Source organism: Vigna angularis, chromosome 6 (assembly GCF_016808095.1).
Source record: "Vigna angularis cultivar LongXiaoDou No.4 chromosome 6, ASM1680809v1, whole genome shotgun sequence".
Classification (NCBI taxonomy): Eukaryota; Viridiplantae; Streptophyta; class Magnoliopsida; order Fabales; family Fabaceae; genus Vigna; species Vigna angularis.
The window spans coordinates 34371149-34485474 of NC_068975.1; the positions used below are offsets into that span (position 1 = coordinate 34371149).

Below are 114326 nucleotides of genomic sequence, written 5' to 3' on the forward strand. Positions count from 1 at the left end.
ACAGTACGTTGGATCTTATGGTCATTTGTGTTTGAGTTGAGTGGTACTAGTACTGGACCAATGTATTGACTTTATTTATTTCAAGGATAAATTCTTTGAATGAGATCCAAACAAACAAAACAAAAATATTAATATAAAAAATTAAAAAATAATTTATTTTTAAAGTAATTATTTTTAGAGGATTTAAAATGTTTTATGGTTTGGTAAGAAATTTTGAAAGAAAATTCTAGAATTTCATTAGTAATTGAATTGTATAAAATTAAATAATTTCAAATTTAATAGAAAAAAAAAGAATTTGAATATTTATATATTTTAAAATTTATATTTTAATATTTATAATTTGAGTTAATTGAATTTAAGTCGGTCTGGCTCGACTTAGGTAAATATATTTTGGTCTGACGTGAAATCAATTTAATTTCGTATAACATGGTCCCAACCAATGTCACGATTTCATACAGGTCCAAGTAGATTTAGACAAAGCTGATTTGATTTGTCTTGGTCCAATTTGAGCTTCTAATCCAATTCGGTTGAACGTGATTTTGTGTGAATCCGACTTAACTTAAATCCAAGTTGACTTTAGTTTTAACCTGGTTTTGATCGAACAAGATTCTACTTGGACCTAACTCACCATGGTTGAACATGTCTTGTTTAGTCCTCATATTAAAATGAGATCGTCCTAAACTCTACTTAGACTGACTTAGCTTGATTTAGACTCAGATTGACTTCACTTGACTTGGCTCACTCGGGTCAACTTGATTGAACCTAGGCTTGCTCGACTCAACTTGGACCAAGTAACAATGGCTTGACCTAGCTTGACTTCGTCTTGATCGGGCTTGGCCCAACCCGGTCTTGATTGAACTAAGACTAACCTAGGACTAACCTAACTTGATTGAGCATGGGTAAGTCCTACCATAAATAAACATGTACTCATCTTGATTCAACTTAATGTAGGCTTGTCTCAATTAAGCTTAATTTGGGTCTGGATCAAATTGGTTCGACCTAGACTAGAATTGACTTGGCTGAACCGAAAGTGAAACTAACTTGTTTCGAATTGAATCCAAATCAACTAGACTTGATCTTAGTTTGAAATAATTTGATTCGAGTTAGACCTAAATTAACTTAGCTTAACTTGCGCTCAAATAAACTCAACTCAATTTGGATTCAGACCAACACAACTTGATTAAGATATGAGTTTACTTAGTTTAAGCTAGGTCGAAACCAAATTGAGTCAACTTAAACTTAAGTCGACTTGACTTGACTCTGGTATAAGGTGACAAGATCCAATGTTACGTGTGTTTAACCTTAAACAAAATATCTAAAAAGTTAAATTCAAATTTAATAAATCTAAATATCTTTTAAATTATGAATTTTCTTATAAAAATAATGTAAAGGTATCTCACAAAACTTAACACTCATTTTATAGTTGTGCAAAATTGTAAATGTATAAACATATAAAGTTATAGGAAAATGATATATTAATATAGATTTTTAAATAAATGTATCATTTTTTCATTAAATTTAAAATATATAATAACAAATAAATTATAAATCAATAAAAAAATGATATATATATATATATATATAAAGTTAAAATGTTGTAAAAAAAATCTGTGTCATAATATTTTTTTTTTCTTAAATTATATTATTATAGATGGTCTGTAGATAGACAGAGAAGTGTGACTCCAGGTCCCATTACCAATTTCATTGCTGTTACTGCGTCTCATCCTTTCTATCGGTTTTATATACTATACATTTTCTCTCTCTATCTCTCTCCCTTTCTCTCTCTATATATTTAATGATGATAACATGGGTGCTTTATCCTCAACACTAAGTTCTGTACCTCCCTCATCAAACAAAACATTCAGATGGAAAAACAATTACAAAACAAAATGTAGGGAGAAATGGCTTTACGTATGTAGCGAAAATTACACAATATAAAATCAATTTTAAATTTAATATTAAATACGATGATTAATATAATGTCTATTTTGCTTAGAGCTTAGCAAACAAATTAAAGTCTCTTATATATACCCGTGTTAAATGTATTTTTTTCAATGACAATTTTAAAACTATCCACTAAATTTGTTTTTTTAATTTCATACACATTTAAACTTTGTATGAAAAAACCTGTATCGTGTTATCTTAATATTCAAAAACTCCATATTTGAGTTTTCTCTTTTCTTTTTACGTTCTTTATTACTCAAATCGTTACTGGTAAATATTAGTTATTTGCGTATGTCCTGAAAGACGTACACCACATAAATGCAATGAATTAATCTTGTTCAAACTAACTAATAATCTAATTTAAAAATGTATTTGAATTTTTATTTCTATGTTGTTTTTTTGACAAAAAAAAAATATACTTTGACAATATTTTTTTGATAATATTTTAATACATGTATATATCATTATGTGATTAGTTCATGTTAATGTTTATAATTATTATTATTAATTTGAAGTAATTTTGAATCAAAATTATAATAATATAATTATACATAAATTATATTAAAATGTTATAAAAAAAATATTGTAAAAATATCATAATTTTGATACCTATAAAATTTCCAACGTGTCATCAAGTGTTCTGACAGCAAAAGCGCATCATGTTGCATAATTCTGCAAAGGGCATTCAATAATATATGGGGAAATAAATAAAACAACTCATGCCTCGTCAAATCTCAAAGATGCGTAGAAAACACTGCAGATAGTACTATTCTCGTAAATACATATATGAGAAATCACTATCATTATTTTCATAAAAACATATGAAATCTCACCAGAACTGAAGATTTTTTTTTTTCATAGAATGCTAATGATTTTTTCCCTAAAAAATATTGATATAAATGACATCAATTTTAATGAGTTTAACACTGAAAATAATTAACACTAAACTTGTGTCAAATAAGTTTTCCTCACCTCAAAAAATAAAATCCAATACTTATCTTTTTTAACTTAATATTTAGATTTTAGAAATCTCACGTCAACTAGAAATAAGATCAATTTATAATATATAAATAGATATAAACCTCATCTTAAAAATTAATTTTGTAAAATTGAGTTAAGTTTAAAGTTATTTTTTAACTTGATATAAGAACTGTGTTAGTTAAATTAGTTTCTGTTATATGTTAAAATTGTTATATGTTAAAATGTTTAACTCAGTGAAGAGTAAGTTAACTCTAGTAAGAGAAGTTAACTTTAACAATTAAACAGGATAATTAGTTAAACAGCTTATACATTTTGAAATTGTGTTATAATTTATAGAAATAATTGAACTTTGGGTTATTTGTTTCATTATAGTTTGATGTTTGTCATCTGATTAGAATGTTGAATCATGTAGATTTATTGAATAGTTTTTCTTGCAATGAAGAAGTTAATCTAGGTATGAAATGCTGCTCTTAAAATTGATTAAAGTGTTAGATTCAAATGTACTAAATAAGTTTATTTTAAGTTGAATTTGACATAGTTTAGTTTAGATTTAATCATATAAAGTTCTTTAGATGTTGTCACCTACTTATTTTACTTGGGAGATGGCATATCTCGTTCAATTATGCATAGTTTTAATATCTTTTATTAAAACAAAAAATATTTCAGTGTTTGAATCATATTATATATATAAATTAGTATGACTTTAATTATTTTAATATGAAATAGTTTGAGTTCTTTTATTAATTGGGTCATTTTTAAAAATGTTTTATTTAGTTATTATATAATTACTCTGTAAATCTTACATATATCTTGATCATTACTATATTGATTTAATATATGATGGGAAGGAAAAGTCTCACTAATCATGGTCAATTCGTTTTAAAAAATTATAAAAATGAATTGTTGAAAGATTAGGATATAAATGAATGTAGGGTATAGAATTTAGTTATAATAAGATAAATGACAGACAAGACTAGTTGAAAGCAATATAAACCAAAATTGGAGACTTTAATCAGAGCTTTAATTTAGGTGGTAGATCTCTGGCCGCCGATTAGGGTGCTTTATATTTAAGGGCTATTAATTTAGTAATGTGTAGCCATGCAAATGGAAAAATAAAAGTTAGGTTATGCGTGATGCACTGAATATGAGTTTGCTTTACCATTTCAAATTCTGAGGAAAAGGGAAATGACGCTGCTGAAAATCCCTCAGTCTCTATCAGAATGCTTTTAATTGCTGAGAGAATAGGAAGACCACATGAACTGGGGCCCACCATCTTCTGACCTGTCTCCAATTAATTGCTGAAATTTCCGGCATTGTAGGGACCCCACATGTTATCCTATAATATTATGCTATGCTATGCTATGCTGCACTCTTTTATTCTTCCTAAAGTGGTCAGCTTTTCCAATAACCATATCTCTTCATTCAATTTCTTCATTCAATTTTCCATCTTCTGATAATTCAAGCACCTCAAAACTCTACTGCATTCTTTCATCAATCATTGAAACGGAAAACACAACTGGGGTATGAGCCAAAAGCAAAAGGGTTTAAGGTCAATGTGTAAAAATAAATTTCAACTGATTCCTTCTATGGCCCCCTTAATTTTCGTTTTTAACTTGAAAAGAGAAAAGGGAAAGCTCCTAGTCACTGAAATCTCGCCATGCTTTGTCTTTTGAGAAAGATGATCTGCGTCAGAAGAATGTCTCTTCTGCCATCATCATCATACCATATCTCGCTCTATATATCTATATTTATATATATAGCTATTACCTGCTATGTTTATCCTGAAAAAGAAAATGTAGCTGCTTATGGCGTGGTAATTACAAATCCAAAGCATGCAACCAACCAACGTAGACAGTCTCACTTCTGAAAGCTGAATCAGTGACCCTACGAGTTTTGAAACTGATTGCCTATTACAGATATATCTTTCTTGTTTTGACACGTTATCTTTCCAAACATTTTTAACGTCTCTAGTTTTCTAAAGGCTAGGAATTGGCATAGCTTACTAGAATACTAGTTTAAAGTGAATGCATATATAGATTGATGTTAGTAATCACATATCAAACTTACTATTTATTTGTGCAGGGATTTAATGTTATGTGACTAGGATATCTGACGAAAAAATTACTTCATAGCGTTTGAGTTCTGAGAAAAGTTCGTAATTGAGTTTACGTCTATCAATTATGGAGTAGAATGAACAAGAACATACATTGATCTTAGTATTGGTTGATACTGGTGTGTAGGTTTCTTGTTTTTGAAGCAGATTAGGAAATTAGCCAAGGCCCTACTTATTGCAGCAGTGAATTTGCTCTAACTTCCTGTTTATTGGACTTGAGCAATTGAATCTGTTGTCCACTTCCCAATTGAAAGGTCCATATATTCTAAATGGACCCATATCAAATTTATAGATTGGGAGAGGCCCAACAAGAGCAGAATTTATTGTTAGGAAATCATGGCTTCAGAAAGAGCATGGACTCATGAAAAGATGTGCGGATTAAGTTTGAATATGTTTGATTGAATGTGGAAGAAGGAAGAAGCTAATGAGGCAGTGATGCAGTACCAATCCACTGTTCAAAACATTATTCTGTGGTTTGGCAGCAGCAACGTGTAAATGAGCAATGTTTTCATGGAGAGGCTCAATGTCTCAGATGCATTTCTATTGTTAATAAAACTGTGTTAGTTGGTGTTGAATGTGAATTTGATTGCAGATAATTGTCTCCTTAGACAAAAGGAATAGCAAATATCACTCCTTCAAATACATTTTTTTTAAGTTATTCTGTTTTCTATTAAACTTAATTAAGTTTTAAATATATGATCAATTTTTATATATTTAGTTGAGTTTCTATTAATTTTTTATGATCCATTGAATATTAATAAATTTATACTTCTTAATTAAGTTTTTACTATTTGATTTTACTTTTAATTGGATGATGAGTGGCATGTTATTTTATTTTGTCACATCTTATTTTATAATCTTATAATTTTATAAATTTATAATTTTATATTCTTATAATCTTATAATTTCATAATTTTATATTCTTATAATCTTATAATTTCATAATTTCATAATTTTATATTCTTATAATTTTATATTCTAATAATTTTACAATTTGGCTACTGTTGGTCACAAATTTTATCACTAATATCAAGTATTATAATATTTTTCATTTTTTTACAATTAATCATTTACAAAATTAGTAGATTAAAATTACTAATTTAAATTATTGCGTAAATAAAATTGTAATTACAGAATAGTAGACTTATATATTATGTATTCACATTTCCTCAAATTGTAGATGATTTTTTTTTTAATTAGAAGGAACGAAACAATATTGTAGTATATAAATGTATACTTGGGTTCTTCCTATTAATAAATTCTCGTATCATGCTACTACTTCTTAGTATTATCTGTGTAATCATCTACTTCCGTTTAGATGAAAATCATAGCTACAAAATTTGTAAGGATAAACTAATGAATATCCTCCCTGATTCCAACAATAAAAAGTTCAAAAATTCTAATAAATATCCAACATACCATCTTCATAGCATAGCATGCACACTCTCTAAAATAATTAACTTTATTTCATACATAATATTTATCATCCACGTTTAGATTAAAAATTTAACAACAATCACAAAATATCTATATAATATCGTCCTCATGGTCTATCACAAAAAAATGTGACTGAAAACTAAAATTTATAATGATACTAGAAAGCTATGTATATTTCCACTTAGCATAACAGGCAAATGTTGAATTGAAACTAAGATTTGAAAGGATAAAATATATGTATTTTTATAATATTTTATTTACTACTTTCTTACTTAAAAAATAATTAAATATGTAAAGTTATTAATACAAGTGTTGGATGTCTCACATCGATTAGAGATAACGTCAAATTATAATATATAAGTGAGGATACAAACCTCACCATACAAGTCGATTGAGTTAAGCTTAAAATTCACTTTCTAATATGATATCAGAGTCATGATTGAAGTCATGGTTATTATGAAATTCATCAACATCTTCAAAGTATTTTTCTTCTTATTACAATCTTTATGCAATTATGTTCAAATGTAAGTCAATTAAAAATAATTTATGTTTCACATTTAAATATTTTGACTTTTTTTTAATGTTTTTATTTATTGTGTATTTTCTTCACATCTTAATAAATAAGGTGAAAGACTCATTAACCCATTGTCATATGGGTAGAAAGTGGTGTCAATCCCTTATGTGGTTAGGCTCATATCTCATTGATATTGTGTCTCCCTAGTGAATCTTTTCTTCGATAGACCCAACAGTGGTATCAGAGCCGATAATTAGTCTTGGTGACTGGCTTAGACGGGTACAATGGTTTCTGTATCGAAAGCCTTCCTGACGAAAGATTCCAGATAAGCGTGTCCCGTTAAGAAGAACAACAGTATGAAGGGACACTCGTGATTGGGAATGCTTTTGTTGTTGGAGGAGTGTATCAATGTGGAAATAACTCACCCTTAAGGAGATATTGTTGGAAATTCAAGTGAATAAAGTTTCACATTGGATAGAAATGAGAAAAAACACTATATAAATGTGAAAAACTCATTAACTCATTGTCTTAAAGTTTTGAGTAGAGAGTGATGTTAGTTCCTTGTATGGTTGAACTCATATCTCATTTTAGTATTGTATTGTGTATTTCTTGTGACTCCCCTTCTCTCGTATAGATCCAATAAATGTTCAATAGCATAAACCTTTCATTTATTAAGTAATGCAAAAAAATTATCTTATTAATTTTTATTTTATTTCTTAAACAATTTGGTTAAATACCCATCCTTTCATTCAATTTGAAAAACAATTTGACTATGGAATTAAAAAAAAAACTTTTTTTGTTGTTAAATTTGTGAGAACAAAACGCATTAAAAATCACAAAATAATATACATTATCATACATCCAAATAAAAAGGCCCTCTTAATTTCTTAACTAGTGTTAATACCTTGAGATGCTTATTTACATTTATTTTCTTCTGTTTTTCATTTCTCTTTGGAAAATTTGTATTTATGTTTGTCTGCTGTTTTTAAAATTTTAAGATATTATTAATTATTTTCCTTTGTTATATTCTTCCTTTTTTATCTATCTTTTAATTAACTGACATGTATAATTTTAATGATATAAAAATAAAAATCATTTCTGTTTAAATAAGATAAATAAAAATGTATCATATGTTCTTATTTTGCATATAAAATTAAAAAACAATAAAGGAGGGAATTGAGTACAGTGATGCAAGGATTCGGCCAGAAAATACCTAATCCAACTAAATCAAGATCCAATATTTGTGGCCACGTAAGTTGTGTCATGTGCGAAATAAATACTATTAAAATTAATCTCTCTCCTAATCTTTTTTTTTTCTGCACAACAGTTTTGAATAAGAGCCCTGATATAATCAGTTATCAAGAAAAAAATTATTTATTTTCACTTAATTTCTCGTTAATTTCCTTCCTAAACATATTATCATTTTATATATAAAAAATGTCTTATTATTATTATTATTATTTTTTATCGGCATAAAAAATGGCTTATGACACTTTTTTTTTTAAATTTTGAATCAAAGCAATTGCCAATCTACATTTTTAGAGTTTTTTTTTATGAAAAAACTAACATGACTATACCTAAAAAATCATGAGTCAAAGTAGCCGTTTTAAAATTTTCATAAATGTTACTATCGCACTCTTTGTAACGTATTTTTATTAATTTAAATTTGTTAAAAATTATAAAATCATTAAATCAAGAATGAAGCCGACGTAATTCTGCCATTTTTAATTTATCTACTATTGATAAAGAATATAATAAAATATGTATTTGCATTACTTATTTACTATTGCCATTCATGTTTAAAATGAATTTTACTTACATATACGAAAGAATATTTCATCGTTTAAAATATTAGTATATTTGAACTAAAAATATCTTTATTAAATGTTTTGATCTTAGTTTTGAAAGAAAGCTGATTTTTGACGTTTGTATCACTTATGATGGGTAATAATAAGGATATAATAATAAAATATTAATGGGATTTTAAATTTCTGAAACATCAATTGCTTTAAAATAAAGTAATAACTAATTTAAAATTGTTTTTCACTTATAATTACTCAAAAAGAGTGTCTTAACAAATATGCTAGTACAAAGAATAAGTTAGACTATTTTAGATTTTTAAACCACACACACACATATAGATTGTACATGTATGATATGTTTAAAACTTAAGATATACACGTATAATATTTTTAAAATTAAAAGAGCAGATATGTAATGCAAAATATGATAATATAATACTTTTAAAACAAAACTAAAATTTGTGTATAATAATTTTTTTTAACATTAAAATATCAGGATAATTCAAGAAAATCTCGTTATGTCTGTAATTTACTATAGTGTTATAAAGATATGTATTATTTGACCATTTTCTCTTACCTATTTTTTTAACAAAATATATGAAAATTTGAAAAGCAAGAGCCAAAGTAGTGTAAAAGTTGTGTAATTTAGTATAATATTTTAAGAGATATTATCATTGAACATTTTCCTTTAGACTCTTTTCAACATGAAAAATTGAAAAGAAAGAGCCAAAAGTAAGGTGAAAAAGTCAAAGAAAGTTGTTCAATGATAGAAAATAAATAAAAAAAAATGGAAAAATAAGTGAGTTCTATGATTAAGAGATTTCACATTGAATTAGTGCATTGGAATAGATTAAGCTAATTAAAAGAATTGTTTTCATGGTTAGTGCATATGAAGAATTACATGCACACACTTAATTAAGAGAATGTTTTGATTTTTTTAACAAATACTTAAACCCTAAAATTAAAAATCGAATAATTTTCTATAAAATAAAGATTTTTTGTCTTAAATTTATTTAATTTTATTAAAACTGTCATTATTATCAATATATTTTTTAAAAATAAAATAAATTCTTTACCAGTTGATAAACTCTTCTCTTCTGTAATTAAAAAGATTAGAAGAAAGCCAATGTAACTGCTAACTTGCTTCTACACAGAAGCTTAATTATCCAGCGTTTGAAGAAGGTGAAGCTTCCAATGTTAGTTCCAGCTGCAAATCAACAGACACATAGAACAAATATCTGCAATAAAATAAGCAGTTAACTACTACCAACAGCTTCAGAGTAGATCACTACATTCCAAAAGATAGAAAGGGGTTAGAAGCTATTTAGCAAAGCGTTTCTTCATTAATCAAGAGCTTGACAGAGACATCGGAGATGTACGCCTCCGGAAACATTCCCAAAGGTGCGTTCTTGTTACCCCTCACTCTGTTTCTCATCGTGCTACTCCTTCCTCTGCTCAGAAACTTCATGCAACCATCTTCAAACACTTATGCCACCACCAACTTGGAAACAAACCAAACAAAAAACTGCAACATTTTTTCCGGAGATTGGGTCCCATATCCCCACCAACCTTACTACTCTAATAAAACCTGCCCTTTCATACTAGACCAGCTTAATTGCATCAAGAATGGAAGACCGGACAGAGATTTTCTCAAATTAAGGTGGAAACCTCATGAGTGTGAGCTTCCACCATTTGATGCACCACAGTTCCTGGAGCTAGTACGAGGAAAGTCTATCGCCTTTGTCGGAGACTCAATGGGAAGAAATCAACTCGAGTCTTTACTGTGCCTAATAAATACTGTAAGTAAGCAATTCTATACTTTGAATCACAATTAGATTATTTTTCCGCTTTATTGATTTTTTGGATTGTGATTATCGGTAACTTTTACTTGACCTGTTTGGACTAGCTTCATAGATGTGGTTATTTCTTCACTTACTCTGCCAGGTTGCACATCCTGAGGATATTACAGCGAAGCATACATCATATGATGACATATTTTTCAGATGGTGGTTTGTGGCTGATTACAACTTCACTGTCACAACACTCTGGTCGCCCTTTTTAGTAAAGTTCAATGACTCCGATCCCAGTGGTCGTGCTTACTACAGCGCCACCAAGCTTTATCTAGACGAGGCAGACGAAGCATGGAGCGGAAAAATCAAGAATTTTGACTATGTGGTTTTCTCAACAGGACAATGGTTCTTCCGACCATTAACATTCTACGAAAAAGGACAAGTTGTGGGGTGTCAAAAGTGCCAGAACTCCACAGAGCTGAACTTCTACGGTTACAAGAAGGCGTTCCAAACGGCCTTTAGAACGCTGAGAAACGTTGAAGGGTTCAAAGGGGTGGCGTTTTTGGTGAGTCACTCTCCGGAGCACTTTGAGAACGGCGCGTGGAATGAGGGAGGAAGTTGTAACAGGACAAAGCCTTTTAGCTCGGAAGAAAGAGGGGTGTACGAAAGTGGAGACATTGTGAAGGCCTTGCATGAGATACAAGTGGAGGAGTTTAATGCAGCAAGAGAAAATGGTTTGAGGTTTGGTTTGATTGATGTAACCGATGCAATGGTTATGAGGGCCGATGGACACCCCAGTAAGTTTAAGCCTGGGAATAAGAAGGTTAATGACTGTGTTCACTGGTGCTTACCAGGTGCTGTTGACACTTGGAATGAGTTTTTGCTGTATTTGATGAAGTTGGAAGGTGAAAAACGCAATAACATGTGATCTTGTCGATGTTTTGCATTTTTTGGGGGTGATTTTCAACTATCACCAAATAGTTCAGGAACAAGGATAGTTTAATTTTGTAAGTTATAACTGGTCAGAGTTGCATGGCCTGGCTGGTTAATACCATTTATCCGCTCGTACAGACAATTCTAAATGTTTTAATTCTAAATGTTTTGGATTAGAATTCTAAATATTTTAGATTAAGATTCTAAATTTTTTAGACTAAGATTCTAAATCGTAGTTCTAAATCCTGATTCTAAATTCTAAATTCTGTCGAAGCACCATTTTTGTTTGATCTCAAATCAGGCTGCGTACGATTTCTAACAATACTGTATTTGATATAATTTACCAGAAATGTATTTAAATATTGAAGATTGTAATTAATATTTGTCATTTTCTCATAGCAGTGGTCTAAAATGTTCTCTGTTTTGGATTAATGGTATTTGTATATTTTAATTAATTTTTTCTATCAATGGAGAGAGTCTAATGTTCAGGTTTTGTTTTTAGAAAATATATTTTTGTTCGGTCCAAGATAACTTTGAACATTTTCCAGATACTTGACCCTGTCCACCAAATCCCTGATGTCTTAATTTAATCCTTCAAACTTTTAGTTGGCTGAATATATTATGAAAGTTGAATAAATTGTGAGTGACAGATAACCTAATAACCTCAACTGCCCCAAAGAGCGTCATCGGGTGAAACAAGTATAGTTCGAACTACTTTTAGAATTGGGTAATTTGTTAAAGATTGCAATAGACAACTATGTCAATAAGTTTTAAGAATGGAGCTGGGTGAAGTAAAGAAGCGCATTTTGCGATGATTATTAGGAAAGATTGATGCAAGTTGTAATGAGAAATTAAAACGAGTCCATCAATCATTAAACAAGATCCTCGATATTCTTCGTCGAACACGTGCTAACTCTATTATAATAGTTAGATCACTGAGTCACTGTTAGAACAGAGCATAGAATAGAGTGTTGCAACGCAATTACCAAGGCAATGAATACCGACAGATGGTTTCTGAATTTTTTCCAACGGAAAACTGTTTAATTTTTTCTTTTACCAAAATAACATACTATTCACCATATGCTTTTTTATTCTTATTGTCGAAAAAATAGATTAAAATTCGGTGGTCTATCCTGAATTTTCTAAATAACTGAAATTGAAGAAAATTTTAGTTTTCTAAATTATTATTTTTCATAAATTCCATTTAAATATTAAAGTTAAATAAAAAAATAAAATATATTTTAATAATAATAAATTTATAAATATATATGTCTAGTTTTGTGTGGTGAAACCTATGGCAGAGCATATGATGGTGTTTGTGATAGTAGTTTATTTGGTTCTAAACTTGTTATTACTCATGTTGATCCTTCTAAAATAATCATGGACAATCTTATGTAGATATTGTTGCTTATTGCATATTAGTTGGTAAACTGATATTGTCTTTTCTGTCAAAACTTAATAAATTCATGGTTTAGCCAATTCGATGTTCATTATAAATTTACAATCTAGGTTCTTAGATACTTAAAAGTTTCACCTGTTCAGGGATTTTTCTTTTGTTTGCATCTGTTGACATTTGCCTTTCTATTTTTTTTATGCTGACAAAATTTTATGTTTTTTTTAGTTCTTTATTAATTTTTTTGAAATTCAAGAACTAATTTATTATCTATTGTTCATCTTCCGAAGCATAATATCAACCCCTAGTTAACTATGGTTAAATTATTTTTTGGGTGATCTTCTTGTTTTATTGACACTTACTACAGTTGATTGTGACAATTAATGTGTCATTCACTTAGTTCATTATTATGTGTTTAGTGAACGTACTAAATACGTCGAGATCAATTTCTATATGATTTGTGAGAAAATTTAATAAAGTCTCATTTAACTTCTTTTAGTTTCGTCTTTTTAATCAACTTGCAAATGTGTTTACTAAACATTTTCATTAAACAACTTTTAATAATTTTGTATCAAATTTGGTTATTGTGACATTCACTGCCTTTTGAAAAAAAAAGAAGGAAAATAGGTATTAGCACATTATTAGCAAATTGGTTTTCATTGTTAATTGAATTTAGTTATAATATTACATATTTATAATTGATTTGATTATTTTCAATTTTTCTCTTTTGTTCTATTAGGTTATATATGTACTTTGCTTGTAATACATTTAATAAAAAAAATTAATATGATAATTTATAATATGATAAGATGAATTTTATCACTCATTTCCAATTACTATGAGCATAAAATTATTTTCATAAAAAAAATCATTAAGTTTTTCAGAATAAGTATTTTTTAACCATTTAATTTTATCATAGTTTAACGTAATCTCCAATATTTTTCTTTCCTTTTTCTTTTCTTTTTCAATAAAATCTCCATGTCTTGGTTTGTATTATTTTTTACTCGTTTTGCTAATTTAGATTTGTGACTTCTTCTCATCGTCTTGATAAAAGATATTGTGTTTTTAATATTCAATTTAAAATTTGAATTTAAACTATTTTCAATACCTTAAATATAATTACCAACATACTGAAACATTAAATACATATTCATATTAACATTAAATCATTAATTTAGATTATGACTTAATTTTTGCATTTATTATTAAGTACTTTTTATTCATAAAACAACTTAAAATGTTACTTATTTAAATCACAAAGTTTCGTTACATAAAAATTGATATTTTAATGAATAATATACCTTAAAAATAGATAATTGTAACATGCCACTATAAATTAATTTAAATCAATATTGAAATTTCTAGTTTTACTTTCTGATATTTTTAACCAAATTTAAATATTAATTACACTTTAAAAAAATATTTAAATTTTTTAAAAATATATTTAAATACCAAAATTGTAAAATAGTAACTATTTTAATTATTATATTTTTAATTTTTAAAATTTCATACAATTTTACCCTTTTTTTAATAAATGAAAAATTAGGAAAGAGTTTACTTCTCACGAAACCAAATTCTAACTTTTTTTATGGTGGACTAAAACTTAAAATTTGATTTTTCAGTAACTAAATTTTATCTCAATATTATTTGGATAAAAATTATAAATAGATTATTATCTAAATAATTTTTAATGCTATTTTAGAATATTTTTCTCTAAATTATACACAAATTTATCGTTTCAATTTTTCTTTAAAGAAATTCTATTTTTTATTTATAATAAATTAATATAATATTTCTTCACCCATTTTATTTAATAAATATATTAAAAATATGAGACTGTTTTAATATAATTGTATACGTATTGTTTGTTTTTCTTAATTAATGCATAGAAGTTTTAAAATTTGATGGAGGCTTTATAAAGTTTGCGAGAAAATTAGTAGTTGATTTATGTTTCATATAAAAAATATAGCAACTATTTTAAATTTTGATTCATAAATATCAAATTAAAATAAATACTTCTTTAATATTGTAGAATATACATACACAGAAGGGTGGCAAAAGGTGTTCCTACATAATATTTTAAAAATTTAAAAATTTTATGTTTTAAATTTATACTGATATTCATAAATATTCGTTTATTTTTTAAAACTTAAAATACCTTTTAAACAGATATTCATCCGATAATGGGATAGATTTTTTTATTACAAATTGAGTGACAAAAAAAACATTCTATTCTCATTTCATATGTAGCTTCCTTTCTTGGTGCATCTCATCTTGTAATTTGTTAGGGAACGGAACAATCCTTTTTCCTGCTCTTCATAAAGAGTGCAAGTAATTAATCATAATTCTTTTTTTTTATTTGGAAGATAATCAAATTTAAAATCTCTATCTTAATTTCATCCTTAATATTAAAATAATTAAATAGCCACTTTAGGAATTTTAGTTATTTAACTTGTAAATGTTCGAATTTTTACAATGAGTAAGAGAATAAAATTTCCAACCCAAGTAAAACCGTATATCTTTTATCCAGACCAACTTACCATACAATTTTGCACCGAACTCAAGAAATTTTAATCTCAAATAGCAAAGTATCAAAATTTCAACAAATTCAAAGCAACTCATAGATTGGGACTGGGATGGTATTCCACAATTATACTTTACCAAAATACATAAACATCAAAATACTAAATAATTGCTAGAGGAAAAAAAACTATACATTTTATAAATGTCATGATATAATAGGAAGAAAAATAAATAAAAGAAAATGATAGACGTTGATGGAATATTTAAAAATAAGAAATGTATATGTATATGTATCATTGTTTTTCTAATCAAAGTATATCTAATATTTGTGAAAGTTTCATACCTGTCTTCAAATATGTTCTCATTCTTAAGGAACATAACAAAAAAAGTGAATTGAACACTAATTAGTTTGACTTAAAAAGAATAATATAGTTATAAAATAAAAATAAACTTAATTTGTACCAAAATTATATATTGTGCTTTCATCTAGCTGGTATGACATGTTTGTAAAAAAATATCAGAAATAAATTAGAATTAAAGATACAAGATTGGGGGATGACTTGTAAGGAGGTGTATGAAAGGGTGATTGAGTTATTGTTTTTTATTTAATTTTGTATACGATTCTTGTTTGGATAAAATAAAATAAAAAGTTTCGTTTTAATATTTATAATAACTTAATATATAGTTAGATATTATGGGTAAAATAGGTTACACGTGGTTTATATAACAAATATATAATCTAATTTAATTAATTAAGATCTAGATCAATAATAATAAGATAAACATTGCTTCTCTCAAGGAGTTTATATTTAGGAATTAAGTGTGAGTCCAAGTTTCATAATAAATAGAAATGAGAAAATAGAACACTATATAAGGTTGAAGATTTATTAATCCATTAAGGTTTTTGGTTGAGAGTGATGTCAATTCTTTATGTGGTTGAGTTCATATCTCATTGGTATTTGTATCTCTCTAGTGAACATCTTCCTTGATAGACCCTACCGTTATCTTAGTGACGAGTACAATGAAATGAGAAAGTAGAACATCATATAAGGTTGAAGATTCATTAACACATTGTCGTAAAGTTTTGGGTTGAGAGAGATATCAATCCCTCATGTGAACAAGGAAGTGGATTTGAAAACGAGAGATATAATCTAAACTAAGAAAATTTGTTGAAATGAATCTTGTAATTATCGAATAACTCTTTTTTTTTAATTTTTTTTTCATAGCTTATGATGAGAAGTTAAAGAAATGGAGTATGGGTAGGGCGAATATATTTCAGAGAAGAGAGAATAGATTATCATTAGGAGAGTATTGATTGAGAATCGATTATAAGGAGAGAATCGTGGTTTGTCTTTGATGATGTGCACATTGTGGTAGTTGGGTTGCTCCTGGTTGCTACTATGCTTGTATGGTTGGTGTGGTCATAGGGGTGCTGCCTCTGGTGTTGGGATATTGTAGGGTGGGGTTGTTGTTTGTGACCGTTATAATCTTATACATTGTTGCGGTGCTGTAGTGATTAATAATTAATAGTTAATAATTACTAACTAATAGTTAGTAATTAATTATTAACAGAAATAATTAATAATTAACAGTTAATAATTAATAATTAATAGTTAGTAATTAATAATTGACAGAAATAATTAATAATTAACAGTAATAATTAACAGTTAACAGTTAACAGTTAATAATCAATAATTAATAGTTAACAATTAATAATTAATAGTTAATAATTAATAATAATATTTACATTTAAATTTATATCATATTTATATCAATGATAAAATAATAATCATTTAATTTTATTTATTAAAATATATTTTTAATCTATCATATCAATAAAATTTTATCTCAAATTCATCAAAATTAATTTTTAATGCAAACAACAACACAAATTTTTTTTATTCGTTGAAATTCATGCACTTATTCTATCTTAAATCTTTTCTCCAATTCAAACTCACTTCAAGTTTGCCATCATTTTATTTATAATTGAGGCAATAGTTAGATAATGACAAAGGACAATGCTAAAATTAAATCTTATTATAAGATTGTTTCTTAAGAAATAATTTTGAAAGGATCGTGATAAAAAAATCAAAGCATGACTTAGATTCTTAATCAACCGAATAGACTTCCTACCAAAAGCTTTTTTAATTGACTTAACATCAAATTAAGCCTAATTAAATCACATTAGTACGTGAACTGTTGGGCTGATTCTGACCTCTAATTTATTTCCTTTTCCAGAGTCCCACACTCAACCATTGACAGTGTTTGGATAACAGAATGGCTTCTGCGTGAAAAACATCGTAAAAATTTGAAATAATAAAAAAAAAAGGTAACCATATATAAGCTATTTTGACTTTAAAGACAGAATTGAAAAAAAAAATTAATCCAAACTATAATTAAACTCCTCACGTTTTGCTAATGTTCCTCTAAATATGATAACTAAAGTAAACGAATTATATACATAATATTCAAATATAAAAATAAACTAAATAGTTTTCAAATATTGAAATAATTTGTAAATTTATTTCTTAACTTTAATAAAATATTTCAATATCAGATGGATGCCCGTTTACTATTTAATAATTAAATAATTGAATTACTTTAAAGATTGTTTAGAAACAAAAAAATTTAAAAATTAAAATTCTGTCGATTCTTTGTTGGCTGGGTATATTATTAGAGTTTAATATACGGTCACGACAGAGAACCTAATCTAATAAAATAAAGCACAGCAATAAAAAAAGTACAAGCAAAATCATCAAGATTCTCCCTATACAAGTGTCTAAGTATCTTATTATTATTTTCCCTCTTAACCAAGTAGTTCGGTACAGAGGGCTATGTAATCACCAAGACAGTTCCAACCAAGCTGTCACAACTTATGATACATTAATTCTAATTGCACCATTTCAATAGCTAGGAACATTGTTTAAGGAACAAGGACCGACAGTATGCTAACAACTATATATAAACAGTTTGATAAAAGTTTATTAGTTTTCCAGCTATAGTTTTTATTAGAAGAATGAAAATTGAGGTATCGGAGGTATTGAAAAGCAATTATGCAGCAAAAGGCATTCCGAAAGGAGCGTTGGCACTACCACTGACCCTGCTAGTGGTGGTGCTGTTCATTCCTCTGATCATGAACTTGCATGAATCGTATTCTAATCTTTATTATGATGGCAGTTTGGAAAGCACAGAAAATTTGACCTGCAACTTATTTTCGGGAAACTGGGTGGCTTATTCTGGAGGACCTTACTATGACAATGAAAGCTGCCCTTTCATAACGTACAAGCAAAACTGCTTCACGAATGGGAGACCCGACAGGGACTTCCTCAAATGGAGGTGGAAACCTGACGAATGTGAGCTTCCACTGTTTGATGCCAAAAAGTTTCTGAAGCTTGTTCGCGGAAAGTCCATGGCTTTTGTTGGAGACTCCATTGGGAGGAACCAGATGGAGTCATTGTTGTGCCTCTTAAATAGTGTATGTTTCTTACACTTTTCTTTTTAAATTGTCAACCTTTACTCCATGATCTTCCTTCGGGTTGAAACATTTCGTCGTCTAACTTGGTAATTCGATGCAAAAATTCAGTAGTTGTGGATTTTTTTCTTTTTATGAATTTTCAGTGCTTAATCAGAAAGAGGGAAAAAAAAGAATGAACATTTAATTTTGATGAGTTTGATTTCCTTCTTTTCTAAAACAGACAGTTAGCATGTATTTTCATTGTAATTATAAATTTATATTATTAGCTAATTAAAATATTATTAGATCATGTTAATGTTTAGTATTAACATTTATTAGATATAATTACACATTAATCAACGAGTTAATGTTAAATTTGACTTATTTATTGATTTCGTAAGATCATCGAATTTCATTGATTAAGTCCTTTAAAACGTGCATTTACAATTTAATGGCTGATGTTGCAAATCATTTTATAATCGGGATATAAATTTAAATTTTAGTATTTTATTTGAAAGCTTTCTTTTATCCGTCATAATAATTGAACAGAAAACATTACAATAAGTCACCTAAAAATGAAGTCATACGTTTTAATACTAAAACTTCAATTTTATTTACCTTTGTGAGTACAAAATATACACGTAGGGCTAGTTTGATGGCTTAACTATAATTTTTTCCAAATTCTTTATTCTCGATGTGGGACTAACGGCGAAGCTACTCTTTCAGGTTGCTCGTCCAGAGGACATTACAGACAGATACACATTGAACGATGGAAAATATTTCAAATGGTGGTTCTACGCACACTATAACTTCACTGTTGCAACACTATGGTCCCCCTTTCTGGTGAAATCCAGTGAAAAATACCTGAACGACACTTCTTTCTCCAACGCGGAGAACCTTTACTTGGACGAAGCAGACGAAGCTTGGACCACCCACATTGCACATTTCGACTACGTTATTTTCTCAGGAGGACAATGGTTCTTTCGACCATTAACGTTCTACGAAAAGGGCAGGGTTGTGGGGTGTCAAAAGTGCCATAACGTGACGACAGACCCGCTAAACTTGTACGGTTACAGGAACGCATTGCGAACGGCTTTTAGAACGGTGGTGAACCTAAAAGGGTTCAAGGGGATGGTGATTTTGGTGACTCATTCGCCGAACCATTTTGAGAACGGGGCGTGGAACAAAGGTGGGGGTTGTAACAGAACAATGCCCATCACAAAGGAAGAAAGTGCAATGGTGAAACCGTACGGTCTTGAGGAGATTTACGAGACTCAGGTGGAGGAGTTTAGGGTTGCGGAAAAAGAAGGGAGAGAGAAAGGGTTACGTTTTGGTTTGATGAACATAACTGGAGTGATGCTTATGAGAGCCGATGGACATCCTGATAAGTATGGACATAATTTGGATGCGAATGTCAGAATCAACGACTGCGTTCATTGGTGCATGCCTGGCCCTGTTGACACCTGGAATCAGTTCTTGCTCCGTCTTATCACAATCGCAACCTTCTAAATCTTCTCTCTTTCATTGCCTCGCTGGGTATACTTTTATTTTCGTCGTAAATAAATTCAAAGTAAAATCGCTCATAAATTTGAAAAAAAAAATATATCTACATACTTTTATCTTTTTATAATAGTATCTTTGAATCTATTTTTTAAAAACATATATAGTTTTTTTTTAATCTTGTATTTTGTTGATCAATTTAAGGTACCATTTTCAGATCTTGATGTTTAAAAATTAGAAATAATTTAATTGATCAAATAGTGCCGGAAAGACCTAAGATACTTATTTTTACAAATAGGTTCAGCTTGATACCCAATGATCATTATGATTTTATTTTATTTAGTGAGATTAAATGTGTAAAAAAAATAGAAATATTTTGGTCCACCTTGTTTTTTATGTCCTTTTTCATTTGTATTTTTTCTGGATTTAGAATAATTCATGGATTTTTTTTCATGTTTTTGGATTGGGACACAATGGTGGTCCTATAATATTGTGACTGGTCCATTCTCCAAATAATTTGCACAAACCCTCAAAACTTGTTCAAATTTATATTTCATATTGATGCATATGTTTGTAGTAAACGTGTTTAGATATAACAATTATGTGTGAATACAATAAGTAATGTTTTGTAAACATTCCACATTCACACACAATTTATCTAACTTTAACTATATATATGGATTTTTCTTAGACTTCGTACCTTTTCCGAGTTTATGGTCACTTCCACTAAATTTATTACGTTGCATTATCCATGAGTGTTTATGTATATCTTCCATTACTTTTCTTGCTACTTTAAAATACGGATTAAAATTTTCAATTAATGTGGTCATGCGTATATACGCATTTATGTGTGTGTGAAAGAGAGAAAAACACAAAATGCCTAAAAATAGCAATTACAACTAATGTTGAAGATGAGAAAAGGAAGTTAGGATGATGGAAATAGCATAGGGGGAAAAAGTTGTCTTTGTGTAATAGGAAAGAGAAAATGAGTGAGTGATGAAGAAATATGAGAAAAATAAACAAGTGTTGAGAGAGTTGTTAATTTATAAGGTTTAAAAGAAACAAATTTGCATGAATTGTAATTGATTAAAGGTTTAAAAGAAACAAATTACTTGGTTTCTTAATGTCTACACCTCTTTGATTTTAAATTAAAAAATAGCATCAATATGAACCAACTTGACTCAGTTAATTTGTTTCGATATTCCAATACCCAACCTAAAACAAATCACTAAATATACATAAAATAAACAAATACACAAAACATACACATAAATAAAAAATATGTTGACCAAGTAACTTCCACTTCTACATCATCTACTTTAAAGTACTATAAAAAACTAAATTAGCGTTCTTGACCTATTGATGCTTTTTTACTCAAGCTTGAGTTCCCAAAACCCAATATTATAATAAAAAATATACACTTAAAAAGAAATTTTAATTAGACAGACTCGATTAGTTCTTCACCAGGATTTTTATGATGAACTCTGATGTACAAAAGATTAGGGAATTTTTCATAAATCCAAAGAAAAATCATAAAAGAAGAAGAAAAAGTATTTAAAGAGAGATGATGATTTTTCTTAAATCAAATTTGAATTATTAACTTTTCGTATTTATAACATTTATGCTTTAATAATATAATATACATACTTAATTTCAGGTATACCACTTATGCTCTTTATTAATTTTCTAAATCCTTACAATTAAAATTGTTTAAATATGCCAACCTGTGTGATAAAAGAAAAATCACATGAGAAGATGAAATTCATTCACCTATTCTGAAGTATGATGCAAATAATCTAATTATTTTTATTATTATTAAAAATAATATATATAAATTAAGTATATTATTTTTACTTTTCAAATGTAACAATGTGAAAAAAATTTATAAAATAATTTTGAAAAATTCAAATAAATCTAAGTCTCACTTTTAATAATTCTAAAAAGTTGAACTTGTTACGAGATAAAGGATCCACAAGGTAATGTTAATTTTTTATACGAATTGGATTCAAATCTTAATGATATTGTATTTATTCAATAAATCTTTCTTTATAAATCTATTAGTTTTTTTAAAAATTAAATTTGTTTTATTATTTTTTAAAAAGGCTATTTCTACCATGATTAAATGATAAAGGATTTGGTTTTGAAATTTTGTTTTTGGCATCGAGGTTTTTAAAGTTTCTTTGATGTAAGAAGAAGAAAACGCAATCAAACTTTAAAGTTCTGTTTGCTTGAGCGTATTGAACTGTAGATGGAATTTAAGAAGATGGAAAAGCAAGATTTTTTTCTGTTCACTTGAAAGGAAATGAAGGTGATACTGTGAATGGAAAAACGGGATCGTCAACTCACATCTTTTGTATTAGCATATATTTGAAGGGAAGTGTTGTACATTTATTATATTACCCATATGGTTTTAATAATAATAATAATAATAATAATAATATAATTTTTTTTATTTTAAAAATTAATTTTTATTTTTTCTCTTTTTATAATAATTTTTACAATTATATATAATATTAACAATTACAATTTTATATTATTTTTACTATTAAGGATATTTTGGTAATCTTTAATTTTTATTAATTAAATTCTTTTATTTGTCACATCGGTCAAATTCTACACTAATTTTCTCAAATTTTACTTTCAACTTGACTCTCACTCTCCTCCAAATATATTCAAATAAACAACAATCAATTCACTCTCAAATTTCCTCAAATTCATCCGATCACTCTCTCTCAAATCAATCATTTAAAGTGAACACACCCTTAAAATTGTGAGCAGACTTTTTCTCACGGGACAAAAAAAATACAGAAAGACTTGAAAAGCATTCGGAAAGAAAAAGTACGTTTCATTATTTTGATTAGAATAAAGCAACTTGGTGCATCTTTGTCTGCATTGCAATTAGAAAACAGATTAATGAGTTGGAAATGAGATAACTTTTGAATTGATAATATAAAGACTCCTTTAGTAAAGAAATGGGCATAAGAAATCATTATAAAAAAAGTGTTGCGTACCAAAAGGGAACTTGACCCACACACACTAAATATTAGTATTTGATGGAAAAAGGGAGTAACAAACCCGTCGGAACCTGAAAAAGTTGTGTTTGGTGTGATATGTAACAGTGTTACTGTGTAATATATGTAGATACCAAATACCATCAGGAGCATGCATCTTCATTCAATCAATATCCACTGAAAATTGCATGATTCTTATGATGTTTTGTGCCTTTTCAAAAGCCGCAAAAAGTCTTATCTAGCTTACTTATTTTCCCAACTCACATGAGAGATAGATAAACACATTATCTTTATCCCATTGCACCACACCAAGCCATGTGAATTGTCCTTGTAAAATGTCATTTTCTTTCTCCTTACCAAACTTCTATTTATTTATTTATTTATAGTTTATTATATACAATTGCTTTTTTTCTTAACTTTAATTTTTCATACTCTTCGCATGCAATAAATCCATTCTCTTACTCGTTTGAGTGAAAGTGAATTTAATCCTTTAAGTAAGATTTTTTAGATTTAACTTTAGAAATAGAAAATTTGAGTTATCAACCAAATTTTTCAACAAAGACAAAATTACTAAATACTTCCATTTCAATATAGTTAAAAGGATGCACTATCTCTATTGTTTGAAAAATATGAAGAATTTTAATTGACCTAACAGATAAAAGTGGTTTCAACTTTTAAGAAAGGCAGGAAAATCGTATGAGATATGCAACGCAGGATTCTCACGTCAATTCCTACAGATTTCATATTAATCACTATCGTATCTTTAACCCGATTGCGATCAATTATCTCTATTTTTACTTGATTTAAACATTTGAAAAATAATTTATTTTTATACGAATTTAAAATCTCGATTTGATTACTACTTAATATTATATTAGAGAATATCAACCTTTTATGAATTGAAGTGGGATTGTTTTAGTTTAATCCATAAATTCAAATTTAGTATTAATATGCAGTCAGGGTCAATGTCAGTCTGAGTGATAATAGCTAATCCTAATCTATTGTACTGCAAAAAAAAGTTATTACAAAATATAAATTAAGGTATACTTTACAACATACCTTTCAAAATAATTAATAATATATATATGTCATTAACCTAAATTGAAACATATTGAAATAACTTGATCGTTTTTTCAAAATACATTGATCTAAATTATAAAGCTAAAGAAAGAAATATTAACACCTGGTCGAGTCAAATTAATAGAACAGTAGAATCATGCAGTTACTTAAACTCGTACTATTTTTGTCTATTTTTTCCCGATAATTATTTCCCTCCATTTTAGTTTTATATAGGTGATGTTGAAAATCAGTTTTTGGCTGAATACATTTTTGCCTAATTTTTTGAAAATTTTGTTTTCTCTGCTCTCCTTCAATTCATTATTCTTCAACCAAATAGTATGTCAAACAAAATGGATAATAAACACGATGTCGTATTGGTCTGTCTCATAACCCTAAGGGAAATATTGGCATTGACACTAAGCTTTAGAAGATTAAGTGAAAATCAGTTATTACTAAGATTAGAATAGGGTGATGGAGCAAGGAGAACCAACCAACCGAAATGTCACATCCAGATGGCATATCTAAGTATCTTAATTATGTAAACAAAGAAAAAATTTGTGTATTAGTTTTAAGAACATGGTGTTGATTAGCAATATCCTTTTTCAGCAAACATCCATTTGTTCAAAGCTTCACCTAGACATTTCCTTTTGGAACTTTTCTACATACATGTGGCACTGTACGCAAATAGTAGAATGGTACCATTGCATTAAACCATTGATGTCTGAAAGCAAACTTAATATTGGACATGCCTTTATAATCTTGTTCTTGAATTATTTTAGGAAAACTAATAGGAAAGAGAAAAGGCAACACTTTTCAGCTAGTAAGATCTTTGAGCTACCTTACTTTTTGAAATAGAATACTTGAAGAATTTCGCTACAACAAGTTTCTTATTTCTTTCACACATATATATATATATATATATATATATATATTATTATGCAAGTACATGCATCCCCTTTCCACTGCCTTTTGACACTTTGCAAGCGATCTATCTGGACTGGCCCCACCTTGTAGACATTTTAGCACTGCATGATCATAATGTAGACTAACTCCAGGGGATAAATAAAAAACACTTTTCGAGTTAAGTAATTATGTTCAAAGGAGAAACTAAGATGTATTTTCTTACCTAAAAATACTTTGACCTCCACACCTTCTTTTTCAGTTAAATATACAATTCTCAACAGATGTGGTAATTAAGTCTATTACGCAATAATAATTTTATTTACTTATAGCAGTTGAGTTTATTTATTTATTTATTTATTTATTTATTTATAGAAGCAACTGTTTCACCCTCTCTTATGTCACATTAACTTGGGAAGAAAATAAAGATAGTGCTAAGCTTTCTGCTGCATAGTACCCTTCTCTTTTCTTTAGTTGTTCTTCTGACAAAGAACTTTACACCCCACCTAAGTTTAGTTTTTGGCGCGTACCACGTGGATTTCATGCCCTGGTTTTATGATTGTACTAACTAACAAACACTTTTCGCTTTATATATCACCCTAAGCATATATAAAAGCACTTACATAATAATTCTTCCCTCAGCGACAACAAAAACCTTCTCAGTTAAGAAAGAAAAACTCTCTCTCTTTCTCTCTGTTAGAAATGGCTGAGGAATCTCAAGGGATTAAGCTCTTTGGCGCAATGATTAGACTCAACAGTGAGGAGGTCAAGAAGGGAGAAAAAGGAAGGGAATACAAGAGGGAGGAGAAGAGAACAGAGAAGATAATACCGTGTCCTAGATGCAAGAGCATGGAAACTAAATTCTGCTACTTCAATAACTACAACGTTAATCAGCCAAGGCATTTTTGTAAGAGCTGCCAGAGGTATTGGACTGCTGGTGGGGCCCTCCGCAACGTCGCTGTCGGTGCCGGCCGTCGGAAGGGCAAGCCGCCGTGTCATGGTGCCGCTGAGTTCCCCGATGGGGCTGTCTATGAAAGTTCGGAAGACGAGAACAAATTTGAGATTGGAAGTAGGTTGGTTTCAGAAGAGGTTCACAATGATTTTCGGCAAATTTTCCCGGCGGCCAAGCGGCGGAGGACTCCATCAGGTGGGTGCTTATCTGTCTCATGCTCTTCTTATCTTATCTGTACTTTTTCTCCGGCGGCCAAGCGGCGGAAGATTCTTATGCATTCCTGTACATGAATTTAGAAAATATGTAAATTAGTTTTTTCACTCTAAAATTCATCATATTTTCCATGTTAAAAATAATTAAACATACACAGTTAGAAATTAAATATATAAATTCAACAAGTATATATATATGTGTGTGTGTGTGTGTAAATATTTTTATTTATTTATTTATTTCATAAGGGTGAAATAAGCTGTTGGATATGTATAATAATTATTTTTTTCTTTTATCTCATATAGATAAAACTTGGAGAAGTAATCATATTCAGAGATCCAATGGGTATAAACAATGACATCGATTTTTTTTTAGCATAGTTTTTCTTTCATTTCTTTCTCTGCTTCTGGCATATGTACATCACTATCCAGTTCAAATAGTAAAATTAGTGAAACTTTATTGGTTTGCCCTATTCACATATTAGGAATGTGACTAATTATAAGATTATTATTATTTTTTTCATTTTGTCCATTAAAATGTGTTTTGAACGGTCCAAAATATTGTAAAGGAAGTGTTTGTTTGTGCAGGTGAGCATGAAGGTCAATAAAATCATCTACGAATTGAAAGCACAGAACATGGTGGACTTATATAGGAACAAGAAGAAGAATTCAAAAACTACGGATAAAAGCGTGTCGTGAAGATGTGAACACCTCAAAAATATTCCATGACATTAAATCAATGGATGATGCTAAGCTACGTGACACATTCACATTAGTTTTTTCCTCTATGCTAAACTCCATTGTCCATATCTACGAAGGTTTTATCTTTTAAGCCATCAATGTACTTCACATAATTGGCTAAGTGGGTTTCACACTATCTTTGACACCATTTCCATCCACGAAATTCATGTATATATATTCATATGATATTCTTGAAATATTGCTCACTGGACAAAGAGATAGGATTGAAAAGGTTTACATCAAGAAAAGTATTATATATATTATATATTTTTTAGTGCAATTTGTCGTTTCAGCTTTTTAATTTATTCATCCTTTTCTCTTGAGTGTGGTTGTTCTAGAGGCCGGCGATAAACCTTACCAAATCAATAAAATTTTGAAGAAAGAATTTCCAATTTCGCAGAGCAAAACGAAGATTCCAATCTTATGCTTTATAACTATGACGTTATAAGTGGAAATATTTTGTTGAAACAATTATCGTATTGAAAAGGGCATTTCATCTTTCTTTTTTCATGATTTTTTAAATATTAAATAATATTTTTTTATGATTAATGACAGCTTGTGCTAATCATGTATATTACAAAACTGTTATAATTATGTTGTGGTTGAGGCTGAATTTGTCCTTTTCTTTTCTTTGAATGAACATCAGCAACCAATAAAGTACATTTGTATAATCAAGCTATATGTTTAACCATCGACTTCTTAGAGATTAATTATAGGTTGCGTTTAGCTTAGTGTTTTCGTCTTGCTTTACTTATTCAAAAAGCATACACTTACTTTATAGTATTTGCTTAATTATTATGCTTTATCTGATTAGGTGCATGAGTTTATAATATTAGAGCCGTCATTTTATATATATTTTTCTTGTGATAATAATCTTTCTGGAATCACATTCCTTCATCCATGACGACAAAACATATTATTCATATAAGATAAACCGTTTGAAATGGGATATGATGTTAATTTATACGTTCCCTTGTTAATTAATATACTATTAGACATATTTTTATATCGCTTTATTTTCTTTTTGCCACTTGTCATATCATATATGTGCTGTTAGTCAGTAGATGAATAACAAAGCTTAAAATTATTATATCATTGTGAAAGTAAATGAAACGTCCTTTGAAAAAAAAATAGATTTGATTCTGCTCACGGCACATGATCAATAGGTAATTTTAATATTCCTTAAACTTCGGTTCGGATGCACTAATCTGTAATTTGTGACTATAGACAATTATTTTCTCACAAAGATCCGTACATAAAAAAATTGTTACAGTTATTGTCATTAACTGAATTTTAAAATTCCAAGGGAGAAATTTAGAATAATACATCAAATGTTAGTCAATGAAAGTAATGTTATCGCCAAATTTAGTTTCTCAAAATTATGAAACAAAATTATTTTAATTTTTTAAATTACTAAGAGTAGAAAAAATTACTTAATTTTAATGTGAGTCTTTTCTTTAACTCTAAACTAATAAATCAGATTAATTAAACTAAGTATATTCAGTTTTCTCTCCTCTCTCATTAATAAAAAAAAGTAGACCATAAAAGGTCATAAAGTAAATAAGATGGTGCATCTCTCACCCCCTTTCTCTCTCTCTCTATATATAAATTTTAAAAGCAGAAGTATAAAGGAAAAAATTATACATTTTAAAACATGAATAAATATATATTCTAATTTTTCCAAGTGAAATTTTTAGTTTTTTCTTTCCCTCTAGAGTCAGAAGTTGCCCCTAATTTCCCACTTCCTATATTTATAGATCTAGAAATCGCAAGTGGGTAACAATTTTTTTTTAAGAAAAAAAAGTCATGTATACTAATACAACAACTTATATGAAAGAAGTTAAGTTATGCTGAAGAATTCTATAAATATTTTGAAGAATTTAATATTGAATCATGTGTTAGAATAGAGTTTGAGTTTAAAAAGTAAATATCTACTATGTTAGACTTTTATAATGTATTATCATTTTTTTTTTGCTTTTATAATGGGTAAATATGTTAAAGAGAAGTATGGAAAATTACATATATTTAACTCATATATAATGGAAAATTTCATCACAAACATTCAATCAGCTCACTACATATACCTAGAGAAGGTAAATAACTCGACAATTATTCATAAGCTCTCGATCAATTTTTGTAGGACTCAAAAACACACAGTAGGTAACTCGGCCTTACATACATAAGTTCGACCATCACGAGAAACAACTCGTTTCATGTAAACAATTGTCTCCTCTCGATGTTACACATAACAATTGCATATCAAATTTAAATAAGTCATCAATCATCAAAATTAAAGAATATAAACATTACAAAATCATTCTTTCCATAATGTATATCCAACGTGATCAACATAGCTCGTAAACAAAGAAGTGTCGTATGGACCTCCAAAATTTCCAATCACTTTGTCTTCTTGGTGAATAACATGTTGGAAGTCTCACATCGTAAAGAGAAGACCAATTCATAGTTTATAAGTGGATGCAAACTTCACCCCACAAGCCGGTTTTGTGGGATTGAGTTAGGCTTAAAGTCCACTTATAACTTGGTATGAGAGTCATAGTTTGAGCTTTTTCTAATGATATTTCTTGTTTTTTGGACATTTTTATTTAACCCGTTATCGGACCACCCCATTAATTTCTACTCTCACGGGGGATGAGTTAGGCTTATAATAAAGAAATTCTAAACTACTTAACCAGATTTAAACTACTTAATCAAATTTCAAAATCTGATAGATTACTTAATTGGATATCTAAATCCAATTAAGTAGTATATCGAATTTGAATTAAGTAGTATATCGAATTCAAAATCTGATAGATTACTTTTTACATTAAATTTCAAAATTTTGTACTTTCTTTAATAGAATTTGATAATTAATGTCATGATCAAAAAGAGATTTCAATAGCAAAAGTTCCTAAATGAGAAATTAAAAAAAAAGTAAAAATTTACTTGACCAAGATTGTGTAGGGGGAGATGAAAAGGACTATGATGCATGAACAAAGGGGATTGAGGTTGTGGGGTGAAAAGTGAAGGAAACAAGAAACACAAGTTGTGGGGTGCAGAGTTGGTGTATGGAAAGTGTGTGAAAGAAAGAGGTGTATGGAGAATGTGCTAGATTGAAAGTGTAAGGGGTGAGTGCTTCAATAATAAATATAAGAAAAGATAAAAATTAGGATTTTAAAAGTCAAAAGACATAGAAGGTCTTTAGAAAAATTAGGGTGAAGAAAAACGTGAGATGGAGAAAAAAAATGTAAATACTAAATTAAAATTAACAAATAACAATTAATCAACATCTATTATCTTAAACATCTCATCAACATATATTATTTAAAACAAAAAGAAGAACTATGAACATATATTTATTGTTATTATTCATAAAGGATATGTAACATAAATAAATCTATTAATTTTAAAAATATTTCATCTCAATATTTATTTTAGTTTTAAAAATAGTTCTTGATTAAGGAAAATTAGTAAGCAAAAACATTTAACCTAAATTTTAATACTCATCCTATTGTTTATTATAATTTATCAAAAAATGAATAAAAATAGTAGATATAGAAATACATAGGTATATTACCTGATTGGTGAATTCGATTTCAAAATCAAGTAACATGCTATCCAAATATATTGTGAAAAAACATTCAATTTAGCACCTATGATACATATCACACCCCCAACAACTATGGTAAGATATCTTGCAAAAAATCGAGTGACGGTGTTTGCAAACAATAACACAACCAAGAAAACCAAATATAAAAATAATATAAACAACGTCAATGTTTGAATGTCGAATTTATAGTACTAATTGTTCGAGGGCTTTGTGTTACTCTCATTTTGGAAGATTTTTGGAAAAATTTATCTGGAAAATGATCAATAAAAGTCACACAGCTTGTAAATGTGGGTGTAAGTAATGACCAACTTAGTATTACATCTAAAATTTAAAAGTCCTAGAAAAAATATTACATGTTGATTTAAATAACCAAAGTTTTCAATTTAAGAGTTAATAGTAATAATTAAAAGGAACTGTGTCAAAACTAATATATAATTTGTTCTTCTAGGTTATTGTTACAAATATGAAGTTTAAATTTATGTAAATGCATAAAATTGAAACATGATTATGCTATACTTTTTCTATTATATTACATTATATCTAGAAAAATAAACATAGAAATTGATGAGTTATATATTTGATAAATATGTAGTTATAAGTGTGATATTTGAGAAGATTTATTATATATAGTTGTTGAATTGTTTATTTATCTTTTAGCAAGGGATTGAGTCAGTTGTAGTATTGAAAAATGATCATATCTAAAGGAATTTATACAAAATTTCAATCATTATTGTAAATATCGCATTTAACTACAATTACAAAAAAAAAACGCAACATATAAATTTCTGTGACATTCTTAAAATTTCTAACAAAATATAGGATACGATTTTAAATAGAATCATAATATTCTCTCATAAATAGAGTTAATTTAAAATTTTTACTTGCGCATGTGGTATTTTTGCCTCCTATCACTCTATCATAGTTTTTCCTCAAATCTTTTAATTTGTCATCATATTTCTTTAATCCAAAAACAACCCTACATTTATTTCTTTTCCTCACAAATCCACTTCCTCATATTCATCTTCAAATCAAGATACAACACTCAGTTATTTGAGTGTTGGACTCCTTAAACGAAATCTTCATTTCTTGAATAAAAAAATTAAAAAAGACAACTCATTAAAAATTATTACAGTTCAATTAAAAGTAAAATGAGACTAATTAAAATTAAATGATAAGATACAGATGAGTTGAGGTTTACTTATATTTAAATATTTTACTCTACTAAATATTTTTTAAGATTTATGAAGTATCAAATAATACAACTTTCATATATAAAACCAATATAAATGAAAAAAAAGGAAAGTTTGCACAAATTTTTAGAAACCCTATTAAATTATTATATGTGGCCGAAATAAAAAGAAGTTAGTTGATTGCATGCTGGAGAATAAAGTGCATGAATTGAAAGAGCTGATTTAATAAAATCAGTGGAATTAGAAAAGGAGACAGTAGTACAAGGCAAAGGATGGTCTGAAAGACTTGAAAGTAGAAAAACTCATCCCAAGGCCAAAGTCGTACATTACTAAGCAAACATCCTGATTATTTTATAAATATATAAAGGGAATGGCAAAAAAATAGCAGCAGGAACAAAACCTAACAGGGATACTTAGGTATGTATGATGTATCCTATTCATGAGGTTTTGTTTTGGTATGTTTGTATTAGAGGGGTTGTTCAGTTGGGGATGGGGGTGCCATCGTCGTTGATTTCAAGCTCTTTGATAAGTTCCGCGCAGCCAGGGAGACGGTCCTTCTTGAGAAATCCAAGAGGGTTTGCCTGGCGAACGTTGGAGACGATTCCATTGTTCTTAGTGATGCTGATTCTGGCAGCCTGTAACAGGTGAGCCTCTTTGTCAATCTCGTTGCAATCTGATCTTGGGCTCTTCAGAAGGGTCACCTCGCAAGTGTCTTCCTCGTGGTCTCCGTCCACCTCCGTTCTGTAAGTTCCCAATGCATTTGTAGTTGCTTCTTTGTCGAATGTCACGTTCTTTGCGTTGTCAACTTGTGAGCACATCACCCGCACAGTCGCACCTTCCATGAACTCAGACATCCTCGTCAGGAACTGAAGACGACATGTGTCACAGTAAACCGTGCCCTCTACAAAGAAGCGCTCTTTGGCACAAGCCGAGCTCAGGAAGGATAACAAGCAAAGGGCGGAGGCAAGGATGATGATTGAAGACTTTGTCATTGCGAATACTGTTTGTTGGTTTAGATGAGAATTATATGGAGATGTTGATGATAGAAGAAGAAGAGACTATTGCGTTTTATACCTGTGTGGTGAGTTTAACGTGAGATTGTCATTCACCCTATATTTATTCATGGTTGAAAAGTTGTTTTGATCCTGCTTTTGCTCCTTTTTTTTCTTGAATAAAACTTGCATCAAGTAAGGATTAAATTCTTGGTATTGGAAATTACATATTGATTAAAATGACTAAAATGGTAAATAAAAAAGCCTATATATTTTTTAAGATTTTAAGTTAAATTATATGTATGTACATATACTAGCTAATATTATGTGAATTACTGAAATTTCTAATTTGAATTTGTTACCATTTAAATTGAATTCCATTTTCATTTAAGTATTAAAATAAATAGTAAAACTACCAGTATTGTCAGTTTCTTTTCCTTCACACGTATGTTGGTCCCATAGTAAAAGGTAGAGTAAGTTGAGAAAAAATGATGATATTGTCTGTTCCTTACAAAGTTTTGGATACAGTCATCTTCACTGCAAGCAAGCTAGAAGAATATTTTGCAGATTGACACTTTTTATTTTAAAAAAGTTAAGTATCATCTTGTCTATGCGACCATGGACAATGGATTCAGTTGTAAATCTGTTAACAGTCAAGTAATATTTGATTTATTAATCCAATTTAAATTGTGAGATAAACTTTATCCGCAAAATGCATGAAAGTTTCTACTAGTTAAAACAAATGTTTATGAAAAATGTTATTATTTGAACTATATATAAAAAGCACCAGTGGTCTAGTGGTAGAATAGTACCCTGCCACGGTACAGACCCGGGTTCGATTCCCGGCTGGTGCATTTTTTCATTTTTATAATACAAGGAACAAAGAACCCGTGAATCATTACCATTCCATTAGGCAAACACACATTTGAATGAATTGTTTTTAGTAGCACAATTACCTTTTTTATTTTTCTAGATATTGTATTCCATATTTATATGTATAGTATAATTTTTATTTTAGGTTAGAATTCGGATTTTGAAAAACTGAATTTTTTTTTTCTAAATTTTCGTTTATTCTGTAGAATAAAAAAGTAAAAAGAAATTATATGTACAACTAAATTTTTTAATTAAAATTTGTGTAGTATTAAATTGTATTTTTAAAAAGACTTATATGTTTATTAAATTAAAAAAAAACAAAAAGATTTAAGTGTAAGTTAATGTAGCAATTGTTGATTCATAGTTTTATTTAAAATTTGCAAAATTAAATTTAATGTATAGGTTACTAAAACTTATAATTTAAAAACAAATGTGCAATTGATTTAGTGAAAATTTATTGTTGAAGAAAAAAAATATTCAATTAGAATTATATTTTAAATAAACATTTTTTTCTTCTATTTTTCTTTTTATAATTTTTTTAATTATATCTAAATATATTTTTCTTTTAAAATTACACCTAAATGTATTTTTATTTGTTTTTAAATTATTAAACAATAAGATATGGATAAAATATTATATTCATATTTTTTTAAATAATAAAAGTTGAAAATGTAAAATTTTATGGTTTAATAATTAAATTGTTAATAATTTAATTGTATTACTTTCTATAAATTATATGAAACATTGTTGTGTACAAAAAGATGAGTTATTTAGTTAAAGTGAAAAAACTATTTGAATATTAAAGTATTTCTATGAAATTTTGTTATTAAGTTATTTAGAGAAGCGTAATTAAATTAAAAAAGTAAAAGTGAATATATATTTTATTGACTGGATGAAAAATAAAATAAAGGTTGAATAAAGTTAATGGTGGGATTTGGAGTTACTAATATTAAGATTATGAAGACAAAATTTCTTGTAATACTGAACTTTGATCTATGACTATTTTTTATGGTGTCTTCCTTCCGTCTATTTGAGTCTTGATTCTAGATTATTTGGATTATCCTTTAAGTTTCTTCTTGTGGTAAATGTGGTTAAATTGTGAGCTTTGGTACGGTGACTAATATTTTTCATATTTTAGATTATCAAACATCTAACTTTTAGTGGGAACCATGTTGAAGTCATGATCAACATGGTTGCAAGCTCTTAAGACAGATGAACACGATAAATTAATTTTTTAAACTTTCAACAATCACACCAGCGTTCATCTAATGTGACAACAACTTTTTCCAAATGACGTATTGGGTTTACCATCTCCTCTATTTTAAATCTTATTGTATTTATTTCAAATTATTTTTTATTTTCATCTCTATTGTTTAATAATGAAAATAAAAATTTATTTAAAATATATAATGTAACAAAATTCAAAATATAAATAAATATTTTCTCATTACAAAAACATATAATTTCTTTTTCTCCTTTATTTTAATAAAATTCACAAAAAATAAAAAAAAATCTGTTTAGAATTCGGTTCTCAAAAAGCAAATTTCTATTGATACTTCGACCACGATAAATCATATTAAAGGTTGGAATTTGACTATTCAAAAATCGAATTGTAACCTAAAATACAGAATATGCTATGCAAGAAAATACGAAGAACAATATGTTATTTAAGGAAATAAAAAAAGATAAGTGTGTTTACTCAGAAAAAAAAAACCACTTTAAACACGTATAAACAAGTTTAAACTAACAGTACCGTACAAGAACCTTCGGGAATTGGACTTGATTGGGTTTTACGATTTAAAAGTCCAAAAAAAAAATACATGCTAATGTGAATAACGAAAGTTTTCAATTTAAGAGTTAATAATAATAATTAAAAAGAATTATGCTTCTAAATGTGTCAAAACTAATATAATTTGTTCTTCTAGTTTATTCTTAAAATATGAAGTTTAAATTTAGTATGTGTTTCTGCAAATATTTCCGGGACCGAGAGACTGACCTGCTGACGTGTCTTGATCGCTTGCTTTCAAACTCCTGCTATTGGCCAATCGATATTGGCACTGACCGATCGGTCTCCTTCTTGATGAGGAAGGATGTACTTGCAAAAGGCACTCCGACGCTCAAGTTAGGCGTGTAGTTGAAGAGTGTTTACTTTTAATGAGACAATCAGTACTTGATTGACATTGTTTGAATATTTGGAGAGTAGGGGAGAGTGTATAATGCTTAAGTTATGGCCCTGACTTTTTATTTATAATTTATCTCATGAATCTGAACTGATAAAAGCCAAAAATATAAACAAAATAAGATATAAAGAGATTACCTAAAAATCCTGTTTACCAATATCTTCAACCAAATATTTCTGGATTTGGTTTATCAAATATTTTTAACTAGATATCTTGAATTATTTTATTATTCACTGGATCATTGGCCCAACAACAACTTAAGTGTTGGCCCAATTACCATTTGAAGTGGCTTATTAGCATTGTAGGCCCAATTACGACCCAAACCATTTGACCATACTGACCTAATGGCGGTCAGACCGATCGACCATTTTCAATTACCGTTCGGTCAATATTTCATACGATACAGTATGTAATTGCATTAGGCTGGATGATGATTCGTTGACAGTTCCATCAGTTAGGAATATATAGTGAATCGATCGGTTGGGTAGCATGAATTGAGCTATCAATTTTAAACAAGAATTAAGATTAATGATGATTAACTTAACCTAAAACACGATCATTATCAATTGGACTGTAATTAAGCTAACACTAATCTGAAGTTTATCGTAAAATATATAAATCATGTTTGAAGTATTGAGGTGGTTATATTCAATATGCATTTATTGCTTGACTGGTTAATCTTTGTTGACTTTAGCATCAAAGTAAGATTTATAATAATTAACTTAAGTTAAAGCATGATAATATTCAGTTGGATTATAATTAAACTAACACTAATTCCAAGTCTATCATCAAATATACAAATACATGTTTGAGGTATTGTGGTAGTTATATTCAATGAGCACTTATTGCTTGAGTGCTTAATCTTTATTGATTTTAGTAACGAAGTAACTTCTAGACAAAGTTAATGACAAACATCAACCTACACAAAAAATTAGACAAACTAAAATTTGAAAAACGGTTGACCTCAACCCACCCGAAACATGAAATTGAAACATGATGATATTATATTTTTTCTATTATATTATGTTATATCTAAGAAAAATATATGTGGAAATTCATGAGTTATATTTGATAAATATGTAATTATAAGTATGATATTTAAGAAAATTTATTATATATAGTTGTTGACTTATTTATTTATCTTTAAGCAAGAAAATTGAGTCAATTGTAGTATCGAAGAAGGATTCAGAGGAACTTATTCAAAATTTCAACCATTATTGTAAATGACGCATTTAACTACACATTATAGCCTACGATCATAAAAAAATACAACATATAAAAATATATGTAAAAATATAATGATATTTTTGAAATTTTTAACAAAATATAAGATAACATTTTAAATAGAGTCATAATCTATACCCTCTTGAATAGAGTTAATTTAACATTTTTTACTTGTCCTGCACCTATCACATTTTTGTCTCCTATTACTCTGCAGTAGTTTTTTTTCAGATGTTTTAATTTCTCATCATATTTTCTTTAATCCAAACAATCCTACATTCATTTCTTTTCCTCAGAAATCCACTTCCTCATATTCGTCTTCGAATCAAAATACAACCATCCAGTAATTAGAGTGTTGGACGCCTTAAATGAAATCTTAGTTTCTTGAATAAAAAAATTAAAAAAAGGCAACTCATTAAAAATTATTACAGTTCAATTAAAAATAAAATGAGACTAATTAAAAGTAAATGATAAGGTACAGATGAGTTGAGGTTTACTTCTATTTTAAAATTTTACTCTACTAAATATTTTGTAAGATTTACAAAGTATCAGATAATATTCAACTTACATAAAACCAATATAAATGAAAAAAAAAGCATGTTTGCACAAAGTTTTAGAAACCCTATTAAATATGTAGCTGAAATAAAAAGAAGTTGGTTGATATAATAAAATGAGTTGAATTAGGAAATGAGAGGTATAAGGCAAAGGATGGTCTGAGAGACTTGCAAAGTAGAAAAACTCATCCCAAGGCCAAAGTCATACATTACTAAGCAAATATCCTGATTATTAAATAAATATATAAAGGGAATGAAAAAAACGAGCAGCAGGAACAAAACCTAACAGGGATACCTAGGTATGTGTGATGTATATCCTACGCATGAGGTTTTGTTTTGGTGTGTTTGGATTAGAGGGGTTGTTCAGTTGGGGATGGGAGAGCCATCTTCGTTGATTCCAAGCTCTTTGATAAGTTCCGAGCAGCCAGGGAGAGGGCGCTTTATGAGGAATCCAAGAGGGTTGGCCTGGCGAATGTTGGAGACGATTCCATTGTTCTTAGTGATGCTGATTCTGGCAGCCTGTAACAGGTGAGCCTCTCTGTCAATCTCGTCGCAATATGATCTTGGGCTCTTCACAAGGGTAACCTCGCAAATATCTTCCTCGTGTTCTCCATCGACCTCCATTTTGTAAGCTCCCAATGCATTTGTAGTTGTTTCTTTGTTGAATGTCACGTTGTTTGCGTTGTCAACTTGTGAACACATCACCCGCACAGTCGCACCTTCCATGAACTCAGACATTCTCGTCAGAAACTGAAGACGACATGTGTCACAGTAAACAGTGCCCTCTACAAAGAAGCGGTCACTGGCACAAACCGAGTTCAAGAAGGATAACAAGCATAGGACGGAGGCAAAGATGATGATTGAAGACTTTGCCATTGCGAATACTGTTTATTGTTTTAGATGACAATTATATGAAGATGAAGATGAGGATGTTGAAGAGACTATTGCGTTTTATACCTGTGGGGTGAGTTTAACGTGAGATTCTCATTCATCCTATATTTATTTATGGTTGAAACTTGTTTTGATCCGGCTTTTGCTCCTTCTTTTTCTTGAATAAAACTTGCATCTGTAACTCTTACACCTAAATATCTGGTATTAGAAATTACATATTGATTAAAATGACTAAAATAATAAATAAATAAATAAAAACCTATATATTTTTTAAGATTTTAAGTTAAATATGTATACATATACTAATATTATGTGAATTACTGAAATTTCTAATTTGAATTTGTTATCATTTAAATTGAATTCCATTTTCATTCAAGGATCAAAATAAGTAGTAAAATTACCAAGTGCACAAATATTTTTTATAAAAATTATTTTAAAGTTTATTAATATTTTTATTTCAACAATTACAAATTATTTTATAATTTAATAAAGTTTTTGAAAAAAAATTTAAAAACATGCATTTTCACGAGTTAGTATAGAATGATTTATTTTTGTAATTGTTTGTACGTATTTTACTGTCAATTTTATTTTTATTAATATAAATTAATTTTATTCTTTTATCTTTCTGATTTTATAATTTTTTTAAAATTTAATAATTATCTTAAAAAATAGTTAGTATAAAATAATTATATTTTTATAAATTTAATAAAAATTATTTTTTATTTTTTATTTTTTATTATCATATGATAACCACAGACACGTACATATTTTCTTATTAGTATTAATAAAAAGAGTTATTAAATAATTATTTTAAAAAAATTAAAATATAATTTTAACTGAAAAAAATAGTATTGAATTAGTATTCAACTTTTCATATAATGATCTTAATACTTTTTACTTTTATATTTTAGTTAAATATTTCACTTGAATATTTATTAACAAGTTATTATTCATTGTTTGAAAAAATGTTGATTGTCAAAGATATCCTTTTCTAATATTTACACCAACCCTATATATCATAATGTATAAATTGTGCAATAAAATTTTTGAAAGTAAATTGTGTACAACAATAATATTTTATATGGTATTTATGTATTAGTAATTAATATTTGTCCGTGTGAATGAAATTTATTCTGAAAAAAATTATGAAAAACTATAAAATAAGATAATGTCTAATAGAATCAAATTTTGAGTCCGAAGATTGATTAAAGTATTAATACACTACAAAACATGCTTAAAGATAATACGTTAAATAAATGTAAGAAAAATAACACTATGAAAAAATAAAAATATTTTTTTATGGATTAGACAAAAATTAACCTTACTCTTAAGTATTCTTATCCAAAATGAGAAATTAATGTTATGCAATTCTTTATAAAAAATTGTTTGTTTGAAAATGTTAATGGTTGTAATTTTTGAAAATTTTTGATTTTTTTTTTGTATTTTTGACATGATTGAGAAAAATGAAAGCAAGTATTAGGCCAAAACAAATGATCACATAAGTACTCATATCTTTAAAATGTAAAAAAAAAATCTTTTTTTCTTATTTTCTAAATGTATTTTTTCCAAATTTTGATTTCTAATAATTTTATATTTATTTTTAGTCTTTATTTAAATTATTTGAAAATGAGTGTACGCGATAGAACATACACAAAAGTAAAAATGTAAATATTTTTTATTTTTTATTTTTTAAAATTATTCATTTAATTTTTTTATATTATTTTACAAAAAAAAAATTAAAATGAGTATGACGTGATTGTAGGATCAAACTAAGACCAAAATAAATGAGAAAAAATATTTTGCTTATGATTTTTGGAACAATATATTTATGAATGGTAGAACTAATGTTTCTAAAAGAAATTATCAAAGTTAAGTGTAAAAGAAAAAGGGATACAATATTAAAACATAATATAATGAAAATTTGAAATGCACAAATGTAAAAAAGAAAAAAAATGTAAGTTTTCCTAACTTTTAAATTCTCATATCTTTATCAAGCTATTTAGTTATTTGTATTACCATACATTTCTCTCTCTTTTTGTTTCTTTTTTACAAAAGGAATAAAAAAGGAGGTGTGATTGTGTGCGTAGTGATGGGAAAAGAAAAAAGATAAGTGTACAGAATCTCCTTGTGTATATATGTATATCTCTTTTTCCTATGATATATGTATTTATATACACACATTATAATGCAATGTTAATTTTAGTCTGAATGAAATTTGTCACACTGCAAAACATGCCTAAAGATAGTACTTTAAATAAATGTAAGAAAAATAACACTATGAAAAAATAAAAATATTTTTTTATGGATCAGACAAAAATTAACCTTACACTTAACTATTCTTATTCAAAATGAGAAATCAATGTTATGCAATTCTTTATAAAGGATTGTTTGTTTGAAAATGTTAATGGTTGTAATTTTTGAAAATTTTGGCTTTTTTTTTTTGTATTTTTGACATGATTGAGAAAAATAAAGTAGCAAGTATTAGGCCAAAGCAGATGGTCACATAAGTACTTATATCTTTAAAATGTAAAAAAAAAAAAACATTATTTCTTATTTTTTGAATGACTTTTTTTCAAAATTTTGATTTCTAATAGTTTTATATTTATTTTTAGTCTTTATTTAAATTATTTGATAATGAGTGTAAACGATCGAACAAACACAAAAATAAAAAAGTAAATATTTTTTATTTTTTCAAATTATTCATTTAATTTTTTTATATTTTTTTACAAAAAAAAAATTTAAAATGAGTGTGAGGTGATGCTAGGATCAAACTAATACCAAAATAAATGAGAAAAAAATATTTTGTTTATGATTTTTAGAACAATATATTTGTGAATGGTAGAACTAATGCCTCTAAAAGAAATTATCAAAGTTAAGTGTAAAAAAAAACGGTTACAATATTAAAACATAATATAATGAAAATTTAAATGCATAAATGTAAAGAAAAAAAATGTAAGTTTTCCTAACTTTTAAATTCTCATATCTTTATCAAGTTTTTTCATTCTTTGCATTACCATACCTTTCTCTCTCTTTTTTCTTGTCTCTTGTATAAGTTATTTTTGTTTCTTTTTTTCAAAAGAGGTAAAAAAGGAGGTGTGATCGTGTGAGTGGTGATGAGAAAAGAAAAAGATAAGTGTATAAAATCTCCTTGTGTCTATATGTATATCTCTTTTTTATATGATACATTGTGTATTTATACACACATTATAATGCAATGTTAATCCTAGTGTTAATGAAATTTGTCATACAACATGCATTGAACTCCTTTAGTCTTAGGTAGAAGACTGTAAATGAATATGCTCATCACCATGACAAAACATGCAAAGAAAATGAACAATCTAAACTTCATGTGACAAATTCTGGTGAAAATTTGGACAATGACAAAGGTAAATATCATGTTTACTGAGACATTGATACTTGTGCAGCCGAATGCACTTCAAGTGGGAAAATCTCACTTGGAACCAACCATCCTAGAGAATTGTAATATGAAATTAATGCCATGTACAAACATTCACACACAACCACCATAGTATACTACTTTGACAACATTCCTGGTTTCCATCAAGTTTAATAATCTTTTTCAAACCAAATTAAAACAAAAAATTAATCACCTTATACTAGTAAAAAAACCTTCAAAGAGTGTTATAAAAAGATGTTACCTGACAAATAAACATCTATATTCCTCTTTTCAAGAAAAAAGTTTGTTCCCAAACTTGTCAACCGTGAATATGGAGACAAGAGTTGCAATTGTGTTGCAACCCCTAATATTCATGACATACGTGAGTGAAACAATAAATCCAAAGACGATGTTTTTATAAAAACTGTAAGACCCATGAAAAATATTTACCTTAATAGTAATAATTTCATTACTAGTAATAATAAATTTCTTTGTGAATGGAAAATATAATAAGTTTATAAAATGTGGAAAAATTAATAAGAAATTTTGGTAGCTTCATTTGTAGGACTCATGAAAATTTTTTATAATAGTAAATTTTAGCATTTTATTAGTAATAATAATTTTAATGGATAGAAAAATGAAAATTTTGGATATAAAATTATAGTAATTTAGAAGGAGAGGTTCAAATTTTGATAACTTATTTAGGAAATTTTTTAAGAAAATTGAATAGTAAAAAGTGAATAGTAAATAGTAAAAAGTGAATAGTGAATAGTAAAAACAAAAGTGAAAAAAAAAGAGATAAGAATTTCTTAGCATGGAAGGAATTAAGATCAGATTTGAAGACATTATTAAGGAATCCATTATGAATCCATTAAGTAAAGTAGTGATTAAGAAATTAATATAATAAAATAATATTAAAATAATATTAAAAAAATTAATGAATAGTAAATTTTTTTACCTATAAATAGCCATGGGAGGGAAGGGCATTTTGCACCAAGAGAAGAGGAATCAAGTGAGAGCTTGAGAAATAGAGAAGAAAGAGTTAGGAAGAAATTTTTAGTTGTAGAAAGAGTAGAGGTTCTGAAGAGTTTTCGGGGAACAACTTCTAGTAGGAAAATAATTCTAGAGAAGAGGTAAGGGGAGCTAACCTTTCTATGCTTTTATAATATGATTTAGTATTGTTTTTATTACTATTCATGTCTTGAAATTCTGTGTGAATAGTGTTAATGCTTACTATATATCTATCTATGTGGAATTTCAGTGTTAATTGTAACACCCTAATAATTTAAAGGGTATTACTAACAGTAGAGACTAAATTAATTTGATATCTTCTATAAACAATCAAACTTTATTTCAATTCTTCTAAAGTACAATACCAAACTTACAAACTTCAAACAATATAGTCTTCACCACTTAACATAAATTCGAAATTTCAACTTATAAGTTTTACACAACATAATTTTTCCAATACAAATTTATTCTTTTTACAAAACATCCCTGAAAGTTTTTCCCCGCATCTCTCTCATCTCTAAGCTTTTTCAACCGCATCTGCAACATCATCTATTCACATATAACATGAGTTATATGATCATAGCACAAACAAATAAGGGTAAGCCAACCATATCATATAAATCATTAAACTTGTAATAAAAATATTTCAATCATGTATTTCTGCAATTTATAAAATATCATTATCCCGATGTCATTAATTCATCATTATCAAAATCATCTTCCTCATTTTCATAAACCTTACAAGTGTACTATGCTTACTCACGAAGCCTTATGGTCAGACCGCTCCCTGCTTCCTTAAGTCTCACCTGTATACTATGTCTTACTTTCTGAAGCCTTATGGTCAGACCTCTCTCTGCCTGCTTCTATAAAACTTATGAACCATATATTCATGTCAAAGCCTTATGGTCAGACCACTTTCTGCCTACTCTCATAAATCTCAGGTGTTACTTTGCTCATATCAAGCTCTCATGGTATAAACCGAACATACTACTCCTCATAGTAAACATCATTTCATAAGCAATGATTTCTTATATCCACTCCAACATTTCATCAAATCAACATTTCATACCCTCTTATCCACTCCAACATTTCATCAAATCAACAATTCATAACCTCTTATCCACATAACTCAATCATGTTCATTCTCTAATCATAATTTGACGATAACCTATTTTAGTGTCAATAAATTAAATATATTGCTAGATATCATACTTCATATTATAAACTCATTTTGACCATAACGAGTATAACTCAACATATTTTCACCAATCAAAGATCATAGATCAGCCAAAACACTTCAACATATCTTAGCAACTATATATTAAAGTCTGAGCTCAATGTAACGATAAATGAATTATATATGAAGTTTTTACCATGGTAACTTTATGCATCTACATTCAACTTGTTTTATTTTATTTTCATCCTAGTAGAGATCTTTCTTTACCCCAATTGGTCACCGGAGAGGACCCAGATGTCTGAACGCATCAAACTCACCTTCGACGCCAACACATATGACTAGTCACAACTGACTGGACCAGGCCAAGGCTGCTCTATGATCAGGGATGTGCCAACTCAGGTTTTTAAGGTTCCTCTATCCTACCAACAAAGAGAGGCCCTCAATAATTAACAATTTATTTATTTAAATTATCTACCTTGTTCTCTTATGCTCTAAATCTAAAATGCCTAATTTTAATATTTTTACTTCCTCTCACAACAACCTCAAATAGTATCTTTACATTTATTTAATACCCATATACAAGCTATTATAGAACCCTTACTCCAAACCTTCCAACAAGATCAATTTCAGCCAAGAAACTCATTCATAATAGAATTCATACAAGATAATTATAAACAATTAACAATAATAAAATATTACTATAAATGGTCATAGAAGAATACAATATTTGACAATCATAAAAATAATCTTAATATAAAAATTCATGGGGAAACAAGAAGTTGAATCTGGCAGAGCCGGTTAGACAACTTCTAATCCATCCAAAAATACAATATAATTAAATAACAAGAACAATACATGTCTGGGGAAATAAGAAGTTGAATCTGGCAGAGCCGGTTAGACAACTTCTAATCCTTCTAAAAATGCAATAAAATAAATAAGTAAAGCAATAAATAGTTTGGGGAAACAAGAAGTTGAATCTGGCAGAGCCGGTTAGACAACTTCTAATCCTTCCAAAAATGCAATAAAATAAATAAGTAAAGCAATAAAAAGTTTGGGGAAACAAGAAATTGAATCTGGCAGAGCCGGTTAGACAATTTCTAATCCTTCCAAAATACAATAAAAATAAATAAGGAAAACAATAAAATGTTTGGGGAAACAAGAAATTGAATCTGGCAGAGCCGGTTAGACAATTTCTAATCCTTCCAAAATACAAAAATAAACAACTAATAACATACAAATGGCATAACATAATCAACATCACATTTTACAACTATCACACTTGGATATCAACACAAAAGCATACTCTCATTTAAAATTTAAGATCATACAGAAACAAAATACTCCATATTCAAGATTTAAGATCAGACAAAAGCAAAATATAGCATATTCAAGACTCAAGATAATACAAAAGGAAATACTCAAAGTTAGCTCCCCTTACTTCTATTACAGACTTAATCCCTTCGCTCTCTGAAAACTTCTAGAATATCCCCTTTGCAAATTTGAAATTCTTCCAACTCTCTTCTCTCAAAAATTTTCTAAGTTCTTTGGTGTAAATTTTCAGCCTCCCCCCCCTTGGCTATTTATAGCAAAAAAATTTACTATTCATTTTAACTATTCATTTTTTTATTCATTTTACTATTACAAAAATAATTTTTTATTTGCAATTTGATAAATTCTGATCTCAAAGCTACGTGGAACACTTATCCTTTCCAAAAATATATATATATTTTTTTTTACTATTCACTTTTTACTATTCACAATTTACTATTCACTTTTTTTTTATCTAGTATCTAACTTACAAATATTTTCAAGGATCTTACATTAATATTATATGTTGTTGTTTTGAATCTGTAAATAAGAAATTTGTTAAAAACTAGTTGAGGAACACTTTGACTAAGGAAAGACTTGGTACTTAAGTTGTCCATTGTGACGCACCTCTCTTTCCTGGAAGTCTACTCGACAAGTTTTTAACTTAAATCCTATTGAACAGATTATGTACTGTTAATTTATTTTGTGATATATTTAGTTTGTATGATTTCTAAAATGATTGGATTTTATTGCATTTGAATTATGGATCTGAACATGGTTGTGAACTATAATGATGTATGTGAGTATGAATTGGACATCTCAGGGAGAGATGACTGGAAGTGATTGTGTGGGGTGTTGTTGTCGTTCTGTATAACTGTAGTGAACTTTGGACGCGGTCTGTCTATCCCTACACTCAAAGCATTGTTCATGCTCACATAGAGAAGAACAGTGTGAGTGGTGAGAGTAGAGGGAGGTCCTCGTTTATAGTCTTTAATGACAGAGATAGGCAGGTTGGGGATTTACCTTGCTAGTGTTGGAGAGTGCCAGCAGAACTATGCAAGTGCAAATACGACTGTTAGTTCGACAGTTATACAAATCCGGATGAGTCATGTGAGGGTGTGAGTTGTGGTTTAATGAGTATGCTTTAAGTGTTCTTTCATATGTACTATGTATGATGACATGAATTAACTGTACTATATGTATAACATGCTTTTTATATCTAACTCACCCTTGCATTGTTTGTTGTGTGCTGTTTGGGTATGTGCGATGATCGTATAATTCGTTATACGGGAGCAGATGAAGGAATGTCGCCTCAAACAGTGCCAAGGAAAGGGAGGAGTAGAAGAACTATAATTAGAACCTTTTTACATGTATAGACTTATATCAACTAGGAAATTTTAAAGGGTGAGATTACGGGATGTTACCGTAAATGTAATGTTACATTAATGTGAGAAGTTGGGATGTTACAAAAACAAGAGCATAAAACACTATTACATTCATGTCAATAAGTTGTTGAAAGAAGGGATGGATATGAAAAATGTGAGTTGATGTTTGTCTATATTGTCTTTTAATAAAAAAAATCTAAAAGTGTTTAATTGTTTTAGAGGATTCACCCGCTGCTACAAGATCCTCAAACTTCTGCTCCACATTCATAGTTCACTAGTGCAAAAAAGACCTTTAACGTCACCCTTTAGACGTGTGACCTTTGAATATCCAACGTAAAAAATGACCGGTGACATTTTTCGTAAATAAAACAACTATTTAGATGCCAAAACTAAACTTTAGACGTTTGTTAATTGGGGGAACCGACGTCTAAACCCTAAACCCAGAAATTTAAAAAGCCACTTTTTGACTCCATTTAGACGTCTGATCTTGCCACTACGACTTCTGAAGCACTTTAGACGTCTGTTAATTGGGGGAACCGACGTCTAAACCCTAAATCCAGAAATTTAAAACACCATGAACGCGAGACAGCCGTTACGCGCACTCATTGTTCATCATCTTCGTCGCGTTTTCTCTCTATGGGTTACGCTTTTCAGGTTCGTTTTCTCACTTTTGCACCGTTTTAAATTAATTTTACTCCGATTACATCACTCTTTGATGTATTATCTTTCATTTGAACCGATTAAAATGCGTTTTCGTTGGGTTTTGGTGCAGTTATTCTTGTGTCTTCAGGCGGCGTTCTATGGCGGCGATTTCTTGCATTTTGTACTCCTCCAATTCCCTCCACTACGATTTAAAACCATCCAATAAAAAAAATGTACAATACATTCTCTTCAACTAAAATACATTCTCTTCAACTAAAAGAGAACTTTGACGAAAATTGTAAACTGAAGAAAGAGAAAGATGAGAAATTCGAAAAAGAGAAAGAACAAAAGAAGAGAAAAAGTAAGAGTGTGGGGGTGGGGTATGGTGTGCTGCTGAGTGAATAAGAAAGTAAAAAATTAGAATTTTAAGAAAAAATATAAAAAAAGTAAAGGGTAAAATAAATAAGGATATTTTTGAAATAAAAAAGAAATTAGAAAGATGTAGAAAGCTGTGTCTGGTGATCGAGAGAGTAGCACTCTACGCTGATTTAGGTTGCTGAATTGGGCCAAAGTTAATGAAACGTAGCGTTTCATTCTGAGTTGCAATTGACTTCCTTTTGAAATCTTTTGTCTCGCACATCATTTTGCAAAAGAAAAGAACCCTCGAGCCAGACTTTTAACGAAGAGAGCGAGAGAGATGAAGAGAGGAGCATGAACCCTGATCGGAGACTGCATGTATGAAGGAGCCTGAATCGGCATAGAGAGAACAATATAATCGGAGGGTCCAAAGGTGTGGAGCGCGAAAAGAGAGACCGTTTGAAGTAAAGCAACATATGCATGAATAAGCGCTATTTGGGTAAAACTAAATATACGTAAATATATATAAAATAATAAATTATTTCATTCCCAAAACACAGCACCAGTGGTCTAGTGGTAGAATAGTACCCTGCCACGGTACAGACCCGGGTTCGATTCCCGGCTGGTGCATTGGGTTTTTTCGTAATTTTTTTTTTATAATGCAACGATTGTTCTTTTGACTGATAAAGACAAAAAGGTTTGAAAAAATGAATTGTCATCATCCGACAAGTTTTACTGTTTCACTTGCATTCAGCACAAACCATCGAAGAGGTTCTTCCACGTTTGAAGAAATTGTAATTATTTCCTGTGCACATAGTAAGTTGTCTGCAGCCAAATTAATGAAAAGAAATTTGGTGAATTGGTTGAAGAACCCGTGATCACTTCACCATTGCATTGGGCAAAAATAACAGTAGTGTACAAGAACCTTCGTGAATTGGGCACATGATATTAGAGCAACGAAAGTCTTATAAAAGAATTAAAACAAGTTCAATCAAGTAAGTATTAAAATTTTAAAGTCTTATAAAATAATAGTACATGTTAATGTGGAAAACGAAAGTTTTCAATTTAAGAGCTAATAATCATAATAATTATAATGTAAAAAGCATTATGCCTCCTAGCCGTGCCAAAATTAATATATTTTGTACTTGTGGGTCTTTTACACTTTTTGTCTTTGTGAGTGTGAAGAGGCATCATTGGATAAAATTGCAACAATGACCATAAATTTATATAATCGACCTATAAAATTCTCTATCATCCCTTCTTTGGTGGCACTGCACTTGTGAAGCTTGTGCTAAACCTCCCACTTTCTATATTAATCACATTTCATTAGTGGGGCGCCCATTTTGACTCTCAAATTCCACACGTGTGAGGACAAATCCAAAATGCTATCCTCAACTTGAGTCCCACGTGTGATGACTGATGACAAAATCCCTGTTCGGAGTTTGCCATGATATCACTCATGTGGTCTCATAGCCACATATTTATAATCCGTGAAGCTCTATCCATGGATCTAACTTCTGGTGTTGGTGAGTTGCATTAACCAATAAGGATCGGCCGAATAAATTAGCTCAGAAAAGGAATTTAACACATCAGCACTCTGTTTTTGAGCTAGAAAAGAGAACAAAGATTCACATGTGTCAACAGTTTAAAAATATTGGGTTAAAGAATAATGTAGCCACATATTTATACTCGTGATCCTTTTTAGGGTATTGTACTTTTCATCCTTAATTGAACTTTATACTATTTCTATGATGATATTTCTTATTCTATACTGCAAAAATACACCCCTACAGTTTATCACTGATATTTCTAAAAGTATACCAAAACCTATGCAGCCATCTTTGAAGTAAGTTCTTATTAACAGTTCCAATTAACCTCTTGTTGAATATCATTAAGACGTCTATCCATTCCAATATTTTAATCAAAAGAAAAAAAATATTACCAAATATCTTATAATGTAGCAATTACAAATAATATTAAACTATTTTTGAAAGAATCTTAATAGTAAAAGCTTGGATAAAACTGTCAACTATTTTTCATTATTGGGTGATTTCGAATGCACTTTTTTACTTATACTAGAGAGTTTTACTTCTTGAGATTACGCCAAGTTCAGTCTCAACTAATAATCAAAGAGTTTCCTTTAAGTAATGAAAATTAAGTTATAATAAAAAAAACTGTATAAATATACAAGATTGAAAATTAAATTCTCATTAACCTATTTAAATATATAATTATTTTATCAAATATATCGGCTTTATTAAAAATTAAAGTGGGTATAATTTATTTAATAGAATCGCATCCATTTGACCCACTAATACTTATGCTACTAATTTCTCTTATTTTAAAATCTCTACTATACATATCATAAAAAAAACTAATAATACAATATTGTTTTTTATCTTTGTCGTTTTGTGAATTACTGCATCCAATTATTAACAAAAATAGTACTAAACATAGTGTTAGTTTTAATCTCTACTGGGTCACGGGTAGAAAGAGATGATTCTGAAGAGAAGAAAATCCTCAACCTTTACAATCTGACTCTTCATAGTCCGGTTTAAATAAAAAGAAATAATAATTTGAAACAAACAAAATTTTTATATTTATTTGATATTATTTTTTAAATAAAAAAATACAAAAAGTTATTCTTTTATAATCATTTTATTTTTATATTATGTGTTAAATAAATATAAAAGAGTGTCAGTCTATTATTATACTCTTAAATCAAATAATATTAAAAATAGATTAAAGTGTGACACGTTTGTGTTCCTCTCGTACTAGTGTTGTGTTCCATCATTTGGACAATGGTCATTATTGATGAAATATCTCGTCAATTCTTCAATTCAAACACTAGCTTCATTGAGAAATACTATGCAATTATGCATCACCATCTTCGTCACCATACATATACGTCTTCACATGCTCTACAAGCAGACACGTTACATTTTAGATTTTTGTTTAACTTCACAAGAACTTACGTACAATTCCGATCAAAAGATTCCTCTGGGCGCAAAAAATTCTTACTTGAAATTCAACTTTTAAATATCCTCGGGAAACACTGATTTTACGAGTTGAGAACACGAATTTGAATATAAAACTCAAATTTTTATAAGAAAATTACATAACTGAGGGGTTAATGTGATGTTTGAATTTTTAATTTAATATAATCAACTGTGTTAATTTATGATTATATTATTATTTTTATGTGATGTTTGAATTTTAATTGGTGAGTTGATAAGAATTTGACTAAAAACGCTAAAAAACAACTTATGTAATGAATAAAATTGCTATTGGCGCATTTTACCTTGCGTACAAAACACATTTGCGCACAAGCACACAGTAATAACATTAGATTCCGAGCATTTGCATACATTTGGAAATGTAAGCAAATTGTGTCCAAAGAGACATCAATTTACGGTCCGTGGCAGTAAGAAACAAATGATTTTGGTATTACGCTAGTTCTGGGAGTGGCACACATCATATTAGCACTGTCACAAAGCCAAACTCAAAACGAAAATGTGTAACTGGTAATGATGAATGGGGTGCTTCCTTCACACGTGGGAAACTTCAGTGTCTGCAATTCACATATATTGTAGTGGACTCCAACATGGAAATGCCACAGCCATCAAAAGTCTCAAATATATCTCTATCTCCCCACCCAAATAAGCAATACCATGATACCAATGTTTATCACTGTTATAATTTGTGGGTCTAAATTGGTGATGACTTAATTGCAGGCTAATGGTACAACTATATAACATAAACTATATTTATAACTCAAATACCTCATAATGCCGACATCAAACTAAAAGAATAGTATTTTCTCTCTTTTTTTTTTTAACTTGTCAATGAAGATGCTCTTTAATGAATGATTACCCATATCTATCTGGCTATTTCTTGGAGAATTCCACCAGCATAGGTACATATTCTCTCAGCTCAAATCTCTATGATACATCCATGAACTGCATGGTTTTAAATGAATTTTAATAATAAAAAATTAGGGGTTTTATTCAAGTTAATTGTTTTTTGAGGATCATATAATGGAGAAGGGAATCCACAAAATTAATGCATGAACGCTCTTCTTCCTCCACCCTTCATGGAAGGGAAACTTGGGATGATTAATCTCCATGCATGTGAGAATATCACAGGCACCGATCCAGATCAGATTGTGCAGCCAATGAAGGATCACGAAGAGATATATATTAAGTGACATTAATGTTGTCGCGTGTGCACTGCACCCAAATTTTATGGTTCCATGATGGAACAGATATAGGTCTCCCTGATTCTCACATGCAATGGACGTGGGCTTACATCAAAAACCAAAGTCTAAATTTAGTTAGTCGTTGTCTCTTTTAATGAATAAAATGCCAAGTCATATTATGCAGCCTAGCTACTTGGGACCAGTGAACAAAGAGTTCCCATATTTTTCCACCCAACAAGGTCCCCAAAATTGAATTTGACCAAGATAGATCGATGCCATCTCCACTACTTTCTACACTAATTAATTAGGCCGAGATTCTGAAACGCTGCTGAAGAAAGACCCAACTTAGGTGTTAGTGATATTGTACCAAATACTTTCTTTATCCACAAAATATATACACAATGGACTTTTAACTGTACACATTTAACTACAATTAAATTATCAACCACTGCTACTTATGTCAGTATTATTTTAGCACAAATATAGTCACAACTGCGTAAATCATAAAATTAGCATCTTGTCTCTAGTGAAGTTCAGGTACGGAAATCTTTTTCATGAAAGAAATGATGCATAAATTCTATTACTTAATAAATGCATAATTTGAGATCTTATATCATAATATCATAATCCACCATTACATTAAATGGGACAGCACTATTTTCTGCATGTGCTCTGTGCTTCCCCTTTATTTTTAAGTTCGCGGAGCTCTTCTAATACTCTTGTTTACTTTTCTCTCTCTGTCTCAAAGTCAGAAACAGAAACTAAGTTGTACAAGAACCAAACCCCAAACGCGCACTTTTTTCAAACTTCACCATCTTGCTTTGTTTTCTCCTTCCTCTTAAACATGTCAACTCCTTCATCATCTTCTTCTATTTGGGTGTTGTCAAACATAAAGCTTCAGTTCTTTGCCCGCATCAGACGGTTTCTCCAATCCAAAGCAACCAGAAAGCGTTTTGATCCCTCCGATCGGTTTGACGTGGCTAAGGGCAGTGGTGAACACAAGAAGGCTGAAAATATTGAAACAGTACAGGTTATGCAGAAGACTGAAGAGGAGGAGGAGGAAGTTTCTGCGATCATGTTCCAGAGAACTGTCAAGATGCTTCACTTTGGAAGCTGGGCAGAGAAGGAAGTGGCGGCAAAAGAGATTGAAAAGTTAGCCAAGGAAGATGTTAAGGTCAGAAAGTTGATTACAGAACTTGGGGTGGTGCCGGTGTTGGTATCTATGGCGGCGTCGCCAGTGGCTAGCCGCAGGCGAGCCGGGTTGACGGCGTTGGTCCACCTGGCTGATGGAACTTACACGTAAGTTTTGCTACCATATATGTTCTTTCTTTTTATGAATGATTATCACATGAACCAATATGTTTAAAAATGTTTGAGAGTCGTACTTTCTTGTTTGATTTCAAAAGGATTAGAAGTAAACAATTCCACAATATAAAACCTGTGTAATTCAACTTGGTGTGGAACTCTGTGTTTGATTCAACTTTCAAACTATGTTATTGAGTTGGTAAGTTCTTTAGATTTTATTGGTTGAATTGAATTTACATGAGATTAATTCGAAGAGTCTAAATTGTTTGGTGTAGCTGACATAGATATTCATATACTCGGAATACATGTCAATCCAAGTATGATAAAATGAATGACTAAAATGTTAAACAGTTAAAAAATTGTGAGAAGGAATGATAAAGAAATTAGGACACAGGGTTTGTAGCATTGGTTAAGGTCCACTAACTAGAAATCAAGGTGCACGATTTAGAAATAAAATTATTTATCATTTTGTTGTCTCCTCCTTTGCCATATTGTTTGATATGGACAAAAATGCAATCATATCATATAATGAAATTGGTGAGAGTGGAGTTATTGTGAACCGCTCATTTGGACTTTTGGGTGATGAAGACAAGATTGATGTACACAAAGTGGCAATTGGCCTTGGCAGGTTTGGTTCATGACTCCATAGTAACCAAGAACAAATTGTTTTGTACAAAAAGATAAATATATAATTTCAACAAAGGCAGAGACATCATGTGGGTGGGTGTAGCCATTTAGAGTTACATTTATCCTCCAACAGGCTGTAGAAGATGAAAGTTATCAAACTAACTATACTTACTATGAGAAAGAAATTAGTCAACCTGAAGTGTCAACTGAGTTGCTGGGATGTTAGATAAGCTAGAGGGGACAAATGAAGCGACATTTTTGTCCTAAAATTCATAAATTACAGATTATCATAATATATAGGGTGGTTGATCAGATTCCTTTATGATCTTTAAGGTGATTTTATGTTTTCTGTTTGACCATCATTTTCCAGAACAAATATTAACTTAAGATTCTAATTGACTTCGGTACGATATAAATAATGTTTTTAATTTAGTTGGTTTGGCCCTCTTATTCTTTAATACTCAAATTGCAGCAATCCAGTTACAGTTTATGCTGACTTTGAGAAATTATCAAATTTAGAGTAGTAGTATTTGTTTCTGACCTAACTTTGACTGAGTTGAAAAATATTTTTCTTCCTTCAGGAACAAGGCTTTGATAGTTGAGGCAGGAATATTGTCCAAGCTGCCAAATACAATTGACCTTGTAGATGAATCAACAACATGTAAATTGGCAGAGTTGCTTTTGTCACTGTCATCACTAGTAAACACTCAGTTCCCTCTTGCTTCATTAGACTTTATCCCATTACTTAGGCACATTTTTGAGACAGACACATGTTTTGACACGAAACAATCGTGTTTGAGTGCTTTGTATAACCTATCAACTGTATTAGAAAATGCATCCGCTATGGTTTCAAGTGGGTTGGTCCCTATCCTCTTGGAAGCGTCATCGTTAAAAGAAATTTCAGAGAAAGCACTTGCCACTCTAGGGAACTTGTCAGTGACTTTGATGGGGAAGAAAGCAATAGAGAACAGCACAATGGTCCCAGAAACCTTCATTGATATTTTGTCATGGGAAGATAAGCCTAAATGCCAAGAGTTATCGGTATATATTTTAATGATTCTAGCACATCAAAGTTCGTTGCAAAGAAAGAAGATGGCACAGGCAGGGATTGTTCCTGTGCTTCTTGAAGTGGTTTTATTGGGCAGCCCTTTGGCTCAAAAGAGAGCAATGAAACTATTGCAATGGTTTAAGGATGAAAGGCAGACTAAGATGGGGCCACATTCTGGTCCACAAACACCAAGATTTGCAATGGGATCACCTTTAAATCAAAGAGAAGCAAAAGAAGGGAAGAAAATGATGAAGAGTTTGGTGAAACAGAGTCTGCACAGGAATATGCAAATAATAACTCACAGGGCAAATGCTGCAGGGGAGTCGTCTAAATTGAAGTCTTTGATCATCAGCACAAGTTCCAAGAGTTTGCCTTACTAAGGATCATTCTTTTTACACTTTCTTTCCCATAAAAATTCGAAATTGACACAGCTTTAGCAGTTTAGGCTTTCCTGAAATGTGCTATAGTTTGGCACCTGCCATTGATGACATCAGCTTATGGGACGAAAACTTGAAAAACTACAGAACGTGAAAATGTTACCTTGACATTTCGTGTTACAACATTTGTATATGTTGACAGGTATAAACGAAAAGTTTCCAGTGACAAGAAATAGTTAAGTTTTAGAAAGTCAATCTAATATTAAATTTCGCTTCAACGCCGAAACCATTCCCACCAGGTCCGGGTCCCTGTTTACTCTTCGCTTTAAAAAAAAAAAATTAATTGTGTTTTAACTTTTTATAAAAGTGTCTCAATTAAGTTTTTCCTTTTAAAAAATTATTAATTGCATCTCAGGTTGCGTGTTAATAACTGGTTTTTAAATTAGAAATTTTTGTTGACATGCATCACGTTTTTACTATGAGACAAAATACTCTTAGTGGCACATGATAGAGTAATGTCATGTATTAGTGATGAATATATTTTTTAAAAATCAAGAATTTAAAACTAATATATTATTAGTTTATGTTTTTATAGAAGAAAAAATTAATCAATATGTTATATAATAAAAACGAAATGATATGTGTCTTAATTTAAAAAAAAAAGTAATCTATTCACTAATCTATCTATATAATAAAAGTAAACAACAAATAAAAACAATGATATGCGTCTTAAAAAAACAATTTAATATATTATTGAATGAAATTATATAAAAAAACAAATATATAATTAAATATATAATAAAATAAAAAATATTTTAGAGAATTATACAAACTTTTCAAATATTAAACCAATTAAACTATTGAAAAATAATAAAAATTTAGGTTTAATATCTATTTTGTTCTCTAGGTTTTGGAGGTTTGTTTAAAGTGGCCGGATATTCACAATTGTTCTATATTTTGTAAAAAGAGTTTGGTAGGTTTGTTCAAAGTGGTCATACCTTCTTTTTCAGATAGGTTTATTCAAAGTGGTCATACCTTCTTTTTCAGATGTTGACAATTGTCCCATATTTTGTAAAAACGGTTCAAGTTGATTCTTTTTGCTTACAGCGTTAAAAACGCTAATGGTATAATTGTCCCCTGACCAAAGCTGAATGAGTTGTTCAGTTATTGATTGCATGACAGGCTAAGGTCAATTGGCTTGACAATGTATGTGGAAAGAGTCCGGGTTCTAGCAAAGCCCCACCATAGGGCCACCATGTTGCCATTAACACCATCACAGGTTCATCTTCTCGCGCAATCAAACCTCCATAACCATCACGCCATAAACCTCCAGAACATCGCACCATCTTTGTTTCGAATTGCAGAACCACCATCTACCTTCATATGCACCTTCAGCAGCTATGGCGACCTGGACAAAATAAAAAATGCATCAAAACCTAAATCGTGTCTCGTCCTGCCTCTACTGCAACCATGCTTGTTAAATCACAACGGTGCCTGCAGAAAAATCTCAAACCAGAATCGTGATTCACCACTTTGAACCCTAATCGTGAGTTCTTTCTCCCTCAATTCAAAGTCTACATCTGAAATCAGAAAAGCTCATAAACCAAATCGCCTAATTCAAACCTCCACGACCAACATTCAAAAGCCCTAACCTAAATCGCGTTGTAACGGCGAGTTCATCTCCTCCGTCACCTTCGCGCACCGCAAGCAATTCTCCTTCATATTCTCCACGAACTCGAAGAACCCATATCGTGTTCTCGCGAACCACTATGGCCAATAAACATCTCCTTTATCATCTTCTTCATCGCAGAAGAAACACAGATGAGGGTCGAAAACCCTAGTTCGAGAAAGAGAGAGCGTTTCTCGCATCACAAGCATCATTATGCAATTGTGCGAAACCCTAATTTGGGTGAGAAGGAGACTGCCACGTGACAGTCCCTCATTGGTTGAACTTGACACACAATCAATAACGGGAGAATTTATTCACTTTTGGCTAGGAAACAATTAAACCGTTTTTAACATCCTAAGCAAAAAAAGACAAATTAAACTGTTTTTACAAAATATGGAATAACTATGAACATATGAAAAAAATAGGACCACAAACCTACCAAATCTAAAGAGCAAAATAGGTATTAATAAAAAAAATTATATTAACTAGTAAATAAAATAATTAGACTATTAAACATTTCTTATCTAAAAAAACACAAATAATCAATAAAAATATTAAAAATAACTATTAAACTTTTGTTATCTGAAAAAACACAAATAATCAATAAAAATATAAAAAATAACTAAAAATATTGAAATAAAAAATATAAAAAATATTTACTTTTATATATTTCATTTGAATATAATGACACAAAAATTATAATAACAGAAAAAATAATAAAGTATATATGAGTTTACTAATTTGTTAACTTATGTAATTTGTTAACTTATTTAACCAATTAAAATTGTATCAAATTTTAGTTGAAAAAAAATTCTTATTTATAAAAAAAAACATACTTTAAACAAAAAATATTTTAATAATTTTTATTTTTAATTTAAAATAAAAAAATTAAGAATTATTTAAATATTTTTTACCTAAAATCCTTAAAATTTAAAATATTTTTTTCAACTAAAATTTAATATACTTTAAAAATTACGTATTAACAAACCATATATATATATATATATATATATATATATATATATATATTCTCGCACGGAAAAATCAAATATTATTTATACTGTTTTGAATACAAAAATTTCCTTTCAAACTCATTCCATACAGAAATTTCACATAAAAAACAGATATGGTTCTGTCGTCCCGTTTGGTATTTTTTTTTCTCGGCCATAGGTGCGACACAGTAGAGTAGTCGTAGGATGTTGGACAGAGTCCCAAAAGAAAAGTAATTTAGCTTACACAAGTTTTGCGAGCATGAGGGACACATGGTTGGGTCCCACCTTCTGTAATACTCTTCCCCTCTCCGTCCCAGTTTCTGCAAGAATCCTCTCGTCGTCATTTTCTTCTTCGTCTTCAATGGCTGCCTCTTCATCACACCATCGCTTCCACCATCACCGCCGCTGTTACTCAAATCCTAACCCTCCTCACCCTCAGCCTGCCTTGCTAGTCTTCTCCGGAGGCACCGCTTTCAACGGCGTTATCGAAGAGCTCAAGAATTTCACTAACCGCGTTGCTCACATTCTTCCTGTTTCCGACGATGGTGGAAGTACTGCGGAGATTGTTCGTGTTCTCGGTACGGCGTTTTGTTAATTAATAATTATAGATTATAATTACCAGTGTTTCTATTTTTGGCGATATTTTGCATTGTCGCGGAATCAAATTCTGGGGGCGAGGAATTAAGGATTTGGTTGATTGGGTGGATGCGTGTGCTTGCGTTGCAGGGGGTCCTGCTGTTGGAGACATACGTTCCAGGTGTCTGAGGTTGTCCGATCAAAGTACCGTTGAGGCTCTCGCCGTTCGGAATTTGCTTGGGCATCGTCTACCACTGGATCCATCTCAAGCTAAATCAGAATGGTTGGTACCACATTCTTAGTTTTTGTTTCTTGCCCAATGCCTGATACTTCTGGTTGAATTATGGATAATTTGGCTTGGTCTCCGCTTTCCATGTTACTTGCTTTAATGGTTAACATGTTGGGCCCAGGCTTAATGGATGTGTGCTAATTGCTAGGTTATATCATTTAGGGGTGGTGATTTAATGGATACCTGACTTGGGAGGTTGGGAGTCATGGCCTCTCCACTGTTTTTGAAAGGTTGACATTCTCTTGTAGTCTTTGACCCTTGTTTTCTTTTATATTCAGGAAAATGTGGAATGCCCTCCATCCCAATTTTTGGGGGTATAGGTTTAGGGAAGGGGAAAGGAAAGAAAAAGAGAGAGACCGTGAAAAATATATGATAAATGTTGGGAATTGAGTTGAAGATAGACGAATGAGGTCAAAAGGAGATGGGATCATGGTCAGAAGAAAGTGAGTGTAATAGCTATAAGTACCCACATATTCCATTGTTTGGAACTCGATGATCTTATTTTTTTTAAAGGTCCTTCCTTGTGGTATTATATTATCTTTGCATAATTTTTCTTTTTAAGTTTAATTTAAACCCTGATGACTTGTATAGGTACTCTATTGTGGAAGGTGATCACTTTTTATGGAAAGATGTGTCAAAACCCTACAGGGAGACTATTCGAGCTTTTCTGGTTTATTTCCAGAGTCAGGTGATTTCGACAAACAAGCTGGGGCTATTTTTTGAATATTTCTCGGTTGCCCCCTAAAGGATCTTTTCTTTTTTGCACATATTTTTATATGACTTTTTAAATCCTTTTATTTGTATTTTAATAATTTGTTTTTGAGATTATGCGCCTTGAGGTGTGGCATTAACTGCGATTGTGCCAATTATTTGTTTTTGGGGGTAAATTACATCCATTTCCTTTCAGGTTTTCCAAAATACACTCGATGCCCTTGACGTTTTTTACCTTACAATAATCTTCCTCCTTTTATATAACACTAGAAATGAACCAGGCAGGAGTCTATATAGATAGTTTGGGTACACAGCATTTTGTTGTCATATAAACTGAAGGAGGTCTAAGTAGGGATAAAATAGCCATGGAAATGTTTTTGTGTATTTATATTGTTAAATAACATTTTATTTTCAAATTTTTAGTTAAATTATACTAATATGATGATCATAATAACCATTATTCATTATGATATTTGATTAGTTGCTTTAGATCAAGCTTTTTCAATCTTTTATCATTTTTGGTTTTGGCATTAAATTTGGACATTCCTTTTGGTCTTTTTATAGATTCTCCACCGGGCAGAAGAATCATTTTGTTTCAGCAACGGCAGGTCTTTTGTTTCTTATTCAGTAACATTGTTGTTGTCATTTTCTTGTTTGCCATAGTGTTTTCTCACCCTAAAAATACCTTGTTTCTATTGATTATATTTGTCATACTATAATGACAAAAGTTGTGTTGCGCATTAACTGTTACTTTGTTTCTTTCTTCTTTCTTTACTGGGAGGATAAACTTAAAGTTTTAGATTATGGACTGTGGCACTTGAGTTGGGAATATCCAATTGCAAATTTGGGACTAGAGTCCAACGTTGGGAGTATGAGATTCTGGTGTGGGGTTTATAAGGCCTAGGGCTCTCCAATTACAGCAGCTATCTTTTGTGGTGTGGTTTTCGCCTCCCAAGGTCCAGCCAAACATTAGTAAATGGTTCAGAAAAATTATAGGTTTATTGTAATGCAATCTGTTGCAGAAATGTCAAATAACGGATGCATAGCCAGCGTGCTTCATGATTGGTTTCGTAATCAAATATGTCATGTCAGTTAGATGTATAATGCTCAATGGCTATTCCCTATTATTTGATCTTCAGTAAAAGTAATTAAAATTTAGATGGGTAGAATGTTCAATACATAATTCTTATAGGATTCCATTCCACGATCTTATCTGGTGTAAAACGGGGTTTTCCTGGCCTGAATTAAGTTAAAAGGGACATTATAACTGGTAGGGTTACTTCTTTCGTTCTCCACCTTATTGTTCTCTTTTTGTTGTTGTTGTGCATGTGACACTGACTTAATTTTAGTTTGAAAGATTGCATCCTTCCAATCTTTTGAAGAGGGTAGTTCTCTTCTAAAAGTATTACATGTAAACTTAATTAGCATCTTCCAGCATTGAAGAAAATAACTTCTTTTTCATAAAACATAGAAATAGTAATAAATGAGAGATGGAATGGGTTTAACTGCTCTCACGATTCTTTCTACCTAGATTGATAAATAGCTTCTTCTTGCCGATCTTATATATATATATATATATATATATATATATATATATATATATATATATATATATATATATATATATATATATATATATATTTGTAATTTTATATGCAAGTTCTGTTGTACTTTGGTGTTATCGGTATTTGCCAAGCTGGTTTATAGAAAGGTTTGACAATCACTATACACTTGTAGAACAACTACCTTACCTTACCAGTATTGTAGACAATAACTACACACCATTTATAAAGGATTTGGCAATCATTGCCAAGACCAATAGAATGGATTGTTCCAACCTGTTGGAGATCATTTAATAGCTTATATAAAGCATCCAGATTGAATGATACTTGGTCATTCATTCTCTCTAGTTGAAATAAAGACTTCATTCACATGTCCAAATTACACATAACAATATACCGCTTTTGCTGGTTGAGATTTTGGGTGTAACATTAAAACATTGTAACTGATTTTTATAAACTATGCAGCATTGGAAATTTCTTTTTTGCAGGAGCACGCATATTTTTTCAGTCCTTGGATGCTGCGATATTTTTGTTTTCGCGGGTTTCAGATATTCCCCCTGAAAGCCTGGTTCTACCTGTGATTTCAACCAATGACAGACTTACATTAGGTTGTGAACTGTGGGTATGCTGTCAATTTATTTAACTGTATAATTATGATTTCACAGAGGTTTATCTTAATAATTCCGAGAGAAAATTTATTTGTTCCTGTGAAACGAACTTCATATAGGAATTCACAAAAATGATTGACCTGCTATTTCACTATTATTGCACTATCTTATTTTGTTCTCTAATATCCCTATAGGATGGAACTATTATACGGGGACAAAATGAAATTTCTCATCCAACCAGAGGAACAATTGAGCTTATTAAGAAGGTATGCTCTTGTATTTGTTGTTACATTATGTCCACTCCAATGACAATTTGTTTATATTTCTTCCATGGATGTGAAATGAACTTGATAACTTGTATATGTTTTGATGAGGGGCGAATTTTTCCTTCCAAATTATTGGTGGATTTGACTTTAAGTTGAAATATAGAATGATTAGTTTATTCCTTTGCTTTTTCTTGTTTTTTTTTTATAAATTTTCGTGAGGGAATTTTACCTTCCAATGTAAAGTTGGATTATAATTTTAAAGTGAAATATAGATATTATTTTCCCTTTTACGTTTTTGTAATTAGTAATTGCATAGTGGTGATTGGAATGCCCATCTAGTGGATGTCTATGCAATTGATTGAGATTTTACAAAGTGCTGCTGGTTCTTAGTCTCTATAGAGTGAGAGAGGAAGAGACCCATTTCTTTAATGACTGAGCAAAGTAAATATAGGCTTTACAATTTGTACAGGATAAGATTAAAAGCTATATGATCACTTACAAAAGTTACGTGACTTTTTAAAATCTCACATTACATGACTTCTGTTTTAAATTAACCATTCACAATATGATCTAATTGTGCAAATTTACTTTTCTTATTCTCACATGAAAATGCCCTCACGGTGAATAGATTTCTTATAAATATTTTATTTCTCGTGTTAACATTTTATATTTTCATGGGTAGGGAAGTTTTTCAACTCCAGCACTTCCTTCAAGAATAAAACGGGTGTTCTACATGTCCAGTGAGGGAAAAAATTTGCTGCATGAGGTAAGTACTGTCTCGTTTGACCCACTTATTTCACATGTTGAAGGATCTTTGCTGTGTGTATCACATCTTATTATGCGTTACCATCAACAATAGTGAGAATCGATGCATTATATGGAAGATGCAAACAGAGGGGGAATTTATTTAATTATATTTATTGTAAATGAAAATAAAGAAACCAGGGAAAGTTATCCCATAATTAGCATGGATTTGTATTCTGTCTTTCATTGAAGTGTGTAACATAATATTAGATTAAAAAATATTTTTTCATTTGTTAATCTAAAAGAATGAAGAAGTCAAATGAGATGGAGGTAAAGAGTAAAGACATGCTCTGTTGACAGAAAAGAAATGGTATAAAAAAAATAACATATATGGATAAACTGATAACTTTCATTCTGATTAAATGCCAATTAGAGAACCTTACGTGGAGGAGAGCCATTTTGCATGGAATGATACTTACATACATAGATAGTCTAACTCTCCTTATTTGGTCCGAACTAGAGTTATTATCCTTTTATAACAAGGTTTCAACTTTTAGTCTACTTGAGGTTCAAACTTGAACTGGGGAAGGGGGAACACTTTTAACATGGAGCTAAATAAGCAACATGTATTTTGAAGGTGGGTACAGTTTTTATTTGTCTGCTTCCATTATGAAAATATCAATACTCGGTACCTTTTAAATTTGCTTATCTCACTGTAGAAATCTAAATATGGATTTGGATTTTAGGTCCAAATTTATAAAAAAAAATTATAATTGGAACTGCTTTTTCTCTGTGAATAGGTCTTTCCCTCCGTTAATGCGGCTGTGTTAGAGTGGTTAAATAATGTGGACTGCATTGTATATGGCATGGGCTCCCTTTTTACTTCAATCTGCCCCTCACTGGTAAAGATTCTTATTATTGATGATTACATATATTTGACAACTCTGATATTCATTTTAGCAGTTGAGGTTTATATGCTAGGCCCTCTACTTTGTCCATATTGTGTCTAAATTTTGGAAAACATGATTGCTCAACTCTTTAAGTATTTATCGATTACTTGATTAATATGTAATAAATTAGTTGGAACAAACTTCTAGCTTCATTACTTATAACGATGGGTCTTTCATTAGATGTTTACGGAAATTTTTTGCTAGGTGTTACTGGGAATTGGGGAGATTATTTCTTCAAGGCCATGCCTCAAGGTATTTTTTTTACTGTTAGTTTTTGCTTTAGTTATCTGCTGAAAGTGTAATATACCTCCTACCTTGTTATAATAGAGAAATAAAGACTTGACAAAATTACCTTTCTTTGTGAAAGAAATAAAGTTATAAAGTGGTCTAACTTAGCTTGACTGCTGCACGAGACAAAATGGACCATAAGCTGCTGATATTTTACTATTGGCACAAATCTCTGCTTCCATGATTCCTTGCTTTCTGGTTCCATTGTAGTGGCATTAGGGTGCTTTCATCAACGAGTTGCATGCTTTATTTTTAAATATGTAGGCATGTTTCTAGATACACAAAGCTTGCTGTTATTAAGTGGAAATTAATTCTTTCTTGCATAGTTTTGCTGATAGCTCTTACATGAGATTCAGACTGTTGAATCAATTCTTTTAGGGTGTCTTCTTGGATTGGATTGCGAAATGGTAACATTCAAAACTATACCTTTTCAGCTTATTAATTTGATTCAGAAAAATGGTAGGTACTTATGTTAAATGGTACAAGGGACCGGGAAACTAATGGATTTTCAGCTTCTTGTTTTGTAACTGCCATTACGGATGCTCTAAATCGAACATATGGAGAACCTGGCAATCGCTTACAGAATCTTGTGAGTGAAAATTCCTCTGTTCTCTATAATTCTTTTATTGTTTTCAAATTAAAACATTTGATTCACGCAATTCTCTTAGAGAGATGTTATTATACTTTGCTTAATACTGTTTAAGTGGTACACTGTTAAAATAAATGCTTGATCGATCTCTTGGATAAATTTTACTGTCCCTTGAATGCTAAGTTAAACATTCTATAATAATATATTTTTTGTTTCGTTTTTGGTAACTCTACGAATTACTTATTTCCTTAGTGCCAAGGCTAATTAAGAATCACATTTTTTTTTTAAAGACAGTTATATCCATTTCCTCATCTGCAGTAGTTGTATGAAGTGAAGTGAAGTGCAGTGTACCTTCTCTCTTGTTTTTAATTTTCTTAGTATTCTTCGTAATCTTTTCTTTAGTACTGGATTTTCCAAGAAACCTCACATAAAAATATGTAGAATGTAGGGATGCTTAACCGTGACTCTGTTACTATAATTTCCTTAATTAACTTCTAACGTCTGTCCCCTGCCTTCTCCATTCTTTTCACATATTTGACGTAATCCCCAGAAAAATACTACCTCATCTTTTAGTGTTTTCTAAATATTTCATTTGATACATCATGAAATACTCGGTATGTAAAATGTTCATCAACTTTAGATACAATTATCATATAAAATGAAAACCAAAAAGCACTGTACACAATGAATGATATAATATAGGTAATATATGCGCTGTTAATGTTTGATGCAGCCAAATCACTATATAAATACCCTTTTGGTGCCGAGAAATGGTGAAATTCCAGTTGATACAGACAGTTTAGCTGCCCAAGGAATATTTGACGTGGTATGTCTTTTAAATCTGTTCATTTTGTGTTATGAAGTGGATATAATCTCTTCTGTGCAGGATGAAGATATATTCCAAGATTGTTTGTTTGAAATTTGCTGTGGACAAGTTCATGCATGGATTAGGCACTTGGTCTAAGAATTAGCGTTAATTTACTATTAATTTAAAACTTATGTAAACAGTAAACGTAGTGATTGAACAGGTATCAACTTTAAACAGTTGCTCTAAAGTCAGACTTTGATATTGTTACAAATTAGTGATTTAACACTTCATGGAAATGTATTGTTCTTATGGTACAGGATCCGTGGTAATTTTATGATGCAAATTACTTTGTGACCATCCTATTATTTCTCAAATTTGCAGATACTTGTTGACTCCATACGAGATCCTAAAGTGGGTATAATTTATGACCCGAGTTCACTGATTAGATCTCTAGCGGACTTAACAGACAGGTACATGAAGTCGCAAGTTAATGACTTAATTGATACCAGACGGTAATCATTAAAGAAGAGTCACTGAAATTATCATTATTTGATTGTGAATCTTCCTTTAGACATAACAGTGAGAAGGGAAAATGTATTATATGTAACTTTTTCCAGGATTACAAGTAGTTGCAGTTTCAGGAACTTGTTGTGAATGTAATTTGATAACAATTTAATATGCTTTGAACTTTATTATTTATTAGTTCTTTTTCTTTTGTTATAAGTTTTTAGAATTTTAATTTTTGAATATTTTTTTTTCTAAATATATTTTATTATTATAGAATACGAATTCTCTAGGCCAGTACGCCATTAATGTGGAGGGCTATTTGACATTGTGCACGAGTGATGTCACTACAGCCAAATGGAATATCGGATCTAATATGCATTTTCTATTGTTGAGTAAAAGATGAAATATCGGTCCACGAAATATACTCAATTACATCATGTAACATCGAGAGTTTAATTATTTGAAAAAGTTAAAGATAAATTATCAATGATTAAGCAGTATAAGAACATGTACGAGAAAAACCAATTTTCTTGTTTGCCACTGCTTCAAGTCTGATTTCTATCTCGCTTATGCTAATAACATCTAAGATCTCTCCCACAATATACTCAATAAAGTGAACTTCATTTTGTTTCAGTGTACATAAATTTTAGAAAAAGTTGATTATAATCCCAATTTTAATTTTGTAAGAATTGATAATACTTTTTTATTATAATAATTTGTATATAAATTTAATGAAAGAAGAAAAATATTCAATTTTATATTATTAATATATTATTATGATGAATTAAATTATTTAACAATTTTATTATGATGAATTAAAAAGCTTATAAATTAAAAAATGGTATAAAAATAATTAATGCAATGATAATTAATATTAAAGATTAATCTAAAATTTAAAAATTAATGTTAATTTAATTTCGTTTGACTAAAATATTTAAATGTTTTCAAGTTTAAATTTCATTTGAAAGGAAGTTTTTAAAATTAAAATACTAGGATAAAAGCTTCAACTTCATCACTAATTTGTTGAGATTTTATTGGGAACCATTTTATTACAATGAGAAACTCTTAGCTCATGCATTATTAGCAATCTTTAAAAACTCCTTTCAAATATTTTCAACATTAAAAAAATAATTATTTTAATAATTACAAAAATCATTAAATTATTATAAATTTATGTCACTTTTTTACAAAATCCAAAGAAATATTTAATTTATTAAAATCCTATACTTATTTTATTTTTCATAAACCCAAAGTTAAAATTATAGTTTGTATTATAAATTATTATTTTTTACTTTTAAAATTTTTTCCTCCATGCTTAAAACGTTGCAAAAAAAGTAATAGAAAAAGCTAGTAAAAATTCAGTTCCTTACCTGTTTTCATATTCTGGAAATCACTGTAAATTCGATTCAAAGCCAAATTCTAAATGTGCCCAGTAAACAGGCCTAATTTTTAAAATAAAGTGTTTAGTGGTCTATTTGGAACACTTTTTAATTTGGTTTATTTTGAAAAAAGAAAAATCATTTTTGAAGCAAATTAGAGTGTAAATTGGGAAGAACTATAGGGGACAAGAGAGATAAATAGCATAAAAAAAGTAAGCATAAAGGGTAGAAAGAAGGAGTGTTAAAAAAATGAAAAGCTTGAAATGCAGAGGAAGTTGGGAGGAATGAATGCATTAAAAGACTAACAGAAGAAAGTGGCGATAATGGAGACTACTTTCCACTATTTGGGTGGGACTTGGTGCAAAGAACTTTCCGTCCCTTGGCACGGCGTCGTCTTAAAATAGCTCTTCCACCTGGTGTGCTCATTCGTTTGCGGAAACCATGAGTGCGTGCCAATGATTTTCTTGATCTGTTTCTCTTTGTCTGACAAAGAGCAGCCTTGCCTGCCCTCACAACCAACCCACCACCTTTTCCTCTTCTCGCCCCAACATTAGATGTCAACTCCAATCCAAGTGATAACCCTTAACATTCACAATTTACTTCACATCAACAACAACTCCTATGCTCATATGCAAATTAAACAAATCTCTCAAACAGTTCAAACCCTGTCAACTATTACTAACAATGCTAACAACTCTAGTTTTCCGCCCTCTCTTTATCTTTATTTTTTGCTAAGTTATTTACTGTGAAGTTTCAATGCCAAAATATGTTGAATTGTAACCATAGATTGAGTTATTGCTCTAGTTCTTAAATGCTATCAACCATGTTAATGAAAGGATGCCATTGACATATTCTTAACGGATGCAAGCTGGGAAAAAGAAGAAAAAAATAAACTACCAAAAGATACTAAGAATTTCAAATTGTACTGTCTTTCTAATTTTTGTGAGTCAATTTCTAAAGGACATTTGTCTCTCTTATTCTAACAGAAAATATTCACAAGTTGAACCATACTGGGCTCATTGGAGTCTCTTCTCCACCCCAACCTACCAAAATCCTTTGAGCAAGGAGGATTAATAAACTCAACCTCCATATCAGTAAACCAACCAATTAAACCATAAAAGTTCTGGAATCATTTGTTCTTATGTTATTATTGGTGGTCAAGTCTGATTTAGAGTTTCCCAGCGTAAAAACAAGTAAATTTAGCAATATATAAGTGAAAAACATTCACAAATGCGTCTTTAGAATTTTCAATTATGGATGGTATCATGGTGTCCGGTTTGTTACCACACTCAAGGTACTACTATAACCAGATCACAATCCTTAGAGTGAGAAGAAGAAAGAATTTCATTACAACAACTAAAAACATTGCCACACTCATTCAGCATCTTAAAAACTGCCATTCAGGGATACTGGTATGTATAGTCAAGTTCACAGGATTTGTTCAGACTGGATAACATATTCAGACTTCAAAGCTACTAATTGCATTTAATCCGAAAACCCAAAGGTTAAAAATGCAAGCATTTTAAACTGGTATTATTGTTCTAAACAGTGATAAAAGGCTTGTTATGGTACTCGTGTACTACATACATATATTTGTTTGGCTTCACTTACAACCCATTTCATCGGCAAGTGGTGGCATCAACTCCTACAAGCTTAAATTGACACAAAGAAATCCCTTTGAAAACCCAGAAGAGTAACTTCCGTTCCAAATTGTGTCCATATTCAAGTTAAATTAAACCCAACCACAAAAGCATTTTCTTTCCAAAAACCCTTTAGCAACATAAATCCCTACATCCCTATTAAAACAAAGAGAAATCACTTCCAATTCAAAACTTCCACTTTTCCAACTAGAACAGCTATTAAAAAAATGTTTAAGCATGGCATACCATACATTGACAAGGAAGAATTCAGTACTTCCTAAATAAGACTAACAAAAACAATGATAACCAAGGGACAAGGAAATTCACCTAGAGTAACCGATTTCAAAAAGACCCAGTGTAATTAGCGAAGAATGAGATGGAAGAGAGATGGGAAATAAAGGTGAGGAGTGAGTACCTGTAAAGGAGGAAGAGAGATGGGAAGGAGAGGAGAGGAAGGAAGAATGGAGGAGAGGAGAGCGAACGTTGAAGAAACTGCTGCGGCCAACGTTGAGAGAGATTAAAGATGGTTTTGGGGCAGTGAGAATGAGAGAAGCTGAGGGAGTGGGCGTGGCTATGCAAAGCGATAAGGAAGCCATTATACACCTTTTTGGTTTCTTCCCTCTCTGAATACAAGTTTAACGGAACAATTGGGAGAATATGAATATTTTATTAAATAAAGGTAAATTATATATGAAAAATCAATTGGGGATGTAGCTCAAATGGTAGAGCGCTCGCTTTGCATGCGAGAGGTACAGGGTTCGATCCCCTGCATCTCCACTGTTCAAATTTGTTTTTTCCAATTTTTGTTTAATTATTATTACTATTGTTTCTACATTTGGTTATTTTACTGTAGAAAATCTAAATATGAATTTGGTTGGTAAGTCCAAGTTTATAAACAACTTATAATTGGAACTACTTTTTTCTCTTTGAATAGGTCTTTCCCTCTGCTAATGCAGCCGTATTAGAGTGCTTAAAACATTTGAGCAGTAGAGGATTAGATATTATTGTTGATATACTGACTAAAATGTAGAAAACATGAGTGCAATTCAGTATTTATTGATTGCCTGTTTAATATCTAATTAATTGAATCAAAGAAGATTGTTTATTTGAAATTTACTGTGGACAATTTCATGCATGGATCTGGCATTTGGTCTAGGAATTATTGTTGATGCAAAACATTAAGCCGTTGCTCAAAAGTCTAACTTTTTATACTGTCACAGATTAGTGATTTAACACTTAAACATGGAAATGTGTATTCTTATTTTGGTGCAAATTACTTTGTGACCATCCTACATTCTCAGATTCGCAGATAGTTGATTATGTATTTGAATTTAATGTTTGGTTTTGTATTATTGAACCTGAAAAATGTTATGTTTTTTTTTAATATTTTAATTTTTTTAATATCGTTACTGTGGTAGATTTATTAGATTAATAAAATGAAAGAAACAAAATAACGTAATTTTATAGAAAAAACTGTTTCTTTCTAGAAAAAGGTTGGCCTGATGATAAACTTGTTAAATAAGTTGATTTATTTTAACAGGACAAAATTAATTCTGAACCATTTAAAATGTGGACTTTAAGGGCAGGACTTTAATCTTGCTTTGAATAAGAGATTTCACTGTTTTTAAAACATTCAAATAGAACGATTTTGAATTCTTCCAGTTCAAATTATAAATTTTTCAAATGTTTTGTTTTAAAAAAGTAATTAAATTAAATTTTATCATTCTTATAAAGTATTTCAATTGTTAATGTGTACAAAATATATAAATATAAATACTTACTTAAAATATCAATATTAATTTTTTAAAATTTATTTGAGTTCATGTTTTTTTTTTAATTAAAGTTCATCTAAATTCTTTTAACTCATGATAGTAAAACTATTTTCTTGAATGATATGGATTAAAATTATTTTTACATGATATTAGTTACAATTATTTTAACTCGTAATTGGGGTTATTTGCACAATGTCGTTAGTTGAGGTTATTTTAGTTGATTTTCAATTACAGGTCCATTGAAAACTTTCTTTAGCTAACATTAATAACAAACAACACTAAGAAATTTTTTATAAACTATGCAAAAAAGAATAATAAGAATAGGGTTTTTATGGATAAAAATAGTCATTACAAACATAAATATAAAAAAAATATCAATAATGCGAAACAATAACTTTTTATTGGTTAAAATAATTGTAACTAATACCAAACCAAAAATGATAGTAAAGCAAATAAAAATAATCTTAACAACAACAAAAAAATTCTATTTACATTAATCAAAAAAACCTACAGTAGATATTATCAATAAAATGTAGATGTGCCAACCTTAATTAACATTGTTCGATAAATAACTTAAAACCTACATTATGTTGGAAAATTAACTTTAAATTGACATTAATTGAAAAAATATGCCTGATATGAGTTAATAGACACAATTAATGTTGATTAACAAAATTGTAACTTTGGTTGATAAATAACTTTGATTCAACGTCGTCAATAAAATACCTCTAATAATATCAGTATAATAAAACACACACGGTCAATAGTAAAAAAATAAACCTTTACCAACATTTATGAAAGAAAAACAATGTTGAAAATATAATATTTAAATCTTCGTCAAACCAACAATATTCTAATTTTAACTAAGTGGAATTTCAGTCAAAATCAAATAAAGAAAAAACACACATTTACAAACATAAAGAATGTATAATTTCTTACATTAAAAGATTAAAAATTATCTAATTTTTAATAACCAATTGTTCTTAAAAATTTTATTTCTTCTAAAAAATTTACCTAAACAATGATTTTTTTAAAAGTATTGTAAATTTTCTATAAAAATAAATTACTATTTCATAATTTTCAATCATAGTAAATAATATTTCCTATCTACACATAAATGAGATTATGTTGTTTACGAAGTATATTTTCTCCCATTAAATAAGAATAGTGATACATTAAATAAGAGTAGTTTCACACCCAAATTTTTTTTATACTCATTTAACATTATCTTTTCTTACCTTTCACTTTTTTTTCTTTTATAATATAAAAGTTCACTTTTTCATAACTGTTTTACCTTAAAATAAATAAATATATAAAGATCATTCTAAGTGGACAATAACTAAATTTTAAGGGTGTACTTATTATTTTTTAAAACTGATAATTTCTCTTCTTGTTAACTTCCTTCTCTAAAGAACAAATATATTTTTCACTCACTCTACTTCATTTATCTTCTTTTTTTCCAACATATTTTCTTCAATTTTCTTTCCTTTTCCAACATTGATTATGAGAATTGAAAAGACAACATTGAATATATATTTAAGAAAAATAATTACTTTGAAACATTTTTTACACTTATTTATTTGACATATTATTATTTACTTTCTTATTATAAAAAACATATAAAATGAATATAAATGTGTCAATCCACTATTGTCTTATTTTTAAATAAGAATATTTTAGAAAATAACTTATATATTTAAATGGGAATAATTGAGAGAGTAACTTATATTTTTTTACAATAAGAATATTTGAGAGGGGAACTTATATTTTTTTAATATATAAGAATATTTGAGGGAGTAAATTATATTTATCAATGCATGTAACAAAAACAAAACAAATTCATTCCAACATAATCCATGAACGACTCATACATTGCTTGATAGAAGAAACCAATAACTTCGAACGTATACAAAATAAGAAGACATAAACCTTGTTTGTAAAAATGGTAAAAACAACAGATACATTAGATTCGAGCCAGACATAGAAAGATGTACGAGATGTTCGAACTCACCATAATACTATTACACAAACGGATTGGGTAAATTTAATTTGAAACCAAAGTTGGGTAAGAAGCTTTCATGGTCTCGCCACAAACACCTCCGGCTTCACCGCTTTCCCTCAGCAACTTCATGTATCCGTTCTCTCCCCATCTTTCACCCCATGAATTCTTGATCAACCAGTACTTTTTTCCGTCTTCGGTGGCGCCATAACCAACTATAGCAACTGCGTGGTTCGGCTGAGTGCCGCATGGTCCTTCAAATACATCGCTCTCGTAGGACTGAAAGTTTTGATTAACAGCAACGATTACTGACACGGGTTGGTTCGCCACGGCTTGTAGTAGTTGCTCTTCATTATTTTCAGGTACATCTTCATATCCACTTATTTGAGCTGCGAGCTGTGTCGTCTGGCATGTTCCATCAGTTCCTTGGTATGGATAATCGCTTTCAGAAGCAATACCCCCGTTTTCTTTGATATAGTTGAATGCATTATCCATGAAACCTCCTTCACACCCATTGTTATCGTTATCACAGTCCACTAATTGTTGCTCTGAGAACGAGATCAACTTTTTGTTAGTTATTTGGAAAATGCCTTCTACAGCTGCCACGGTTGAAAAGGCCCAACAGCTTCCTGCAATTTAACCATGGGAGTAATGTCACAGGTGAAAGAGATCAAATTATTCAGCAGTTTTTTTCCTGTAATGCTAATATAAAACAGAAGATGAAGTTGTGATTACATACCACATCGACCTTGGTCCTTAACATCGGTGACGGCTCCTCTCTCTCTCCAGTCCAAGCTTGTTGGAATATCCTCCACATTCAAGGGTGTAGCTGATGTTGAACGTGGTAGGCTTGAGTTCAGCTTGAGTCCTGTGTGTGAAGCGATAAACTCTTCTTCGGTTAAGTCAGAAAATGGATTCAGCCCCAACTTGTAATTCTTGTTCCCAGCATTGTTGAACTTCTCAATGTATTCCAAGTTCTTTACAAATATTTTGAACCGTTTTCCTTTATCTGCATCATCAGCGTATGTGCGTCCGTGTTGGGACTTCCATTGCTGGAATGCTTCAGCAACAGAAGATTCATACAATGTTCGGGACATGGCTTGATAAGCACATGTCCACAACATCACAGCGCAAACAGCAATGAAATGCTTCATTTGAACTGAAGTAACCATTTTCTTTTAGAGACAAAAGAAGAGATATATGTTGTATGAAAAGTGGGTATGAAAAGATAGCAGTGATTTGGCATATTTATAGCACATAAAATCCTATTGCCTTGCGATAATCTCGGTACGTATTCACGTCACACTAATCATCCCTTTCGCCCTTACGTTGGTGTCTTCTTGTTTAAGATTGACCTGAAACTGCAATTCAATGTGTCCAATAAATACAGCTCAATCAATCTACATATGCTTCTTTTATTTTATTTTTTAAGGACAAAATATCTGCAATTTTTATATGACACCCTATAATTGTTCTCCTGTTAAATTGGTCTGTTTTAAAGTGAACTTTATTTTACAATCCTGTATAATTAAAAATTTAAGCCTTAAAAAAGTAAAGCTCTAGATTTTAATTAAATAAAAACATAGTTCGAATACTATAGCAAAATATGGATTTAACAAAGAAATATAACATCACTTGTTAAGAAAATAATATAATAGAAAATGATTTGACAGTTTTGTAAATACTGGAAATATATAATATCGTTTGTGTAGGTAATCGATGTAGTATAAGTTTGTATTCAAAGCATATATCTTTTCCTTCTTCTTTTTCGTTCCAGTTCGTTTTTCTCTCGCACCTGGTTCCAGTAGTTCATCACTTACTAATACCTTTTTCACTTCGAAACATCTCTCGCCTCTCTTCATTCAAAATGTCGAGCAACAATTGTTTTTGGACCTCCATTTTTACTTTTTATATTATATCGATTTTGACAATCAATTTAATATGTCTTGCAGTTATTACGTCACCTGATACAGTACCCATTATAAAACCAATATAATATCTCTTTATTTTACGAATGGAATTATCTAAATTTTACTTTTTATATAAACTATGAATATAAAGACATTTATAATTTAATATTCTACAGTTACCCTCCTTATATACACTATCTAAGTCTTATCATTACTTAAATGAAACTTATTTATGTATATTAATAAAATGATTAATTACACAATTATTTCTTGAATTTCTTTGTTTGTATACAATAATATCAAGTATTTTTCATCAAAAATAATAAATGTAATATCATATTTAGTACATTTTTAAAGGTTTAAATTTACCATATTTCAATACTAATGATATTGATGTTTTAAATTTAAAGTTTAAATTTCAATGAAACTATAAATTGCTAAAACGTTTTTGTCAGTGACTCTTTTCTCACACTTTCTCCTTCTCAATAAGAAGAATTTTATGAGCTTTTATATTAAATAAACAAATAAAATATTGATATATAACAAATATAAGGAAATTACTTTTTCTCCATATACTAATTAGTCTTAAATCTCTGTCTACACATTTTTGTTTGTACGTGTTAGTATATATATATTTTATATTAAAAAAAAATTAAAAGTTGAGATGAAAAAATAATAAATATTTTTAAGAATACAAACGTTGTAAAAAATGAAAGAGTGAATTTGAAAATATAAAAGTTAGACTATTAAAAACATATATATAAAGAAATCCAAAAAATAAATATTAGATGATGAAGAAAATTGTATAGAATAAAATTTTTAAAAATGCAAAAATAGAAGATAAAGAAAGTTTTATTGAAGATTCTATAAAAGCAGAAAGATTAAATGATGTAGAAAAATGTAAAATAATAAATTATCTAAAATTATAAAGGACAAAATAATGAAAAATATTTAAAGAGTAGATTATATAAAATAGAAAGTTAAATTATTAAAAGAATAAATGATAGTCAATCTAATTTTCAATATTTTTTTTGTCTTTCTGAAGTTGGATATTTTGACCATAATTAGGACTTCTACAATTAACTAACTAATTTCTCATGTCAAAATATTATTATTATAATGGAGTCGGTAGGATTTGGCTATTTGGAGAGGTATACGTGAAAGATGGTTAACTCATCGAACACGAGAAGGTGAAGATTGTCTCACATTCCAAATATTAGAAACAAGGTTTAATAGGTTCGGAGGTCCCTATATTTGTGGGTTCGTTTCAATTGGGTCTTCCAATTTTGAAAGTGATCAATTTCGTCCCTAATTTAACAAAATTGAGTTAATAATACTCTTTCCGTTAAATGCAATGGACGTGATTAACTTTTTAAACATGTGGTATGTTGAAGCATCCTTCAAATAAAACTGTGCCACCTGCAAATAAAAGGATGCCTCAACATGCCACATGTTTAAAAAGTTAACGCGTCCATTATATTTAACGGAAAGGGTATTATTGACTCAATTTTGTTAAATTAGGAACCAAATTGATCACTTTCAAAATTGGAGGACCCAATTGAAACAAACCCACAAATATAGGGACCTCCGAACCTATTAAACCTACAAACAACTATACTCAAAGATGTGATGTGTGCCCCACCAGTTTCACTCGTTTGTCACATTATGCTTACAATATCATAAATTTATTTTTGCATGCTTTTAAACCCTCAATTTCATATAATTATTTTTATTCTTTTAAAATAAATATATAAAAATTATTCCTCCAGAAAATATTACACCTCTTTTTAAATAATTAAATAAAATACGTACTGATTTTATTCAATGATACTTTTTTTTTCAAAATCTTGTTTTATATATTAAGAATGAGCAGTTCAATAAACATAATCTTTCTTCCTGGATTGGCGCATAATATGGAGTTCTTTCTGCAGCTAGAATATGATAATTCATATGACCTGACTTTCATTTAATTCCAAAACAAATTATATGAGACCAGAAATATTCAGTTTACTGAGCATAATAAGTTAAAGCTAAGAAATATTCAAATTGTAGAAAATTCTGAATACTGAGACTTGAAGGATTTGCAGAAGCGTTAGTGGCTTGATTGCCGGATTTTGAGCTTCATTGAGCTGTTATACAAAATGTGTCATCCAATGCAAAAACTTACTGCCAATACTAACTAACTGGATTAAATTTAACCTTCTACGAATTTTCATTTATTTTTTTAACAAAACTTGTGAAAACTGCTTTTAAAATTATTGCATTGTAAATATTCTAAAGTACGTTACAATGACCATTCTGTCTAAGGGAATTACTAACTTAAACGAACATTTGCACTAGATTAAGTGAACAATAAATCTAGATGGAGATAGTTTTTATTGCCTGTTTAAATTTTTCCTTATTCAAGCATACAATATTCATAGTTTAAATGAGATTACTGATTTTTTTTCACTTATTTAGGTTAACAATATTTTTAATTTAAATGAGATTGATCAATTCCTTACTTTGATGAAATTAAACCCTAAAAAAAACATATTAGAATTTTCATTTTATTTGAGCTTTAAAATAAAAGATTAAGAAACATTAATGGTCTAACATTTAGACAATTAAAACCAAAAATAATATTACAAATGATTATGTTAAAGACTTTTCCTTTTAGATGAGTAGCCATAATATTTTTAATGATGGTTGTATTCTTAGGTATTTATATATGTCAAGTTAGATCTATTTTGGGTTGAATTGAGTCGGGTATCCATTGAACTAGTTAAGTTAAGTTTTGGATGATTCAAGTGGAATTAAATGTATTTTGGGTTGAGTCGAGTTGAACTCACATATAGTCATAATTGTTAAAAAGTGAATTTTAAGTCTAACTCAACCTCACAAAATAAACTTGTAAAGTAAGATTTTCACCAACTTATATATTATCAATTGACCTTATCTCTAGTCGATGTGGGACTTCCAACACACACCCCTCACGTCGAGGTATAGACATCATCTCAAGCGTGTGGACTTTAAGCCTAACTCAACCCCACAAAATCGACTTGTAAGGTGAGGTTTGCACCCACTTATATATTACCAATTGGTCTTGTCTCTAGTCGATATGAGACTTCCAACAATAATAGTATTGAGTCGAATCGTGTTGAGTTCATATCGAATTGAGTAAAATTTGTCACACATTAAGCCAAGTCAAATTATATGAAACCATATCAAGTCACACATCGTCGAGTCAAATCAAATCGGTTTGAGTTAAGATGATTTGAAGTCCAATTTAGATTAAATCATGTCAATTTAATATTAGATAAAATGGTAGAACTAATGTTTGACAATGACAAACAAGTTAAATTTAATCAAATAAATTAAGTGGATCCATAACCTTCCAATTAAGTTACAAATAATAAAAATTAATTATGGACCAATTTATAATCAATGCAAAATATTTAGGGATCAATTGAAATACTTTAAAAAATCAGTAAAATTCTAAAAGATATTTAAAAATCAAGTTGTGTTATTATTGATAAAATTTACTTTGATCATGATGTTAATCCTGTATAAAGTCTTGTGCTTAATATTTTTTTTTCACCCATTTATTTGAGGTCAATAAGAAAACTATTTTAGAAATGAGTTAAAATTGACAAATTAATTTTACTACTATATTTTTTATTAGTAATAAGAAATTGTTTAGTTTCAGTTATGCAATGTGCTTTCACGCGTCTCAAGAAGAAACAACTCGTGAAACTGTTTCTTAAGAAGAAAAAAAGTTTACGTACGCAGGAGAAACCTTCAAACGTGGATTATAGTATGAAGAAATAAAAACATATTTAAAAAATTTGGTAAAATGAAGAAGAAAGGAAATAGAGAATCTTTTGGAAAAAACAACATTATAATCTATAGATAAATATTTTGATTTGTGTCTGATCTTCCTAGCCAACTTACTCTATCACACTAAACTTCCATACTTTATCTATTTGGAATAAATTTCAATAACTTTAAATAAATTGTCAATAATTAAAAGTAATTTTACATCATAATTTAAAGTGTTAACAATGTTTTTTTCCTTAAAGTATAATATAGTTGTAGTTTTGTTTTTATTTCAAAGTTAGATTATCTAAGGTGTTGATACTAAAGTGTATATCATCTTTGTCTCTTAACGGCGTTAAATTTTTTTATAAGGTTAATCGTTTGTCACGTAAAACAAAATTAACGTAGTTAAACAAAGAAAATTATATACGTACATTTCTTTAATCTATATATCTAACATGACCCAACTTTGAAATATGAATAAAATTTAAGATCGAATTATAATTTAGGAATCTAACATGACCAATCTTTGAAATATGAATAAAGATCAAGATCGAATTATAATTTAGGAATCAAAGTATAAGTATAGTTCATCCTAATTTAAATTATTATGTATACATTTAGAGTATGGTTTTGCACTTAAAATAATTATTTAGTATTAATTTTAATTATTTTATTTTTTATTAGCTAATACAATAAATATATATAAGAAAAAAATAACTTGAATCATATCAATGCAAAAATCATAATTCACTATAGCTTGAAATAAAATGACTCGAATAACTACCCAAATCAATCCATAAAAAAATAAGTGTTGAGCGATAGATTCCCCATACAAATTTTCATGTATATGGATCCTTCAAATTTTCATTTACTTATGTAAGTTTTTCGTAGTGATTTGATATTTAAGACACAAACTCAGTTCTTTTTACCTTAAATACAATTGGACGATTCTTTTTACTAGCAATTCGATTCAAAACTACATATACAGAATTTTCTTTTAGAAAAATTACATCCAAAAACAAAACATGTCAAGTGGACACAACTTTGTTACGAAGAAATCGAAATTACCGATATGAATTTTCTTTTAGAAAAAATACATTCAGGAACAAGACATGTCAAATGGATACAACTTCGTGGTAAAAAAATCATTATCACTAAGAAACATGACATGTGTAATGGATACAATTTCATTGTGAAAAATTCATTATCACACTATACGACTTTTGAAATGTGAAAATAAAATCGTGTACCCGATTTCTGTTTTAATATTAAAGTCCTGAAACAACAAACTACTTCAATTTTAATTAATTACATTTAATCAAATTTGTACAGGCTGATACGATTTCAGAAAACCTTAAAATTGTGAGGCATGATATGACTTCTACCAAAATACAGGAACATTGAAGTCGTAACGACCTATTTTCATATTCTAGAAATCACTGTCCACAATTAGAAATTCGATTCAAAACCAAATTCTAAATGTGCCCAGTAAACAGGTCTAATTTTAAAAATAAAGTGTTCAGTGGTCTATTTGGAACACTTTTTTAATTTGGTTTATTTAAAAAAGGAAAAATCATCTTTGAAGCAAATTAGAGTGTAAATTGGCAAGAACGATAGGGGACAAAACAGATAAATAGCATAAAAAAATTAAACATAAAGGGTAGAAAGAACGAGTGTTAAAAAGTTGAAAAGCTTGAAATGCAGAGGAAGTTGGGAGGAATCAATGCATTAAAAGAATAACAGAAGAAAGTGGCGATAATGGAGACTACTTTCCACTATTTGGGTGGGACTTGGTGCAAAGAACTTTCCGTCCCTTGGCACGTCGTCGTCTTAAAATAGCTCTTCCACCTGGTGTGCTCATTCGTTTGCGGAAACCATGAGTGCGTGCCAATGATTTTCTTGATCTGTTTCTCTTTGTCTGACAAAGAGCAGCCTTGCCTGCCCTCACAACCAACCCACCACTTTTTCCTCTTCTCGCCCCAACATTAGATGTCAACTCCAATCCAAGTGACAACCCTTGACACATTCACAATTTACTTCACATCAACAACAACTCCTATGCTCATGCAAATTAAACAAATCTGCCAAACACTTCAAACCCTGTCAGCTATTACTAACAATGCTAACAACTCTAGTTTTCCCACCTCTCTTTATCTTTATTCTTTGCTAAGTTATTTACTATGAAGTTTAAATGCCAAAATATGTTGAATTTTAATGATAGATTGAGCTATTGCTCGAGTTCTCAAATGCTATCAACCATGTTAATGAAAGGATCCCATTGAGATATTCTTAACTGATGCACCTAAGATCTAGATGTAATCTTTGAACCATATTGGGCTCATTGGATTAATAAATTCAACCATTGCTACCAAAATTCTTTGAGCCAGAAGGATTAATAAACTCAACCTCCACAACTAAACCATAAAAGTTCTGGAATCATTTGTTCTTATGTTATTATTGGTGGTCAAGTCTGATTTAGAGTTTCCCAGCGTAAAAACGAGTAAATTTAGCAATATATAAGTGAAAAACATTCACAAATGCGTCTTAAGGATTTTGGATTATGGATGGTATCATGGTTTCCTGTTTGTTACCAAACTCAAGGTACTACTATAACAAGATCACAAATCCTTAGAGTGAGAAGAAGAAAGAATTTCATTACAACAACTAAAAACAATGCCGCAATCATTCAGCATCTTAAAAATTGTCATTCAGGGATACTGGTATGCATAGTCAAGTTCATAGGATTTGTTCAGACTGGATAACATATTCAGACTTCAAAGCTACTGATTGCATTTAATCCGAAAACACAAAGGTTAAAAAAGCAAGCATTTTAAACAGGTATTATTGTTCTAAACAGTGATAAAAGGCTTGTTATGGTACTCGTGTACTACATAAATATATTTGCTTGGCTTCACTTACAACCCATTTCATCCGCAAGTGGTGGCATCAACTCCTACAAGCTTGCTTAAATTGACACAAAGAAATCCCTTTCAAAACCCAGAAGAGTAACTTCGGTTCCAAATTGTGTCCATGTACAAGTTAAATTAAACTCAACCACAATAGCATGTTTTTTTCAAAAATCCATTAGCAACATAAATCCCTACATCCCTATTAAAATAAAGAGAAATCACTTCCAATTCAAAACTGCCACTTTCCCAACTAGAACAGCTATTAAAAAAATGTTTAAGCCTGGCATACCATACTTTGACAAGGAAGAATTCAGCACTTCCTAAATAAAACTAACAAAAACAATGATAACCAAGGGACAAGGAAATTCACCAAGAGTAACCGATTGTGTAATTAGCGAAGAATGAGATGGGAAATAAAGGCGAGGAGTGAGTACCTGTAAAGGAGGAAGGGGAAGAGAGGTGGGAAGGAGAGGAGAGGAAGGAAGAATGGAGGAGAGGAGAGCGAACGTTGAAGAAACTGCTGCGGCCAACGTTGAGAGACAGTGAAGATGGTTTTGGGGCAGTGAGAATGAGAGAAGCTGAGGGATTGGGCCCTTTCGTGGCTATGCAAAGTGATAAGGAAGCCATTATACACCTTTTTGGTTTATTCACCTCTCTGAATACAAATTTAAGGGGAGCAATGGGGAAAATATCAAAGTATTAGTATATAAAAATAAATTATATATGGAATCTCAACTGGGGATGTAGCTCAAATGGTAGAGCGCTCGCTTTGCATGCGAGAGGTACAGGGTTCGATCCCCTGCATCTCCACTTTTATTTTCATAAAACATTTGTACCATTAATTGATATCAATTACTATTCTTGTTATTATTATTTTTTTCAACAAAATTTTGTTATCATTTTTTTATTTTGACATTTATTACCATCATGAACAATTTTACTACCACCTTTTTTTTATTATTATTATTATTATCACTATTAATATATAATTTTATAATAAATTACACTAAACATTAATGAGAATTAATATTTACCTTATTTTTTATTTCACCAACTTGTATATTGGTCTATCACCAAACTTTTAAAAAGGATATGGTTTTTAGGTATAAAATTTTAAAACAAATGGGAATATGAATATAGTTCAATTACTTGTAGTTGGATAAATTTAAATTCAAACTTGAAATGGTTCATACTCTCCCCTTTTTCCAAAGTATGTTTTGTCTATTTATATTCTTTTTGAAATGATTCGTACTCTCTTCTCTCCAAACTATCATCACTTAATTTTTATGGTATCTAATACTATTCTTTTTATTGATACAACTATTAACTATTATTTTTAGTTTCAATAATTTTATTAAATCTATTATTTTAAAAATCATTATTATTACTATTGTTATTATTATTATTATTATTATTACATTTATAATCATCTTGTTATTATTATTTTTAACACTATTACTATCATAATTATTTATTTTATAAGTTTTGTCATATTTTTTATGGTCACATTCATTACCATCATCAATAATTTTACTACAACTATTATTTTTATTATCATCATCACCACAGCAATATATTAATATATAATTTTTATAATAAATTACAATAACATTAATGAGAACTTATATTTATCTTATTTTTATTTCATCAACTTTATTTTGGTCTATCACCAGATCTTTATAATAAAGGAGATGTTGTTTAGGTACAAATTTTTAAAACAAATGAAAATATAAGTGGACGAGAGTAGTTTAAAGGATATATTGTTTAGATACAAAATTTTAAAACAAATGGAAATATGAATCTACCATAGTAATTCAATTACTCTCCTCTCTCCAAACTACGATTTGTTAACTCATTTTTTGAAATTGTTTTGTCTGTTCAGGTTCTCTTTTAAGATAGTTTTTATCATGAGATGACATCATAAATGTTGTACTACTCATTTTAAACACATTTTAATAATAGCTGAGATTATTTTCAATAAATGTTAGTCTAAAGATTGTTTTCAACCAATCATTATAAATGTAGTTAAAGTTATTTATCAACTAGCATTATTAGGTCTTTCTGACCAATATTAATTAGCTAAATATATTTTTTTATTGAAAGTAACCTTTTTGACCAATAAATTAAAATCATACTTCACTTCGACAGTTATTTTCTACTTGAAATGATAAGAATTATTTATTTATTTATGTATATTATAATTATTTTTTAATTAATAATTATAATTTATAACTATTATGTCGATGATTTATTTTTCCGATTTAAATTTATAGTATTTTTTGTGTCATTATTTTTATTTTATGATATTTTTTTGTATTTGATAACTATTTATACCATAATAATGAAATCACGTTATTAAAATAATTTAAATTTGACATCAGTTTATTTTATTAATGATTTGTATTAATGTAATTTTAAAATAAGTACTAATAATCATAAAAGTTAATTCAAAATATTTTATAGCAAACTTTTATAAATAAAATTATAAAACCATTTCAACTTATATTAATAGCCATCGTATACAGTCATATCTAAAGAAAATTTTATAGAACTAAATCATAACTTAAATTATATTGAATATTTTTATAAATAAGATTTAAAAAAGATTTGTGTTTGTTTCAATTCTATGAGTGGTGAGGGTTGGGGTGATCAAAATTCATAATGATACGATTTTTAAAAATTGACTTCGAATTTAAATCATTGATTTTTACACTTTTTCATTTGAAGAAAAATTTCAACCAATTTGATACGAAATGATCTAAAATGGATTTTAATTAAAATCGTTTTTAAATAAAAAAATCAATTCATAAACAATACTCAAAAAAAGTAAATATCTTTATTACTTTTTATTAATAAATTTCTATATTAAAAGAAAAATAACTGAACAATAATTAATATGGTTTGGATCGAAATCTTTGACAATAAAATGGTAAGCATCACAGCAAAACCTACGAAAAAAAAACTCTGTTTTTTAACAGTTTTGGGGGATGGAAGTAGAATTGCCTTTTTCTAGTTTCACGAAAAATCGATTTGAAAAATATCGTAATAGAAAAATTCAAATTGTTTCTAAATATGGTAATAGAAAAACCAAAACGGATCATAAGTATTCTTGAAATTATTAAAAAAAGTATAGTATTCCTCGAAAAAAAAAAGAGAAAGAATTTTTAAATTTAAAATATTTATTACCATGTTGGAACGTGAAGATGGTCAGGCGTCGGTTAAAGGACAATTTGGAAGTTCTATTTTTACTCTTGAGAAGGGGCAGAAAAAGAACAATAAATCCTGCACGAAAAGGAGTAGCATTTGTTCTGGTGACTTAGAAGGGAACAATTAGAACCTTCTCTTCCATACATCAGAAACCATGGATCACACAGATCAGATTTATCATATGGTGATACTTTTAAGAAGCAGTGTTCCAATCTTTGCAAACACAACGAAAACTAAGAAAGTCAATAAGCCCTAGACCATTCGCAATTTGCGAAAGCATGTCACCAGGTAGATCTGACCACTTCCCAGTCATGTCTCTCCTTCAATCTGCCTTTCAAATCATCATATTGCACCCTGCATCCTACAAATATACATACACATAAATATATACATCTACCTTTCAATATATATACAATACCAACCTTACTCTCCTCACTTTCAGTGAAGTTTGTTTTCATTTTCCGTTACAGAACAAAAAATCTCAACAACTTCAACATCTCGGTACGATATTTTCAATTTATGAACGCGTTGGATTATTTGATTAAAATTGAGTTTAGGTTGCATTCTTAAAAATTCATGACAAACTCATATACATTTATGAACATTGCCAAACGTAAATACAATCTTTAAATAATTATCACACAAATAAAAAATCTTAATTATTATTTCCTTTTTCTATAAGATTATAACTAATTTTCTACTATTAGGTCCACTAGCCACTATTCTAATGACTGTCACCATGGCCAGTGTCATCAGGCCGTGGTGGTCGGTGGTCATGGGGAGCCTAAACTTTTCGATGTACAAGACAAATTGAAAAACTATGATATTTTAACAATTTAAAAAATATTTTTTCTTGCACACATTTTTATTTATTTTCTATTTTTATTGGCACATATTGTCATGCTACGAAAGGAATATCAAGTGCAAGTATTGTAATAGCCATTTCTAATAATAAAATATAAAATTTAAATGACATAAAAAACTAAAATAACAATAATGATATATATTTATTAGGCGGTTGTATAAAAAACATGGGAATTGTAAGACTAAGCTAATCCGTTATTCAACCCCCTGAAAGTTGAGTTTTTTTTACTGTGAAGTACTGTTTCCTTTTTTTTTCTTTTACTCTCCCACTTTTATTTCTAATTTAAATTATTTTTAATTTCTATTTCTTTTGTTGGAGTTTACATTTATAAAGATCGTGATTTTTTTTATAATATATAATAATGTTAAATTTAAAATTATTATTTTTAAAAAATTAAAATTTCTTTGAGAATTGAAATTGAGAGGGCTCAAAGGCAACACTGAGATAGATAGATCGAAAAGAAGGAATGAAGGACAAAAATAATAAAGTAACGATCATACAGAATATTGACACGTGGTCAGTTTAGAATAATGAAAATGACGGGATGATCTAAAATTTCAATATGTATAGAAAAAGGGGCTCATAGACAAAATTGAAAGAGAAGTTATATAAAGGTAAAAAAAGATGCTAAGAAAGAGCAACACTCTATTTGATTTCTTTTATCAGTTTATTTCATTTTTTGGTAATTTTGTTTTTTGTATTTACATTTCTTGTATTTTTCAATTTTTCAAACATCTTTTATTTTAATCCACTTTCGTCTATACTATATATTTTCATTGCATGAATTCTTAATTAATATTTACATAAAAAGATAATTCAGAAAATTATATTTTTTTGTGAAATTGGTATAAACTATTTACATATCGATTTTGTATTAATTGTGGAATCCTGAATGAAAACCTTCTAATTTAGTTTCAAAAATAGTTGTTCGCTAATACACATATCCAAACCAATTCGAGAGACAGATACATCTTAATGTTTTTTCTTGAAAATAAAGTTTTGATCGTTTAAATATTACTATTAGTTTTTATTTTCAAATTACCTGTTAATTTTACACATAGAAAGCTGTTTTTATTTTTAATGAAAAAGTATAACATCAGTTTGAAACCACTTCCGTCCATTTAATTTTCAAAATCTACCAATTGGCGTTGACAATAAAAAAAACATTTAAAATTACTTTTAAAACTAAATATAAAAAAATATTTAGGTTAATCTTTTAATTTATGTTTTTCTTTTTTAATATAAGTTTATGTTTCGATCGGTCGACTCCAAGCCTATAGTACCAGTTTATATTTGTAAAATAATAATTATTTTTTATTGAGATTTCAAATACAGTTTTATTTGAAAAATTATGTAAGTTGTGTTAATTATATATTTTAGAAAGTGAAAAAAAAATCTAAGTATTACATCAGAGTTATCTATTATTTATATCATAATGTATAAATATAATTGCTTTTTGTTTTTTCATTATGGATAGATATTTTTTATTCTTTTTATTTTATTTTTGTTATAATTTATTTGTTAATAAAAATGAATAAAATTATTAATATGTATAAACTAATTTATTTAACGTTATAACGTTTTGGTCCTCGAAACTTTGGTTTTAGTCCTCATTAAAGGAACGTTTTGAAAAGAATGAGGACCAAATTGTACCTTACTTTGAAAGAGGAACGAAAACCACAAACTGCCAATAGTTTAGGGACTAAAAACATATTTAACCCTTATAAAAAAACTAAAACAATATTTAATTATAATGAATTAAAAAATGAAACTATCAACCTAAATCTGATTTAATTTAATTCAATTTCTTTTACATTTAAATCGAACTAAATCAAACCAAATATTGTTTAAATATATTTTGTAATAAAATTAAACCGGAGATCCTTTGTTTTTTTCTTTGATGTAAATTAAATATTTTTTTTGGGTTTAAATATCTTCTAAAAACTTCGAATCAATAAATCTTTCCTTTCAGGCAAGCTCTCTAACGTGCAGTTTATCCTTTCTTTATTAATTAGAAACATACCTTTCGATTTTGATGCGCATTTAAAAAAATAATAATATTTTTAGTTTTATAGTTGATTCATTTTAAATTATTTAATATTTTAAAATAAAAGTATCAATTAATTAGTGGTATTAGATAGATATTCAGTAGAAAATATACCCAAAAAAAATCTGCAAATCTTATTTAGTATTAAATTATTGAATGCTAATTAAGGAACCAGAATTAGAGAGTAGGGATTAATTATAAAAAAAACCAAATCCTTAACAATTTAGATGGTTTGGATTAAAAAAAATACCGAGCAATGAAATATATATTTAGAAAGAAATAAGAAACCCGTGAAAGAATGAGCCAAAGGGAAAAAACTGAAACCCTAACAAGTTACCATGTCTGATCTGGAGGAACATAGCAATATTTAGGTTTGATCCATACTCCTTTAAGATGACGGCTTTCAGATTCCTTAGGCGCCTTTATGCTTTCATTCCCAATTAACAAGTCATAATTACCAGTATCGCGTGAAACTGTAGTTCCCACCGTAGAAATTGAATCATTTTCCTCTAAGAATGTCCCTTTACCATTATTACGGTGTTGAAAAAAGTTCTCACTTATCCTGTAGCTCAAAACTACCACATCTGCAGGACTAGCTGTTGCTGGACGCAGATAATAACTCTTCCATTCACTGCTTTTAGAATCGAAGCTAACCAAACCTTGTTTCCCGTCCAAAAAGTGAAACTCATCCCCTTCGTAGAACAAAGCTGTCCTCATTGTTTTAAAATTGTAACCCTCATACGAGTGCCTGGTCCACACCTTCTCTCCCCTGCAAACCATGAAAAGCTGTAACTCAAATTGACTCAAACGGTTCAGCACAACAACAGTGCAATTTTGAGCAGTGGGAGCAGATGAAAATGCTGCAACGTGGTCGGTTACTTCGGCGATTGGACAATTCGGAAGCTCTATTTTTGCCTTTGAAAATGGGCAAAAAAAGAACAAAGAACCCTCACGAAACAGTAATAACCATCCTTCATACGATGCAAGGCATGCTGCCCCTTCCAGTTCTAGGGTATGGCTGATGTAGCGTTTATGCTTGCTGCTCAGCAACGAACACTGAGAACCTTCTCCTTCGTAAACGAGGAACCAAGGTTCACACGTAGACGAGTTATCTTCGTGTGAGACTTTTGAAGAAGCAATGTGCCAATCTTTGCATACACATCGGAAACTGAGAAAGTCCATGAGCCCTAGTTCACCCGCAATTTTCGATAGCAGGTCATGCGGCATATATGACCACCGTTCTTCTTCCACTGCCATTCTGCTATCAATTGGAGTTGGATCAACGTCTGAGTTTGATGATTCTATTGGACTTGGATCAACGCGTGTTGAAGCATGTGAAACTTTGAAACAAAGGATATTCCAAAATGCTTGAAACAAATCAATGTAATAGGTAAGTGCCCTTAAAGCAACTCTCAAAACTCGTCTCATCGTGGTTTCTTTTATAACCTAAAAAATTTGTTGAAACAAAAGCTGCGGAGAAACTTGCTAAACTTTTGTTCACATGTGATTTTATATATATATAAACAGTCAAACAACAAAATATAAAGAGAACAGTAACAGAAATGATATTATAATATACGAATATCAATAATATCCTTTTCCTTTTAAAATAATATCTTTTATTTTTAAATGAAAGTGCCGCATGCTACACTTTAAATGCGAATGACTTTTTATTCATTTTTTATTAAAAATTTTATTATATTTAATTATTATTATAATAACAACAGTTAAAGTATAATTATAAATATATTATAATTGTGTTATCTTGTAAGAGTATTAAATAACTATAAAATAGGCAGAATGATAGACTATTTTGGTTGAAGAAAGGTAGTGGGAATTTGGGAAACAATTAGAGGTAACTCGAAATGGTGAGGAGGAAAAAAGAGATAGGAAATTAAAAACTGAGAGCGATGTTGGGAAAATGAGTTGTGATAAATGAGGATAATAAATATAAACATAAGAGGATTTGGGAATGTAATTAAATGGAGATGTATTAAGGAATTAAGAATTAAGGAGTCAGTATGATATGTATTCAAGCAACCAACTTTCATGAACTGAATAAAGATAGATGTTATGAACTTTGGGATGATAATAATATAGAATGGATACATAACGAAGTTAAGAAAGAATAGGGGATACTTACTATGTGGCATACAAATATATTGTAATATGAGAGGAAAGGGTTGAGCATATGAAGAATTAGTAAAAGAGAGATTATAGACTTCAATGACTACTGTACTGAAAATTTTGAAATGTTTGAACTCCCTTACGTAGGAAGAAAGTAAACATGGTATATACCCAATGGAAAGGAAAAAAAGTAAAGTAGAGAATCTTTGTCTCTTATGAATGGATGGACCAATGATCTAGTTGTAAACAGTATATACTTCATAGGCATTGTAATAAAGAATACATTAGTAGATTTGAGCGTATAGAACTACTTAGTCAACTTAGGTTGCTAAATCTAAAAAATAATCAATAATGCAACAAAAATCTAGGATTAAGTGGATAGCACAGGGAGATACTAACTCCAAATTCTTCCAATCATATATATTAAATGGAGATCACTCAAGAACAATATCAAAGGGTTGGAAATATTATGAGAGTGGTGTGAGGAACCTGAAATTGTAAAAGAAGCTGACAAAGAAATTGTTGGCAACATAGGATATTGGAATTAGGCTAGATAATATCCATTTCCAACAAATAACGGAGGAAGATAACAATATGTTAATTAATAGATTTGATGAAATGAAATTAAAAAAGCAGTATGGGAATGTGGTAGCAACAAGAGCCTTGGCTCATATGGATTCAACTTCAGCTTTATCAAGAAATTTTGGGATGTTATAAATAAGAAAATCATATTAAATTATCATCATATTATAAAATTACAAGATATTAAATTATATATTTATTACGTTATAATTTATAAATAAATTTAAAATTTTATTTATATTTATTTTTGTTAGTTAAATATAATAATATTATTAAAATAGACTGTAAAATGAAAGTAAAAAAAAAAAGTGGATTTCAAAAAATAATAATGTCAAACTGATCCTTTCTTGACTCTTATAAAGGTTTACTTTAATATCTTATTATTATTTAACTTTTTACTATCATTTTTCCAATTTTGTTTTTAAAATTAGACAATAAACACGTAAAAAAAATAATGAGTGTATTCTTATTTTATTCCTAAGATTAGATGATAAACCCATTAAAGATGGTTACTCCCTCCACAGGTTGTTTCATGCACTTTCTCATTTCTATTTTGTCCTTAAAAGCTTATTCTCATAATGGAGCTCTCATCCCTACATAAATAAACATTTATAATGTTCATAAATTAAAATCTACAAAAAATATTTAATAAATTAAAAAAAAAATTTAAGAGTTGAAACGCAAAAGCTTGAACGAATGTGAGAAATTCGTTTAGCCTTCAACGGATTTCTCACATCCGTTCAAGCCTTCATGTTTCTCTTCTTCTTACTCTTACACAACACACCACATACATCCATTTACAGAACACATATACAAAAAGAACAAAAAGAATGAAGCCTTAACCACAAAAATGTGTAAGGAAAGAATAAACGAAGAGAAAGAGAGAGAGGGTGGGGGCTCTGTGTGTGCGAAGAAGAGAGATAGTGAAGGGGTGGAGTTTGTGTGTAATTAAAAAAAAGAAAAGTGAGGGGGTAGAGACTGCAGAATTAGAGTTTTAAAAAAAATAAAAGAAAATAAATGGTAAAAATTAAAAAGTTTTAAGGTAAGATATTTTTGAAATAAGAAAAAATATGAAGAGGTGTATGGAGCCGTCCGAGTTGTGGTGGAGGGAGTAACTCTTCCCATTAAATTGTAATAACAAATGACAGCTCATTCTCTAAACAATAACAAAAAAAGATCATTAAGTACTTAAAAAAACATAGAAATCACATACACAAAAAAAACATTAATTATTCTTGCAAATACAGGAATACAAATTATATTAAACCTTTTTAAAGTTTAGCTTATTAATAAAATGAGTTAAAGTTAAGTTCAATACTGAGTTGTGTTAAAACAAAATGTAACTATGTAAGTTTTATTCATCTGATTTGTAAATTCACATTTATTTTTCTTTTACATAAAAATAAAAAAATATTAATCATTTTTTTTAAATATTAAAATTCAGTTTTATATTTTTGAAGTTCTTAACTATTTTTTTTATAAATTACCACGTATTAAACTATTTAATAAAATATATAATTTTATATGTATATATAAATAATATTATTTTTAAAAGTTAATTAAAATTTTGTAGTGAGACTAAATCCACTTTAATCCTAATTCTAATTCATTTGAGAAGGGGTTTTAGGAGTTGGTTTTTTCTTGTTCCCACTTGAGAGACTTTTTAAGAAGAAACTTTTTTAAAAATAGATTAGGATTCATCATGGATAATGAATCAAGTTTACAACTCAAACCACATATATAAATAAATAATTAATGAGGTGATGGAAGAGATAAAGAAAAAAAAAAGTGAGATAATGATAAAGATAGATTATAAGAAAACATGTGATTCGTTAAGTTGGGATTTTCTATATCATAGGATAGAGAGACTATGTTTATATAGATCGTTAATAAGTTAGATTAAGAAGTATAATGCATATATGTAGTGTCTATAGCATAAAATGATTTAATGGGAATATATTTGGATGAAAAAATAATTATAATAGTGTGTATTACATGAAATAATTTAATTAATTAGACTGTTGAGATTAAGTTGCTTGATATACGATGATTGTGTGAAAGGAAGTTACTTAAATATTAAGTTTGAATGTTGTAAACCTTAACTTTTAGTTTAGTAGTTAAAAGAGTTCATCTAATTAATATAGTTGAAATTTTACAATCTTATTATTTCTTCCTTGGTACTTTAGTTATTTTTATCTTATTTTGCACGAGGCAGAATTTTCTTAATTTTCACTTTTTAAGAAATAAGGTATTAATAATGACAGAAAATAAGTTTTATTTTATTTTATTTTTATTATAATTATAATTATATGCACGTTTCAAGATATTAGGATTTACATATAAGTATTTTAAAGGTAATCACTCTTCCTTATTTAAAACCAATACAGGTATGAAAATAGTATATATTCATGGTTCTTAATTAATGTTTTTTAATTACTATTTGGTGGAAAATTTAGGAAAAACTAACTATAAGCATATCATACAAAAACTGTAAACTCAAGAGAAATTCAAATGAAATAAACGAAAAGTAGATTGAAAAACGTAACAATATTAAAAAAAACGACATTTAACATTTTTTTTTTGTAGAAGAAGCTCGTATTTTGAAACAATAATGCAAATACAAGAAAAACATAATTTTCATTCTAAATAATTTGAATATAATATTATGAAAATCAACTCAATTATTGATTCCATTGAAATTTTGGATTAAAGGACTAATATATTAGGTTGTTGATTGACCAGTCTGTATTAAAAAGTATCATACATATTTAATACAATTTGAAAATGTAAAAATAATTTTAAAATTTATGTGATAACAGAGTGCTGATTAATATATAAATTTTATATATGTGCATTCAGATCTAAATTTTAAAATATTTATAATAAAAAAATGAAATTTCAATAATAAACAAAAAAATGAAGATTGATGGATGTTGTGGCAGAATTTTAATAACTGGGTTTGAATTATAGTGAGTTATTAATGTGAGTGTGACAGGATTGAGTGGAGGTGTTTATTTGAGTGACGTAATTTTGTAGGCAGATATCAGCATAAGTTGTTAAAAGAAATATTATGGTAGTGACGAAAGAGACTTAGACTGGGTGACAAAATTTGTTATCGGGAGTTAAGATGTGCACGTTTTAACAGCCACAATTGACTATTGCATGGATAAACAAGATGATGAGGTTAACAGAGAGAGTGGAGTATGGGTCCTGAGGGCCCAATTTGGTGCATGCTTTTGGATCAGTCTAATCTGTGGCCGACATGGGTTGCGTGCTGCTGTGGGTTTCTTCAGACCTCTAAACTTTAAAAGAATCTTTTGGGCTTTGGGCTGTCAGAGAGGAATGGAGGGTGGCTAATCACACCGGAGTTGGTGGAGCTTCCACCTCCACTTGTAGGGAGGTTGCACTATGTCCGACGTAACATTTCATACTACATTTTTTAGTCAAACTTCAAATCACACAATTGCAAATACAAAAATTACATAAATTTAGATATAATATATTCATTATATGATTCTATGCACAAACTTTACTATGATATTCATTATTTTACATCTTCTTATGTATCATTGATTAGAAAAAGTTTTTTAACAGTTTTTTTAATAATATTTATACACTGTGTGGTAGCTAATCCATTTTAAATATACATACTAATAAAAATAATGATATATAGTTTATTATTAAAAAGTTATTAAAAAAAATTATTAATATATAGTCCTGTTTAACTATTAACACTTCATTAAATATTAGAGATGTTTATCGGTTTTCACCACGTTAAACATTTATCTATATGATTAATTAAATCCTTTAAAATAATAATTGTGTGAAACATCAACAATCTAGTAGTATAATATTGATTATTTATTCTTGTCATCTCAGCATCCTCTATCATACAATTAAGCATGGAATGATCATTCTTGAATCAATTATGAATAACTAAAATTTCGAACAAAGAAAATTAAAGAAAAGAAAGAAGGACATAATAATAGTTGCGTATAATATCTTTTGTATTGCATGGACGTCTTTTTCTTTTATAAATGTTTGAATAGACATCTCTGTATGACCTGCCCTTTTATTTTATTGGAGTAATTTTCTTATTAGAATTATAATGTAATGGATAAATTTAATTAAAAAAAATTATTCATTTGTTGAGCAACTTTAACTTAAACATTATCCTTAAACATTTTAAGATGAATTTGTGTACTCTTACAAGACCATTATTATACTAATGAAATCGTGACCAAATAACTGAGAATTTCATATTGACAATTTGATGACCATGAAGTTTGTATAATGGAAGTTATCAAACGAGTTGAATCATACCTAAATAAATAATTACTATATTTTCATTCGAACAATTTGATGAATCAAATATTATATGAAAACTTATTTTAAATACTAAAATTCAGTATCCCCTTTCTGAAAAATAATTTAGCTTCTATACATTTTAATTAGTTAGTGTGAATATCTAATAAATTTAATACTATTAATCTATTTATTTATGAGTTTACTGTTTTTTTTTTCATTTATGGTAAAAAATTTATTTTATTTTTACATTTTTTTTACGTCAACTTTTTTATTGTGATAAATCATAATATTTTTTTATTGCATTGATTATTTTAATCTACAACTAATTACAATACTTTTATTTCACAATATTCACATCATATTAAAAAATATATATAATCAATTTTTATATTATACTAATACTAACGACCATTCTTTCAACATGAAACATATTGTTTTATTTTACTTATTTTAAATTTGATTTAAAATTTTTAAAGAATTAAATTGATAAAAATAGCATAAGTATGAAAATAATATATAATAATATAAAATTTAAAACTATAATTAAAGATATTGACATGGGTAGAAAACAAATAAAAATAGTGTGGAATTGAATAAGTTATTGTAAATTAAAGTAATTTCACATGATTGTCAAATTCATCAAACATGAAATATTACAATTTTTATTATTTATGTTGAATATAAGACATTAAAACATCAAACAAGATAATTACTGAGAGATGATTTAGATGAATATAAGACATTAAAAGAGTACTAGACAAAGAAATTTTTGGAATTGAGATCTCAATATCAAAATCAAATATTTTTTTTCTCTCATCAAGTATTAGATTATTGAAATAAATTAAGATGATGACGTGTAAACTAACAAAATCTCTCATTGAAGGAGAGTTGAGGTTATGCATCAAGGAAGATCAAAATCTAATTAAGAGGGAGAGTTATCAAAGATTTATAGGAAAGTTGATGTATCTCTTTCGCACCAAACCAAATTTAACTTATGTTCATAGTGTGAATAGTTAGTTCATGCACAATTCATACGAAAAATACATACAAATTCTAATGTATATAAAAATTACTCATGAAAAAATAGTTTTGTTGAAGAAGAATTCCAACTACAATGATCAAATGGATTATACTGAAACAAAATAAGCAAGCGTTCTTGATTATATAAAATCAACCTTTGGACACTTCACATTTGTAGAGGTAATTTTGTCATAGAGAGCAAAAAAAACATAAAATTGAAAGTTAAAATTAAAGAATAGTTTTCAAACTCGACGAAGGTTTATGCATTAAACTACAAACTAAAAATGTATATATAAACATGACATTCAATTACATTGTGATAATAAAAGTGTACGTGATATTACAATTTTTTATCAATATGATCGCATGAAACATTTGGAAGTTGATGGTGTTTTCATAAAAAAAAACTTGATAAAAACATCCTAAAGTTTTCAAAATATTCTATTTAAAGGTAATTAATAGACAAACCAAATTTTCAGAATATTATTAGACAAATTAGAAATATGTAACGTTCCTTTCTAGAGAGAGTTTTGAGATAAAAACATTTTAGCCAAATGATAAGTTTGTACAGTTTAATTTACTATTAATTTATAAAAGTAAAATGTTATAAAAGAGTTTCTTATATATATATATATAATATGAATTAAAATTATAAAATAAATTCTATTTTTCAGTTAATTCGACCTTTTAGAAACAAACACAAAAATTTAAAGGAAGAAAATATAAACGGTTCTTAATTCAACTTTTAAATAACATAAAACTTTTAATATGCAGAAAAAAGGAGAGTACCAATACTATCACAAAACAGATAACAAATATAAAGCATCAGCACATTAACCTACATATCATTATTTTCAATACCAAGTAAGATAAAGTTTTATTTTCATTACTATAATGATACATATTTACTTTAAATGATTATAAAAGCGCGATAGTAAATAAAATTTGTCATAGGTATTAAAAGCATTCCATATTTGTAAAAAAAAAAAAAAACACTTTAGAATTTGGTAGACTGATTATCATATTATATAATATCCAAATTCATTCGAAATTTAATGATTTATTATTATATAATATCGTAATTAACGAGTGTATATTTTGATTGAATAAATGAATTAAATCATTAAATCCGATATTTTACATATTACAAAAAAAATTAGGTTTTATGATTTTTTAATATTATTTATAAAATATAATGTTAGAACAACTTATAAATTATTTAGATTTAAAACAATTCAAAATACTCCGTGAAACTTAAAAAATAATTTAGTTCCGTTCCAAATTAGGTTCACCAAAATTATTTTATCATTTAGTTTCGACAATTTATATTTATTGTTGAATATTCTTTCATAATTTAATTCAATTCAGTTGGTGTTTGTTTCCCATCCCTCTCAACTTAAATGAAGCTTATAGGTAAATATCCTTAATTATTACTATTATTATTTAAGATAGATTTGTTTAGCAGCCCAAGATTTTCACAGTACTAAAATTGTTTCTAATATTCGTCAACACAAATTGTCCTTAGTAATATTGATAAAGACCCATTATTTTAATGACAGGAGTCGCCGTGTGGTTTTAGATCACGAATTTATTATTTTATTTAATATTAATTATTTATTTTAAATTTTTAAAAAGTTGAATACTTTTTTTAATTTATGAAAAGATGTATTTTAAAAGTGAGAGTTAGTTTAAAAATAATAAGATTCAATTATTTTAATATTAAAATATTTTAATATAAATAGTTTTGTTATGAATTAGTTATATTATTTTAAAATATATTATTTAATTTTATTTATAATAAATTTTTTTTTCTATTTGTGTGATTGAAGAAGTGAGATTATAAGATTGATTTTTGTGATAAGTTTTTTAAAATAGATTGATCAATTTATTTATTCGGATAAATTGAGTTTTAATATTCTTTTTTTTGGGTCTTTTGGTTTATCTGTTATATATGAGTTTTTTTTCCACTTACATGCATTATTTTAGTCATTTATATAAGTATTTGTTGATTAGTAATCATAACGGTATGTCGTTCTTATGATGATTATATGTGTAGGTAAAATATCTTTCAAGTTATTGGTTAAGGTCATGTAAGGTCTTAGGTCAAGTAAGGGAAACTTCTTTTTGGTGTGCATGAGTTTGATAAATTGATGAATGCATGTTGATGGTTGATTTTTATGTTGAGAATGAACTTTAATTGTTTTTAATAAATTTGATTTGTGTATGAATGATTTAATTTGTATGGTTTGAATGATTGGTTCATGATTTTTGTTTGTTTGTGCTTGATTTTGTGAGACTAAGAGAATTTAAAAATAGAGCAAGAGCGTAAATTGATACGAGTTTTCATGTTTAAAATTGTTTTGAACCAATGCACTGAGAAAATAGTATTAATTTGAGCAATTGATATGGTGAAAGTTCACTTAAAATCACAAAAATGCATTTGTTGTCAACTGAGACGATGTTGAGTGGTATTAGAGTGGCGTTGAGCACTAGCTTGAGCTGTAGGTCTAGGAACATTTTTAGCTCCAGTGCGCTGAGTGACAGACTGTACCATTGAGCACCACCTTTTACGAATGGTTTAATGTTGATCAACGTCAAGATGCTGTTGAGCGCCATATTTGTATAACAAGTCTAAAACATTTTAGCTTCACGGCGTTGAGTGCTAGATAATATCTTTGCGCACAACTTTTTATTAGAAGAACGCCAACATATTGTTGAGTGCTACTCTTTGTGAAGAGTTTGACATTAAGCTCAACATCTAAATAACAATTTGTATGTTGGGTCTATGATGAACCTAATGTATTTTTATAATATTGTTTATTATTAATTAAGGTGATGATATGATTATGGACATATACGATGATAATGTTGAAGAAATTTGAAAGATAAATTTTTTATAGTGATAATTTTAGTATATACATTTACACATATATAATTCAATAATAAAAATATCTTAATATTTTGCTAATCTTTCAATTCATATAAAGAATGTATATGAACGACATAAATAAATTATATACAAAGGTAATTATATTTATTTACAGTATATTTTAAAAATATGTTTACTAGGAAAAATAATATAAAATATTTAATGATTAAGAATATCTTTTTAGCACATGCCAATATTTACATTTTTTTCCCATATACACATGTATATATTAAATATTAAACACGAGTTATTAAACTATTAAAATGTATTTTTCATTATATTTTAAGAATTGATTCACTTTTAATTAGTATTTTATCACAAGTTTAGGGAAAAAAAGTAACCATAGAATCACAAAATTAGAATGTATCAAAGAACGTGTACATATTTAAATATAGGTTTTTTCATCAAAACAGGCAAGTGATTTTGAATTTACGTATTCAGACAATTTTCTTAGAAAAAATAAACAAGTTATAAGAGACTCAGAAGACTTTAAATGACGAAGTTGTATACTTACACAACTTTAATCTAATATATAAATAAAAGTAATTTATATTAATTAAATTATTAAAAAAGTAAAGATATAAGGTATACTTCTTATATAGTTGAAGTCGGTTACCTCTTTACATCTTTACTTTTTTTTAAATTTAATTAACCTAAATTATATCTCATTAATATAAATTAATGAAAATATAATTTAAATAACATAATTTTAATAATATTATCTAAAATTAATTAATTGATAAAATTACAAAAAATAAAATTTAACTACAAACATAATTAATATTATCGAATATATATAATTCATTATATTTAAAAATATAAATTATTAATTAAAAATAATTTAGATCAATTAAATTTTTAATTAAAACATAAATTATTAATTAAAACATAAATTATTAATTAAAAACATAAATTATTAATTAAAACTTAAATTGTTAATTAAAACTTAAATTATTAATTAAAAATCATTTAGATTAATTAATTTTTTAATTAATAATTTATGTCTTTAATTAATCATTAATGTTTTTAATTAATAATTTATGTTTTGGATTAATAATTAATGTTTTTAATTAATAGTTTATGTTTTTGATTAATAGTTTATGTTTTTAATTAATAATTTATGTTTTTAATTAATAATTTATGTTTTTAACTAATAATTTATGTGTTTAATTAATAATTTATGTTTTTAATTAATAATTTATGTTTTTGATTAATAATTTATGTTTTTAATTAATAATTTATGTTTTTGTTTAATAATTTATGTTTTTAATTAATAATTTATGTTTTTAATTAATCTAAATCATTTTCAATTATTAATTTATGTTTTTAAATATAATGAATTATATATATTTGATAGTATTAATTATGTTTGTAATTAAATTAATTTTGTTTTATAATTTTGTCAATTAATTAAATTTAGACCATATTTATTAAAATTATGTTATTTAAATTATATTTTTATTAATTTATATTAAGTACATATAATTTAGATTAATTAATTATTAAAAAAGTGAAGATGTAAGGGGTATACCACGGCAACTAAATTACTCTTTTTTTTATGTTAGACTGAATGGATACAACTTCTTCATTTAAAATAGGAATTTCCACAACTTGTCTATTTCCATAATTTTTTTTTGTCTAAATAGGTAAATTTAAAATCATTTTGTCTATTTCAGTGAAAAAATCTGAAATATAATATTGATTAAGCATAGAACAAGTTAGTCAATCTATTAAACATGAATGTATTTTAGTTGGTGCTAAGTTTTTAAATGTAGAAGAAAAATCCTTAAAAAGGTAAAATCTAAAAAGACAAAAACACAGCATAACGTAATTGTTTTTTCTAGATTTAGGATTAATATATTGAGGAAGTAATAGCAGTTGTTTTCTAATTTATCGAAGGAGATTCCTTTTGGCCCTGGACATTTACACTACTGTGCCAATGGAATGAAATGGACACAACATTTCAGTTCCCAAGCTAAATGGTAAGTAACACTTGATTTTTCCCTTAAAAACAAAACATTTTCTTTTTCGAATCCCATAACGACCGCACACAGCATAGACAAAATCCATCCAAGATCCCTCCTTGTAAGAGAGAGAAAATCAGTGTCCTACAGCACCCACCATGGGAACCCACCAAGCACTTCTTTTTGTTGAGTTTCTCCGTCCTATATATGACCCATAAGCACACACAAAGTTTCATTCACATTTTCTTTATCTCTTTCTCAGCTTTTAGTCTATTCATTCTTGTATGGGTTTCAGGGTCTCTACTCTGAGCTTCCTCACCCTGTTCTGCTGCCTCTTGTCCCTGCACCAAGCAAGAGCTGCAAAATTCCACAATGTGAGTGGCTTGGGAGGGAAAAAGGCAGTAATAGCTAATGGGTGCAATTTTTTCACGGGAAGTTGGGTGGTTGACCCTTCTTATCCTCTCTACGACTCTTCAACCTGCCCCTTCATTGATCCTGAGTTTGATTGCCTAAAGTATGGAAGACCTGACAAGCAGTACCTCAAATATGCTTGGAAACCTGATTCATGTGCCTTACCCAGGTAGTGTCAACATTCTCAATCCAAGTGTTAGCTTTATTCCCAGATTCAATATTTATGGAAAAAAACAAAAAAGAAAAAAACTTTCAATGTAATATCTTAATTATTTCTTAGTACTATTTTCGATTAGTATTAAAACTCTATTATAGGTGGCATAGGTTGCCATAAACTCTTGTTTTTTTTTTTTAAGTACATGATCTCTAAACAGTTACATTCAAGTTTTGTTCAATAAGAGAACATATTTGAGTAGTATAGTTAGTACTGACAACATTGAAATACAGCTTTCATATCTGTGTCTCCGTTTCTCCACAAGAATAACGTGAAATAGTTTAGCAGCGTGTTTGGATTTACAAATAGAATAACACTATAGAAAAATTATCGTTAAAACAGCAATTGTTGCTTCAGAAAACAACTGTCAACCCACCTTTTACCAAACATACACCAACCGAGTTAATTTTGGAAGTTCTTTGATAAATGTGGCAAAAAGTCTTAAATTTGATTCCGTAGAAGGGACCAACCATTTTTGTTTCCAGTTTTCATATTGAATAGCACAATTAAGAAACACGTCTTAACTTTTGCCCTTGTACAATTTCATATTGTGAATCAGCCTACTTAAAGTTTTTTTTGCCCCTGTATTATTTTCTTCTGCCGAACTAAAAGGAGACAAACTAGAAAAGCTCTTGTGGAAAGCGTTTGATAAATGACATTTACTGCAATTTTTCTGGTGTAGGTTCGATGGTAAGGATTTCCTGAACAGGTGGAAGGGTAAGAAGATAATGTTTGTGGGTGACTCGCTGAGTCTCAACATGTGGGAATCGCTATCCTGTATGATTCACGCGTCGGTGCCAAATACCAAGAGCAGCTTTTTGAGGAAAGAATCACTGTCTACTGTAACCTTCCAGGTTAGCTTTTGTGTTTACTTTTCTTTTTATAACTTTGTCTCATTTCTGGTTTTTTGTCAATCACCAGGCGTCACTCTATACGATCCTCCCTCTTTTTCTTCATTTTTAATCTCCTTGTTTGTTTCTCTATCGCATCATGTGACTTCTTTCTTTCATAGTTTATGCCGTGTTGGTTCTTCCATCATTAATTTCCTGAGTTTTCTCCTACCCCGGTTATTATATTTATAGTTTGTTTACAGAATTCAAGCTAGATTTTGACATAAAGCTAGAAAAAAAAAGAGAGTTTCTTATTTTGGTACACTAAAGGAACATAGATTTTGAGCTTGCAAAATACTCAATCTCCATACCAATATGATATATTTAGAAAAAGCTAACCATACATCAAAATCAACCTCTTGCACCTCTCTATCATACTTGTCACTTTTAAAATAAAGATACAGAGAAGAGGTAGGAATGGAGAGGCTGGATTGAATTTTCATTTTTTTTTCTTTTTTGTGTTTTATTTTTAAAAAGTTGATGGGTAGAAGGTTGAACTACATGGATTTAAATATACAAAACCCATTGCCCACAAAGTTAAGCAGAAATGATGAACCAACGCTTTAATGATATACCTTTGAATAGTTCCTTGGACAGGAGAAGATTCCTTTTGCTGGGCCAGGGCAATCAAATATTCAAAATAAAGAATAGAAATAAAAGCAGCAGTGATCCCTAAAGAAAAAGTGGAAGAAAAACAGCACATAGTAATTCACGTTGCAGGGAAGCCTAAATTCTACTTAATAGAGAAGGGTCTGATTTTGACACGAAATTGTAGAGTTTAGTTATGGTATATATATGACAGGCTGGGCATGCCAACCTGTGATTACAACTTGGAGGCTCCTCGCAATTATTTTGTTCATTATCTTATTTTGCTTGGTATCAATCATAGAACATGACACAAGTTGGCTAGCCTCTTCTGTTTGAAAACGATCTATATCGCATGCTAATATTGTTAAGCTACAAAATCCATAATATTATAAAACTCGGATAAATTTCATATCTCAATCAGTAGGTAGCAATTCCTTAGTGCATTCAGGTTAGATCGATTAATCAAATGAAGTGTTTTATTCTAAGAACTATTCACGTGATTACTAACAAGTTGACAAATCTTAAGTTTGAATAATCACCGTTTTCCAATGTTTAAGATAATAATTTCAATAAATATACGCAGCAACATATTCCCTCAACTTTAGATTTTTTTTTCATAATAATAATTTCAAACCTTTTGTTATTATATCTCTTTCCCGTTAACTGTGCTGAAAATTTATTGTTTTTATTCATTACTGATATATTTAATAATTATAGTTATCAATACTTATAAAAAGATGGTATTATATTATATTGAGAAAGTGACGTTGACAGAACAGAGCATGTTTGTTGACAGTTATTATTTTTCACGTGAATATCTTTTGTATGCCAATTCATGCTTCCCCTTTTGAAAACGATGTTATGGTAAAGTACTTTAATCACTTTTATACTGTGCTTATGATTGAAAGAAAATTAGAGATGAAGCATGGTAGAATAAGATAGATATGATATAAAAATAATATATGAATATGAGTTGACTTTTATTAGAATTGGATAAGGATGAATGTCTGTAGTGAGTGTGAGTCGTGGTTGTTTTGCACTTTATTGTTTGGTTTGTGAAATATCTCATACATGTGAATGTGGGTTTGATGTAAATGGAATTGAATCTGAGCCATGGAAAGTGGATAGATAATGATTAGTGGTTTGGTGAGTTTGTGCAGGACTATGGAGTAACTATACAGCTATACCGCACCCCATATTTGGTAGACATAATTCGAGAAAATGTTGGGCGAGTCCTTACATTGAACTCCATTGTTGCTGGAAATGCGTGGAAAGGCATGGACATGTTGATTTTCAACTCCTGGCATTGGTGGATCCACACTGGAAGATCTCAGGGGTATTATGCGTTTATGCAAAATATTTAATGCATATTATTAGGTGAAAGAGGATACAAAATTTCAACATAACCTTGTTACATTAAAAGTTAACATGGGAGGGTCCATTTGATTGTATTGTATAACCTCATTCTCTCTCTGCCCCTTTTTGTTTTTGGGTCTGACCTAACGGTTGTTGGTGATTTTCATATTCAGATGGGATTATATCAGAGATGGACCCAATCTGGTTAAGAACATGGACCGTTTGGAGGCATACAATAAAGGATTAAGCACTTGGGCTAAATGGGTTGATCAGAATGTTGATACCACCAAAACTAAAGTCTTCTTTCAAGGCATCTCTCCAACTCATTATCAGTAAGTAACCCCTTCGCTCATTTTCAATCAAATTCGTTTTGTAGTTTGAAAAAATGAAAATCATTACTATGTTAATGTATACAAGGAAAGGGATTTAAATGTAGACCATAAATATAAACTGCATGAAATGAATACTCTTCATGACTATCAGAAAGCAACAGAGGAGGAATTAGAAAAAATTGGATTAGAACATTAGAAGCATTTGATATGTGCAAGTGCAGTATTGTAGTGCTGAACAAGTATTTTGCGATATCTTTGTAACTATAACAGAGGGAAGGATTGGAACCAACCAAAGAGAAGCTGTAGTGGAGAAATTCAACCACTGTCTGGATCAACATATCCAGCAGGTCTACCTCCAGCAACTAGCGTGTTGAACAGTGTATTAAAGAAGATGAATACTCCAGTTTATCTGCTTGATATCACACTGCTTTCACAATTAAGGAAGGATGCTCACCCTTCTGCTTATAGTGGGGATCATGCAGGCAATGACTGCAGCCACTGGTGCTTACCAGGATTACCTGACACTTGGAACCAGCTCCTATATGCAGCTCTCACCTCATGAAGGTGAAACTCCACACAAATTATTGACCGTTTTCTTCATCCCTTGGTTATATATTCAGCTAGTGTAAGAGATTTACTTGATTGTTTGGGGGATAGATACTGTCAGAGGGGTAAAAATCAATTGTAAAACAAAAGTATAGGATTCTTGAAGAATAATTTACTAAACAAATAAGTCAGGGATCAAAGTGTTGCATACCTAGATAAGTATTTTCTTTACAAGGGTGTAATATAATTTTATTGAATCACAAAATGATGTTCAACTCTGTCAATGATTGATACATACTTGTGGAAGCTACAAGTTTGTAACTAGAAACTATTTCCTTCCTTCCAAGACAGAGGGCCTTTTTGCATTTACCTTTGGTCATTTTCTTTACACAGAATCATCTAGTGGTTTTTTTGTGCTTTTCTGATACTTAATATTAACAACCTATTATCTCAGCAGTGACTGGGCATTTTAACAACCGATTATCTCAGCAGTTGAGTTCTGAGAAAAGTTATGGCAATCAATATGCAAAAGGACGTCTTATGGCATCATTATTGCTATTTCTGTTTCAACAAAAAGTGAGTTTAACCATAACAGGGAAGAGTAAGTAATCATAATTTCTCTCTGCGATGGAGACAGCATAATTAGGACATGAAATCCTGATTGGTAAATTCATGCCATGATATATTTACTCATGAGCTAACAAATAAGTATTTACTCTGTAGTTTATATAAATGTTAAAAACATATTTAATAATATAAATATTTTTTAAGTTTTTATTGATGCATTAATGTTTTTAATTAAATAAATTAAAATAATTATTATATTTATATGTTAAATTATTTATTATAATTAATAATTAAAATTTAATTTATAAATATTAATAATTTAAGTTGTAATGTTATTATATATTTGTATTTTTAAAAAAAAAATATAATATAAAATTACTTTTTTAAATTATTTATTATTTTAAATTTTAATTTAAAAGAGACGGCGTCAAACCATTTTATCGTTTCAAGTTGACAAATTAATGACAAAACAAGAAAATCAGAACTAAACGAATTACAAAGTTAAAAATTTCAATCCAATCATTTTGAATTGTTTGGATGTTTTTAATTTAAGTAAAGTAAATCATAGCAAGTCGACAATGAAACATAAGTTTTCTATTTAAGTAAACTAAACAATTATTTAATTCATTTATCCTGGCAAAGCTTAGTGAGTGAAAAGACAAAATCTATAATAATTACATATATAAAAATGAATTTGAGAAGTGACCCCTAGACTAATATACTATATAAAAAAATGTGTAAAATTCATAATTGCATTATTAGATTTTCGTATATGTTATAAGACTTTCTTTAATGGAATTATAAATTTACAAGAAATTTTATAAAATCATTTTATTTCTCATCAATTTGTATAACAAATTTCATAAAATATATATTTCTTAATAACGCGCTGTGTGCAATGTGTTGGATAACATAAACTTAAAAATCTAACCAATCAATTGAAAGTGTTATAGGATAGGAGTTATAGGTGATCTTAACTTACTTTAAGTCTTAATCTTAAATATCCTTCCTAAATTAAAGAAGAAAAAAATCTCTTTTTTTCATGTCAGAATTTATTCTCAAGTGAAATTAAAATTTGAAATTACAAATGCATCAATCAACATATACATTTATTATATTAGAACTTATAATCTAAAATATCTTATATTAATAATGGATCAAAAATATCATAATGGAATAAAGTTAAATATTGAAACATTTAAAAGATATCTAGAAAGTTTTAACTCAATTAACTTAGTAGTTATTTATTATGAATATTATAATGGGACAAAAATTTAAGGATGCACCAACTTTTTCACCTCAGTAAGAAGATAAGAAGTCACAATCAAATAATTTAAATGGTTACGTTCTTATATAAAAAGAAATTATGTGTATAAGTTATATTTTTTTGTCTAATCTAATAGTTTGTAGGAGAGTTGATAGATATTTTTTTAAAATATATATATATATATATTACATTTATTTGATATTATTTTTTTATTTTTTTTATAATTATTTTATATATATATCAAATAAATATAAAAAAGTAACAATTTCATGGGACTGTAACTATAAATTTCAGTGCCAGTTGATAGGACAGTACTTCAACAAAGAAAACATTTGAGTCTTAAGGGCCCAAAAGAAAAAAAGTTCACACTCTTCACTCTCTTATTTTACCAAAATATAAGTGGTATATACCATCTCAAACACACAACATATTCATTTTGTTTGTACTAGAGATTTTATCCTCATAAATATTGTCATCTGTTCTATATTTATAGCCAGTCATTATTGAGAAGAATGGTTGGTGTTTTGAAAATTCAATGATTTCTTTACAATAATAGGCATTATTAGTATTTTGGCACCTATGTAATCTGAAAACATTGAGACACAATTTCTCACCTCAATAAGACCATCTATAGAGAGGGAAATAAAGTATTTCTTTAAAATTATACAAATAACTTAAAATAGAGAGAAAATTTACAAGTTTAATAGGATAAGCTATGTAGTATTGAATATAAAAGAGGTTTGATGTAATACCTCACGGGTCATGTTCATCCCTTCATTATTCATTATAAAAAATGTATGAAACGGATCAGATGTTAAGTTTATTAGTTTCTCACAGATTTTGTAATCTATATGAACTAAAATATGGGTTCATTCTATCGGTCCCATCCAACAACTGTATTAAATATTTTTAATATATCATTTTATGTAACATTATTTCTATGTTTATATAAATAAATCTTTTTTATCTATTATTTTACTAATATTATATATATAAATATAAGTATACATTTTATTTTATAATTTTTTAAATAATTTTTATAATACACTTCTTTTTATTTATTTTTAGTAAATGAAAATTAATAACCTTTAACTTTTTTATTGTAATTGTTTATACTTATACCAAATATTGGCTTTCTTTTATTATTGAAATTTAAAATTAAAAAAATTATAAATAATTTTGGTAATTTTCTATTCATTTTTTTAAAATTTGGATGAGCTGATCCACAAATATACTTCTCAAATTTATGAAATATACACTATTAAAAACCGATTTCACGATAATACATACAAATATACTTCTTTTTATAATTGAAGTGCTTAATATGACTACTGTTTATCTTTCATATACTAATTTGACTACTTAATCAATAAAATCATATTGTTCTCATAAAATTAATAAAAGTTGGTGCTAATTAATATACTATACACGGCTCCAATTTTTTTATTAAATATTTATGTACTACTGTCTTCCTTTATGTTTTAAAGAAAATTGCATTAACTGTTGTCTTACAAAACCAACGACACGTTAAACATTCCTGTTTCTAGACTACCCATAATCCAAACTCATTAAGAGTATTCCTTTCAATTCTTGTAAATGAATAATTAATTCGAAAAATAAAAACATATTAGGAAGTAACATATAAAATATTAATTATATTCTTTAATGCAAGTGTTAAGCTATTAAATGTCATATAAAATCAGATGGACCAATAACTGTTTTTATAAACTATTGGGTTCAATTACATGACTGCATTGAATTAATATAGAAGGTTTTATTGGCCATAAAAATAGTCTGAATCAACTCAATCAACCGATATGAATGAATCATGGAAACAAAAACAATTTACTAGTATTAGAGTCGGGAAGAAAAATAAAAGACACTGGTTTTGGAGGAATTGGTAACAGCAACGTGAGTGAGAGGAAACATATGGTGTTACTGATTGAGTGATTGCGTGGTTTCCCTATCCAAGTCGTTCATTAATGAATGGGTGAATTATGATTGCGTCTTGGTAAAGGGATGGCCATTCTATTGGTATTCACAAGCAAAATGTCACTATCTATACATCAAAATCGGTGCTACTATTTTCTGAAGCTGAGTTTGCTCCATCTCTAGTAGGTTGCAGACCTGCAAAGAAATTTCTGTTGCTGGCTATGGCATTGAAGTTGGCATGACCTCGCTTTATCTCTCAATTCTTGGAATGCTCTCATTGTCTCCACATCAAACCCCCCAGCAAACTGCCAAACATCAACAGCTCATTATCATTTCAGATGGCCCATTATGCTCTATCTGTATTAGAACAGGCACCTGTTTTGTATTATCGTTGAAACATATCTGTAGGATTTACCTGATGTACTCGAAAAGCAAATCTAACTCCTTGGACAATGAGCTCCTCTTCTTCAGGACCACCACCAACTGTCTCAAGCTCAGCAGAGACTCTCTTCATGTACTTCATGGCTAGTTTCACAGATGCCAGCTTGATCTGTCATGACATAAAGTTGAAGTTGCAAAAGAAAAAAAATTGAATAAGGTAACCAACACTTGAGAATTTAGCTTGTCATTCTTCACTGTATAACACTAGAAATTGTAAATAGCAACCTAAGTACGAAGCTATCCATATCTAATTATGTTTGTTTATTCGCATGTATGAAGGATGTGGCCTTTTTGTTTACTAATGTAATTTAAAACGTATTAAATGTGTACTATCCATGATCCATCTAACTGCCATTTGAATGCGACAAAGATATTAATGGTCAGGAATAAGGAATCTCGTTTTCTTTATTCAAGTTTAAACGACTGAGCAGACAAACAGATGGATTTTAGAGATCTGTGATTTCACATGTGCTCATGCAGAAATTTGCAGAGACAAACAAGTAAGAATCCAACCTTTGCCTTGTCGTTTTGCTACCAGCACTGCATCTTGGTGTTACATTAGGCATCACATACAGTAGTTAACTTTATCAACGAAATCTTTTAGCGATCGGAATGTATTATTCCGACACGATGAAATTTAACGAATTGATATTTATAAATAGGCTTACTTAAAGAGAAGTAACGAACGCTATTAAACAAATAGGACCGAGATAATTCTTTTAGAAATCTACAAAATTAATCATTTGGAGTAGTCTAAATCAATTGAAACAACTGTTGGTCACTGATACGTCGAAGATAGGCTGAGGTTATCCACACTGAATGTAGTTAAAATTAAGTATATGTCACTTCCCAATTGATCATAAAAATTACCTGGCTCACAAAACCATTGTCAAGCATCCACTGTACAGGTATGTGGAAGACTTTGTATCTATTTGTAGCTGACTCTCCCATTCTCGAGATATTGAAAACTCCATGCTCTAATCTGCCATAACCCAATTTTTAACCCAACATTAGAGTGTTATTTAAGGTTGTGTGCAAAAGAACGTTCAATTAACATTTTACAGATCATGTTGTTATCATATTCCCATGTGGGTCAAGGATACGCATACTTTTCAAAGAGAGCCTGCATCTTTTTGAGAGCTGGACCACATGGCTGCCGAGGATCATCACGAAATGAGGAAGCCTCAGATTCTATCTTCTTCAGATCACAATACCCAAACGCGGCCTCGCGCAGCGCATCGGCCTTCTTCTCCGGCCAATCGAAGTGCTTTAACACTGCTCGTTCATCCACCTAAAATAAAAACCAACCATAGCAAATGAGTCTTCTTCTTTTCTATCTTAATCTAAATGCTATTTGCACATGAAGTTCTTATGCCAATTTGCACAATATATTGTTGTAAAAATTCTGTTTAGAAATAATATCATCCAACAATACATACCAAATAGGAAAGCTCGTCATCAAGCCATTTAACAAAGAGCACAACGTCTTCAATGTCTGTAAATGCAGCACCCTCCACTTCTTTGATTAAGCATCTAATAAAGTCTCCTTGCGTCTCGACATCTGTTTTAATCTGAAAAAAAAAAACAAGGAAATATTGCCGAGGTGATCACTCAAGAAGCCATCTTTATTTATGCTAAACTAAATTAAATTAGGCTCTAACCAAATAACTAAACCCAATAACTCTAGGACATAGTTAATGGAGGATCTTCTTTTCCCTTTTGTAGTTCGACAATTAAAAAAGTGATTCCATAAAGTGCCTATCTACTTTGCGGCATTGTCAAAGTCGTGGGCACCCAAATTCGAATTTAATTGCTGTCTTACGTTAAAAATAAATAAATCAATTTCAAATTAAAGCATGGGAGTCAGCATTTTTGCATTTGACAATGACACCAGTGGCACATTCGTAATTTCTGCAAAAAAAACAGGTAACACACTTACCGCGAGCAGGTGAGACGAACGATTCTCAATTTCACCGATCATGTCACGTGGATTGGCCGCAGGAGGCAGTTCTACCACGCCGGAGAGTGATTCTCGCCGGGACTGCGATTCCCTCCTCATTAAGGAATGATAGAACTCCACCACTTCCGGCACCTTCCTCACCTTTGCCGTAACCTGCCTACTCCCCTTCGGCGGCGGAGGTGGAGGAGGCGGAGCAGTCTTCAACGCAGCCTTGAAAGGAGGAGGAGGCGGCGGGGGAGGTCGTGATATCACTTTCTCTATTTCGACATTGCCGTTCTCCGACGCCGCAGAATCGGTGTACCGCGAGCGCATTGATGAAGAAGACAACGATGGTCTCGGTGGCGGTTTGGGAACGCGAGGCGCACGTGATCTTGTTAAAATGGACTCAGTAGAATCGGCGAGCTCCCCCGAGTCACGACGCGGCCTTTCACTTTCAGCCATTTCTGGTTTAAAATCTTGAACAGTTGCTTCAAACTGCTTGTGGTTCACACTTCTATGATCCGACGTCGTTTTCTTCAAACTCTTGATCAAAGTGGACCTCACTGGCACCTCCAAAGGCGCTTGAAGCCTCACCGAAGAATGCTCGTCGTTTTCCATCGAAGAATGCACTTCATTTACCAATGCCTTGCAGACATGATCCGACGCCGTTTTCTTCAGCTCTGCAATCTCATCCTCCAACGCTTTAGTTTTTTTCAGGTTCTCTATTTTCTCTTCTTCCATTCGGAGCTTGAGTTCTTGGAGCTCGTTCCTGAGCCTCCGGTTGTCTGCCTCCACTTGTTCCATTTTGTTGTTGTTACTTTCTATTTGTGCGTCCCTTGCGGAAATCTGGTTTTCGAGAAGGGGAACGATGGCAACGGTTTCTTTCAGGAGCTTGTGTTCGAGAAGCTCTGTTTTGAGGCGAGACTCTCTCTCGCGGAGGTCCTCGACGAGGCGGAGGAGGTCGAGGACGTCGGAGGGGCGGGGCTGAACCTGAGCGGAGGAGCGTGAGAAGTAAGTGGCGAAGGAGCGCGTGAGGGAGGATTTAGTGGCGGAGGAGTGGGGAGGAGTGGGGGGCGCAGGGGACTTGGGGAAAGCCATTGAGAGCTTGACCTTGCCAGCTACCATTGAGGTGGAAAAGGAACAGGAATAAGAATGGGAATAGGTAGGATTTGATTTTGGATTAGGGTTGTCTGGTTTGCAATGTCATTGGAAGTGAAAGCTAAAACTAAGAAAGATGTCGCTGTCCGAATGTCTGTCTGGGAGTGGGAGGGAGACAGAGAAAGAAACAAGTGAAGGTCCGGGTAGAGAAGGAAGAGATTCCTGCAAAAGAGGCAAAATTGTAATAAAGTGGGTCTCCATTTACGATCATCAACGGACTTCCCTTCTACTGGGGCCTCTTCTTCACTTTGCCTTAACTGCTTCACACATCAAAATAACCTTTAATTACTCTCTTTTTTCTCACTAATCTTACTATTTCTTAATACCTTACTTTCCTTCTCCCAAATACATGCTATTATGTTATGATTTATATACATAATAATCACATATGCACTCACTATTCAGTAAACTTCAATCACAACGGTGAACCATCTTATCAGTCACAAATTTCGACTCTCCATGATTAACTAAGTCGGACAATTATCTAAGATACTGAATGGTGGTTTATCATATCGAATAGTTTGAATATGATTAAAGTAAATTAATTAATGTTTCGGCGATATTTAGGTCAGTTTTAAGTTATACATTAATTACAGTATTTATTATTTATTTATTTTGTTTAACTTGATTTAATTTTCACATTATAGTATCTTTTACGTGTATTATTTGAAGAGTTTAGATGTAAAGGAATTTTTTTTACTGAACAAAATTTAGATTTGAAATGACACGTCGATGACCTAATAATTGACCATGACCCTACACCTCAAACAAACTAGTTTCAGAAGAAAAGGAAACGGAAATTATTTTTGTATGAATCAAAACTAATTTATATATGAATTACAAATCAAATTTTAAAGAAATTAATAAAATTAATTTTTATAACTTGATTTGTGCATAGTTTAATTTTAAACCATACAATTTTTTTTTGGTTATTTTTCCTCTAAAAGGGCTCATACTATTTTTCCAAAAATAATATAATGGATGTTTATTTTTGTGACGGATTATTTTATTGTAGAAAACGTTAGTATCATATTCTTAATGAATTGAAATTTATTTAAAATAGACAATAACTTTTTTTATATCTTGTTTGTTTATTGACTTTTTCTAACTTATAATAGAAAATTTATTATTTTCATTAAACATGGAAGGATTTTAGAAAATAATTAACAGCAATAATGATCTTTTATAAATGAAGTTTAAATATTTTATTATTAAAATGTAAGTTTTATAAATTGAAAAATCAATTAGTTGAGATTTATTTTATAAAGACAAACTATCTTTCAGAAACTATTATTTTTATCTTTCTCTACATTTTTTCTAAATTCCAATCAATCTACTCATTTTTTTTTTACATCAAAGTTTATCATAAATTTTTTAACATAAAATACAATATTTATGTTGGATCAAAATTTTCATTATTAACTTCATCTTTTATTTTTTATAAATTTATTTTTAGAAGTTTTGCATGTATACGCTATAAAATGGTAACATGTGACTAAAAAGAGTTTAAAATTTTAAAGTCCATAATTTATTTATTTTAATAAATAGTATCAATTTTTCTTTGTTAGTAGTAATAATTTTAAAGGTAGAAAATATAATTGATAAGAAAATTATGATAAGAAAAATTAAAAATTTAGGATAAAGGATTATAGTAATTTTAGAAGAAAGAATTCAAAATTTTAAAAATTTTTAGAAGGTTTTGTAAATATATATATATATATATATAATTAAATGATTGCAAAGGGACAAAACCCCTTTCGAAAGTGGAATGAGAGAAAGTCAAAATATATTTTTTAATAATATATTATTTTAATAAAATATAAAAAAATTTAAATAGTGTCAAATCTTAGCTTATAAATAGCAAGCAAGGGAGAAGGCTGAAATTGCACCAAAAATTGAGAAATTATGAGAGAAGAGAGAGTTCGAAGAAATTCTAGTTGCAAAGGTAAAATTTTAGAAGTTTTTGGGAACAATTTATAAGGAGATTAAGTCTGGAATAGAGGTAAGGGGAGCTAACTTTCCTAGACTTTTATGTCAATTATCTAATTACTATTCATTTATTGAATTATTG

The 114326-nt window shown here is 29.2% G+C and overlaps 13 protein-coding genes and 4 non-coding genes across 20 annotated transcripts; 10 read left to right on the forward strand and 7 right to left on the reverse strand.

Annotated features, from left to right (window-relative positions):
- The first annotated feature begins 9925 nt into the window (after positions 1–9925).
- Positions 9926–11912, forward strand: LOC108342431 (protein trichome birefringence-like 19). The gene is made up of 2 exons (XM_017580207.2): positions 9926–10590; positions 10736–11912. The coding sequence occupies exons 1-2, from the start codon at positions 10165–10167 to the stop codon at positions 11507–11509; spliced, it is 1200 nt and encodes a 399-aa protein (XP_017435696.1). The 5' UTR covers positions 9926–10164; the 3' UTR covers positions 11510–11912.
- A 6425-nt stretch (positions 11913–18337) lies between these two features.
- Positions 18338–20511, forward strand: LOC108342606 (protein trichome birefringence-like 19). Its single transcript, XM_017580402.2, has 2 exons — positions 18338–18905; positions 19611–20511. The coding sequence occupies exons 1-2, from the start codon at positions 18447–18449 to the stop codon at positions 20391–20393; spliced, it is 1242 nt and encodes a 413-aa protein (XP_017435891.1). The 5' UTR covers positions 18338–18446; the 3' UTR covers positions 20394–20511.
- A 5317-nt stretch (positions 20512–25828) lies between these two features.
- Positions 25829–27453, forward strand: LOC108342554 (dof zinc finger protein DOF1.5). 2 transcript variants are annotated; one of them, XM_017580344.2, is made up of 3 exons: positions 25829–26501; positions 26822–26861; positions 27104–27453. In XM_017580344.2, the coding sequence occupies exons 1-3, from the start codon at positions 26057–26059 to the stop codon at positions 27105–27107; spliced, it is 489 nt and encodes a 162-aa protein (XP_017435833.1). In that variant the 5' UTR covers positions 25829–26056; the 3' UTR covers positions 27108–27453. The 2 variants fall into 2 exon arrangements, with proteins under 2 accessions (XP_017435833.1, XP_017435834.1); XM_017580345.2 differs by lacking the exon at positions 26822–26861 and having other exon boundaries at positions 25839–26501.
- Positions 27454–32343: 4890 nt separating this feature from the next.
- On the reverse strand, positions 32344–33228 carry LOC108341676 (olee1-like protein). The gene has a single exon (XM_017579329.2). The coding sequence runs from the start codon at positions 33043–33045 to the stop codon at positions 32533–32535; it is 513 nt and encodes a 170-aa protein (XP_017434818.1). The 5' UTR covers positions 33046–33228; the 3' UTR covers positions 32344–32532.
- A 600-nt stretch (positions 33229–33828) lies between these two features.
- On the forward strand, positions 33829–33899 carry TRNAG-GCC (transfer RNA glycine (anticodon GCC)). Its single transcript has one exon. It is a non-coding gene; the product is annotated as a tRNA-Gly (tRNA).
- A 4077-nt stretch (positions 33900–37976) lies between these two features.
- LOC108341677 (olee1-like protein) lies at positions 37977–38777 on the reverse strand. The gene has a single exon (XM_017579330.2). The coding sequence runs from the start codon at positions 38747–38749 to the stop codon at positions 38237–38239; it is 513 nt and encodes a 170-aa protein (XP_017434819.1). The 5' UTR covers positions 38750–38777; the 3' UTR covers positions 37977–38236.
- A 9823-nt stretch (positions 38778–48600) lies between these two features.
- TRNAG-GCC (transfer RNA glycine (anticodon GCC)) lies at positions 48601–48671 on the forward strand. The gene has a single exon. It is a non-coding gene; the product is annotated as a tRNA-Gly (tRNA).
- Positions 48672–52879: 4208 nt separating this feature from the next.
- LOC108342508 (U-box domain-containing protein 7) lies at positions 52880–55634 on the forward strand. The gene is made up of 2 exons (XM_017580294.2): positions 52880–53538; positions 54753–55634. Exons 1-2 carry the CDS (start codon positions 52883–52885, stop codon positions 55597–55599), a joined length of 1503 nt encoding a protein of 500 aa, XP_017435783.2. The 5' UTR covers positions 52880–52882; the 3' UTR covers positions 55600–55634.
- Positions 55635–58369: 2735 nt separating this feature from the next.
- Positions 58370–66371, forward strand: LOC108343256 (uncharacterized protein YNL011C). 3 transcript variants are annotated; one of them, XM_017581426.2, is made up of 13 exons: positions 58370–58835; positions 58984–59116; positions 59714–59810; positions 60398–60441; positions 61861–62017; positions 62198–62269; positions 62952–63035; positions 63814–63915; positions 64168–64215; positions 64630–64658; positions 64764–64840; positions 65574–65666; positions 66030–66169. In XM_017581426.2, exons 1-12 carry the CDS (start codon positions 58517–58519, stop codon positions 65615–65617), a joined length of 1206 nt encoding a protein of 401 aa, XP_017436915.1. In that variant the 5' UTR covers positions 58370–58516; the 3' UTR covers positions 65618–65666; positions 66030–66169. The 3 variants fall into 3 exon arrangements, with proteins under 3 accessions (XP_017436915.1, XP_017436914.1, XP_052735668.1); XM_017581425.2 differs by lacking the exon at positions 64630–64658 and having other exon boundaries at positions 64715–64840; positions 66030–66371; XM_052879708.1 differs by lacking the exon at positions 64630–64658 and having other exon boundaries at positions 61861–62013; positions 62957–63035; positions 64715–64840; positions 66030–66371.
- Positions 66372–67733: 1362 nt separating this feature from the next.
- Positions 67734–69802, reverse strand: LOC108342248 (50S ribosomal protein L34, chloroplastic). The gene is made up of 2 exons (XM_017579994.2): positions 69590–69802; positions 67734–68115 (listed from the first exon to the last, which is right to left on the reverse strand). Exons 1-2 carry the CDS (start codon positions 69768–69770, stop codon positions 67865–67867), a joined length of 432 nt encoding a protein of 143 aa, XP_017435483.1. The 5' UTR covers positions 69771–69802; the 3' UTR covers positions 67734–67864.
- A 76-nt stretch (positions 69803–69878) lies between these two features.
- On the forward strand, positions 69879–69951 carry TRNAA-UGC (transfer RNA alanine (anticodon UGC)). Its single transcript has one exon. It is a non-coding gene; the product is annotated as a tRNA-Ala (tRNA).
- A 2873-nt stretch (positions 69952–72824) lies between these two features.
- On the reverse strand, positions 72825–74139 carry LOC108341678 (zingipain-2). Its single transcript, XM_017579331.2, has 2 exons — positions 73685–74139; positions 72825–73574 (listed from the first exon to the last, which is right to left on the reverse strand). The coding sequence occupies exons 1-2, from the start codon at positions 74115–74117 to the stop codon at positions 72991–72993; spliced, it is 1017 nt and encodes a 338-aa protein (XP_017434820.2). The 5' UTR covers positions 74118–74139; the 3' UTR covers positions 72825–72990.
- Positions 74140–80272: 6133 nt separating this feature from the next.
- Positions 80273–82220, reverse strand: LOC108341761 (50S ribosomal protein L34, chloroplastic). Its single transcript, XM_017579409.2, has 2 exons — positions 82000–82220; positions 80273–80672 (listed from the first exon to the last, which is right to left on the reverse strand). Exons 1-2 carry the CDS (start codon positions 82190–82192, stop codon positions 80422–80424), a joined length of 444 nt encoding a protein of 147 aa, XP_017434898.1. The 5' UTR covers positions 82193–82220; the 3' UTR covers positions 80273–80421.
- Positions 82221–82302: 82 nt separating this feature from the next.
- TRNAA-UGC (transfer RNA alanine (anticodon UGC)) lies at positions 82303–82375 on the forward strand. The gene has a single exon. It is a non-coding gene; the product is annotated as a tRNA-Ala (tRNA).
- Positions 82376–88017: 5642 nt separating this feature from the next.
- On the reverse strand, positions 88018–89112 carry LOC108341679 (F-box protein At4g00893). Its single transcript, XM_052879633.1, has one exon. It carries the CDS (start codon positions 89110–89112, stop codon positions 88018–88020), a length of 1095 nt encoding a protein of 364 aa, XP_052735593.1.
- Positions 89113–100700: 11588 nt separating this feature from the next.
- Positions 100701–105297, forward strand: LOC108343300 (protein trichome birefringence-like 38). Its single transcript, XM_017581494.2, has 5 exons — positions 100701–101194; positions 101922–102093; positions 103878–104053; positions 104247–104405; positions 104676–105297. The coding sequence occupies exons 1-5, from the start codon at positions 100899–100901 to the stop codon at positions 104965–104967; spliced, it is 1095 nt and encodes a 364-aa protein (XP_017436983.1). The 5' UTR covers positions 100701–100898; the 3' UTR covers positions 104968–105297.
- A 3251-nt stretch (positions 105298–108548) lies between these two features.
- Positions 108549–112563, reverse strand: LOC108341133 (protein CHUP1, chloroplastic). Its single transcript, XM_017578783.1, has 6 exons — positions 111098–112563; positions 110598–110729; positions 110268–110449; positions 110029–110140; positions 109133–109267; positions 108549–109022 (listed from the first exon to the last, which is right to left on the reverse strand). Exons 1-6 carry the CDS (start codon positions 112220–112222, stop codon positions 108897–108899), a joined length of 1812 nt encoding a protein of 603 aa, XP_017434272.1. The 5' UTR covers positions 112223–112563; the 3' UTR covers positions 108549–108896.
- Between the last annotated feature and the right edge of the window lie 1763 nt (positions 112564–114326).

Excerpts from the sequence above, each read along its gene's own strand:
- LOC108341678 (XM_017579331.2), bottom strand. The coding sequence starts at position 74,117 with ATGGTTACTTCAGTTCAAATGAAGCATTTCATTGCTGTTTGCGCTGTG. Across the intron at positions 73,575-73,684 it reads TAAGGACCAAGGTCGATGTG|GAAGCTGTTGGGCCTTTTCA; the intron begins GTATGTAATCAC and ends GTTAAATTGCAG.
- LOC108343300 (XM_017581494.2), top strand. The coding sequence starts at position 100,899 with ATGGGTTTCAGGGTCTCTACTCTGAGCTTCCTCACCCTGTTCTGCTGC. Across the intron at positions 104,054-104,246 it reads CACACTGGAAGATCTCAGGG|ATGGGATTATATCAGAGATG; the intron begins GTATTATGCGTT and ends TTTCATATTCAG. Across the intron at positions 104,406-104,675 it reads ATCTCTCCAACTCATTATCA|AGGGAAGGATTGGAACCAAC; the intron begins GTAAGTAACCCC and ends TAACTATAACAG.
- LOC108341761 (XM_017579409.2), bottom strand. The coding sequence starts at position 82,192 with ATGGCTTCCTTATCACTTTGCATAGCCACGAAAGGGCCCAATCCCTCA. Across the intron at positions 80,673-81,999 it reads TTCCCCTTCCTCCTTTACAG|GGTTGTCACTTGGATTGGAG; the intron begins GTACTCACTCCT and ends GAATGTGTCAAG.
- LOC108342554 (XM_017580344.2), top strand. The coding sequence starts at position 26,057 with ATGGCTGAGGAATCTCAAGGGATTAAGCTCTTTGGCGCAATGATTAGA. Across the intron at positions 26,502-26,821 it reads GCGGCGGAGGACTCCATCAG|ATAAAACTTGGAGAAGTAAT; the intron begins GTGGGTGCTTAT and ends TATCTCATATAG.
- LOC108342431 (XM_017580207.2), top strand. The coding sequence starts at position 10,165 with ATGTACGCCTCCGGAAACATTCCCAAAGGTGCGTTCTTGTTACCCCTC. Across the intron at positions 10,591-10,735 it reads TACTGTGCCTAATAAATACT|GTTGCACATCCTGAGGATAT; the intron begins GTAAGTAAGCAA and ends TTACTCTGCCAG.
- LOC108341676 (XM_017579329.2), bottom strand. The coding sequence starts at position 33,045 with ATGACAAAGTCTTCAATCATCATCCTTGCCTCCGCCCTTTGCTTGTTA.
- LOC108343256 (XM_017581425.2), top strand. The coding sequence starts at position 58,517 with ATGAGGGACACATGGTTGGGTCCCACCTTCTGTAATACTCTTCCCCTC. Across the intron at positions 59,117-59,713 it reads TCTCAAGCTAAATCAGAATG|GTACTCTATTGTGGAAGGTG; the intron begins GTTGGTACCACA and ends TGACTTGTATAG. Across the intron at positions 62,018-62,197 it reads CATTAGGTTGTGAACTGTGG|GATGGAACTATTATACGGGG; the intron begins GTATGCTGTCAA and ends ATATCCCTATAG.
- LOC108342248 (XM_017579994.2), bottom strand. The coding sequence starts at position 69,770 with ATGGCTTCCTTATCGCTTTGCATAGCCACGCCCACTCCCTCAGCTTCT. Across the intron at positions 68,116-69,589 it reads TCTCTCTTCCTCCTTTACAG|GGTTATCACTTGGATTGGAG; the intron begins GTACTCACTCCT and ends GTGAATGTTAAG.
- LOC108342606 (XM_017580402.2), top strand. The coding sequence starts at position 18,447 with ATGAAAATTGAGGTATCGGAGGTATTGAAAAGCAATTATGCAGCAAAA. Across the intron at positions 18,906-19,610 it reads TGTTGTGCCTCTTAAATAGT|GTTGCTCGTCCAGAGGACAT; the intron begins GTATGTTTCTTA and ends CTACTCTTTCAG.
- LOC108342508 (XM_017580294.2), top strand. The coding sequence starts at position 52,883 with ATGGGACAGCACTATTTTCTGCATGTGCTCTGTGCTTCCCCTTTATTT. Across the intron at positions 53,539-54,752 it reads CTGGCTGATGGAACTTACAC|GAACAAGGCTTTGATAGTTG; the intron begins GTAAGTTTTGCT and ends TTCTTCCTTCAG.
- LOC108341679 (XM_052879633.1), bottom strand. The coding sequence starts at position 89,112 with ATGAGACGAGTTTTGAGAGTTGCTTTAAGGGCACTTACCTATTACATT.
- LOC108341133 (XM_017578783.1), bottom strand. The coding sequence starts at position 112,222 with ATGGTAGCTGGCAAGGTCAAGCTCTCAATGGCTTTCCCCAAGTCCCCT. Across the intron at positions 110,730-111,097 it reads GTTCGTCTCACCTGCTCGCG|ATTAAAACAGATGTCGAGAC; the intron begins GTAAGTGTGTTA and ends TTTTTTTTTCAG. Across the intron at positions 109,023-109,132 it reads TTGCTTTTCGAGTACATCAG|TTTGCTGGGGGGTTTGATGT; the intron begins GTAAATCCTACA and ends GATGTTTGGCAG.
- LOC108341677 (XM_017579330.2), bottom strand. The coding sequence starts at position 38,749 with ATGGCAAAGTCTTCAATCATCATCTTTGCCTCCGTCCTATGCTTGTTA.